Below are 144179 nucleotides of genomic sequence, written 5' to 3' on the forward strand. Positions count from 1 at the left end.
GATTTTCAAGAAAAGAGATGATGAGGATTATGCATTGGAAGAATTTTCAAGAGAAGAGCAACGACAAGAAACTCTAATGGAAGAGACAGATGATATGGCTGATAATCTTGTTGATCTACCGGAAATGCATAACGAAGAGATTGATTTGTTTGTGGATCTTGATGATAACGATCATGGGTAGTTGGCCCATCCGGAGGATGCGCAGGATTAGAGGGGGTGGATGTCGTATTGCTGCGCATTCGAGGTGTGAAAACCACCCGAAAGTTGTGTGTGCGATTTAATACTTTGTACATACTTAGTTGTTATGTTTGCTCTTTCATTCTATGCCGAAGACGGAGAAGAATAAGGAATTTTGGTAGACTGGTAACCCGAAATGCAATCTCATGGGCTACACTTATTTCAAGATATGTTGATTATGGGCTTTGTGAGGATGTTTCCAATAATTACAAATGGATGAGGCTTATCAAGTATTTGACAGACTTTCAGAACAAGGGAACGAAGTCAGTTTGGTTTTGAATGCCATACATGTAGGTAAACTTAATGAAGTTGGGACATCATCCCTGTATCTGTTCCTCCCTACTTGTCATGGTGCGCCCCTAATTGGATGAAGAGGGAACTATGCAAGCTTGTGCTGTTTGGTTGGACTGTATTTGAGCCAGACTCCACCATTTCCAATGGGTTAGCTGGTAGTCCAAGGAAGATATAGAAGAAAACCTCACTTGTGACCCAGTTGGTCATATCGTGGTTCTGCTGCTTCTTGTCAAAGTTCATTGGTATATGCTGTTGTGACTAAGAAATTGCTTTGATGCAAAGGATAATGATTTGATTAATGACTGGCACTTTGGTCACCATCTTGTGATGTAATGACAATCCAAAAAGATTGGTTTGGACCGTGCTCATATGACAGTGCTTGCTTTCTTTTATCCTTCAACCTATATTTCGGAGGAGGAACAGGGTCTAAAAAAGGAAGAAAAGCAAATGGCTATTTTTGAAAAGGGAGCTTTTTGAATCGAAAAGAAAGAGGGAAAAGCAAGGAGTCTAAAAAAAGGGAGAAAAAGAGGACAATACTCTGCGCAGAATTCTGGGGGAGGAAAGGAGTCGACATGCAGAGAAAAAGCAGAAGATCCGCCTATGGAAGAGGGATGCAATGTCAGCTTGGGAAAACCTTGGAGATTCAGATACGCAGTTTTTACTGGTTTATGAGCTTCATGAAGGAAATGCTAAATTGGGGAGTCGTGGTGAATAATTTTGAGAGGGCTCGAGCTTTGGTGAAGGAGGCACGTTGATCAGGACTGTCGGCTGATGTTTTTGAGGTGGCTGCAGCGTCAGTGAGCATACAATTACTAAGGATATTCAGAGACCGAGGTGGAGATCATGATCACCGAGGAGGCCGAGACGATATTGGATTCGTATGAGAACGATACTCTGCGCTGAATCAGAGAGGAGAACAGGGGAAAGTGCTCTGCAATCGGTGAATAAGGTGGAGTATGGTGGCAGAGAAGCAGGCGTTTGTGGACATTGTCATCCCAACAGTGCGCGAGCTTTGTCTCAAACCGGTCTGGAGGAGGAACCGAAACCACACGCACAAGGGAAAGCATCTTCGGCAGCAATCGCCAAGGCAAAGCAGGTTCAAAGCAAGATAAGAAAAATCTGCATCAACTAGAAGAGGAGGAATCAGAAGGCGAAGGAAGGAGGAATTAGAAGGCGATAGAGGGAGTGCTCGGCAATCTGGGAGAGAGGTGGGAAATGGTACTCGTGGCGTGCTGTCCGAGAGGAGGGGCTGGCGCGCGGGTTCACATGGCTGCCGTGGCCGTGCAGGTGCTATACGCAGGGTTTCAGGTCCTCATGAAGGCGTCCCTCTCGTCCAGCCTCAACAAGTACATCTTCCTCGTTTACCGAAACACTATCGCTGCCTTGCTTGTCTCCCCTTTCGCCTTCTTCGCAGAGAAATGTACGTGCCGTCTTCTTTAAAGCATTGCGACACTGATGCGTTTGAACCAGGAAATAGAATAAACGGTCACAGCTTACAGCCAGCAAGCTTTTGCAGTTCTTTGGTTGTGCATTGATCGGGGATTCGTCACATCTGGTGTAGCCTTGACACTACACAGTTGGGTAGCTCATAGAGGAGGCCCTGTGATGACAGCTGCTTATCAACCTTTGCAAACTGTCATGGTAGCTCTCTTAGCATGTATCTTTTTGGGAGAGATTCTCTATCTAGGAAGGTCTAATTATTGGAGGACTTTACTTAGTGATATGGGCCAAATCTCTGGAAAGGAATCTTGCTGATTATACGGACAACTGGAAAGAGGTTGCTTATAAATCTCCGAGCTCAAGTACAAACTCATTGCTCACAGATCCTTTGTTGGATGCAGTTGTTCTAGTCAATGTGCCATTCCATGTCGTACCTGAAAACTCAGAACTGGCCTGACTAATGTAAATGGTAGGGTCATTCACCAGCAAAGTAGAGGAACATTGGAGGCCTCTTGAAGACATGGTTGCTTTGGCATATTGTTTGCAGAACATGATTAATCTTGTAGCAGCTCAGGAGATGAGAGATAAGGATTTCCCTATTGCCGGAGAATTCTATCCTTCATTGATGATATGTTTCTGAATTACTGTGGCTGTCATTTGAAGATGATTCCAGCATTCATTTCAGTTCAGAGAACCTCAATATTACTCATTTGAAGATGATTCCAGCATTCATTTCAGTTCAGAGAACCTCAATATTACTAGAAATCCACTTTGACAAGATGTGTATGCAGTCACAAAGCTAGAAGAAACATGCTATTTTGTCCTTTTAGAATCATAAACTGATTTCTATTGTTCGTCTGACAAAAATCTGTGATACTTCTTCAACCAGTTTAAAAGCAAACACTGCTCCTGAAAAATTTATTCTTGTCTGAATGAAAAAGAAGAGCCAACCTTCTATACTATTTATTTTTACAAGGATGTCATCAGCTCTATATGACATAATCAACCTTGATTCCATTGATCTTTTTCTGAGCTGCAATGTGGACATTTACAACAGTAGTCAGCAGTAAATAAGAATAATTCAGCTTGATTGATCTTCTATCCTAAAATTTAACAAGGACTTCTGAAGTTGCGACATTGCTTTCGAAACCCTTCGACATCTTTGGTGAACCCGATGTGAAAGCGTCGCAGAAATTTCAGGATGGGAGATACTTCAGCCTCTATTTCAGCTTCCTCTACAACTCCAGCTGCCTCTACTTCAGCTCCATCAATGACTGCTGCGTCAAGTACTTCAACGGAGGATCTAAAACAGATTTTGCAGAATATGTCCATGTATATGCAGCTCCAAAATCAGCAAACACAAATGTATATGCAGCAGCAACAACAATTGCATCAACAACAGTTGTCTCAGCAAAGGCAACTCTATTCGGAGCAGGAAAATGCAAACAATGCATGAATCAAAGCAAGAAGTGATGAAAATGTAAAGCTTACAACTGAGTGTCGAAAACAAGAAGCAAGGAATTAAGATGGAGATAAAGCTAAATCATTTAGGGGGGTTCTAAGATCTTCTTGCTTTGAATGTGTGCAAGAGGAAAGTTCTTCTTCATCAAGTGAGGTAATTGGATATTTTGTAAAAATTGTGGATCAAAACAACTCAACATTTGAGGGTGGTAGCATTCAATGGAGAGGGAGATGGAAATTTGAAGATGTGGATATTCTTGGAGTGTTTGGAAGCATTGTTCTAAAAACATTTTGATCTTTCTTTTTGTGAGAAGGAGATGTGTTGACAAGGAAAGAAAAAGGATGGATTGAAACACAATTATTTCATTATCCATACTATCTTCCTGTTGCTAGTTAGCAAAATATAATGTTGAGATGTAGAGAGAGAAGATATGTAGAGACACGATAGGGAGAGAAGAGACACACCATATACACTCCCAAAGACTAAATCATATTGATTACAATCTACATATATATAGATGAGACCTAGTCTAGATATGGTGAGCTATATATAACTCCAACACCGCCACTCAAATAAAGGTCTCTAGCTGCGGATGAAAATACCTTGGGGGAGCACAAGGGAAAAACCCGAGCTCCTATATACAAATGTACAAACATGATCATGAAGTATTATTGTGCACATGTAAAGTGAAACTAAATATTTATGTACAAAGATGACCTGTATGTGCATATGTGAAGTGTACGGTACCTACAAAGAGTATGGACAATGGCACTACAATGTCATAGTAGATTAATTCCCAAAGATTGAAGTTGAGACAACTCCAAGTTCCAAGCGTAGCAAAGTGAAGTGTGCTTCCTTGAGTCCTTTGGTGAATATATCTACAGTCATCTGATCACTTGGACAATGTTCAATCATGATCCTACTTTTCTTTACTTTATATCGAACATAATGATAATGCAATGCAATATGTTTAGACTTGTTATGTTGAACATAGTATTCAGCAAGACTAAAAGCAATTTGGTTATCACATCGAAGTGGTGCGCTGGAGAGGGGAGGATGGCTAAAGATGTAGCTACATATTCAGCCTCTATAGTAAAAATAGCAACACAACATTGTAGAAGACAACCATTGATAAAGAAACAAGACTTATATAGAGTTATATATAGCAACACAACACTTGTTTCTGCAAGTAGAGTTATATATAGCTCACCCTATCTAGACTAGGTCTCATCTATATATATGTAGATTGTAATCAATATGATTTAGTCTTTGGGAGTGTATATGGTGTGTCTCTTCTCTCCCTATCGTGTCTCTACATATCTTCTCTCTCTACATCTCAACATTATATTTAGCTAACTAGCAACAGGAAGATAGTATGGATAATGAAATAATTGTGTTTCAATCCATCCTTTTTCTTTCCTTGTCAACACATCTCCTTCTCACAAAAAGAAAGATCAAAATGTTTTTAGAACAATGCTTCCAAACACTCCAAGAATATCCACATCTTCAAATTTCCATCTCCCTCTCCATTGAATGCTACCACCCTCAAATGTTGAGTTGTTTTGATCCACAATTTTTACAAAATATCCAATTACCTCACTTGATGAAGAAGAACTTTCCTCTTGCACACATTCAAAGCAAGAAGATCTTCGAACCCCCCTAAATGATTTAGCTTTATCTCCATCTTAATTCCTTGCTTCTTGTTTTCGACACTCAGTTGTAAGCTTTACATTTTCATCACTTCTTGCTTTGATTCATGCATTGTTTCGTAGTAGAAATATGTTTTGAAATAGAACATCGTGCCCAAACATCCATGATTCAAGAAAATATTTAATGTTAGATTTATTCTACGCAACCAACCAATCGATGCTTCACACAAAAATATGGATGCATTGAAGAACTGTGCCTAGCCTATCTACATGTGCTCGTGCATCATGCATAATGCAAACATAGTTCCTTGATTATTTAAGATCCTTTGAAGAGCACCCTGCCACGGCACAAATAGAACAACGAACCGGCTAGGTAGAGGCTGCAAATACATTGCTGGCCATGAAACCTGCAAGAAAACTCTCCTTCTTCTCACCAAGAACCATGCTCTCCAAACACACAAGAGAGAGACACACAAGAAATTTGACAATTCTTCCATCCTCACCCTCTTCCTCTTCCTCACTCTCCATTAGAAATGAGCATGAAGCACAAGAGAGGAAAGCAAGAACAAGAAAGATGAGAGTTGTGCCAAAATGAGAGAGGGAGAAATGAACCGTGAGAGAAGAAGATAAAGGAAGAGAGAGGGTGTAACCACCTCAACCTCCCATCTCCCCAAATCCCACGACTGCAACCACCTCCTTTTCCTTTCTTGAATTATAAAAATTCAAATTTTCATACATGGACTAAGGTCTAAGGACCTTTCAATTTTTGGAATGAGACAAAAGGGTTTGACCTTTCCTTTTCCTAGCAATATTTTATAGTGTGTCTCTTTTGGACTACACATTTTACATTGCTTCATATTTGAAATTTTGACAAAGGGGTACATTTGCAAAGTTTCTTTTTACAAAAAGTTGTTTCCATGTGAGCACATTTTTGTGCCTTTATTTGCACTGATTTGCCGGTTATCATTTCCTCCCACGCTTAAGTGTGAAGCGTCCCCGCGAACAAACTTGAAGAAGAACCACAATCAGCTCCTTGGAAAACTTCATCTTCTATCTTCGGTCTTCATTTTTTTCTCTTCATCATCTTTGAATTGTCATTGGATAGGGAGGGAAATAACACACAAAATAGAATCACAACTAGGACGTTGAAGCCTAGGTCACAAACACATGCCAAATAAAACTACGAGAAAATACCCGAAAGATAGGGCTCTTCAACAATTTGAGCACAAGAACAAGGTCACACTCAACATGGATTGAAATAATAACCACATCATAAAGAACATAAGAAAACCCGAAAATATAAAACTAAAGCACACCCTAGCGAAGGATTTTGCATTGGAGTTCTCCCACCCAATTTATGTTTTTTTTTTAGAAAATTCAAGAAGGAAGGTTTTATTAAGAATAAAACTCGGAAACTGAAAAGAAAATGAAACATAGATATACGTGTGTGGTTTGAGGGGCATGGGGATTCTTGGTAACGAAAGGCATACAAGGAGGGTTAAAGTCAAGCATATGAACTAGATTTTAAAGGGATGGATGATAATTAAATTGTTTTTTTTTCTAAATTGATCGTTCTGTTATAGCCTGAGGATAAGGATGAGATATGAAATGCCATCAGCCTTGAAAACTGGTTCACTAATTCTGCCATGTCATGAAGGATTGGAGGACGTGCTGGACTCGTGTGGTGGATGCGTGGCACTGCGATGAGGAGGATGGAGGAAGTATGAACGTGGATGCGATGAAGCCAGGCGACGCTGGTCCTGCCCTCCATTGAGCCAAGCAGTTGAGAGTGCTGGGTGTACTGGTTTCTTCTGCGCCGAAAGGAATGGGCAGAGTATGGATCCAAACCAATCTCCTCTTGAGCTTCTCGTAGAGCAATGGCTGTGTTATTTGCATCATCCTTGTCCCTCTTCCCGCCAGGAAGCGTAGGCCTTCCACCAATCGTGGAGGAGAATGAGCAGTACGGGGAGCCGTGAGGTGATGAGGGACATCGTGGAGGACATAAAGGGAAGGGATGGGCAGAGTGTGCGGAAGTTGAAGCAGAAAAGGAATAGGCAGCGGGGGACCTGAAACACGGAGAGGAAGTGGAAGTTGTTGGGGGGGTTGTGTTGGGCAGAATTCGAGGAGGGTGGAAATTGCAATGGGTAGGGAGACTGGATGGATGGGGCTTCAGCATGCCGTCATGGAAGAAGGAAATGATGCTTGATGAACTGGATGGGGGACTCAGTCCTCAACACTGCTCCATTTTTCTTTTCTTCAACTTATCCTTCATCGATTTCTGCAACCACATCTTCCCTTTAAGAATCCAACCTTTCTCATTCAAGCTCTTCATATTTTAGAGTATGTCTCCTTGCGGGCTTCATAACCACCTCTTTCCCGGCCAATGCACCAAATGAAGAGCACCCTGCCACGGCACAAATAGAACAACGAACCGGCTAGGTAGAGGCTGCAAATACATTGCTGGCCATGAAACCTGCAAGAAAACTCTCCTTCTTCTCACCAAGAACCATGCTCTCCAAACACACAAGAGAGAGACACACAAGAAATTTGACAATTCTTCCATCCTCACCCTCTTCCTCTTCCTCACTCTCCATTAGAAATGAGCATGAAGCACAAGAGAGGAAAGCAAGAACAAGAAAGATGAGAGTTGTGCCAAAATGAGAGAGGGAGAAATGAACCGTGAGAGAAGAAGATAAAGGAAGAGAGAGGGTGTAACCACCTCAACCTCCCATCTCCCCAAATCCCACGACTGCAACCACCTCCTTTTCCTTTCTTGAATTATAAAAATTCAAATTTGCATACATGGACTAAGGTCTAAGGACCTTTCAATTTTTGGAATGAGACAAAAGGGTTTGACCTTTCCTTTTCCTAGCAATATTTTATAGTGTGTCTCTTTTGGACTACACATTTTACATTGCTTCATATTTGAAATTTTGACAAAGGGGTACATTTGCAAAGTGTCTTTTTACAAAAAGTTGTTTCCATGTGAGCACATTTTTGTGCCTTTATTTGCACTGATTTGCCGGTTATCATCCTTATCCTCACTTCTCAATGCTCAACAAGAAGATATGATGTTGTACTCCTCTCCAGCCACCCAAATTCTCACTATCGCTCAAGAAAAATGATGGTCCTAGGATGGTCCTCAAGATGTTGACCAGAGAAACAACCCACCTCACAATTGGCAGCATCCTTCACGACCCTCAAACTCATCCAACCACCTTACCCACTCAACCAAAGCTTTCTAACTTGGTGATGAATTTTCCAAATCTCATGCATGCAATAAACACTGTGTCCTCATTGAAAGGTGCTCTCTCAAGTGCATGTGCAACTAGGATTTAGTGCATATAGCTGCAGCAGGCCTCATGCCATGCCAATGCTCAATGATGGTGCAAGATGTGAATAAGCCCAACTCATGGCATGGAATTATTTTATAAGAATAGGAGATAACCTCTGAGGTAGTGTATCAAACAACTACAACATGAAGTGCTCGTGAACCCATAATCCCCATTATGTGCAAGAGTCTCAAGAAGAAAACAAACCTATTTCACAATGTTTGGCAACTACTGGCAATCTTTAGCTCCAAATTATCCAAAAAATTACCAAATTTGACCAAGGCCATCAAGTTTCTATACTCAAAAACCAAAGAAAATGATTTTAAAAATCCTAAGCTATATAGACACTAAAAATCCAACTACAAGACGACGAAACAAGCAGTCATGCAAACAACTAAACTAACAAAAATGAAACCTAACTATAGTTTCACTAGGGGTTTTCCGTTTTCAAAAAAACGTTTTACAATGACTAAGTTTTTATTGAGTAGACATGTAGTGCCATGACATTGACCCCCTCTAGACCTTCACATCCTTTGATATGTACTTGAATTTTATTATTTTGCGTGTTCACAATCCTCATCCTCATCCTCCTCTTCATCATTGGCATGAAGTACCTGTCTCGAGCTCTTGTACCTCATATCTATCAACCTTACATCTTTTGAAGAACTTGACTTGCTTTCATACAATAGGGATTCTCAAATATGTATCATCTCACTTATATGTGGTATTATCATCCAAATGTTGATGACAATACTTTGCACCCATCAAGGTTAATAACTTCTTGCTTTGAAAACTACCAATTAGGACCACCTTACGTAAACTTGTTCACAACTTCTCATCCATGACTCGGATCACCAAAATTCCTCATGAAAAATTGTACATTTGATTTTGATATTCAACTTTTGTGAAGAAATAAAGACCAAAATTTAAAATATTTTTGCCCAAAAGAAATTTGTGCAGCTTGCAACTCTCTTTTCTTGCATGCAGTCCTAGTCAAACATTAACATTCCAAAGCCTATAAATCTTTCTTCAGATGGCCACCAACCCTAGTAGGCTTGTGCTTAAGGTCAAAAAGCTTAGTTAGATTGTGTCATTAATCATTAAAATATCTTGAATTAATACTAGATTGTAGAATACCAAATCTACCCTGAATAGTCAATTGCATCAACATGCTTCCATAACCTCCTTTAGGTCAAAAGACCACATCATAATCACCCAATAAGTCACACATAGAAACTACACACTTTCTTCTTGTCTATATGGACTATATATCATGCATGACAACACATGAAGGCCACTAAGAGCATAAGTTGACCTCATGAGAGCATTCACATGGATCATAAACTTGAGTATTTATATCTTCCATAATCATACTCATACACATCAATCTAGGGTTTTTTGCTTTTTATCATCCTACTATGTTTACATTGCATAGAAGTAAATACTAGTGAAAGGTATTTTCCCAAACCTTCTTTTCCATATGCATCCCCAACCTCTCTAGATATTATGTATCTTGCATAATTCATATATTCAACATCTTGCAAGTATTTTGACTCATTCCTTATCAGAATTCATCAAATCATCCATCTCATTTATATCTTGAGTCACTCTATCCTTTTTTTGTATTGGTAAAGTATCAACAAAGGTATAAGTATCATATATACCCTCTCTCAATACATTACTTGCATATACGAGCACCATGTAATCGATATCTATGAGCTCTATAGTATTTCTAGTTTTAGTTACAACATCTTTACTTTGCATATTCTCATCAAGTAAAGCATGTATATCTTGTACTGCATTAGTATTTGCAATATTGAATCAAAGCATTCTCTCTTATTCCCATGTATATACTATTGCAAATAATTGAATTCTCAACCAATACAATGAATTTTTGACCCTCGGGCAACACATTTTCAACTTTAGCTTGCTTTAAAATAGCAATGAATTTATCGGTAGTCTCTAATTCAATCCCTTGAAAACCCATATTCTCATCAACTTATATTAGTGCCGGAGTGATATCTCCCACAAACTACCTTTTTATTTTAATAACATCCTTAATTTCATCATAAAATTCATATTTGGAAATTCCCAACATCTCACCAAGTGTAAAATCAACCTTGCTATTAAGGATCTACTCCTCAAGTACTTTGTTAATGTTAGTGGCAATATCTATATTAGAGTGCTATTTATACCCATGTTCCTTACCTTTCTTCCTTTCCTCTTGCTTCCTTTCTTGCACTACATTTTATGTTATGTCTTTGGAAGTGGCTTTTTCAATAGCCTTCTACTGCTCTCCTTTACTCCATGCTGTCCTCTTTGGGGTACCTACAACAATATTGTCTCTTGTCCTCTTTCTCTCCACAACCATATTGATATTTTGTACTTTTTGCCAAGTATGCATAAACTCTAAAGGAGTCAATTGGAGGATGTCAACCTATCATACTCCATATATACTAATCACCACATGAAAATTCAATTTTTAAAGTCTTTTCCTTTTCCACACAATCTAAAGTCACGGCATCATGTTGCTTTGCAGACACAATGTGAAAACCCCTTGAGTGTAGCATCATTTGGCTTTCTTACTAATCTAGATATTCAATGTCATTTTAGCCATTAGTGTTAGTGTCCATAGCATGGAGGGTTCAAAATTAATAGATTTTTGGACAATTTTAACATATTTTTGATATTTTGGATATTATCCTAAAAAAGTATAGAAAACTTTTAGAACATAAATAAATTTTCTTTTCAATCACTTTTAAAGATCTCATTAAAAATAAGGGCTGCCAAATTTGCAGCATGCACGATTGCAATTTTCATGTAGCAAATAACACTCTCGATAGGAGGGGAGAATGAGCAATTTGAGAGAGATTTGACCAGGAGTCTTGGAGGTTTATTCCCCTTTCAAACCTAGTGGAACCATTAGATTTATTGTTTGAGCACTAGAGTGGAAGCTAGTGTTTAGTGCAACTTTTTTAATATATAAGGGTGAGACATGACAGGGTGAAGGGGAGACTCATTGTAAATAGGTTCTCTTAATCAAGGATTGGTTTTGAGATACTTTGAGCCTCTGATCTCTTGTATGTATGTTGTTTCATCTCTCATTGGTCTCTACTCTATGTAATCTCTATCATCATCTATGCTCTCATAGAAAAATCTACCTAATCTCTTACTATCATTAATCCTCACTTAAGAATATCTCTAACATCATATACATATATCTATCTATTACTACTCTTATTTGTTCCCCCAGCCATATACCTAGTGTCTTCCCAGTATATGTGTAGATTATCTTGACATCCTTTTTGGTGAACCCAACGTTAAATAGCCAGGGTGGGAGCTCAAAGCTATGACAAGTCTAGCTACTAGTGAAGGTGTTGTGTGGCAAGAAGACATGTTGCATATGTTTAGGGAGTTGTCAATGTCTATGTAGCAACAACAAATCATAGAGAGGATGGAAGAATCCATAATAAAGGCACTTCAATCATTGGTAAACAAGGCATGTCTATTGGAAGGTCGAGAAGTGTCTAAGTATCTCAATACATATGCAAAGCAGATGGAGTTTAACAAGATCTCAGTGCAACAAATGATAGAAAATTTTGAGTTAGTTTTTGTTATGGAGATTAAAAAAAGGATCAAAGAGATATAACAGGTGCATGATGACAATTGGAACGATTTCAAGGAGGCACTCAAGAAGAAATACTTTATGGAAGATCTAGAGCAAGTAACCAAGAGTACTTTCTTTGAGAAGGTTGCTAAACTCGATAAGGGGCTATCACCTATAGAATTATATGAGAGTTTGAGCATAAATACTCTCAATTATCAAACAAGAAACAACAATCTCTTAAGGTTGAAAAGACTGAACTTTTCTTGTAGACTATTGACCCTACACTTCAAACGATTTTTTGAAGTAATTTTTGAAGATAAGGATGCTAAAGAGGGACTGAAATCTGATTGGAAAGAGGTAGAAGATGCTGGGGATTTTATTTTTGTGAGCTTTGATTTTTGTTCTTTTGGAATCAATCCTTTTTTTTTGGAGTTTTTTTGTTATTGTAATGTGTGACTATCATGTTTACCTATGGAGGGAAAATGTATCAATTTGAGTCGCATCCACTAGTAGAGCATCAATACATATTTGACACTCGAACCTTGCAACAGTTATTTCAAGAAATATATTTTTAATAATCATACATGACTACCTTCATGGGAAATCAACCAACAAAGCACATGAATTTCAAGTTGATATAAGACTACTCACCTAAACGAGTCATAAGTCACCTCTCCCAACTCTCTCCGCCAAGATATGATTCTGCAACACAAAGGAGGTGGTGGGTGCTATAGAGGGAATTGAATTTTTTTTCTCTATGGATCTATGGAGGTGCTTGGTTGTAGCCATGAGCCCTTTACCTCTCATATCAACAATGTTAGGAGAGAGGAGTAGTAGTGGCTTTGATGGTAGCTTGAGTAGCTTGCACACTACCTTGAGTACCTTGGGTGGCTTTGTGTAGTGCCCTTGCTAGCTTTAGTGTCATGAGGACTTCCTTATGAACCTTTAGTATCCTTAGTTTCTTACTCTTCTACAGTAGTGGATGTGGTAAGTGAATCATGCACAACTACTTTCTCTATGAACCGTATATGCATTATTCAACCCTTAGAATCCCATGCATGAGTACAAAAACTATTTCTACATAAGTGATAGGATGCTTTCTATGGGTAAAAGTGCTTACTCTCATGTAGATCTTTCTCTTGATTTGGGAAAACTCCTAGGGGTAATTGAGCCACCAAGGACAAACATTTAGCTCCCATGCCATCAATCTCCTCTCATGTAACAACGGAGAATACATAGTAGTCTCATCATGGATATCAATCCACTCTGTTATGAATACCGAAGCTGCATCTAACCTTTTCTCTTCCACACATTGTAGTATCCACCTACAACATTCTCAACACAAATCATGCAAGTAAATGCACATTGCAATATCCTATAAAGAATTAGGCAAAGTCTACTTAGTACAAGGGACAAATTTTCAAATAATAAAACCAACCACCCAACCTTTGGCTTCCACATCAAGTTAAAGATAGAGAAATCAACAACATAAATAGACTTCCATGTGCCATTCCATCCACTTCATAAATGACCAAAGCAATTACCATAAGAGGGGAAATGAGTCCATAAATTTAAGTTGAAGAGTTTAGAACTAATGCTCCTTTAATCAAAACTATTATTTAAAGTTCAAAATAGAGAAAAAGTTTAGATAAAACCTTGTAAATCAAACGTTTGACTAAAAAAAAAAGCTCTGGCATATTCTTTGCAACATCCAAAAACTTCACCCCATCCAAGAGATGTATGAAAGTCTACACACATTTTATGAACACTTAACATTGGCACAAACACATTTTAAGAAAACACTTAAGAAAGCAATGTGAATGTATTTCATTGAGCAAACTTGCACAACATGATGCTTCAAGTTAAGCTTGAAGAACTCCTCAAACGAATCCAACAACTGTGGATCTTCTAGTTGTATGCTTTGGATATCAGGCAATGCCTCTGAGTGTAAAATGAGTCCAATATGTCTCTTCCTTCATGTAAATTTGAAACAACTTTTAATCACCCAATTAGGGGTTTTTGGACTTGTAAGACTCAAAAGATGCAACAAATTTTTTCTTGCATTTTTTTTCCACCATGGTTTTACCCTATGGTTTCCATCCCAAACCAATGACTTCTTGTTGTCAAGGTCATGCCACTCTCTCCCAAGTGCCCTCTCAAACTCTTCGTGTTTCTGACGCCAAATCAAACCTCCACTCATCTAGATTCCTGGCTATCACAATTATGGTGTCCTTTGTAGGACCTACAACTGAAACAAGGAAGTGTCCCATAGTCTCAAGATAACCAGTCAAATCAAAGGAAGGGATCAACCACTAGGTATTACCCATGGCAAATCTGACTGTCCCAAGAGCCACCAATCTATAATGTAATAATTCCGATTCCTAAAAATCACATTCTTCATATGAACTTCCTCTTAGGAGGCCAAAAGGATAAATTTTAGGAATAATGGCAATTTTTCTAATTATTCCCCTTTTCCCCCATCCGACTGTCATGTTGGAGGAGAGGGGAATAGCAAGGGTGACTGAGCACTGTGCTGGAGCTCATGGTGGGGGTAAAGGCCATGCAGGAGGCCACGTGGGGGAGGGGGGGATCCCCTTCCTTCTCCCTATAAAAACCACGCCCAACGGAGCTGGAGGGGGTAGCAAAAATGCTATCAAAGAAGGAGAGAGGAGGAGAAACAGGCCGTGATAATTAGCCGGTTGCTGCAGTGGAGGAGAGGAGCTCGCGAAGCTGCCGCAAGTCACCGCCATCTGCCGCCAACATGCCACCATTTTGCCCTGGTTCGCCAACAAGCAGCCTTAAGCAAATCGTTCTTCTTTTCTTTTTCCCCCCCCATGTGGTTCTGTGACCACAGAAGCTTCCAAGAAGCTTCTTGAAAGCTTCTAAGGGGAGGGATCTAAGCCCCCTTTCATATTGCAAGTCCCACAAGGGTTCATTTTAACCCCGGGGTCCCTTAGAACCCCCTTTCTATTGGCCTTCACAAGCACCCTTTTCACCCCCTTTCTCATTTCACCCAAGGCCCTTTAAAAGGGTCATTTACCCCGAGAGCTAAGCCCTTCTTCCCCCCTTGGGTTCCCCACAAGGAATCTCTCCTTAAAGTCATTTAATCCCTTCACAAGCTATTTTTTTTACATGTCCTTTCCCCCCCCTTGCGTTGTTACACAAAGGGAGTCTCATCCCTGGATTTTTACATCCATTCCCTTGCAAATTTCCACCTAACCCCCTTTCTGTGAAATTTCCATCCAAGTCCCCTTAAAGTTGGACTTACCTCGGGAATTAAACCTTTTTCCCCCTTTTAGCATTTCACAAAGCCCATTTAAAACTACCTCCCTTGGACTTCCATGAGCCTTCCCAAATTGGTCCTTATAACCTCGGTCTCCTTTTAAAATCCTTCCCTCTCAAATCCATTCCCTACTTCGTGGAGGAAGCCTTTAAAAGCTAGTTCCAAAAAGATGGAGAAATTATTCAAGGAAGCCGAATCACAAAGGAAGTTTTGTGTGCGAAGGAGACAGCCAAGATCCTAAATTAACCTTCAAGTCAAAAAGGCCGAATTCACAATGGCTCCTAAGAAGGCACAAGGTGCAAACACAAGAGGATCATCTCCTAACATCCATGTGGACATTTCACCACAAGTCCAGGTTTTCTTCCTAATTTTTTTTTATGTCGTAATATTTCAATTGTGCATGATTCATTTACGAAAATTAGGATGCATTTTTTTCGATTGAAATACCTTGGCTAAATTAAAGGAAATAACTTCGATCAAGGAATTGGTCATTTGTATTAAACGAATGAAATAGAAAAGCATAAGATCTCTATGTATTCCTAGCAAGTGGTTTTTAAGCATTGCAAAATAACGAACTTAGATTAACTAAATGCCCATCTTTGCAAGTCAAAATAATGTTAGTACACTTTGATTATGCACGGAAGGAATAAATCGCATGTCGCATTATTGAACATCTTTTCTTCGAAATGATTCTTTAAAGAAGGTTGCTAGCAACCATAGGAAATTGCTAGGCATGGAAGTGGTTCTTAAATCTGCGTAAAGTAGATTATAATCTAGTCAATTGGCTTAAATCTCAATCAACTCATTCAGTGTACGAATATCTCAGTTAGAAAAGAAGTAGGAAAAATGTTGCATGGTTCACATAAAATCCTAACGCTTAGTAGCATAAATCTTGAATTCATGTTATAGAAGGATCACTAGGAATTATGCCATAACTTAACTTACGCTTTGATCTTAGTCAGAAAAGTTAGGGATTGTAAAACTAATCATACGTAGACAATACATCATGTGGTTACAAAAATAGTATCATAAATATCTTCATGAACAGACAAGTAAATTGGTTTAAACCTAAACACCTAAAAACCGCGAGGGACTCGTTTAGGAAGGGTTAATTCAATGCAGCATATCCGAAAGAGCTAACTAGGTTTTAGCACGTTGAGGACATGACCTAATCGCTCTTATTGCCAAAGCTGATACTCTTAAACCTAAAGACTTGCCCACATTCATGGAATATAGGGACAATAGGATGTACTTGCGAGTGACGATCTAGGGTTTCTACCCTAAGGATCGCTTGCTAAAAAGATAAAACTCGGTTTGAATTTGGAACCTTAGGATCGACAATATCGGCCTAGTGCAATCATGAACGGATTGTTATAAAGACACCCTAACCCTGTTTCCTATCTAATCATGATTTTGTGATTAGAAGACGCCCTTCGATGGGTAAAATAGTCCCATGGATTAGATGCGACACTCGTGCAACAAGTTGCAGAGTCGCATGACCTTGTGATTTGATCACAAGGGAATGGGCAATTCCTCGAAATGAGATTGGCAGATTCTTATGCAAGTTTATCTTGCAAGAGGATGAATAATTGTCCTGATATAGTACCTTTCTTGGGTAAAGTAACCAAGGTACGAGGATTAGATATTTGCTTGGAAACAAAGGACCAATCAGTAAATTGGAATAACATATATACTGCTAATTGAACTTAAGGTATTGATTAAGTCGGGTTAATAGGGTACAGCCCTAACCTAAGGATATAAGGATAACAAACAAACTCTTGGGAATCTTGCCAAGTTGCAATTGATCCCAGATCGAGTGCTGGATGCATTCGGAAAGAAGGATTCACTCCTTAGCAGTTGGCCAAAAATAACGACCACTGGAAATGATTGTGCTTATAACAGTTTAGAGAGCACTGTTTTGCTTTGTTTGCCCAAGAAATTAAAGGATGAAAAGATATCTAATGCTTCAGGTTGAAGGCTTGAAGGGAGAGGCAGCTTCAGTTACCCCCGACTGCCTCCCCGACCCTAACCAAGGGGGTTGTTAACCATGCCAGGAAGATGGACTGAACCCGCTGCGAGAGGTCTCTCCGTTGAGCTCTACTTGGAGCACGAGGATGCTTGGGTGCTAGAGGGGGCTCTGGCCGTAAATCCCTCACCCTCCGGGCCTTGCACAAGAGGCCAACGTGACTCGGGATTGGATCTCGAGGCCCGCATACTAGTCTACGGGGGGAATCTTGGATTAGTAATCCCTGTGGATTGCTAGATAGCCTTTAGACCGATTATGGATAAGCCTACGGACTGGATGTTATAAATGTATTCCAAAGATAAATATGATAAGCTATTGAAAAGAAACTTGTTTGACATTGTTTTTCTATGTCAAGTGCTATGATTACGTGAAGGAACCAGTGCGCCTAATGGACTAATTAAGGAAGCTGTTTGATGCATGTCCAACTAAATGTGGTTGGTAATTAGATAACTTAAACAACCTAAGGAAAGTGCAGTGGATGTGACCATGGGTCCGTCCTACAGATGGGTCTCGGGAACTTCTCTCAATCATGATGGACAGCAAGAAGATCGTTCAAAGGACACAAGCAACAAGGGCGCTGACCTAGAATCTAAGTTATAATAATCTCGATTTACGTTGTTTTAGGGGAAGAAATGGGACTATGTCTTATAGCAGAGACGTGGAGCCTTGCATCCCTCTCGTTTCCCATTCTCGTTGAACCAAGTGCAGCGTGAATCCGCTTCGGACCTGGCGGTTCTGTGTAAAGTAGTTTGACACTAGTTGCCATTTAGGAAATGACCATTAGGAAAAAACCCTGATTCAGGTAAGTCCTAAGTGGGAATGGCTAGAATACTTCCGCTACATGGCAGACACGGAATGTCCTCAGTTGCAAACCCCGTGACATTCCATGGGAGTGCCAGGCGGAGCTTTCTAGACATCCTTTTCGATGGACTGCTAAGACGTGTCCTGAAGATTACAGGCGGAGACGTTACATATAAAGAGACATAAGGGGAGGAAAAGTTCTCTTTTTAACATAAAATTGGCTTAGCACATCCTTTATCAAGCCTAGAGAAACTTCCTTGCCTAGGTGCCTTGGATGCTTCTTTTCTTTTCCATCCTCAGTTTCCCCTTGACCACTATCATCACTCACCTCTTCATTATCAACTAGACCCTTACATTGCATATTAGTCTTTGTAAATGCAAATGTTAATAAAAAACAATATCATTAAAGAAATCATATATACATGGATAAACAACACAAAATAATAATAAACAACAATTAAAAACAATCATGTATAAATGAAATATGTATATAAGTGACTACCTGTGTGCTCTAGCAACCCCATCAATGGTATTGGAGTCTCCATCTACCTATGATTTGTTGTCACTGAAGACACATATTTTTGGACCACATTCTTTATTTTTTGGAGGATTGTCCACAAGTCTCACACATGATTATGCTTCTTGGTCTATAAGCTACCCAAGAATGCATCCTGAACATAGCTTCATGCTAACTTGATGGCTATTGTGAGGTGACACATTTATTTCTCTTGGCAAGCACTCTTTTAGGTGCCATAATTTTCTCTAACAAGGATTTCAAATGACAATATACATTTAGAAGATGTTTTTTTGTTTAAAAATTTATTAGCTTTGCCAATGCCAACATGTTTGATGTTGCTACAAATTTATGACACTGTAGCCATATGGACAACTTTACGAATGCCAACATGTTTGATGTTGCTACAAATTTATGACACTGTAGCCATATGGACAACTTGCATCAACTTGCACTAATTTTTGCAAACTAGATCATATTTACCACATGAAATTACAATCATGAAAGACAACAACATGGTTACTTAGGCTCCCAAGAAAGTGACTATTGCTTTCAAGTACTTCATGCAACCTATGTATTACCATTGACTCATATAAGAACATTTAGAACTTGTTTACGATATTTGATGGTCTCGACTTGAGACATCCATGCTTTCTAATTTCTTGTACGCTTTATTATTGGTTTTGGAACACAAAACATGAAAGAGATTTCTTATTTTAGTATGTAAATATTTGCAACCCTCTTGTAGATGTTAGATCATACCAGTCGCCTTTTGAAAATAGTTATTTCTCTCTCCTCTCTTTGTTGCCATTTAAGAATGGCAAAGTATCTGTATATCTCAGTTGTGTTGACTTTAATAAAGCATTTGAGGTAGTATGTGTCTAGACTATGCATTCATATAACCTAGTCTTACATGGCCTAAGCCTAAGCATGTGAAGGCTGGTATTCATTAAGGTGCCTTTGCAAAATTTTTTATTATCTTTTGCAAAATATCCTTAAGAGGCAAATATAAGGAGAAATAAGTAGCATAGGTCCTAACCTACCCAAGCCTAGCATATATATGCCTAACTAAGTATCTATATGCTTAGGCTAAGAGTAAACTTATGTTAGGTTAGACAAAGCATACTGTAGGCATATGCTATATCAAAATTAGGATTAGGCAAGTGCTAGGGATAGGGTAGGCTAGGGTAGGTTTACAAAAAGAGTTTAAGATTAGATCAAGCTAGGTTATATTAAAGATCTAGACATTGATTGAAGTCTAGTGCAAAAGCCAAAGCCTAGGCTCAAGCTAGGCTCAAGGTTTATACCAACTATGCATTAATCCATGGTGACTTTCAAGCCTATGCACAAAAGCAAAGAATTGAAACAGATTTCCTTTAGCCCCTTAGAGCACCAAACAAAAATGTATATGTAGTCCATTGCTTGATACATTTCAATACACTCGATCATGATGACTATATTTGTTATGCATCAGCATTTGTCTTTATACACGAGACATTGACATTGCAAGGAAATATATCTATTAATGAGCCAATAAACATGTTTTTGGAAGTTGGAAAAAATATATGTGTGTCTATTTGGGCATCTAAATGCATATGCACCAACAATGCCTATGCTTAGCCAATGCCTATGCATACCTAGACTAGCCTGTGTATTATTACTTTATGTTAATGAAAAATATGAATATAAATTGGAAATGAAAGATAAATTAGAAAAAAAATGTATGAATAACATATAATGCACATTCAAATGTGTTTTCTTTCCCTGCACATGTGTGCATGCATCCAATCAAAGCACATAGGCATAATACATACCCAAACAATGTCAGAATGACTATGCTTGGTATCTTCTATTTGCTTATTTTTACTTAGATGTTTGTGCAGGTTGATACAACACAAAAAAGGAAACAACGGGCAGTCAAAATACTTCGCATGCAATGTATCAAACAATAGAAATAACAATGGCACACCTCTTCAAAGGGCGTGCTACTTGGCATATTGTAGATCAACATTAAGAACAACCATGCCAAGGCCTAAAGAAATAGCAGAATCCCCACCCGAACTAGAGATGCCACAGCAAGAGCTCCTACAACACATTACTAATCAACTTGACAGTATTTTGTTGAATTTAGTGCAAGGAGTACGGCCCCTTACCCTCACAAATGAAGGCAACCGAGGCCCAAGGAGACACAAGAAAGAGAGTATGTTTGCTATAATTATGGGGAGACTGAAGGAGGGGAAAACAAGTGACACCACCTAGGGAGAGTCTTGTTCCACTGAATCCAGGGCCTCCACTGTCTATTCAAGTACTCTAGCATCCTCTACCACTTGTAGAGGTGCCACCCTTACATGTCCAACCGCCAGAGAATCGCGATATCAGGATAATCAGTTTGGATGACAGTGATGTCAAAGGGAAGGCCAAAGTAGCAGAGGTTGAAGCAACGTCGATGAAGAAAACCCGTAGAATTGAGAGGATGGAGCCTACACCACCAGAGGAGGTTGAAAATATGGAAGAAGAGGTAGAGTCTTCTAAGGCTTCAAAGACACGCGGCAGTAAAAAGAGGAGGGCTCGCTCATACGGATGCATTGAGCTAGATGATTTTTCCCTGGGTAAAGGTAGTAGAGCTTATGATTTGCTTACTCAAGTGAGGGATCAAGGGCCAAAAATTTCATGGCCACAATTATTGCATCTATCTCCAATAGTGCGATGACAATGATCAAAGATGGTTAGCATTAGACCATGAAAAATAGACACATGAATGCAATCAAGGCTAGAAAGACGAAAGATATTGTACCTCTAGTGGAAGTCCAAATCAATGGATAGAGAGTATGAAAGACATACGTGGATGGAGGTGTAGAAATTTGTGTCATGACAGAAAAGTTGATGCCTCGTTTGGGATTAGAGGTAAGGGAAACTATTGAATTTGGGGCCAAAATGGCTAACAATGTAGTAGTAAATCGTTTGGGAGTTATAAAGAAAGTCAAGGTAAAGGTGTGTGAAGTGCATTGGAGCTTGACGTGTATGTGATGCCAATGAAGGGGGATGACTATCCACTCATTCTTAGGCGACCATGGCTAATGGAAATGAAAGAAAAACAAGATTGGGAGACAGGGGATTTAGAGCGAAGGCCACAAAAAGGGGCTGTACAAAAAATGGAAGAGTACTATCTATAACATGAAGGAGGGTTGGCATGAGGATCTTGTGTTAGAGACCACCGCTGATGAATGGAGTTCCAATGAGGATTGGTCATCTACAACAGAGGGTGAGTCTTCTAATGAGGAGGAAGAAAGCTCTGTAGAAGTCATGGGGATTACATTGAAAGGGCCTTCTACTATTGAAATTCTGCAGCAGCTTCCAAAGGTCGAGAAGGAGGGGTTGAAAAAAATGTTGGCTAAGGATCTATCAGCTAAGGAGACTCTTTCATTCAGAAGGTGAGATATATGGGGCGGTTCATTCATCTCCTCTCCCAATTAGTATTTCCACTGCAATAGTTGAGCCACTCTAGGGAGCGCCTGTGGAGTGATGAAAGTGAAAGGTACTTTCATGAGGTGAAGAAGGCTCTCAGCACCCTTCCCATAATTTTACAACCTTGCTGGGATCAAGAGTTTTTTGTCAACTCGAGTTTTGGGGAAGATGCTCTAGGGGCAGCACTAATACAAAAGGATGCTAAAATTGGCCTGATGAGGCCGATTTACTTTTCTAGCAGAGTAACGACAACATCAGAATGAGTGTACAAGATGGTGGAGGTGATGGTTTTGTCTCTAATGTTTGCTGTAACAAAGTTTCATCCTTATATTCTCCCTAGGCCATTCATAGTGATCATGACAAAAGAGCATTTTCCCTATGCCTTACGACACATGGATGTTTCCAGCCAGAATTGATAAGTGGGTGATACAACTCTAAGAGTTTGACTACACCTTTAAGGTGGAGGACTCTATTCGAGCCTACCTAGTTGATTTGTTAACCCATAGGTGCCATCAAAAGAAGGAAAAAGAGAAGGGAAAGGTAAAAGATCAGACACCTCCTTTTGAGGACCTGCCACGGGTGGAGAATGCCCATGCACTCTACTTTGATGGGGCCTACAAGCGTATCAAAGATAGAGCGGTAATAGAAATAGTGATGTTTAGTCCCAAAGGTGACAAAAATTATGGAAAAGGTATCAACTTGGAGGATGTCCATCCTAAAAATGAGGCAGAATATCAATCCTTGCTTTTAGGTTTGAGGTGGTGTCTCTCACATGGTGTCACTTGACTTGATATTTTTAGAGATTCTATGCTAATTGTTAAGCAAATGAAAGGAATCTAGGCTTGTAAAAATGTCAACTTAGCCGTGAAAATGATAGAAGCTAAAGCTCTCATGAGGAAGCTACAGAAATCCCAGATCTATTTTGTGCCAAGGTGTACAAATGGGGATGCAGATGCTCTAGCAGTTAAAGAATTCAAAGAAGTAATGGTAGGCATCATTGGAGTAGAGCTCCCCGTGTTTTAGGGTAAGTTTCAACTACAAGATATGCTTTTTTTTATTGAGCATGGTGAGGCACCTTCACATATGAATAAGAGTGAGAAAAGGTGGTTGGCTACTAAGGCCACTAAATACTGCTTGATAAATGATGTGTTGTATTGCATGTTGAGATATCGAGCTCCACTCGTGATACGCCAGGGTGACCGTTGTGTATTTATGTCACCGACTTATCAGTTGCAGACGCGGTTGGTACACCGCCCATGAATAATAGCTACATGATAGCTATCCTTATCTACTCTAGTTCATGGCTCAGTTAGTATGCCACCTTAGTTAGTTGAGTTTGGTTTGAGACCCATATATAGGGTTCTCCTATTTTCTTTGTAAGTGAGTTCTTTTGGCTTACACAACTAAGAAGAGGAAAACTGTTTTGAGCCTCCACCCTTGTGTGTATTCCCCCATTGTGCAAGCAAGAAAGCTACAAGTGAGACTCCTTCCTTCTCTCCCACAATCTTGACATGGTATCAGAGCCTTGTTCGTGGTAAGGAGTTCAAGAAAGCAAGCCAAGCTCGCGGTGTTCTGGTAAGAGGAGCAGTGTTGCTTTCATTTTCTGTTTTGGGAGCAGATCTCTGCAGGTAGCACAGCCGGAAAGTGCAGGAGTGCATTGTCTCAGGTTGAGACGCCCTTTGCGGTGAAGCAAGAGGGCAGTATATGCTGCGGGCAAGGGCTTTAGCCCTTGGTGACCTTGTTTTTTTTATTTGAGGCCATTTCGGGGCCTGTTTTGGAGGCGAAAGTTTTCTGCACGCACTCAGGAAAAGGCCCAGTTTTATGCTGTGCGACCACTGTTCTGTAGGTCGGTAAAAAGTTATTGTAGAAATTGCATTGTATGCCTGTGCGCAGAGACATTGGGAGTTACAGAATCATCCCTGTTGCCTGTTGATGCAAAATCGTCACTAGGAAGTGACTGTGTGGTCAAATACCACTTTCGTCAGTTTTGCAGATTTGCCCTTGTGAGGCTGAAGCTGTGTTCTTTGCAGTGACAGAATTTTTTGCAGTGTTCTGTAATGGCGTCTGATTCTCTTTCACAGATTGTCACTGAAAAGCTTGACAAGAACAACTTCCAAGCATGGAAGTTTAGAATGACAAATTTTCTTATGGGAAAAGGATATTGGAAATTTGTTGCAGGAAATGAAGAAGAACCAGTTCTTCCTGATGTTCCCAATCAACAGCAAATGCAGGCATTCAAAACATGGCATGAGAGAGCTAGGAAAGTTATGTATTGGTTGTCTATCAGTATTTCAGACTCTATGATTGTGCATATTCAGGATGCAAGTACGCCAAAGGAGGCATGGGATACTTTGTCAAAAATGTATAGCACAAATACGCAAGCCAGGAAAATGTAGCTCAAGCAAGAGTTGCATAATGTGCAAAGAGAAAGTATGAGCATCAACGACTACCACATGAAGGTGAAGAAGATTGCAGATGCACTTGCTTCCATTGGGTCGCCAGTGGAAGATGATGATTTAGTTTCCGTGACCTTGAATGGTCTAGGAAAGGATTATGCACAGTTCCGAACATCCATTTCCGTCCGTGAAAGATTTCCTGATTTTGAGGAGTTGATTGCTCTTCTAATTTCTGAGGAGCAGAGAAATGGTGGTGCATCTTCTTCAGGAGGAACTTCAAAAGAAGCTGTCTTCTACTCAAATGCTGGAAGAGGTAGAGGCAGAGGTAGAGGAGGCCGATTTGCAGGCCGTGGCAGAAATCAGAATATGCAGCAAACTCAAGAAAACCAGTCCTATGGAGGAGGACGTGGTAACTCTAGAGGCAGGGGGAGCCAAAGAGGTCGTGGTGGATGGCAAAGAGGCCAAAATGCAAACAATAATGTTGAATGCTACTATTGTGGTAAAATGGGTCATATGGCTAAAGACTGCTATAAAAAGCAGAATGACATCATGAATGGAAAACTGCAACAAGGAAATTATGCATCATCTAGTAGACAGGGTGATGACAGAAATGAGCATTTGTTCATGGTGCAGCACATGAACAATTCTGTGACAGGTGCAGAAGAAAGCAATGATGTATGGTATGTTGACTCAGGTGCATCAAACCACATGACAGGTCATGCAGAATGGATGGAGGATGCAAGGAAAATGGAAAAACCAGGATTTGTGGAGACTGGTGATGATACTACACATCCTATTGTGCAGATTGGAAAAATTCATTTGTCTATGCAGGATGGGAAAAAGAAATACCTGTCCGATGTATTTCATGTCCCGAATATCACCAAGAATCTGGTTTCTGTTGGTCAAATGGTTGAACAGGGCTTGCAGGTCAGATTTAATCCTCATGGATGCTTTGTTGAGGATATGAAAAATAAAGGTCGCTTGATAGCAAAAGGAAAGAAGAAGGGCAGAATGTTTACGTTGGATACAGACATGTCTAAATTGAGTGCAGCAATGTTTGCACATGGGACCGGTGTAGTTGTAGATATTGATATCTGGCATAAACGCATTGGTCATGTTAATGTACAGCGACTTAAATCAATGCAGGCCCAAAATATTGTTGCAGGTTTGCCAAAATTCAAGGTTGCAGAAATGCATAAGGTATGTGAAGCCTGTCAGTTTGGAAAACAAGCAAGGAAACCATTTCCTAGACATGTTCAAGAGAGTAAGAAGCCATTGGAATTAATCCACTCTGATGTGTGGACAACTAAAGCTGCATCTCTTGGAGGCTGTCATTATTTTGTCAGTTTTATTGATGACTATAGCAGAAAAGTTTGGGTGTATTTTATGAAAAAGAAAAGTGAAGTTTTTGGGCATTTCAAAACTCTTAAAGCGATGGTTGAAAAAGAAACAGGCCTGCAGATAAAATGCCTAAGGTCAGATGGAGGGGGAGAGTACCTCTCAAATGAGTTTGCAAGGTTTCTACAGGAGCATGGCATAAAGCAGCAATATTCATGCAGTCATACCCCACAACAAAATGGAATTGCAGAAAGGAAAAACAGGAATATTGGAGAGGTATCTCGTGCCATGCTCAATGAAAAAGAATTGCCAGATTTTTATTGGACTGAAGTAGTTGCTACAGCAGTCTACATAATGAACAGGACTCCCACTGCAGCAATACATGGAATGACTCCAGAGGAGAGGTATACTGGTAGGAAACCAGATATTTCTCATTTGAAAATTTTTGGTTGCATTGCCTATGTACATGTGCCAGATGAGTTGAGATCCAAGTTGGATCCAAAAGCTGAGAAGTGCATCTTTATTGGTTACTCTCTGCAGCAAAAATGGTATAGATGCTATAACCCTTCTACTCGTAAGTTTACAGTGAGCAGAGATGTTGTTTTTGATGAGATGAGTAGCTGGTATAAACCAGTAAATGTGATTGATGATGTAGATGCACAAAATGGTAATGCTGCACAGAATTCACAGCAACAGTCACAAAATATTAGTGGACCTGGAGCGTCCTCTAGCAGTGGTTCACATTCTTTGCCATGGACAGGAAGATTGAGATCAGGAGAATCTTCTCAAAGTAATGCAGATAGTGGTATGCAGGTATCACGAAAAGGAAAAGAGAAGGTTGATCAGCCCATGTTTGATGTGAATGCAGGTCACTCTTATGTGGATGGTGAATCCAGTGGCTCAGAACAGAGCATTGATGATGAGTTGGGTATTCCTTCTATTGTTACACCTGGAGTAAGGAAGACCAGGGATGTTTTGAGAGCACCTGGGAGTGAACCCACTTTGTGCAGGTCTACCAGAGTTAGGTATCCTGTGGATAGGCTGAAATATGATGGATTTACAGCCATTCACTATGCATATATGGTCAAGGTGATACAGGAACCAGAACCCACTTCTTTTGAGCAAGCCATGGGAAAAGAAAAATGGGAGAAAGCCATGGATGAAGAAATGGATGCCTTGGAAGCAAATGCTACATGGGAATTGGTACCTTTGCCTAAAGGTAAGAATGCAATTGGCTGTAAGTGGGTTTATAAGGTGAAGCACAATGCAGATGGTTCTGTGAACAGATACAAGGCAAGATTAGTAGTCAAGGGGTATGCACAAACATATGGCATTGACTATGAAGAAACATTCAGTCCGGTTGCAAGGATGGCAACCGTAAGAGCAGTCATTGCTATGGCTGCATCAAAGGGATGGTCTTTACATCAGATGGATGTAAAGAATTCCTTCTTGCATGGTGATTTGCAAGAAGAGGTCTATATGGAGCAGCCACCAGGTTATGTGCATGATGTTCATCCTGAGTTTGTTTGCAGGTTGAAGAAAGCCTTGTATGGCTTGAAGCAAGCACCTAGAGCATGGTCTGACAAGATAGGACAGTATCTTGTCACTATTGGCTTTCAGATTTCCAAGGCAGATTTCTCACTTTATGTGAGAAAAACAGAGAAAGGTATTATGCTACTTGTCATTTATGTTGATGATTTGATTATGACAGGTGACAGTGATGAAGATATCCTTCATGTGAAAATGCTATTGAAGCAGAAGTTTGAGATGAAGGATTTGGGAGAGCTGCGTTATTTCTTGGGCATTGAGGTGATTAGATCACCAAGTGGGATACAGCTCTTGCAGAGGCAGTATGGATTGGACATGCTGTCCAAATATGGGATGACAGGCTATAAGCCTATTTCAGTTCCTTTGGAGCAGAATGTGAAGCTGAGCGCAGATGCATGTGAGCTTTTGGAAGACCCTACTATGTACAGACGCATAGTAGGAAGCTTGATTTATATGACTATTACCAGGCCAGATTTGAGCTATGCTGTTGGATTGGTAAGTCAGTTTATGCAGGCTCCAAGGAAACCGCATTTGGATGCGGCTAGACGCATACTCAGGTATGTGAAGTCCACATTGCAGTATGGACTATTTTATGAGACTGGGGTTCAGATACAGCTGCATGGATACACTGATGCTGATTGGGCTGGTAGTATTTCTGATAGACGATCTACCAATGGATATGTGTTCTCTTTTGGGAGTGCTGCAGTCACTTGGAGCAGCAAGAAACAGCCTACAGTTGCCTTGTCGAGCACAGAGGCTGAGTACAGGGGTGCAGCAATGGCTGCATGTGAGGTAGCTTGGTTGCATAAGCTACTTTATGATATGCATCAGTCTACAGATGGACCAGTTGTCATTTATTGTGACAACATGAGCAGTATACACTTGGCAAATAACCCAGTCTATCATGCTAGAACAAAGCACATTGAGGTGCATTATCACTATGTGCGGGAGAGGGTTTTACTAGGTCTTATTGATCTAGTTTATGTCAGCACAGAGGATCAGGTAGCTGACATATTCACGAAGGCATTGGGCGCAGAGAAGCTGCGCAAGTTCAGAGACCTGCTTGGTGTGCAGGAATTGGGATTGAGCTCGAGGGGGAGTGTTGAGATATCGAGCTCCACTCGTGATACGCCAGGGTGACCGTTGTGTATTTATGTCACCGACTTGTCAGTTGCAGACGCGGTTGGTACACCGCCCATGAATAATAGCTACATGATAGCTATCCTTATCTACTCTAGTTCGTGGCTCAGTTAGTATGCCACCTTAGTTAGTTGAGTTTGGTTTGAGACCCATATATAGGGTTCTCCTATTTTCTTTGTAAGTGAGTTCTTTTGGCTTACACAACTAAGAAGAGGAAAACTGTTTTCAGCCTCCACCCTTGTGTGTATTCCCCCATTGTGCAAGCAAGAAAGCTACAAGTGAGACTCCTTCCTTCTCTCCCACAATCTTGACATTGCAAAGGAAAGGATGTAGTGCTTAGAAGGGTGCCAAAAACAAAGGATATTATGGATATGATTAAGAGCTGCCATGAGGGGGTTTGTGGCAAACATTTTGCTCAAGAAATAACTAGTAGAAAGATTCTCCAAGTCGATTTTGTGTGGCCTAGTCTGCATCGAGATGTGCAACATTGATGCCGCACTTATGATGCTTGCCAAAATGCCGGACCAAGGAAGCTAATTCATAAGGAACAAAATCCCATAACTACATATGTCCCATTTGATAAATGGGAGAAAGATGCAATAGGGCCACTCCCACGAACTCAATCTAGCAAGGAATGCATCATAATGGGTGTGGACTACATGATGAGGTGGGTTGGGGCTTCAGCAATCAACTAGTAGGATCATAGCCCAAGAAGTGGCAAAATTTGTGTTTGAAAACATTTGTTGCAGGTTTGGCACACATTTGGAAATTATCTCTGACCGGGGTCCTAGTTTTAGGGGTAACCTAATGGGGGAGCTAATGGAAAAGCTAAAAATCAAGCGTAGGCATTCTACTCCCTACTACCCATAGTATAATGGTTTGGTCGAAAAAGTGAATGGGCTAATTTGTAAGATAATTACCAAGCAAGTACACATGTACGCCAAGAACTAGGATAAAAAATTGAGTGTAGCTCTTTGGGCCTATAGAAATTCATTCAGAACCTCACTTGGCTATACTTCATTTCACCTCGTTTATGGCCAAGAGACTTTGCTTCGTATAGAAGTAGAAATGGCCACTTTAAGTATTTTAGTGGCCAGTCAAGAGAAGAATCAAGATAATAAGTTAGAGGAAAGGTTCTTGGATCTAGAGAGGCTGGAGTTAGAGAAGGAAGCAGTAGTGCAACACTATTCCATGCAGGCTGAAGAGAGGAGGAAGACATTTAATAAAAAGTTGGCTAGCAAGCACATAAGGGAAGGATCACTTGTGCTGTGCTATAATAACCACTTTGATAACAGAAAGGATGCTAAACTTGTGTTCAAGTGGGAAGGGCCATTCATGGTCATAAGGAGATATCCAAATGGCAGCTATAAGCTAGGTGACATGGATGGGAGGGTTCACAAGACAATGGCAAATGGATGGCAACTCAAGCCTTATTTTCAAAGAATTAGGGACACTTTAGAGCAGTCATTCGACAAAGAGCCATGAATGAAGGGGTGTAGTCCTCCCTGAGATTGTTAGGTCTTCAAACACTCCTAGGATCTAAAAGGTGGTGTTAGCCTACCTTTGTTATCTATGTTAGTCTGTGGTTGTGAGCTCCTATCAAAATTTGACAAAGACATAGGGGCTATTGTAGTATAGGTGCATTTTCTTTATTTGTCAGGCTCTTATGTGAATTCCTAGGCCACTTACTGCTTTCCACAGTTTGCATATATCCATTGGACATTGTCATTGTGAGCTAGGATTTTTTCTAGGGTCACCCCTATTTTGTTGGCTTTTTCTCTACATTGACAAGTATTAAATGCTAGCCGACTAGTATTTATGGTCCCTATAAGAGCAAGTCCACCATTTTCTTAGGATTTGGCTATTTATAGCTAGCCGCCCCACTCGGTAGAAACAGACACTCTTTAGCCTTTATTCTTCCCTTTGCAGGTGCACACTCCTACTCTTTATGCTTGGTACTACCATCGTCACCAACCAAATCTGGTGCCCTCACTAATGCCTTGGGCTATGTGTAGGAAGTGATAAATCCATCATTAGTATTATTTTTTAGTCAGTGCAATATTCTTCCTTTATCATATGCTTCCTCTCTCTCTATATCTGTGTGTGTGTGTGTGTGTGTGTGCTTCTCTATGTGTTTGTGCTTCTTTTGTTCCACACTCACAATTGCATCACACTGGTTTAGCTTGGATATGAGAAACGGATTGCGAATTGATCTCCAAGCAAAACTTGTTGCCAAATTTAGAAGAATCGATAAAATAATCATGAAGTGCAGTTCCTCCTTTCTATTATTTGCTTGCCTTGGTTGAGTCCTCTACTATCGTCTTGTTTTCTCTTGTGGGAGATGTTGATTGTAGCATCCTCCCTTGACGAAACAACCTAAGTAAAGCCCCTCAAAAGACCATAATGACGTGCCATCCACCTTATTCCCCTTGCCTTGCAAATGAGCTATCTTATTAGGTCTTAAGTCCCTTAACACTATAAGAGAAAGGCCCTATAGATGTGTACTGTACATGCGAAAAAGCGGGCGCGTTTATAAGTGTGTGTATCAAGGCGTCTATTTACAATAGTATACATAATGCATCTATGTATCCGTATTTATAAACACGCCTATAGATGCGAAAATAAAGACACATATTTTTCATTTCTCATAAAGTCCCTAAATATGACCAAACCTCTTAACAGCTAGTATTTGTTTGAATACATTACCAACTTTACTTCTTTCTGAGTATTACAAATATACATCCAATCATTCAAAGCTAATTATATATATGTGATTTCATGCCCTATATACATGCATTCATGCCCTATACAAATGTGATTGGATAGGGCATGGTTGGATGTATATACGACATAATTACACCTGGATCATAAGGACATGATATACATGTATAGGGTATACATGTATAGGACATGATATACATTACCAACTTTACTTCTTTGTGAGTATTAGAAATATACATCCAATCATTCAAAGCTAATTATATATATGTGATTTCATGCCCTATATACATCCAATCATGCCCTATACAAATGTGATTGGATAGGGTATGATTGGATGTGTATACGACATAATTATCAGAGAAGTGATTGATACATGCACATGTTGCATCTATTGTGCACTTAACCTAGCCATGCCTAACTTATAGATCAAAGGTTGACTTATGCATGTGCAATAGAGAGAGAGAGAGAGAGAGAGAGAGAGAGGGATGGAGGGAGGGAGGGAGAGAGAGAGAGAGAGAGAGAGAGAGAGATAGAGAGAGGGAAAGGGAGAGGGAGAGGAAGAGGGAGAGGGAGAGAGAAAGAAAGAAAGAAAGAAAGTTATATTAACGTCTTCTAAAGACCAAAACTGGCCTATGAGACAAACTGTGATACAACTGATGAGGTCCAGCTATCTAAAATAAAAGTGCTGAATGAAAAGCTAAAAACTGGAAACTGAAAATACGGTGCTGTGAGTGTGATAAGTGTCGTGTATGTGTATGTGCGTATGTAGCTCTGGTACTCCAGATAATGGCTACAAAAGGGGAACAAATGTCGGCTGTGATAGGGGAACAACTGTCGGCTGTGATAAAGTGGTGCGATGTGTATATGTAACAGATGCAGGGAGATATACTATCTTGGGATGTAGTAGCAGTCGTCGAAGTCGCTAATAGCAGGTGATCCCTCTTGAATGCAGGATGTGGTACATCGGCGGTGGAGAAAGAGCAAACTGGAGATCTGAGATCCAATGTGTCGAGTGTCGTCGGATCTCAGTCTATTGTCAATGTAGATCAAGAATCCTCCGGATCTCCTGTCGGTGTGGTTGTGGGGTCCGAAACCCACGGATCCTCGTGCGGCGTCGGGTACGCTGGTCCTCAGCCTGCTGTAGTGTGAGCCCGGAGGTCTGGCTGGAGGCTGGTACAGTAGCTCTCACTCTGTCTGTCTGAAAGAACTGTGTAATAGTCATCTGGGTGGGCCCCTCTCTGACTGGGACCCGCTGTGTGCTCTGCTCTCTGATGTGCCATGCCTCTCCCAGAAAACGGCCAAATGATCTCTGATCCATATCAGTCATACATCCCTGAAGGGAGCTGCTCAATGTGTATCTAGATCTCAACTCTGAGTATGCCGGGCATCTGAGAACAAAATGCTCCTCACTCTCCACCTCTGATCTGCAAAGGGGGCATATCCTCTCCTCCCGTGGGATGCCACTGGCTCTGCCACTCTCAATCATAAGCTGATGTGATGATACCCTGAGCTGTCCAATAAGAACTCTCAATCGATGTGGCATATAGATCTGCATATATCTCGGAATCTCTATGAATCCCTGCTCTGATATGCTCAAGAACTGTGTATAATAATGTGCCATCTTCGATGGTAGTGGCTGTGCAGGGCTGACCCATGTCCTCTGTATATAAATATGCCATATCTCCTGTCTGATGACTCTGTTCCTCTCAGAGAGAGAGAGGGTGTAAGTGGGAGCCTGAGTATCATATAGAAGATGTGGGAGTCTATCAATGTCCAGCCCATGTCTATCAAACCAAGCTCTAGTCTGTCCATACCATGATGTGGTATCCTCCGCTCGAGCCATCTCTTGAGATGCCATATATGCTTTGTATGCAATGTGATCTCTGTCCATATCCTGAAACCTGTGTAGGAAGCAGACTGTTTGAAATAATGCCTTGACTAGCATGGGTGGTGTGGCAAGCTCTGCTCGCATAATGTCATGTGGGACTGAGGCCTTGCTGCGAATCAATCTAGATATCATGATCATCTGAGGTCTCTCCATCAATGTCCATACATAATCGGCAAGGCCTGGCCCTCATATAGCTGCTCCATACATCAGTGCTAGAGTGACTAGAGTATCAAAGAGCCACCCCTTGGTGCGGGGCTCCTGGAAATGTGCCTGATGACACTGTCGCTCCATAAGAGCCAATGTTGAGTATCCTCTAGTGAGGCGGTCACGAGCTGCCTGTGTCATCGAGAAAATCCCTGAAGCTGCTGTAAAGGTGACTCCCAAATATACATATGATCCAGTGACCTCAATACTCCCTCCTGCTGCCATGAAAATACTCTGTCTGCGTATCTGAGCTGATGTATGGAATATAAGAACCTTGGTTTTACCAAGGTTCACTGTCATGCCTCTCTGTATGCAAAAATCATCCAATGCTAATAAATGCTGCTGTAATCCCTGAGCTGAATCTGAGACCAACACAATGTCATCTGCATATAGTAAGATATGAACTGTGGCTCCACTGAGATCTATACCTCCACCGGCTCGCTGTTGAATAAACTCTGCTATCTCATCAATGTATAGCCCAAATAGAGTCGTTGAGAATGGGCATCCTTGTTTCACACCAATGGTGCTCACAAGGGGATCTGATATACCTCCTGGACATCTGACTCTGCCAGTAAACCGCTCATATAGTGCATAAATACCCCACATCATGTCATCATCCACCCCCAGATCAAGTAGGCGTCTGAAAAGCCTCTCTCTCGGAACCATGTCAAAGGCTTTGTGGAAATCCACAAAGCAACAATACAATCTCTGTTTCTTGAGAGAGAGAGAGAGAGAGAGAGAGACAGAGAAGTGATCGATACATGCACATGTCGCATGTGTTGTGCACTTAACCTAGCCATGCATAAACTTATAGATCAAAGGTTAGTTGGTGATTTAAGAGAGTATCCTAACTTTTTAGGGTAGTCCCTTGACTCTCATTAGTCTCAACAAATATGCAGCACAATCAATACAATCAAAGCAAAAGCAAGACACGCATGCCAATTCATAGGGTGAGTAGAATGACGCAAATAAATTGACTTGTGCATGTGCAATAGAAAGAGAGCGAGAGAAGTGATCGATACATGCACATGTCACATATGTTGTGCACTTAACCTAGCCATGGCTAAAACTTATAGATCAAAGGTTGACTTGTGCATGTGTAATGAATATCTACACTTGTCCAGATCCAAGTGAAGCAAATATAGCTGTAATCAAGACGTCTATCTCTAAGGTACATTATAATATGAGTGGCATGCAGGTTTTACAGCGATCAAGGCTCTATAAAGACCAGGGTAGGCACTCTACTACTGTCTAAGCACCTCTACTGCCCCGTGCGCTATGGAGAGAGAGAGAGAGAGAGAGAGAGAGAGAGAGAGATGGATCAGAAGAGAGTAACAATAGCTGCAGTGATGATGCTACTGAATATAGTAATTAGTGGAGTAACTATGTGTAAAATTTGGGGTATGATGACTTTTTCCTCAACTAATCATTTGATCTATGAATATTGTTTACATTCAATTCGTACTTTCTACTCACGTCATATTGATATAGATTGGTTACATGAGGAAATGGAGAGAATGGAAAAAGAGGACGAAATTAATATATCTCAAGAAGAGTGGGAATACGCACGAGGTTGCTTATCAAAGGTGAGACATACTATCAATTAATTTGTTTCTATAAGTTATATTTTATATAAATAATTGATATGTTTGATCTTAATCTTTTACTACTAGTGCACATTATTCAATGCTATTTGGTGTGAGGGTAAACATCTTCGAACTCAACGTATAGATGAAAAGAGAAATACCCAAGATTGTGGTGTCCTTGCTCACTTGCGGATGCCAATGGTACCATGGAAGATTATTGTGGCTTGATCCAAGATATTCTGAAGCTTGACTTCAGACTATTCTTTATATATGTACTGGATGTGAAGTGGTTTAAAGAAGTGGTAACAAATGGTGAGCATTGCACAATCAGACATCATCCAAGTGGTTTTGTAATCATTGACTCTACAAAATTTCACCAAAACAAGAATGACACATTAGTACTACCTCAACAATGCGAGCAGGTATATATGCAAATGCTAATTTTTTTATATGTATACATGTGATATATATACACAATATAATAATTATTTAAGTTTCTTGCTTTTGTTTTTCAAATACAGGTTGTGTATCATCCAATGGTAAACAATAACCGATGGTGGTATGCCATCCCTATATCTAATCGTTCAAAACCAATATATGGTAATATTACCGACATGGAGATAGCAGATGACAATCCAACAATTAATGATGATGTACATGATGACACCATAATGGATGATATGCGTGATATAGTACAAGATGAACCTCGCGAGGATGTTCAAGGAAACGCAGAAGAAGACAATAATGTGACTGTCCATGATATTGATGAAGTTATTGAGCAATATAGCAACACATCTGATATAGTGGGATAGACTTATTTGTTTCGTTACCTCTTGGTAACATAGACCTAGAAGTAGATAGTTTAGCAAGGGCTGATCTCATTGAAGATGAGATGGATCATTCACTGTAACATGCTTAATTTGCTTAATGATTCAATGTGTATTCTTAATTCTATGGTTTTTATCGTGCGCACACGTGCATACTCAAGAATCAATAGTCAAGCTTAAAGCTAAATTGAATTTTTCATAATAGAAATGAAGTATTTTTTATCATCTTCAAGCAGAGAAATTACGAGATACATATTGCAATGCTTGCTTCTAATTGTATAATAAGGTTTCTGTCGCTTACCGCTAATTACTTATATCAGGCTTCTCAACTGGAGGAACTGCCATTCATTAGAGAGCAATGCAAAAATAATTATTAACTCTGGTTTTTTTATTCAATGATTCAATGTGTATTCTTAATTCTATGGTTTTTATCATGCGCACACGTGCATACTCAAGAATTAATTTCAGGTGGTTAAATAATTATTAACTCTGGTTTTTTTATTATATTAAGTCCAATTTCAGGTGGTTAAATAATTGTGCATCTGAAGGCATGTCTATTTACGCGGATATATAGACGCAAAATTCGCGTCTATTTACACACTCTTTTACACGCACATATAGACGCAATGATAGATGCGCCTGACTTTGCGTGTCTAACATGTGAGTCTATGCCTCGTTTCTATTGTAGTGTGAAGCTCATGAGTTCTTTGCACGGTTGGGGATAAATCTTGCCTTAGCTTCAGCCTATAACCCTAAAGGAAATGGAAAAAGTGAAAGAGGTTATCCACCTATTGTGAAGGCATTGACCCAAAGAGACTCGCGAAAAACTTGATCCTCCTGGTTTGAAAGTTATTCTCATTAGATATTAAACTTTTTCTAAGGGATACAATTTTTATGATCCATCTTACAGGAAGGTAATCATACTTTGTGATGCTATTTTCAATGAGCAACTTATAGGCAGCACATGGCTTCAAGAGGATGCTAGGCGGAGGTGGTCATTCGAGAACATTGATGATACAAAGTCATTACTCACTTCTTTTCCTTTTTTATATGATGATGAACTTCCTTCATGGGATAATATTGACTCTTTAAATTAGGATTCACAACCTATACCTATTATTGTTGATAATGACCTTGGCATTGATCTTTATGGTAATCTTCCAATTGATAATGAGCATGGTACTTGTCATGTTTATGATGCTAATATTCTTGATAATGATCTCAATATTTGTGAGGACCATGTCTCTTATAGTGATGCCATGTCATCCCCACAAAAGGAACAATGGTAAGAGGCCATGGAAGCTGAGTATGAATCTCTTCTCTCTAAAGGTACATGGGTTCTAGCCGAGTTACCACCTAAACGTACTACTATTAAATGCAAGTGGGTTTATAAGACTAAAACAAAAGTAGATGGAATTTTTGACAAATTCAAAGCAAGTGTAGTTGCAAATTGTAGGAGTTTATTATCAATAAACTTTCTCACCTCTTGTTCGTATTACCAATATTTAGGTCGTTAGTTTTTATTGTTGAGTTTGATTTGGAGGTTCACCAGATGGATGTGGAAACTGCTTTTCTTAATGGTGATTTAAAGGAAGAGATATACATGGAGAAACCAGAGGGATTTGTAGTAAAACATAAGGAAAATCTTGCTTGCAAACTTCATTGGGCACTCTATGGTCTCAAACAATCCTCATGAGTTTGGTATCAAAAGATTGATCTCTTCCTTACAAAACAAGGTTTTATCTCTTGTTCTTCAGATCCTAACTTATATGTCAAGCGCTACAATGATAGTTCTATTATTCTTACTCTATATGTGGATGATACCATACTTGTTTCTAACAATCTCAACTTTCTTCAACAAGGAAAGAAGGTTTTATCTTTTGTGTTTGACATGATTGATCTTGGAGACATACACTCATGCCTTGGTATTCAAATTCAACGCTATCGAGAAAAGGGTGTTTTATTACTACATCAAACAAATTTCATCGAAGATATTATTCAAAATTTTGGTTTGGGTTCAACACATCTTGTTAGTACTTGTCTTGTGAGCTCTACCAAAAACTCTCACTTTCTGGCATGATGGACAATTCGCATTACATCAACCTTATGCTAATCTTGTTGGATGTCTTCAATTTGCTAGCTTAAATTCTTTCCCTGACATTCTTTTTTCTACAAATTTTCTTGGACAACATCTTATTTCTCCATGCCTTAAACATTGGACTGTAGCTAAATGAGTTTTGAAGTATTTGAAAGGCACTAAAGATCTTAGATTGGTTTATCGATGCCAACAAAACTCTGATTCTCTACATTCACTTCAACTTTTGGGTTATACAGATGCAAATTGGGCAAGCTCTCACTTATCTATGCGTTCTACAAGTAGAAATTGTTTCTTTATCAATGGTTTTCTTGTTTCTTGGACTAGCAAGAAACAATGTTGTGTTGCTATTTTTACTATAGAGGCTGAATATGTAGCTACATCTTTAGCCATCCTCCCCTCTCCAGCGTACCACTTCGATGTGATAACCAAATTGCTTTTAGTCTTGCGAAATACTATGTTCAACATAACTAGTCTAAACATATTGCATTGCATTATCATTATGTTCGATATAAAGTAAAGAAAAGTAGGATCATGATTGAACATTGTCCAAGTGATCAGATGACTGTAGATATATTCACCAAAGGACTCAAGAAAGCACACTTCACTTTGCTACGCTTGGAACTTGGAGTTGTCTCAACTTCAATCTTTGGGAATTAATCTATTATGACATTGTAGTGCCATTGTACATACTCTTTGTAGGTACCGTACACTTCACATATGCACATACAGGTCATCTTTGTACATAAATATTCAGTTTCACTTTACATGTGCACAATAATACTTCTTGATCATGTTTGTACATTTGTATATAGGATCTCGGATTTTTCCCTTGTGCTCCCCCAGGGTATTTTCATCCGCAGCTAGAGACCTTTATTTGAGTGGCGGTGTTGGAGTTATATATAGCTCACCCTATCTAGACTAGGTCTCATCTATATATATGTAGATTGTAATCAATATGATTTAGTCTTTGGGAGTGTATATGGTGTGTCTCTTCTCTCCCTATCGTGTCTCTACATATCTTCTCTCTCTACATCTCAACATTATATTTTGCTAACTAGCAACATGAAGATAGTATGGATAATGAAATAATTGTGTTTCAATCCATCCTTTTTCTTTCCTTGTCAACACATTTCCTTCTCACAAAAAGAAAGATCAAAATTTTTTTAGAACAATGCTTCCAAACACTCCAAGAATATCCACATCTTCAAATTTCCATCTCCCTCTCCATTGAATGCTACCACCCTCAAATGTTGAGTTGTTTTGATCCACAATTTTTACAAAATATCGAATTAGCTCACTTGATGAAGAAGAACCTTCCTCTCACACACATTCAAGGCAAGAAGATCTTAGAACCCCCCTAAATGATTTAGCTTTATCTCCATCTTAATTCCCTGATCAAGAAGAACCTTCCTCTTGCACACATTCAAAGCAAGAAGATCTTAGAACCCCCCTAAATAATTTAGCTTTATCTCCATCTTAATTCCTTGCTTCTTATTTTCAACACTCAGTTCTAAGCTTTACATTTTCATCACTTCTTGCTTTGATTCATGCATTGTTCCGTAGTAGAAATATGTTTTGAAATAGAACATCGTGCCCAAACATCCATGATTCAAGAAAATATGTAATGTTAGATTTATTCTACGCAACCAACCAATCGATGCTTCACACAAAAATATGGATGCATTGAAGAATTGTACCTAGCCTATCTACATGTGCTCGTGCATCATGCATAATGCAAACATAGTTCCTTGATTATTTAAGATCCTTATCCTCACTTCTCAATGCTCAACAAGAAGATATGATGTTGTACTCCTCTCCAGCCACCCAAATTCTCACTATCCCTCAAGAAAAATGATGGTCTTAGGATGGTCCTCACTATGTTGACCAGAGAAACAACCCACCTCACAATTGGCAGCATCCTTCACGACCCTCAAACTCATCCAACCACCTTACCCACTCAGCCAAAGCTTTCTAACTTGGTGATGAATTTTCCAACTCTCATGCATGCAATAAACACTATGTGCTCATTGAAAGGTGCTCTCTCAAGTGCATGTGCAACTAGGATTTACTGCATATAGCTGCAGCGGGCCTCATGCCATGCTAATGCTCAATGATGGTGCAAGATGTGAATAAGCCCAACTCATGGCATGGAATTATTTTATAAGAATAGGAGATAACCTCTGAGTGTAGTGTATCAAACAACTGCAACATGAAGTGCTCGTGAACCCATAATCCCCATGATGTGCAAGAGTCTCAACAAGAAAACAAACCTATTTCACAATGTTTGGCAACTACTGGAAATTCTTAGCTCCAAATTATCCAAAAAATTACCGAATTTGACCAAGGCCATCAAGTTTCTATACTCAAAAACCAAAGAAAATGATTTAAAAAATCCTAAGCTATACAAACACTAAAAATCCAACTACAAGACGACGAAACAAGCAGTCATGCAAACAACTAAACTAACAAAAATGAAACCTAACTATAGTTTCACTAGGGGTTTTCCGTTTTCAAAAAAATGATTTACAATGACTATGTTTTTATTGAGTAGACATGCAGTGCCATGACATCGACCCCCTCTAGACCTTCACATCCTCTGATATGTACTTGAATTTTATTATTTTGCGCGTTCACAATCCTCATCGTCATCCTCCTCTTCATCATTGGCATGAAGTACCTGTCTCGAGCTCTTGTACCTCATATCTATCAACCTTACATCTTTTGAAGAACTTGACTTGCTTTCATACAATAGGGATTCTCAAATATGTATCATCTCACTTATATGTGGTATTATCATCCAAATGTTGATGACAATACTTTGCACCCATCAAGGTTAATAACTTCTTGCTTTGAAAACTACCAATTAGGACCACCTTACATAAACTTGTTCACAACTTCTCATCCATAACTCGGATCGCCAAAATTCCTCATGATATTCAACTTTTGTGAAGAAATAAAGACCAAAATTTAAAATATTTTTGCCCAAAAGAAATTTGTGCAGCTTGCAACTCTCTTTTCTTGCATGCAGTCCCAGTCAAACATTAACATTCCAAAGCCTATAAATCTTTCTTCAGATGGCCACCAACCCTAGTAGGCCTGTTCTTAAGGTCAAAAAGCTTAGTTAGATTGTGTCATTAATCATTAAAATATCTTGAATTAATACTAGATTGTAGAATACCAAATCTACCCTGAATAGTCAATTGCATCAACATGCTTCCATAACCTCCTTTAGGTCAAAAGACCACATCATAATCACCCAATAAGTCACACATAGAAACTACACACTTTCTTCTTGTCCATATGGACTATATATCATGCATGACAACACATGAAGGTCACTAAGAGCATAAGTTGAGCTCATGAGAGCATTCACATGGATCATAAACTTGAGTATTTATATCTTCCATAATCATACTCATACACATAAATCTAGGGTTTTTTGCTTTTTATCATCCTACTATGTTTACATTGCATAGAAGTAAATACTAGTGAAAGGTATTTTCCCAGACCTTCTTTTCCATATGCATCCCCAACCTGTCTAGATACTATGTATCTTGCATAATTCATATCTTCAACATCTTGCAAGTATTTTGACTCATTCCTTATCAGAATTCATCAAATCATCCATCTCATTTATATCTTGAGTCACTCTATCCTTTTTTTGTATTGGTAAAGTATCAACAAAGGTATCACCTATAGAATTATATGAGATGCTTTCCCATTTCAGTTAGTGTCTTGGTCATTGTCAGTCTTATACAAAAAGATTGTGTTTATGAGTCCAAGCTTCCATCTTGGAACCTAATTAGCTTGTGTAACAAGTCAAGTCTTGTCTATGTCATCATGACCTTAATCTTCCTCTTTGATCCACCACAGCCACTGTCATGCTCTAGACCCCGCATCTTTTCACAGGCGTCATGGTTGAACCTACCACCGCAATTGGTGCAAGATTGGGACCTAGGGTCTTGACATTCTGCTGGAAGGTAATTTCCACCACAATGCACACACATTGGACATGTGGGCACGTAGGTCTCCTTGTTGAGACTTCAAGCTCGTATGGTGTGTGGCTGGCGACAGAGTCTTAGCCGTGTCTAGCTATATCAACAAGTGTGGGACATTAAATAAGTTGGTGGCTTTAGAATTATTTAGTACTTGGTGTGAATGGTCTTATAGACTTTTCTTGTAGACTATTGACCCTACACTTCAGATGATTTTTTGAAGTAATTTTGGAAGATAAGGATGCTAAAGAGGGACTGAAATCTGATTGGAAAGAGGTATAAGATGCTGGGGATTTTATTTCTGTGAGCTTTGATTTTTGTTCTTTTGCAATCAATCCTTTTTTTTTTTGGAGTTTTTTTGTTATTGTAATGTGTGACTATCACGTTTACTTATGGAGGGAAAATGTATCAATTTGAGTCGCATCCACTAGTAGAGCATCAATACATATTTGACACTCGAACCTTGCAACAGTTATTTCAAGCAATATATTTTTAATAATCATACATGACTACCTTCATGGGAAATCAACCAACAAAGCACATGAATTTCAAGTTGATATAAGACTACTCACCTACTAAACGAGTCATGAGTCACCTCTCCCAACTCTCTCCGCCAAGATATGATTCTGCAACACAAAGGAGGTGGTGGGTGCTATAGAGGGAATTGAATTTTTTTTTTCTCTATGGATCTATGGAGGTGCTTGGTTTTAGCCATGAGCCCTTTACCTCTCATATCAACAATGTTAGGAGAGAGGAGTAGTAGTGGCTTTGATGGTAGCTTGAGTAGCTTGCACACTACCTTGAGTACCTTGGGTGGCTTGTGTAGTGCCCTTGCTAGCTTTAGTGTCATGAGGACTTCCTTATGAACCTTTAGTATCCTTAGTTTCTTACTCTTCTACAGTAGTGGATGTGGTAAGTAAATCATGCACAACTACTTTCTCTATGAACCGTATAAGCATTATTCAACCCTTAGAATCCCATGCATGAGTACAAAAACTATTTCTACATAAGTGATAGGATGCTTTCTATGGGTAAAAGTGCTTACTCTCATGTAGATCTTTCTCTTGCTTTGGGAAAACTCCTAGGGGTAATTGAGCCACCAAGGACAAACATTTAGCTCCCATGCCATCAATCTCCTCTCATGTAACAACGGAGAATACATAGTAGTCTCATCATGGATATCAATCCACTCTCTTATGAATACCAAAGCTGCATCTAACCTTTTCTCTTCCACACATTGTAGTATCCACCTACAACATTCTCAACACAAATCATGCAAGTAAATGCACATTGCAATATCCTATAAAGAATTAGGCAAAGTCTACTTAGTACAAGGGACAAATTTTCAAATAATAAAACCCACCACCCAACCTTCGGCTTCCACATCAGGTTAAAGATAGAGAAATCAACAACATAAATAGACTTTCATGTGCCATTCCATCCACTTCATAAATGACCAAAGCAATTACCATAAGAGGGGAAATGAGTCCATAAATTTAAGTTGAAGAGTTTAGAACTAATTCTATGACCACAGAAGCTTCTAAGGGGAGGGATCTAAGCCCCCTTTCATATTGCAAGTCCCACAAGGGTTCAATTTAACCTCGAGGTCCCTTAGACCCCCTTTCTATTGGCCTTCACAAGCACCCTTTTCCCCCCCTTTTTCATTTCACCCAAGGCCCTTAAAACGGCTCATGTACCCTGGGAGCTAAGCCCTTATTCCCCCCTTGGGTTCCCCACAAGGAATCTCTCCTTAAAGTCATTTAACCCCTTCACAAGCTGTTTTTTTTACACGTCCTTTCCCCCCCCTTGCGTTCTTACACAAAGGGAGTCTCACCCCAGGATTTTTACATCCATTCCCTTGCAAATTTCCACCTAACCCCCTTTCTGTGAAATTTCCATCCAAGTCCCCTTACCGGGAATTAAACCTTTTTCCCCCTTTTAGCATTTCACAAAGCCCATTTAAAACTACCTCCCTTGGACTTCCATGAGCCTTCCCAAATTGGTCCTTATAACCCTGGTCTCCTTTTAAAAGCCTTCCCTCTCAAATCCATTCCCTACTTCGTGGAGGCAGCCTTTAAAAGCCGGTTCCAAAAAGATGGAGAAATTATTGAAGGAAGTTGAATCACAAAGGAAGTTTCGCGTGCGAAGGAGATGGCCAAGATCCTAACTAAATCTGCATCCAAGTCAAAAAGGCCGAATTCACGATGGCTCCTAAGAAGGCACAAGCCGCAAACGCAAGAGGATCATCTCCTAACATCCATGTGGACATTTCAACACTAGTCCAATTTTTCTTCCTAATTTTGTTTTACGTCGTAATATTTCAATTGTGCATGATTCATTTAAGAAAATTAGGATGTATTTTTGTTCAATTGAAATACCTTGGCTAAATTAAAGGAAATAACTTCGATCAAGGAATCGGTCATTTGTATTAAACGAATGAAATAGAAAAGCATAAGATCTCTATGTATTCCTAGCAAGTGGTTTTTAAGCATTGCAAAATAACGAACTTAGATTAACTAAATGCCCATCTTTGCAAGTCAAAATAATGTTAGTACACTTCGATTATGCATGGAAGGAATAAATCGCATGTCGCATTATTGAACATCTTTTCTTCGAAATGATTCTTTAAAGAAGGTTGCTTGCAACCATAGGAAATTGCTAGGCATGGAAGTGGTTCTTAAATCTGCGTAAAGTAGATTATAATCTAGTCAATTGGCTTAAATCTCAATCAGCTCATTCTGCGTACGAATATCTCAGTTAGAAAAGAAGTAGGAAAAATGTTGCATGGTTCACATAAAACGCTAACTCTTAGTAGCATAAATCTTGGATGCATGTTATAGAAGGATCACTAGGAATTATGCCATAACTTAACTTACGCTTTGATCTTAGTCGGAAAAGTTAGGGATTGTAGAACTACTCATACATAGACAATACATCATGTGGTTACAAAAATGGTATCATAAATATCTTCATGAACAGACAAGTAAATTGGTTTAAACCTAAACACCTAAAAACCGCGAGGGACTCGTTTAGGAAGGGTTAATTCAATGCAGCATATCCCAAAGAGCTAACTAGGTTTTAGCACGTTGAGGACATGACCTAATCGCTCTTATTGCCAAAGCTAAAACTCTTAAACCTAAAGACTTGCCCACATTCATGGAATATAGGGACAATAGGACATACTTGCGAGTGACGATCTAGGGTTTCTACCCTAAGGATCACTTGCTAAAAAGATAAAACTCGGTTTGAATTTGGAACCTTAGGATCGACAATATCGGCCTAGTGCAATCAGGAACGGATTGTTATAAAGACACCCTAACCATGTTTCCTATCTAATCATGATTTTGTGATTAGAAGACGCCATTCGATGGGTAAAATAGTCCCATGGATTAGATGCGACACTCATGCAACAAGTTGCAGAGTCGCATGACCTTGTGATTTGATCACAAGGGAATGGCCAATTCCTCAAAATGAGATTGGCAGATTCTTATGCAAGTTTATCTTGCAAGAGGATGAATGATTGTCCTGATATAGTACCTTTCTTGGGTAAAGTGACCAAGGTACGGGGATTAGATATTTGCTTGGAAGCAAAGGACCAATCAATAAATTGGAATAACATATATACTGCTAATTGAACTTAAGGTATCAATTAAGTCGGGTTAATAGGGTACAGCCCTAACCCAAGGATATAAGGATAACAAAAAAACCCTTGGGAATCTTGCCAAGCCGCAATTGATCCCAGATTGAGTGCTGGATGCATTCGGAAAGAAGGATTCACTCCTTAGCACTTGGCCAAAAATAACGATCACTGGAAATGATTGTGCTTGTAACAATTTAGAGAGCACTGTTTTGCTTTGTTTGCCCAAGGAATTAAAGGATGAAAAGATATCTAATGCTTCAATTTGAAGGCCTGAAGGGAGAGGCAGCTTCAGTTACCCCCGACTGCCTGCCTGACCCTAACCAAGGGGGTTGTTAACTGTGCCGGGAAGGTGGACTGAACCCGCTGCGAGAGGTCTCTCCGTTGAGCACTACTTGGAGCAGGAGGATGCTTGGGTGCTAGAGGGTGCTCTGGCCGTAAATCCCTTGCCCTCCGGGCCCTACACAAGAGGCCAACGTGACTCGGGATTTGATCTCGAGGCCCGCATACTAGTCTACGGGTGGAATCTTGGATTAGTAATCCCTCTGGATTGGTAGATAGCCTTCGGGCGGATTATGGATAAGCCTACGGACTGGATGTTATAAATGTATTCCAAAGATAAATATGATAAGCTGTTGAAAAGGAACTTGTTTGACATTTTCTATGTCAAGTGCTATGATTACGTGAAGGAACCAGTGCCTAACGGACTAATTAAGGAAGCTATTTGATGCATGTCCAACTAAATGTGGTAGGTAGTTAGATAACTAAAACAACCTAAGGAAAGTGCGGTGGATGTGGCCATGGGTCCGTCCTACGGATGGATACCCGGAACTTTTCTCAATCATGATGGACAACAAGAAGATCGTTCAAAGGACACAAGCAAGAAGGGCGCTGACCTAGAATCTAAGTTATAATAATCTCGATGTAGGCTATTTTAGGGGAAGGAATGGGACTATGTCTTATGGTAGAGAGGTCGAGCCTTGCATCCCTTTCATTTCCCATTCTCGTTGAACCAAGTGCAGCGTGAATCCACTTCGGACCTGGCGGTTCTGCGTAAAGTAGTTCGGTTGGGGTTCGACGGTAGTTGTCATTTAGGAAATGACCATTAGGGAAAAACCTTGATTCAGGTCAGTCCTAAGTGGGAACGGCCAGAATACTTCCGCTACGTGGCAGACGCAGAAAGTCCTCGATCTCAAACCCTGTGACATTCCATGGGAGTGCCGGGCAGAGCTTTTTAGACATCCTTTCCGATGGACTGCTAAGACATGTCCTGAAGATTATAGGCGGACACGTTATATATAAAGAGACATAAGTGGAGGCAAAGTTCTCTTTTTAACATAAAATTGGCTTAGCACATCCTTTAACAAGCCTAGAGAAACTTCCTTGCCTAGGTGCCTTGAGTGCTTCTTTTCTTTTCCATCCTCGGTCTCCCCTTGACCACTATCATCACTCACCTCTTCATTATCAACTAGACCCTTACATTGCATATTAGTCTTTGTAAATGCAAATGTTAATAAAAAACAATATCATTAAAGAAATCATATATACATGGATAAACAACACAAAATAATAATAAACAACAATTAAAAACAATCATGTATAAATAAAATATGTATATAAGTGACTACTTGTGTGCTCTAGCAAACCCATGAATGGTATTGGAGTCTCCATCTACCTATGATTTGTTGTCACTAAAGACACATATTTTTGGACCACATTCTTTATTTTTTGGAGGATTGTCCACAAGTCTCACACATGATTATGCTTCTTGGTCTATAAGCTACCCAAGAATGCATCCTGAACATAGCTTCATGCTAACTTGATGGCTATTGTGAGGTGACACATTTATTTCTCTTGGCAAGCACTCTTTTAGGTGCCATAATTTTCTCTAACAAGGATTTCAAATGACAATATACATTTAGAAGTTGTTTTTTTGTAATAAAATTTATTAGCTCTATCAATGCCAACATGTTTAATGTTGCTACAAACACTACAAGATATATACCTTATACCGACGTTTAAAGCGACGAAAATACAAACAACAAAATTTGCCACCGTCGTCGCAAAAAGCGTCGTTATTGACGACGCCATAGAAACGTCGCTCGACGCAACCAGTAAATTTGCGACGCTCATAGCGAGGCTAATAGCGACGCGAGCAGTAAATTTGCGATGCAAATAGCGACGATAACAGGGAAAAAAAAATTTGTGGCAGGGTAGCTTGTGCTATATGAGAGCCATACAAAATAGTTTCTGCACTACTGCATACAAAGCGCTTGCAAACAAAAAGAATGTATACTGAAATCATAAAACTGATACATGAAATAAATACATGATTGTATAAAATGCGATTGGTACAATCATGAAAGGATATCACTAATACATAGAAAATGTCTACATAGATCAGGCGACTAAAAACTAAAGGTGTCTGAGCTCCAAGGAGCCAAGGGCGAGCTAGAAATCCTCGTTCCCCAAAAGCTCATCCCGCCGCAAAGGAGCATCGAACGAATTCTGCAGAAAAAGAAACAACATATCAATCCATCATACAATAATGCATTCAAATATCTCATGGTAACTACGGACAAGAAAGATGAGTGACTTACAGGGCCGCCGCGTCTATACAATCGGTCGATCAATGCATTGAGACTGTGCCTCTCTGCATATCGAGTCTCAAGGCCTTGCGGATCGCGATTTGTAATGGAGTGTTGCAAAGAAAACAAAATGCTAACTGTTAGAAACATGATTGTCAGTACAAAGAATATTTCAAAAAAATAAATAAGCAAAACAAAAGAGAAACTTACAAAGACCTCCAAATATGTCCTGTGGCCGCCACTCCCAAGATGATGCACCACTCCGACCTCAAGTCGTGCCCTCACCATCTCCCGCTCTGCTGACTCCAACGTCCTGGCGAATCTGTAGCCTCCTCCCTCAGTCGGGGCCAGTCGTCTACATCTAACCACTCGGGCTTTGCAGCCCTACTCTTGATTGCCTTGTGTGCGTCGGATCATCTATGTGACATGTATGCACGCATGCAATCCATCATCCAGCCCGTAGAGAATCTATCTACTGTGGCTGGCACCGGAAACTCCTTGTGCAATGATGCTACTATGTAGTCCTTGCTCCCCTCCGGTATGTTCTTCCAATGATCCAGGACGTTGTGCCGAAAAACTTGTTGGCACAACTCCCTCATGCGAGCCATCACCTCCTCCCCTCATCATTCATGATGATGGCTCCTGACCTACTATCAACTAGGTATCCATAACCCCTAGGAGTCTGCCTAAGATGGGTCCTCTCCCATCTCCGTCCACGCTCCTGGGCATATCCAGGAGACCCCTGTACATCTGGTGTACCGACGGGGGTACCCTCTCTCGGAGTGCCACTCAAAGGGGTGCCACCAAAGGGGGTGCCACCAAAAGGGGTGCCACCTGCTGACAGCTGCGCAAAAGCCGAAGTAACAGGAGAAGCCGTCCCCACAGGTGTGACAAATCTTGGAGGTGACGCAGCTCCAGCTGAACGACGAGACGGAGACACCACGTCCGTGTCTCCACAGCAGCACCCCCTGATCCCGATGCAGTCCCTCCCTCTAGCCCAAGTCGTGAGCGTCGAGATCGTCTGTTCGAAGCTGAAGCATCTGATCGCACTGAAGGAGATCTAGCAGAGCGCCCTGACGAAGAATGAGACAGCTCCTAGTCTGCAATCTCTCTGAATCTCCCGAGCTGATATGGAGACATGCGTGCCATCGTGTCCTGAAACTCCTCATCGCTCATCCCTCGACTCATCCTGAAAATGTCACCTGCACATATAAAAAATGGTGTTAGAATAATCAACTTGAACTATACAAAGCACAATAATATAAATCATTTTTGAAAAATCCCTCTTAAAATGCATATCTTATGTACCTTTATGGAAGATCTAAACAACGAATTGAGTAATACAATTCTCCAAGAATGAAGTATTCTACGGTCCCATGCTTCCTCTCTAAGCGGGTCAGATGTCTCAACATCCATGGGAATCAATGCATCAATCATTGCCTCCATCTCAAGCTCCAAGATTGTAGGTAGGTCGGGAAGGTTGTTTGTCTCCTCTAGCATTGACGGTATAGATGGGCCTTGCGAGTGGTGGATTGGCTCCTGCAATCCATCCATCGCACTTCCACGAACTCTTCTAATTGGCCGCAAAGGGTGCACTCCCCCTTGGGTCGAGACATCACCCCCCTGGATAGAAAATTTGCCAACAAGACCCAATCTTATTGTGTATGGTTTTCAATTAGCTTGCGAGTACAATGCATGATTAATATTAACTTCAAATTACTGTTTGCTGAAAATCTGCAATCACCTGATCAATGATCTCAGATTGAAACTCGCCAAATCGTCGTACGTATTCTATAGACAATCGGCGTTTTCGTCTAATTGCCAACTTGCATTGAGAGCAAGGACATGGGACACGCTGATTAAGATACGTCTCGCGGTCTTGAACAATAAGACCTTCTTCGTTTTCCATCTTATCTACATTACAGCAAACAAAGCTTAAATGGATAGCTTTATGGAGATGTACGTCAAGTTGCAAGTTGACCATAAATCTTGCATTGTACATAGTAGTTGAGAGATTTTCCGATGTTATATCTCGACCTTGTATCATGCTCAAGGATTTGTTTGTCTTGGTAGATAATTATTCGTTATTGTAAAAAACTGCACTAGAGGGCTTTGAGTATAAGTAATCCATTTTGAGCATCATTGAGAATCTCTTAGTCTAATAATAAATCAGTCTCAACAAAAAGCATCTTAGAAATGTGGTTTTTTTGTCCTAGGATCGCGTATTAAAATTAATGCCATCTATAAAATTTATCAACTATAGTAATAAAATTTATTTCAATCAATTCTACTCATAGTCATAAGACCTGAGAGAAAATATCCTATACTCAATTTAAGGGATTCTTCTTCTATAACAATACTTTTGGGTTCATTTTGATGAAGTACCGTAATGAACATTAGCTAGGGTATCATTTTCTTTTAGTCCTTCCGTTGACTAGTTGGCATGATTTCTAATTTGTTATGCCTATAAAGTTAATACAAAAACAATGAATTATGCATATCACAATTAGATCCCCTACTTGGACATTATGAAGGACATGACCAATTTTAAGCCATATTAAAGAGTCACCAATGTACGTGGCCCATGGCAAAGCACATTGCATACCATTATCGATAAGTCTATTATCTTAAATTTCCTTTCCCTCCCTCTCCCTCTCTTTCTCTCCCTCTCTCTCCCTCTCCCTCTCTTTCTCTCTTTCTCTCTCATTTCCTCTCCTAAACAAGCAAAAAAGAAAGTGATTCAAACATTAAACAAGCAAGAGGGAGAGTGAGAGAGAGAATGCACTCTCCCTCCCTCTCCCTCTCCCTCTCCCTCTCTTTCTCTTTCTCTCCCTCTCTCATTTCCTTCCCCTCCCTCTCCCTCTCCCTCTCTTTCTCTCCTTCTCTATCTCTCTTTCTCTCTCATTTCCTAAACAAGCAAAAAATAAAGTGATTTAAACATTAAACAAGCAAAAGGGAGAGAGAGAGAGACAATGCACTCTCCCTCTCTTTCTCTTTCTCTCCCTCTCTCATTTCCTTCCCCTCCCTCTCCCTCTCCCTCTCTTTCTCTCCCTCTCTTTCTCTCTCATTTCCTCTCCTAAACAAGCAAAAAATAAAGTGATTTAAACATTAAACAAGCAAAAGGGAGAGGGAGAGAGAGAATGCACTCTCCCTCCCTCTCCCTCTCTTTCTCTTTCTCTCCCTCTCTCATTTCCTCCCCCTCCCTCTCCCTCTCCCTCTATTTCTCTTTCTCTTTCTCTCTCTCCCTCTCCCTCTCCCTCTCCCTCTCCCTCTCCCTCTCCCTCTCTTTCTCTCTTACTCTCTCGTTTCCTCTCCTAAACAAGCAAAAAAGAAAGTGATTTAAACATTAAACAAGCAAAAGGGAGAGGGAGAGAGAGAATGCACTCTCCCTCTCCCTCCCTCTCCCTCTCTTTCTCTTTCTCTCCCTCTCCCTCTCTTTCTCTTTCTCTCCCTGTCTCTCCCTCTCCCTCTCTTTCTCTTTCATTTCCTCTCCTAAACAAGCAAAAGAGAGTGATTTAAACCTTAAACAAGCAAAAGAAAGAGACAGGGAGACTCACGATGAGATATGGCGAGCGTGGGGCGGCTCCTCTTTGCGATGAAGGCTCCTCCTCTCCTTCGCGAACAATGGCGGCGGTGACAAGTCTTCTTCCTCTCCTTCTCTCATGACGGTCGCTCTCTCCCTCGCTCTCGCTCTCAAAACTCACAATGGAGCAAATGCGAAATGAAAACCGCGCTCGGTTTCGGCCGCGTTTTTTCCCTGCGGCCCGTCGCTATTTGCGGACGCTAAATGCGACGCAAATAGCGACGCTATTAGCGACGCCAATAGCGACGCCGCTATCCGCCATCGCTAATCGCTCAAATCCTTGTAGTGAAATTTACGACACTGTAGCCATATGGACAACTTGCATCAACTTGCACTAATTTTCACAAACTAGATCATATTTACCACATGAAATTTCAATCATGAAAGACAACAACATGGTTACTTAGGCTCCCAAGAAAGTGACTATTGCTTTCAAGTACTTCATGCAACCTATGCATTACCATTGACTCATATAAGAACATTTAGAACTTGTTTATGATATTTGATGGTCTCGACTTGAGACATCCATGCTTTCTAATTTCTTGTACACTTTATTATTGGTTTTGGAACACAAAACATGAAAGAGATTTCTTATTTTAATATGTAAATATTTGCAACCCTCTTATAGATGTTAGATCATACCAGTCGCTTTTTGAAAATAGTTATTTCTCTCTCCTCTCTTTGTTGCCATTTATGAATGGAAAAGTATCTGTCTATCTCAGTTGTGTTGACTTAAATAAAGCATTTGAGGTAGTATGTGTCTAGCCTATGCTTTCATATAACCTAGTCTTACATGGCCTAAGCCTAAGCATGTAAAGGCTGGGACTAGTATATATAGACTATGATATGCTGGTCTAGGGCTTATGGTACGGTTGATTACTCCTTATATTTATTCATTAAGGTGCCTTTGCAAAAATTTTTATTATCTTTTGCAAAATATCCTTAAGAGGAAAGTATAAGGAGAAATAAGTAGCATAGGTCCTAACCTACCCAAGCCTAGCATATATATGCCTAACTAAGTATCTATATGCTTAGGCTAAGAGTAAACTTATGTTAGGTTAGACAAAGCATATTGTAGGCATATGCTATATCAAAATTAGGATTAGGCAAGTGCTAGGGCTAGGGTAGGCTACGATAGGTTTATAAATAGAGTTTAAGATTAGATCAAGCTAGGTTATATTAAAGATCTAGACATTGATTGAAGTCTAGTGCAAAAGCCAAAGCCTAGGCTCAAGGTAGGCTCAAGGTTTATACCAACTATGCATTAATCCATGGTGATTTTCAACCCTATGCACAAAAGCAAAGAATTCAAACAAATGTCCTTTAGCCACTTAGAGCACCAAACAAAAATGTATATGTAGTCCATTGCTTGATAAATTTCAATACACTCGATCATGATGACTATATTTGTTATGCATTAGCATTTGTCTTTATACACGAGACATTGACATTGCAAGGAAATATGTCTATTAATGAGCCAATAAACATGTTTTTGGAAGTTGGAAAAAATATATGTGTGTCTATTTGGGCATCTAAATGCATATGCACCGACAATGCCTATGCTTAGCCAATGCCTATGCATACCTAGACTAGCATGTGTATTATTACTTTATGTTAATGAAAACTATGAATATAAATTGGAAATGAAAGATAAATTAGAAAAAAAATGTATGAATAACATATAATGCACATTCAAATGTTTTTTCTTTCCCTGCACATATGTGCATGCATCCAATCAAAGCACATAGGCATAATACATACCCAAACAATGTCAGAATGACTATGGTTGGTATCTTCTATTTGCTTATTTTTACTTAGATGTTTGTGCAGGTTGATACAAAAAAAAAAAAGGAAACAATGGGCAGTAAAAATACTTCACATGCAATGTATCAAACAATAGAAATAACAATGGCACACCTCTTCAAAGGGCGTGCTACCTAGCATATTGTAGATCAACATTAAGAACAACCATGCCAAGGCCTAAAGAAATAGTAGAGGCCCCACCCGAACCAGAGATGCCACAGCAAGAGCTCCTACAACACATTACTAATCAACTTGACAACGTTTTGTTGAATTTAGTGCAAGGAGTACGGCCCCCTGCCCTCACAAATGAAGGCAATCGAGGCCCAAGGAGACACAAGAAGGAGAGTATGTTTGCTATAATTGTGGGAAGACCGAAGGAGGGGACAACAAGTGACACCACCTAGGGAGAGTCTTGTTCCACAGAATCCAGGGCCTCCACTGTCTATTCAATTTCTCTAGCATCCTCGACCACTTGTAGAGGTACCACCCTTACATGTCCAACCGCCAGAGAATCGCGACATCAGGATGATTAGTTTGGATGAGAGTGATGTCAAAGGGAAGGCCAAAGTAGCAAAGGTTGAAGCAACGTCGATGAAGAAAACCCGTAGAATTGAGAGGATGGAGCCTACACCACCAGAGGAGGTTGAAAATATGGAAGAAGAGGCAGAGTCTTCTAAGGCTTCAAAGACATGCGGCAGTAAAAAGAGGAGGGCTCGCTCATACGGATGCATTGAGCTAGATGATTTTTCACTAGGTAAAGGTAGTAGAGCTTATGATTTGCTTACTGAAGTGAGGGATCAAGGGCCAAAAATTTCATGGCCACAATTATTGCATCTATCTCCAATAGTGCGACGACAATGAACAAAGATGGTTAGCAATAGACCATGAAAAATAGACACGTGAATGCAATCAAGGCTAGAAAGATGAAAGATATTGTACCTCTAGTGGAAGTCAAAATCAATGGGTAGAGACTATCAAAGACATACGTGGATGGAGGTGTAGAAATTTGTGTCATGACAGAAAATTTGATGCATCGTTTGGGATTAGAGTAAGGGAAACTACTGAATTTGGGGCCAAAATGGCTAACAATGTAGTAGTAAATTGTTTGGGAGTTATTAAGAAAGTCAAGGTAAAGGTGTGTGAAGTGTATTGGAGCTTGACGTGTATGTGATGCCAGTGAAGAGGGATGACTATCCACTCATTCTTAGGCGACCATGGCTAATGGAAATGAAAGAAAAACAAGATTGGGAGATAGGGGATTTAGAGCTAAGGCCACAGAAGGGGCTGTACAAAAAATGGAAGAGTACTATCTATAACATGAAGGAGGGTTGGCATGAGGATCTTGTGTTAGAGACCAGTTCCAACGAGGATTGGCCATCTACAATAGAGGGTGAGTCTTCTAATGAGGAGGAAGAAAGCTCTGTAGAAGTGATAGGGATTACATTCAAAGGGCCTTCTAGTAGTGAAATTCCGCAGCAGCTTCCAAAGGTCGAGAAGGAGGGGTTAGAAAAAATGTTGGCTAAGGATCTATCAACTAAGGAGAAGGTAGCCTACATGGAAGTGGTGATAAAACACTTTGCAATTTTTATTTATGATTATGGACACATCACAGGTGTGGCGGCAGTACATCACATTAATCTAAAAGATGGAGCAAGGCTAGTGGTGTAACGACTACTATGGTTGGGAGTAGTTCAAGAAAATGCTCTACTCAGTGAGGTGAAAGGACTTTTGAAGGTAGGCTTCATCTATCCAATAGGGGACTGTGGGTTTCACCTGTAGTGGTGACATCCAAGAACGGAAAATGGCGGATTTGTGTAGACTATAAGCCGTTAAATGCTACAACAAAGAGAGATCACTTCCCTCTTCCCTTTCAAGATGAAATACTCAACGAGGTGGCCAAGCATGTGGGATACACTGCTTGTGATGGGTACTTCGGTTATTTCTAGATCCGATTAGCTGAGGAGGATCAACAGAAGACCACCTTCATCATGCATTAGGGGTGTTTTTCTTACAAAGTAATGCCATCTGGATTAACAAATACCCTAACTACCTTCTAGTGATTCATGAATTACGTCTTCCAGGCATATTTTGGTAAGTCCATCAGAGTCTTTATTGATGAGTTTTGTATTTATAGTTCTAAGGCTCTACATCTAGGAAAGGTGGATAAAGGTTTCAATCGCCTTGCACAAATGGGGGGGTAGCTAAACCATGAGAAGTGCCGTATTGGCAAAAGTAGTGTAACTTTGTTAGGGCATGTTGTAAGTGAGAGGGGCATTGAAGTGGATCCAAACAAAGTTAAGGCCCTATTGGCGATGCCATCACCATCTTTTGTGAAGCAACTAACCTCTTTCGTTCAGAAGGTGAGATATATGGGGCGGTTCATTCAACTCCTCTCCCAATTAGTGTTTCCACTGCAACAGTTGACCCACTCTGAGGAGCTCCTGTGGAGTGATGAAAGTGAAAGGTACTTTCATGAGGTGAAGAAGGCTCTCAGCACCCTTCCCATAATTTTATAACCTTGCTAGGATCAAGAGTTTTTTGTCAACTCGAGTTTTGGGGAAGATTCTCTAGGGGCAGCACTAATTCAAAAGGATGCTAAAATTGGCCTGATGAGGCCGGTTTACTTTTCTAGCAGAGTAACGACAACATCAGAATGAGTGTACAAGATGGTGGAGGTGATGGTTTTGTCTCTAATGTTTGCTGTAACAAAGTTTCATCCTTATATTCTCCCTAGGCCATTCACAGTGATCATGAAAAAAGAGCATTTTCCCTATGCCTTACGACACATGGATGTTTCCAGCCAGAATCGATAAGTGGGTGATACAACTCCAAGAGTTTGACTACACCTTTAAGGTGGAGGACTCTATTCGAGCCTACCTAGTTGATTTGTTGACCCATAGATGCCATCAAAAGAAGGAAAAAGAGAAGGGCAAGGTAAAAGAGGAGACATCTCCTTTTGAGGACCCACCACGGGTGGAGAATGCCCATGCACTCTACTTTGATGGGGCCTACAAGCGTATCAAAGATAGAGCGGCAATAGGAATAGTGGTGTTTAGTCTCAAAGGTGACAAAATTTATGGAAAAGGTATCAGCTTGGAGGATGTCCATCCTAAAAATGAGGCAGAATATCAATCCTTGCTTTTAGGTTTGAGGTGGTGTCTCTCACATGGTGTCACTTGACTTGATGTTTTTAGAGATTCTATGCTAATTGTTAAGCAAATGAAAGGAATCTAGGCTTGTAAAAATGACAAATTAGCCGTAAAAATGAGAGAAGCTAAAGCTCTCATGAGGAAGCTACAGAAATCCCAGATCTATTTTGTGCCAAGGTGTACAAATGGGGATGCAAATGCCCTAACAGTTAAAGAATTCAAAGAAGTAATGGTAGGCATCATTGGAGTAAAGCTCCCCTTGTTTTAGGGTAAGTTTCAACTACAAGATGTGCTTTTTATTATTGAGCATGGTGAGGCACCTTCACATATGAATAAGAGTGAGAAAAGGTGGTTGGCTACTAAGGCCACTAAATATCGCTTGATAAATGATGTGTTGTATTGCAAAGGAAAGGATGTAGTGCTTAGAACGGTGCCAACAACAAAGGATATTATGGATATGATTAAGAGCTGCCATGAGGGGGTTTGTGGCAAACATTTTGCTCAAGAAATAACTAGTAGAAAGATTCTCCAAGTCCGTTTTGTGTGGCCTAGTCTGCATCGAGATGTGCAACATTGATGCCGCACTTATGATGCTTGCCAAAATGCCGGACCAAGGAAGCTAATGCATGAGGAACAAAATCCCATAACTACATATGGCCCATTTGAGAAATGGGGGATTGATGCATTAGGGCCACTCCCACGAACTCAATCTGGCAAGGAATACATCATAATGGGTGTGGACTACATGATGAGGTGGGTTGGGGCTTCAGCAATCAACTAGTAGGATCATAGCCCAAGAAGTGGGAAAATTTGTGTTTGAAAATATTTGTTGCAGGTTTGGCACACATTTGGAAATTATCTCTGACCGGGGTCCTGGTTTTAGGGCTAATCTAATGGGGGAGCTAATGGAAAAGCTAAAAATCAAGCGTAGGCATTCTACTCCCTACTACCCATAGTGTAATGGTTTGGTCGAAAAAGTGAATGGGCTAATTTGTACGATAATTACCAAGCAAGTACACATGCACCCCAAGAACTAGGATAAAAAATTGAGTGTAGCTCTTTGGGCCTATAGAACTTCATTCAGAACCTCACTTGGCTATACTCCATTTCACCTCGTTTATGGCCAAGAGGCTTTGCTTCGTATAGAAGTAGAAATGGCCACTTTAAGTATTTTAGTGGCCAGTCGAGAGAAGAATCAAGATAATATGTTAGAGGAAAGGATCTTGGATCTAGAGAGGCTGGAGTTAGAGAGAGAAGCAGTAGTCCAACACTATTCCATGCAGGCTGAAGAGAGGAGGAAGACATTTAATAAAAAGTTGGCTAGCAAGCATATAAGGGAAGGATCACTTGTGTTGTGCTATAATAACCACTTTGATAATAGAAAGGATGCTAAACTTGTGTTCAAGTGGGAAGGGCCATTCATTGTCATAAGGAGATATCCAAATGGCAGCTATAAGCTAGGTGACATGGATGGGAGGGTTCACAAGACAAGGGCAAATGGATGGCAACTCAAGCCTTATTTTCAAAGAATTAGGGACACTTTAGAGCAGTCATTCGACAAAGAGCCACCAATGAAGGGGTGTAGTCCTCCCTAATCTATTGGACAATCATTAGTAAGCTAGAGGCACGAATGCCTCTAGCCTAAGGGAAGGGCTAAGGATTCAGGTTTTATACAAATCAGATTTCTATCACAAAATTTGGCCAAAACCCCTTTCAAGAGCCTTACCCATAGCTTAAACCCTACATCTTATCACTTTGGGTTTACTCTTCAAGCACTTGGTATGCTACATTTCTTCTCAGTTATGATAACTCTAGCAAGTGGGGAAACAAGTTCTTGGGAGGGATGTCAATGTAGAGGGTAAAAGGGATGGATTATCTTAGTGAAGGTGGAAATGGATTACACCTAGTGGTTGAGTGAGAACATAGATTTTTTCAAAGGACTAGCCTCCAACTACACTTGGGTTCAACCTACATCACCAAGATTTGGGATCTATCACCATCATTAGAGGACACCTCACCCTTGTACACAAGTCAATGTCCACATCATGGTGTCATTTGGATCTTACTCAAAAGATTACAAGCATGGATCCCCTCTGTCGCATGCTTATATGTATTAAAGTCAAATTAGGTTTTGGAAGTATTTTTTAATAATTTCAATAAATCCCAAGGAAAATAAAATTTCAGGAAAATTCTCGCGCTACCCAATCGGTTTTGACAGTCTACAAACTTGCAGAAGAATTTTTTTTCAGATTATTCATCGATTTGAAGTTACGAAGGTGCAAACTGCTGGCTGTAGGCAATTTTCTTCTCTCTTTCACCCTTATCACATCAACTTTCCATTTTATCCTTCTTGTAAATATATTATATTAATGTGGTTTGGGCACCCATCTCTTGTAATCTAGCTCTCTTTCTCTAGCTTGTCTACCACCAGCCTTGGCTTCTTGCATGATGACCAAGGTGGGGACTTGTCCCATCCACCATTCTCCATATTATAAAAGATGCCATACATCATCTAGGATTATGTTAATCAAGAATATTAACTTAATCTAATCCCTCATAGAGGCTATATAAGGTGCCCATGGAGATGTAAAGAAGGATACAATCACAAGCACATGAGAGTTCTTTAGATCACCAAGCCCAAAACACCCTCATGCTAGTCCATGTCTTTGAGGTAAGCTATGAGTGAGTCTTTTTTTTTATATATAGCATTCCATGAATACATAACGGAAAGCTTCCTCTACGTCTTCTCCTCTTATCTCCATGTCTTCTCATATTCTCCCAATTTTTTTCAATTACTTTGGGATTATCTCCTATTTTTTTCAATTACTTCCATGCGATGGGTTGGGTTGAGCACTCATTGCAACATCATTGAGCATTAGCACAACATGATATCCGTGACAGCTATATACACTAAACCTTAGTCTATGCACATGCACTGGAGAGCACATTTCATTGTGCATGCATGGTTCTTTGCATGCACAAGATTTGGGGTATTCATCACCAAAATAGGTACCGTTGGATGAGTGGGAAGGTGATGGGTGAGTTTTGGGGGTCTTTAAGGATGCCTACAATTGTGAGATGGGTTGTTTATTTGGTCAAATATCATGAGGACCATATTTTTGTTACGTGATTGTGATATTTTAGTGGATGGAGAGGAGTGAAATATTTCTTCCTTTTGCACTACTCCCTACAAGGCTTTCTTTGGTTGAAAGTCTTTTGTGTCTTGCTTCGACATCTTTGGATGTGATGCCTTTATCCATGTGGACAAGAAGAAGAGAAAGACGAAGCTTAACTCAAAGTTGAGGAAGCTCATCTTTGTGTGATGTGGCAGTACCACAAAGAGTAATTGACTCTATGAACTAATGAGACAAGGAGGTTTTAGATGAGCAGGGATGTGATCTTCAATGAGGCTTCCGCCTCCAAGGATCCTATTAATAGTTCCATTATAGGTGATTCTTTCTCATTGAATGACCCTACCCCACAACCCTCCGTTCCTCTCCTCTTCAAGTTGCCTCTCAGCACCCCTTCTTTGTCTATGGTGGCCCCTTCCTCTCCTCCTTCTCCACCATCTACTCCAACTTCCCTACTACCTTTAACAAATGTGACTACTACTTGTTTGTTGCATACTTTCCATTTATTACATACAAAAGGATACCATATAAAGGGATTACTTACAAATTTAATAGAAAAACGTTATGTTTTACTAATAAAAAAATCACAAATAAGGATATTTATAAATAGGCATTGAATGCAAGTGATATAGCAGGTATGCATGTAGTGAATCCCCCTTGCTTATAGCATGCATGTCTATTATTTAGCTATTTTGACTCATGTAGCCCACCACTACTAGCATGTTTATCAAATGGATTTCAAGTCCACCCTCTAGAATGATGTCCTTGAGGAGGAGATTTATGTCTCACAACCTCATCTTATTATTATAGGGAGGTCTCCTCCTGAGGTTTTTCTTTGCCTTGAATTACAGAGCTAGGTGTGGACAATCAAAGTCATGAAGCACATTGAGGTTCAGTACGATTATGTTTTGAGAATGGATCCTAGATTCTAAGTTAGTGGTGGCCTATTGTCCCATGGAGGACAATGTAGTGGATCTCTTCATGAAGCCTTTTCCCAAGGCTTCTATGCTTCATCGCATGAGATTGTTAGGTCTTCAAACACTCCTAGGATCTAAAAGGTGGTGTTAGCCTACCTTTGTTATCTATGTTAGTCTGTGGTTGTGAGCTCCTATCAAAATTTGACACAGACATAGCGGCTATTGTAGTGTAGGTGCATTTTCTTTATTTGTCAGGCTCTTATGTGAATTCCTAGGCCACTTACTGCTTTCCACAGTTTGCATATATCCATTGGACATTGTCATTGTGAGCTAGGATTTTTTCTAGGGTCACCCCTATTTTTTTGGCTTTTTCTCTTCATTGGCAAGTATTAAATGCTAGCCGACTAGTATTTATGGTCCCTATAAGAGCAAGTCCGCCATTTTCTTAGGATTTGGCTATTTATAGCTAGCCGCCCCACTCGGTAGATACAAACACTCTTTATTCTTTATTCTTCCCTTTGTAGGTGCACACTCCTACTCTTTATGCTTGGTACTACCATCGTCACCAACCAAATCTGGTGCCCCCACTAATGCCCTGGGCTATGTGTAGGAAGTGATCAATCCATCATTAGTATTCTTTTTTAGTCAGTGCAATATTCTTCCTTTATCATCTGCTTCCTCTCTCTCTATATCTGTGTGTGTGTGTGTGTGTGTGCTTCTCTATATGTTTGTGCTTCTTTTGTTGCACACTCTCACAATTGCATCACACTGGTTTAGCTTGGATATGAGAAACGGATTGCGAATTGATATCCAAGCAAAACTTGTTGCCAAGTTTAGAAGAATCGATAAAATGATCATGAAGTGCAGTTCCTCCTTTCTATTATTTTCTTGCCGTGGTTGAGTCCTCTACTATCGTCTTGTTTTCTCTTGTGGGAGATGTTGATTGTAGCATCCTCCCTTGATGAAACAACCTAAGTAAAGCCCCTCAAAAGACCATAATGATGTGCCATCCACCTTACTCCCCTTGCCTTGCAAATGAGCTATTTTACTAGATCTTAAGTCCCTTAACACTACAAGAGAAAGGCCCTATAGATGTGCACTGTACATGCGAAAAAGCGGGTGCATTTATAAGCATGTGTATCAAGGCGTCTATTTACGATAGTATACAGAACGTGTCTATATATCCGCGTTTATAAACACGCCTATAGATGCAAAAATAAAGGCACATATTTTTCATTTCTCATAAAGTCCCTAAATATGACCAAACCTCTTAACAGCTAGTATTTGTTTGAATACATTACCAACTTTACTTCTTTCTGATTATTACAAATATACATCCAATCATTCAAAGCTAATTATATATATGTGATTTCATGGCCTATATACATCCATTCATGCCCTATACAAATGTGATTGGATAGGGCATGGTTGGATGTATATACGGCATAAGTACACCTGGATCATAAGGACATGATATACATGTATAGGATCATAAGGACATGATATACATGTATAGGACATGATATACATTACCAACTTTACTTCTTTCTGAGTATTACAAATATACATCCAATCATTCAAAGCTAATTATATATATGTGATTTCATGCCCTATATACATCCAATCATGCCCTATACAAATGTGATTGGATAGGGTATGATTGGATGTATATACGACATAATTATCAGAGAAGTGATTGATACATGCACATGTTGCATCTATTGTGCACTTAACCTACCCATGCCTAACTTATAGATCAAAGGTTGAATTATGCATGTGCAATAGAGAGAGAGAGAGAGAGAGAGAGAGAGAGAGAGGGAGGGAGGGAGGGAGGGAGGGAGGGAGGGAGGGAGAGAGGGAGAGGGAGAGGGAGAGGGAGAGGGAGAGGGAGAGAGAGAGAGAGAGAGAGAGAGAGAGAGAGAGAGAGAGAGAGAGAGAGAGAGAGAGAGAGAGAGAGAAGTGATCGATACATGCACATGTCGCATCTGTTGTGCACTTAACCTAGCCATGCATAAACTTATAGATCAAAGGTTAGTTGGTGATTTAAGAGAGTATCCTAACTTTTTAGGGTAGTCCCTTGAATCTCATTAGTCTCAACAAATATGCAGCACAATCAATACAATGAAAGCAAAAGCAAGACATGCATGACAATTAATAGCATGAGTAGAATGATGCAAATAAATTGACTTGTGCATGTGCAATAGAGAGAGAGAGAGAAGTGATCGATACATGCACATGTCACATATGTTGTGCACTTAACCTAGCCATGGCTAAAACTTATAGATCAAAGGTTGACTTGTGCGTGTGTAACGAATATCTACACTTGTCCAGATCCAAGTGAAGCAAATATAGCTGAAGTCAAGATGTCTATCTCTAAGGTACATTATAATATGGGTGGCGTGCAAGTTCTGCAACGATCGAGGCTCTATATAGACCAGGGTAGGCACTCTACTATTGTCTAAGCACCTCTACTGCCCCGTGTGCTGTGGAGAGAGAGAGAGAGAGAGAGAGAGAGAGAGATGGATCAGAAGAGAGTAACAGTAGCTGCAGTGATGATGCTACTGAATATAGTAATTAGTGGAGTAACTTTGGGGTATGATGACTTTTTCCTCAACTAATCATTTGATCTATGAATATCATTTACATTCAGTTCGTACTTTCTACTCATCTAAATGTGCTCCCACGTCATATTGATATAGATTGGTTACATGAGGAAATGGAGAGAATTGAAAAAGAGGACGAAATTAATATATCTCAAGAAGAGTGGGAATACGCACGAGGTTGCTTATCAGAGGTGAGACATACTATCAATTAATTTGTTTCTATAAGTTATATTTTATATAAATAATTGACATGTTTGATCTTAATCTTTTACTACTAGTGCACATTATTCAATGCTATTTGGTGTGAGGGTAAACATCTTCGAACTCAACGTATAGATAAAAAGAGAAATACCCAAGATTGTGGTGTCCTTGCTCACTTCGAGGATGCCAATGGTACCATGGAAGGTTATTGTGGCTTGATCCAAGATATTCTGAAGCTTGACTTCAGACGATTCTTTATATATGTACTGGATGTGAAGTGGTTTAAAGAAGTGATAACAAATCGTGAGCATTGCACAATCAGATATCATCCAAGTGGTTTTCTAATCATTGACTCTACAAAATTTCACCAAAACAAGAATGACACATTAGTACTACCTCAACAATGCCAGCAGGTATATATGCAAACGCTAATTTTTTTATATGTATACATGTGATACATATACACAATATAATAATTATTTAAGTTTCTTGCTTTTGTTTTTCAAATACAGGTTGTGTATCATCCAATGGTAAACAATAACCGATGGTGGTATGCCATCCCTATATCTAATCGTTCAAAACCAATATATGGTAATATTACCGACATGGAGATAGCAGATGACAATCCAACAATTAATGATGATGTACATGATGACACCATAATGGATTATATACGTGATATAGTACAAGATGAACCTCGCGAGGATGTTTAAGGAAACGCAAAAGAAAACAATAATGTGATTGTCCATGATATTGATGAAGTTATTGAGCAATATAGCAACACATCTGATATAGTGGGATAGACTTATTTGTTTCGTTACCTCTTGGTAGCATAGACCTAGAAGTACATAGTTTAGCAAGGGCTGATCTCATTGAAGATGAGATGGATCATTGATTGTAACATACTTAATTTGCTTAATGATTCAATGTGTATTCTTAATTCTATGGTTTTTATCATGCGCACACGGGCATATTCAAGAATCAATAGTCAAGTTTAAAGCTAAATTGAATTTTTCATAATAAAGAGGAAGTATTTTTTATCATCTTCAAGCAGAGAAATTATGAGATACATATTGCAATGCTTGTGGAGCCCCGAGAGGAACACCAAGGAAAAGGGAATTCTCTTGCAAGAAAATCTATCTTGTAACATCAACAAGCTTGTTTATCATGTTTCATATGATCACAATGAAGAAAAGAACACCAGGCACAACAAATCTTCATGCAGCATCATGTAGACCTCCCACGGTTTTTAATAGAATCAACCATATTCTTCAACATCTTCACAAAATCCATCAATAGACCAAAGAAAGCAAAGAAGTACACCATCTTTGAATGGAAATACATCACATAATATTCATCTTCAATATCTTCATAGTCTTCTCTCTCAATCTCTCATATAGAATCACTCTGTTTGAATAGAATTGGCTATCTCTGACTCTCTCTCACACACTCCATCAATAATACATCATATCCTCACTACAATCTCTCAAAAATTACTCTCAATAATCACTCTTAGGTCGTGGATACCCCTCCCAAGAGGTATGTCTGATATGAAAGGTCACCAGAGCCACTACAGTGTCTCTTCACAGCTTACTACTGTCACTTCACTCTAGTCTTCTCTTGAGTCTTCAACAGCTACTTCTTCCACTTCTTTCAGCTCTTTTGCACTTGTATTCACCTCTTTCCAAGGCTAGAAAACTTTCCCCAAAATCACACATACATTCCACAGAACACTTACAGAACAGTCTACAGAACAGTACCAGAACAGCTACAGTACAGAACAGAACAGAAACAGAACAGAAACAGAAGCTCTACAGAAGACCTACAGAAGGTTACAGAAGGTCATCAAAACTACATAACTCATTCTCAAATCATTCCAAACTCTCACAAACCATTCAATAAACTTTTACAATATCTCATTCTTCATCAATCAATACTCCATCCCTCCTTACAGAAGACAATCAGATCAAAACAGACCAAAACAGAACAAAACAGAAGGTATACAGAACCATTCAGAACCTATCAGAACATCACAGAATCATCAACAAACATCATGATCTTCCAAAATACAATCAATATCATCCAAAACACTCTCAATCCTCTTCCAAATCAATCAATCATCCCATAAAATCAACCATTCAGCTCTCAAAAACAACAAAAATCAGCCAAAAAACAAGTCATTTCAACACTCAACAGCTTGCTACTAACTGTATAATAAGGTTTCTGTCGCTTGCCGCTAATTACTTATATCAGGCTTGTCAACTAGAGGAACTGGCATTCATTAGAGAGCAATGCAAAAATAATTATTAACTTTGGTTTTTTTATTCAATGATTCAATGTGTATTCTTAATTCTATGGTTTTTATCATGCGCACACGTGCATACTCAAGAATCAATTTTAGGTGGTTAAATAATTATTGACTCTGGTTTTTTTATTATATTAAGTCCAATTTGAGGTGGTTAAATAATTGCGCGTCTGAAGGCGCGTCTATTTACGCGGATATATAGACGCAAAATTCGCGTCTATTTACAAACTCTTTTACACGCACATATAGACGCAATGATAGATGCGCCTGACTTTACGTGTCTAACATATGCGTCTATGCCTCGTTTCTATTGTAGTGTGAAGCTCATGATTTCTTTGCACGATTGGGGATAAATCTTCACTACAAGGAATTGGGCAATTAGCGACGCCGATTAGCGACGACGGATATCGGCGTCGCTATTGGCGTCGCTATTGGCATCGCAAATGCGACGCAAATAGCGACGCCAATAGCGATCCCGCAGGGAAAAAAACGCGGCCGAAACCTGAGCGCGGTTTTCATTTCTTTTGCTTCGACTTTTGAGAGCGAGAGCGAGGGAGACAGCGAAGGCTTTGTGAGAGAAGAAGAGGAAGAAGACTTGCTGCCGCCGCCGTCGCGGCCGCCACCACCGCCGTTGTTCGCGAAGGAGAGGAGGAGCCCTCATTGCAAAGAGAAGCCGCCCCACGCTCGCCATATCTCATTGGTGAGTCTCCCTCTCTCTTTCTTTTGCTTGTTCAAGGTTTAAATCGTTCTTTTTTGCTTGTTTAGGAGAGGAAATGAAAGAGAAGGAGAGGGAGAGGGAGAGAGAGGGAGAGAAAGAGAGGGAGAGGGAGAGGGAGAGGGAGAGGGAGAGAAAGAGAAAGAGAGGGAGAGTGCATTCTCTCTCTCTCTCTCCCTTTTGCTTGTTTAATGTTTAAATCACTTTCTTTTTTGCTTGTTTAGGAGAGGAAACGAGAGAGTAAGAGATAAAGAGAGGGAGAGGGAGAGGGAGAGGGAGAGGGAGAGGGAGAGAAAGAGAAAGAGAAAGAGAAAGAGAAAGAGAAAGAGAGGGAGAGGGAGAGGGAGGGGGAGGAAATGAGAGAGGGAGAGAAAGAGAAAGAGAGGGAGAAGGAGGGAGAGTGCATTCTCTCTCTCCCTCTCCCTTTTGCTTGTTTAATGTTTAAATCACTTTATTTTTTGCTTGTTTAGGAGAGGAAATGAGAGAGAAAGAGAGCGAGAGGGAGAGGGAGGGGAAGGAAATGAGAGAGGGATAGAAAGAGAAAGAGAGGGAGAGTGCATTGTCTCTCTCCCTCTCCCTTTTGCTTGGAGGATGTTTAAATCACTTTATTTTTTGCTTGTTTAGGAAATGAGAGAGAAAGAGAGATAGAGAGGGAGAGGGAGAAAAAGAGAAAGAGAGGGAGAGGGAGAGGGAGGGGAAGGAAATGAGAGAGGAAGAGAAAGAGAACGAGAGGGAGAGGGTGAGAGAGAGAGAGAGTGCATTCTCTCTCTCACGACGGGTTTGGTTGTTTGTTGTTTGAATCGCTTTCTTTTTTGCTTGTTTAGGAGAGGAAATGAGAGAGAAAGAGAGAAAGAGAGGGAGAGGGAGAGAGAGAGAGAGAGAGGGAGAGAAAGAGAGGGAGAGGGAGGGGAAGGAAATTTAAGATAATAGACTTATTGATAATAGTATGCAATGTGCTTTGCCATGGGCCACGTACATTGATGGCTTAAAAATGGTCAATTCCTTCATAATGTCCAAGTAGGGGATCTAATTGTGATATGCATAATTCATTGTTTTTGTATTAACTTCATAGGCATGCCAAATTAGAAATCATGCCAACTAGTCAATGGAAGGACTAAAAGAAAATGATACCCTAGCTAATGGTCATTACGGTACTTCATCAAAATGAACCCAAAAGTATTGTTATAGAAGAAGAAACCCTTAAATTGAGTATAGGATAATTTCTCTCAGGTCTTATGACTATGAGTAGAATTGATTGAAATAAATTTTATAGGCTTCTGCATGAAGGCATGCGACTCACCTCTAACAAGGAAGCCAATGAACTATGCTTAACGGTAACATTCAATGATGTGCTCTGCCAACCAAATCTCTTAGAGATAGAGCAACTAAGGCGACAATCAGAGGGTCAAATTCAATTTGAAAAACGTTGGTTTGAAAACTGCGTTGCAATGGCAGAACTAGGAGCCCAGATTATGACAGTCTCAGAGGAGCGATTGGCCAAATGGCGATCTCAAAGAGACCCAACCTATGTGGCACCAACTTCCTTTCGAGTCTGACTGCCATTCGGGGTACAGAATTAGCTAAAACTAGCCAAGAGAACTCTGTCTGATAATGTTCTGATTGAGGAGGAGTTACATGTTGCTAGTAGACTCGGACAAGGTCCCATGCTACTCGATGTTGCAAAATATCTATCGTTATTGAGTAAGCTGCCAACGAGTACTAGATGCATGTGCCACACTGCAGTATAATCCGGAGTTCTACAATTGGCTTTTATCCTCGTGAAGTGACATGGATTCGTAAATATGTATATAAATAAAGGCCATATTAACTATGTGAGCAGAAGCCCTCCTTTGCTCCTCTATTCTCCGAGACCACCTTGGTCTGTCTACCTTCTCTCAATAGATGTAGGCATAGGATTATTGTGGTCATAGAGCTGCTTCACCCAACACAGCAATGTCTTTTCTAGTGGGGTGATGTCAGGTTGGTGAACTTTTTCCTCATCATTTAAAGATGATGCTTCCTCCTTTCTTAAGGATAGGGACAGCTCTCGGGATATGTTCATATTGGACTACTTCTTTGCTTGATGATAAAGTAGAAGAACTTGCCTTCTCCTCCTCCATTGTATGCGGCTACTCCTTGAACACCACATCATGGCTCGCGATGATCTTCTTTGCCTCTTGGTCATATAGTTTGTAAGCCTTTTGCTTATCACTATAACCCAAGAAGATACATTTTTTGCTTTTTGGTTTTAACTTTTTTCTCTTCTCATATGGAACACGTGTATAACATTCACATCCAAAATTTTTGAAATGTGAGACAGATGGTTTCTTACTAGTGTAAGCCTCATGAGGTGTTTTTCCCTCGAGAGCCTTTGTGTATCTTTGATTTAAAATGTAGAGTGAAATATTAATAACTTTAGTCCCAAAAATGGTTAGGCAATCCCTTTCCCTTTCGCATGCATCTTGCCATGTCCACAATGGTGGGATTTCTGTGTTCCACAATACTATTCTACTGAGGTGTGTGAGGCATTGTCAATTGATGCTTGATCCCTTTGCTCTTGCAAAAGTCTTCAAACTCCTTTGAGTTGAACTCACTACCACCATATTTTCTAAATTTCTTCACAATTTTCGTTGTTTCATTCTCAACAAGTTTTATAAACTTACCAAAATCTTGAGCCTTATCATGAAGGAAGTACACCCACATCTTCCTACTGTAGTCATCGACAATCAATATAAATAAGAAGATCCCTCCAAGGCCTGTGTAGGAATCTTACCGTACAAGTCAGCATGCAACAACTCTAGAGGAGCATGTGCTCTATTCTTACTTTCCTGTGGAAATGCATTTCTCTGTTGCTTGCCCATCATACAAGCTTCACATGGTTCCTTCAATTTAGTCACACTGTAGGTAGGTGAGTAACCATACCTTGCTTGTGCATCCCCTTCAACACTACAAATTCAATGTGTCCAAACCTTTCATGCCAAAGCTTACTTTTGCCCATTACAACCACCCTATGGTCACTACATAGTCATGCATTGACCTTGTCATACTGGAGCAAATGTATGATTTGGATTGAAGACACTTTGAAGTGGTTTGGAGCTTGTTATGATGAATTCTGGTTGACTGCAACCTGCAACTGAATTTGTTGACACTTGTATGTGCTGGTTATGCACTGTTCTGTGCCTTTATGCTCATGTCTTGATTGCCAAATGTACTAGCAGCTACCTGGGAGATTTTGGAACATGTATGACATGATTACTACTCAGTTTTGGACTTGAAATTTTTGCTGGTTACTCACAGTTTACAATTTTCAAACTGCATGTATGTACCCTGGCAGTGAAGTTACAGAAGCTTAAGCTGAAGCAAACACATAGCTTATGTATTGACAGTTATATCTACAATTGAGATCACTTGTTTGTGGGTTGTTTTGGGGTGTCAGTGGGCTGAAATACCTTGGTTTTTTTTCTGCAATTTAGTGCAGAAACCCGTCATAAAATGTTATGGACTGAACTTAGTCAGTCATACTTATTGGTCTGCAAGGAGTCATGCACTTGATAGACAGTCTATTGCATCATGGCTAGTGCACATGGGACTGACAATATTACTCAGATAGTTGGAGAGAAGTTGGATAATAAGAACTTTGCATTATGGAAATTCAGAATGAAAAACTTTCTGGTTGGCAGGGGCTATTGGGATTTATGTACAGGAGATGAAGTTGCTCCTAAGTTGCCTGCACACAATCCAACAAATGAACAGAAAAGAACCTACAGGCTATGGAATGAAAGAGCATGCAAGGTGCTGCATTGGTTTTCCTTATGTATATCTGATGCTATGGTAATTCAAATCACTGGATGTGAGACTCCGAAGGATGCTTGGGACATACTGATGAAAAATTATGGAACCATGACACATGCAAGGAAGATCCAGTTGAAACAGCAGTTCAACAACATGTCTAGGAATGGCAAGAGCATCCGGACGTATACCACGGAGATTAAGACCATATCTGATCAACTTGCTACTATTGGCTCAAGTGTATCAGAAGATGATATGATTGTTGTTTCCTTGAATGGCTTAGGCAAAGAGTACAAAGCTTTTGATACTTCCATTTCTGTCAGAGAAGAGCCCCCTAGGTGCGAAGAGCTAGTTGCTTTGTTGTTGCATGAGGAAGTCAAACTTGGTTTGAATACACGTTCTAGTGTATCTCAGAGTAGAGACACTATGTTATACTCTAGCTAGCGTGGCAGAGGATCTAGAGGTCGTGGTTCATTTCGAGGTCGTGGTGACACTCGTAATACTTATGGACAGTAGCAGCAGCAGCAGAGTAATTGGCATGGTGCAAATACACAAGGCCAGCGTGCATCTGGTGGGTTTAGAGGCAGGGGGAGATCACCCTGAGGTAGAGGTGGTGGATCTGGTTCATGGCAATCGTCTGATTAGCCCAACAGGGACAAGGACTGCCATTATTGTGGCTGATATTGGCATATTGCAAAGGATTGCTACAAGAAGTAGAAAGATATGAAGGCAAAGGGCAGACAGCATGGGCACTATGCATCTTCCAGTGATGCTCATGATGAGCTAGTTGTTGATAGACTCTTTGCCATGCAGCATGTATCTAAAAATGCATTGAGACATGATAGAGATGACAGACGGTACATTGACTCTGGAGCGTCAAACCACATGACCCCGCATGGAGAGTGGTTTGATGAGATGGTTGTAGGTACACATGGTCATGTATGTACTGGAGATGACACCCAACATGACATAAAGCATAAAGGGATTGTTCCTCTTATGATGCCTGATGGCAAGAAGAAGGCATGCATGATGTATTACATGTACCAACCATAACAAAGAATCTGTTGTCTGTGGGTCAAATGGCAGAACAGAATTTGCAAGTGAGGTTCAACAAAGATGGGTGTTTCATTGAGGAGTATGGAAATGGCTGCAAGTTAATTGCCAAGGGCAGACGGGATAGCAGGATGTTTACATTGGATGCGACCATTCTGGGACTCAAGGCATCCATGTTTACACATGATGAGAGTGACATTCGGGAGACAGAGATTTGGCACAAGCATATTGGTCATGTCAATGTACAAAAGCTGAAATCCATGCAGCAGAAAGAAGTAGTACTTGGATTACCTAAATTCAAGTATAATGATTTTGGTCATGTATGCCCTGCATGTCAGTTTGGGAAGCAAACACGGTTTCCTTTCATGAGACATGTAAAAAAACAGCACTAGGCCTTTACAGTTGGTACACTCTGATGTCTGGGGTCCTTCACATAATGCTTCTTTTGGCGGTGCATGGTATTATGTCTCATTTATTGATGATTTCAGCGGGTACACTTGGCTTTATATCTTGAAGCATAAGGATGATGTGTTTGATGCATTCAAAGACTTCAAGAAACATGCTGAAAATGAATTGGGCTGTTACATATCATGCTTGAGATCAGATGGAGGAGGTGAATATGTCTCAAACTACTTTGACAGGTATCTTGCTAAACATCGGATCAAAAGACAGCTCACATGCAGTTATACACCGCAGCAAAACGGTGTTGCAGAGAGGAAAAATAGGGTTTTGATGGAGTCAACTAGAGCTATGCTGAAAGAAAAATGTCTGCCAAATGGTTATTGGGCTGAAGCAGTGGTGACTACTGTCTATGTGCTGAATCGAACCCCTACAACAGGGATTCATGATGTCACTCCGTATGAACGGTTGTATGGTCATAAACTTGACATTTCACACTTGAAGGTGTTTGGCAGCATTGCATATGTGCATATACCAAATGAGAAAAGGAAGAAATTGGATCCTAAGACAGTGAAAAGTGTGTTTATTGGATATGCACAAGAACGGAAAGCTTATAAGTGTTATGTACCTTCTACGCATGAGACACTCATAAGCAGAGATGTGGTATTTTATGAATTAGCATCTTGGTATGGGAATCCTATTGCAGTGCCTACTAATGGCTCACCCAGTATGAGTCATGCTGAAAATACTCCTGCAGAGAGTACTTCCATGAGTGGTCAGACAGGTGATGTATTATCTACAGTGAGTCCTTGGACAGGACGATTACGGAGTCGCACTACTGCATCCACTGACACGGATATGTCAGCGAGAGGGGGAGAACAGATAAGGGAAAAGAAAAGGTTTTTGAAGATGTTACAGGTCCACTCACTGCAGGTTATGATTCATCTAGCAGTGACAGCTTAGACAGTGAATTGGGGATTCCATCTGTTATGACGCTAGGTGCTAGGTAGAGCCGTTATGTGCCGCCTCATGAGAGGCAAGCTCACAGTGAGCCATAGCTCAGGAGATCAGAGAGGGTCAGATGACCTATTGACATGTATACTTACACTAGATATTCAGCACGTCATTATGCTTATATGACGAAAGTAACAGGTTTTAGATAACCAAGTAAGTTTGATGAGGCAGTTGCAGATGAGAATTAGCGTGATGCTATGGATGAGGAATATTCAGCTTTGGCTGAAAATGGTACATGGGATTTGGTACAGCTGCCTGAGGGCAAAACACCTATTGGATGCAAGTGGGTCTATAAAGTAAAATGTAAATCAGATGGATCATTGGAAAGATATAAGGCCAGGCTGGTTGCAAGAGGGTATGCGTACAGTATGGTCTTGACTATGAGGAGACTTTCAGCCCTGTAGCAAAGATGACTACAGTTAGAACTGTGATTGCTCTGGTAGCAGCTAGAGGCTGGAAGCTATGGCAAATGGATGTAAAGAATGCATTTCTCAATGGAGAATTACAGGAAGAGGTTTATATGGAACAACCTGAAGGCTGTGTACATCCAGAATTTCCAGCACATGTATGTCGGCTGAAAAAGGCATTATATGGGCTGAAACAGGCACCCAGAGCATGGAATGCTCGCATCAGCAGTTATTTATAGCAACATGGTTTCCGATTGGGAGATGCTGATCATAGTCTGTTTGTGAAGAGGACAGATAGTGGCTATGTTTTCCTAGTTGTCTATGTTGATGACTTAATCATTACAGGAGATGATGAAAATGGGATTGCAGAAATAAAGACATGTTTACAGGCTGAGTTTAAGGTCAAGGATCTTGGAGAGCTCAAATATTTTTTGGGGATTGAGGTTGTCTCTACACCTCAAGGCATATGGCTGCTACAGAAGCAGTATGCTCATGACATGTTACAGAAATATGGTATGGCTGATTGCAAGCCTATGGATACGCCTTTGGAGCAGAATGTCAAGCTGCAGATTGATGTTGGGACAGAGATTGAGAATGTTACTATGTACAGACAGATGGTAGGCATCTTGATCTATCTCACGATCACTAGACCTGACTTGACTTATGCTATGGGGCTGATCAGTCAATTCATGCAGAAGCCTCGCAAAAAACACTTGGATGTAGTCACAAGAATTCTGAGATATGTAAAGAGTACCACAGATCATGGACTGTTTTATACATATGGGAAATCCCTTGACTTGATGGGGTACACTGATGCTGACTGGGCTGGTTGCACGTATGACAGGAGGTCAACTAGTGGCTATGCATTTGGATTGGGAAGTAGCATGATCAGTTGTTGGCAGAGTAAGAAACAGCCTACAGTTGCATTGTCTAGTACGGAAGCAGAGTATCGTGGTGCGGCCTTAGCGGTTTGTGAAGCTAAGTGGTTACAGAAGTTGCTAAATGACTTGGGAGTACACCTGGACAGCAAAGTCAAGCTATACTGTGACAATTTGAGCAGTGTTATGTTAGGAAGCAACCCTGTTTATCGTGCAAGATCAAAACACATTGAGGTTCACTACCATTTCATCAGGGAAATGGTTTTAGCAGATCAGATTGACTTGGAGCATGTGAAGACTGAAGACCAAGTAGTAGATATCTTTACCAAATCACTTGGTAAAGATAAGTTCATTCACTTTAGACAGCTACTTGGAGTGATGCAGATGATTTGAGTTTTGTTTTTGAGCTTGAGGGGGAGTGTTAGAAATCAAGCTCACCATCAGTGTGTCTTCATCTATGACCGAAATCTATGACAGCTAGTGTGTACAGCTGTCTACATGTGACTACATTAAATAAGTCGGGTTAGTAGTCAGTCAATGACCTGACTAGAGTTAGTCTATCTAGTCTACATTTACACTAGGTCACTTTATCTAGTTGTGTGTGTGTGCTTTTTAGTTTAGAGAGTGGAACATGAAGAAATGAGCTTGAGAGCCTGAAGGCTCATGGATATGGTGTTTTTCCCTGTCTCTCTCTCCTCTTTGAACAAGATAGCCTTGCCTCTAGTAGTGAATTATGTTGTTCTTCCAGGCTTGGGATGGCTCTTGTCATTCAAGCCAGCAGCTGTAGTCCTGCGTTTAGTGCTTTGCGTGCCATGCTTAGTTTCTTGCAGGCTGTTTCCACGATCTCGTTGTCTTCTGGCACTGTTACGTCTAGCAGGGTGGTCATGAAAGCACGTTGTTAGGCATTGAAGCCCATGGAGATGGCACCTGCCCTAGTTTCCGCCATCAGTTTATCTTTCTCCGGCTATCCTAGGCATTGGGCGAGACTCTTCACCCGCCTTTCATTGTGAGAGGCCCACTCCTCGGCCCTCTTTCTCATATTCTCCAGACTCTCGTCTTGCCTTTGAGCCAGTACTGTCAATCGCTGCTCTTGGTCTTGCATGTCCTTTTTCAGCTATACCTATTTCTCTTGCTCCGCACTTAGCTCGTGTTTTAACTTTTCTATCTCTTGCTCATACCTACGAGCTCTCTTTTCTCGTACCACTTCTAGGTCATTCGCAGCCTTTTGGATCTTCTCCCCCTAGGCCTACATATCCTCGCAAAATCCTATAAGTTCATCATTTTGCTGTCTTAAAGATGCCATGACCTCGGTGTCTTCACTGGCCTTGGTCTCATACTCGGCTTCCGCATCCTCCTTTTCCTGGAGCTGCCCTTTCAGCTCATGTAGTTCTCTCTAAGCTGCGGCTAGCTGCCTCGTTGTTTCCAGCTGGAAGACAACTCTAGCCTCTTTCTCAGCTTCCAGCTTAGCAGCCGCGCTGCTTTATTCTCTTCCTTCACCTTTTCCAGCTGAGCTAGCAGCTGCTTCACATATTCATCATATTCTTGTGCTGGCATGCCTGTTGTGGGGACGGAGGTGGTGGAAGTTTATGTTTTTTGACTCTTTGGGTCCCTTTGCGACTCTGCATCAACAGCTATAGGTCTCTTAGTTCTGGGTGCAGAGGGCATGACCTCTCCTCCTCCTTGGCCCATCTACTTGTCAACCAAAACTGCACCCACTCCAAGTCATTGATGGGATCGACCTGGGGAGTGGAGCCTTGGGTGGCGGTGGTAGTGGGCATTGTCGTGATGAGAGTGAATGGTGTGGTAGGCACAAAGAGAGGGGGAATTGGCACCATTGGTTCTTTGCCTTTTCCTTCTGCTGGGGGCGGGGGTGTGATTTCCGGCACACCAGTACTCGAACCAGGTGCTTCTGTTCTGCGTGGGCTCTTTGCGCCCTCCTCATCTCTTTTGTGCTGCTCCTCAAGGGAGCAACGGGTGGCCAACGCTATTTCTTCCTCTTCCTTTCTTCTCAACTCCTCTTGAGTCTTCTTCCTCTACTCCTCTGCCTTCTTTGATTCCATCTCAGCTAATCTTGCCTCCTCTTGCTTCTTTTTTCTCTCCTCCTCATCCCTGTGCGACTCCCTCCGAGCCCTCTCCAAATCTTCTTTTTCTTTTTTCTTGCCCTCTTCTTCCCTCTTTCCATGTAGGGCTTTCGTTCTTTGTTCTGTGTGCCTCTGTGGGCTGCCCTAGGACTCTCCCTCTTCATCTTTGTCAGTCTCTGTTTCATCTGAAGACTTGTGCTGCTCTTTTATGTGAGGTGGGGATTGTGACGGTGACTCTTCACTTCCTTCTTCGTCTCCCTTCTTATATTCTTCTTCCCGTCCTTGCCCTAGTGCTTCTCGGATTATGGTAGTAAGGATGCCTCCAAACCCTATGGTTGAGGCCTTGGAGGACAATGCCTTGCCTTTTGATCTGGACGATCGGGATTCTCCTCCAGTGGCTCTTCCTCCCGTTGCTAGAGCCTTAGGTGAAGCCTCTACGGTTCTCCTCACAAACCCATTCAGGTTTACCTCGTCTAGTGATTGTGCCGCAATGCTTTCGAGCAGAGGCACGTTGATCTAGCTCATTATGGAGTTGTACCTCTGGCTCGAGAACAAAGTATGCACCATTTTTGCTTGCAGCTGGATATCCAAGTTTGGGATGTTTGCCAAGCTAATCCCATCCTTGGTATGGACCTTCACCTTGTCCATTCCCAACATGGCATAGACGTCCCTCTTCGGCTTTCTTTCCACTTTATTTGGCAGCCCCAGTGCCCTCTCCACCAATTTCGGGGTCAGCTCAATCTGTACTTGCCGGGTGGCTTCATTCTCGCGCACCGTGATGGTGCCTCTATTTCTATTAAAGGTGCGCAAAAAGTCGGCGCACTAGGTGTCAACCCTCTGGCCCACTGCTTCTAGGTATTTCTGCAGATGGCACTGGTCTATCATCTAGCGCACTACCAGCTCTTCGATGGCCACATCTTCAAGGTTGAAGATGTGATGGAACTTCAACTGGCTAAAGGCTCTAGTCTCCATCGTGAGCCTGTACTTTGCTTGCTCCTCCTCTGAGAAGGGGAGCTTACCAGCCTTGTCCTGGCTTGCCATGATAGATGCCTGCAAGTTCAACCATTTCCACTATTAGTGCTTTTTGACAAGTAACTTGCTGAAAGAAGAAAAGCGTAGCAGATTTTATTGATCTGAAATATTTTGAGTATAGCCTTAACTTTTCTTTTCCGACTTTTACCATTATATTTTACCATTGCATTTCAACTTTTATTGACATTTCATACTTGGTTCACTTTTTAAATTTCACCTTACCCCCTCCTCCTTTGGAACGAGAAGAATCCGTCCCAGGATTGGAGGTTGAAAGGACAAGGGCATTTAGCATACAAAGCGTCAGTCTATTTGCGCAGGAGCCAAGCATAGAAGTTGGGGTTATACTCTAGCTGAGCTTCACGGTCTAAATCGAATGGACGAATACCCACGTGCATGATGTATGTTAGAACATCGGTTAGGAGATCGCTAGAATCAACGCGACTAGCAATGTGGAGTTCTTCCTCTGTTAAGAGGGGGTCAAGGTAGGGATGCCCCTTGATGTGCTCTTCCATGGGTCGGCCACGAAGAGTGGTTAATACTCGATACAAGGTTGGCGCGACGTAAGTGGGATCGTACTCTATTGTTTTGATTGCGTAGCACTGCTCAGCGTTGGTCATGATGCAGCACCCCTCAACTTCCCATTGCAACCTAAGAGTGTACCAATGCTTCAAAAACATGGAGTCAGTATCAGCGAGCTTGGATAACTCTGTGATTTCCTGATCAGTGATACCAGAAGTGGTTCGCTGATCGTAGGATATGATGAGACGTTGTTTAATAGCTTGCTCTTTGGAGATCTCGCTGTTGAGCAACTCAGCAACAGCAGAGCAAGAAGCTTTTGCAAATGTGAATTCAAAGGTCTCCCAAGAGCAAGGCATATTGCACACTTCCATTGCAAAGGGTTCTTCTAATAGACCTAAGTCCAAGCGATCGTAGCTGAGGGCTAGCGACACGAAGGTGGCATCGAATTGTTTAATACAATCCACCACGTCATCCCCGGTGTCCTCAACGAGGTCAACGCTAGATCTAGAAAGGATTTTCGTTCATAGGAGGGCGTAAGGCCGATAGGTAGTCGAGGTTCGACAGAACAAAAGCTTTTGACAACGAAGATGGGCGGTTGGGAGTTTCCTTGAGCCTACAGTTGCGCTGTTTGGAATATGGGTGGATTAGGGTCAGCCACAACAGATGGACTGCTGCGTTCAGGTTTGCTTTGGGGAGTCGGATTGACTTGGTCGGATGATGCCTCCTATGACAGTGGTTGGCTGTTGCTTGGGCCGATAGGCCTGTGCGACTCTCTTGGGCCAAAGCGTAGATGAGTCGGATGGCTAGGGCTCTGGAGAGCACTGCGGCTTATGGTTTTGAGGTGTTATGGGACGTGGACTGATCAAGCTTGAGGATGGGTATGAATAGTGCCTCTGGCCGTGGGAGCCTTAGGGATCCACAACCAAGTATTTCCTCGTAGTAGCCTTGCACATGCAAGAGGGCTTTAGGAACCCATCTTTGCTTGATTATGCGACGCTTCCTGTGATTGCGTCTTGGTCTCCTAGGTTTAGAGTTCAGGGTATTATGAGGATAGGAGCGTCGACTCCTAGGCAGTTGTTGTGGCTATTTAGGCACCCATTGATGGCGAGGCTGTAGGGCCTTAGCTTTGGCTGTTGTGGGTTGCGGTTTATGGAAGTTGGGGAGTGGCGGCCGCGTACTACCCCCCTCCTTAGTCTTGCCTACGGATGTTTCTACCGGTGGCTTTGCGGACGGTGACGGTGTTGCGCAGCCCTTGTTGCTGAAAGCTATGACAATGCACATGTTGCCTATTGCTAGGTGGATGCGCTGCGACTCATAATCAACATTATAGTGAGTCTACTTTTTGAAGGTTTGCCTCAGCAGTGACTCTGTGCCTACATCTGTAACACTTGGCAATACGTAAAAAAGAATTGGAACAGTCTCAGACTCGATAGAAACAATGATTCTACACTTGTCGAGAAGTGCAGATGAGTGGGCCCCATATGGGTTTAATTTGGCAGTTGTGGGTTGAAGTAGTGGTTTGCCAAGTTTGATCCAATGACTGTGGGTTAAGACATTGAAGTCTGCTCCCTCATCGATCAAGGTGTTGAAAGCGCATGTTTGCTTGGCACTGACCATGATACGGAGGTAAGCAGGTTCTACGGCTTCCTCATCCTCTTTGTTGATTTCAGTGATTGTAGCTACTCGTACTTTGACTAGCAGTTCTAACAATGGTGGCTCATGCAAAGGATGCGTGGGAGGGTAGTACTTCTTGACACGACTGCCATTGAAGAAGCCTATTCCCTCACCATCTAGTGTTTAAAGCTTGATCTTTCCGATTCGACTGATTGCACGAACCTTGAAGGGTCCGAGACCTCTGAATTTCATTTTTTTATTATGCCCCTGAACTAAGTAAAGGAGCACTAAGTCACCCTGTTCGAACTCGCACTGCTTGGCATGCTTGTCAAACCAACTCTTGCGTCGGGCTTTCTCACAAATAAGCACGTGGGTGGCTAGAAGACGAGTCTCTAATAGGCGTTCAAGCTCGACCAGGCATTGCATCCATGCCTCCTTCCCTTCCCATCGTTCTTGAAGTGCTATTCTCAGGTTAGGAACGAAGAATTCTAATGGTAGAATTGCCTCAGTTCCATAGGTCAGCGTAAAGGGGGTTTGGTCGCCGATAGTTGTTTTATAAGCTATGCGGTAGGCCTACAAAGCTGCCATTAGCTTGTTATCCCAGTCGTTGTGTGAGGCTGAGACTACTTTAGTCAGGACATTGACAAGAATCTTATTAGTTGATTTTTCCTGGCCATTCGCCTGAGGGTAGTATTCTGAGGATTTGCGATGGATAATGAGAAAGATGGATAGGAGGTGCGCTATCGCTTCATTGATGAAGTGCGTGCCTTGGTCATCACTGACCAGTTCTATGGGGCAGCCGAATTGCAAGATTACTTACTCCCATCAAAACTTGGCAGTCGTCCTACCTTCGTTTTTACGCGTGGCTCTTGCCTTTGCCCATTTCGTGAGGTAATCCGTGGTCACAACAATGTACTTGGCTTATGAGTACTATGCCGCAAAACTGATGGGTCCTATGAAGTCAATTCTTCATTTTTCGAAGGATTGTCGAGCAATAATTGGGGTCAACTCCATCTGATCCTTGCGAATCGGGACGTTTGTCCGTTGGCACTCGTCACAATGCTTGACGAATTGTGCTGCGTCGCAGAAAAGCGTGGGCCACCACAGTTGAGACTGTAGCACTTTTCATACTGTTGTGTCCTTGCTAAAGTGTCATCCCGCAATGCCGTTGTATGCCTCTAAGAGCACATCGTGCATCTCGTGCTCGCATACGCATCTACGCAACAATCCATCTTTCCCCAGCCTATAGAGTTGTCCTACAATCAACCGATAGGGCTGGATCTTAAGGATTAATCGCCTAAGTTAGGCTTTTTCTATTGGTCGCTCAGGCATTCCGTGCTCAAGCACTTGGAGTATGTCATCCACCCAATATGGCATTAGATCAGCCTTGAATAACTCTCTCTCGCTAGACAGGTTAAATAGATGGGCATTGGGTAATTCATCAACAATACCTTGTCCAGTTATGATGTTTTTCCTTTCGTACTACCATAGAGAAATCAAACTCTAGAAGCAGAAGGAGCCATTGAGCTATGCGTCCTGTAGCACAAGGTTTGTTTATGAGATAGAGCAAGGCTTGATGGTCCACGAAGAAGGTAAAGGGTGTGGCCAAAAGATAATGCCGGAATTTCTTCACAGCGAACACCATGGCTAATCCCTCTCTTTCTATTGTCGAGTAGTTCATTTCCGTCTTAGTGAGTTGTCTGTTGGAAAAGCTCACTCGATAATCTAAGTTGTGCTCGCTAGGTTGGCACAACACTGTCCCCACGGCAAACTTAGAAGCGTCGATGTGCACGTGAAAGGTAATGGTCCAATCTAGGGCTCGTAGAATTGGTGTTGTTGTTAGAGCCTTTTTCAATTCTTCGTATGCTTGTTGGCATGCCTTGTTCCATTCAAAGACGATCAGCAGCTTGTATAATGGTCTGGCGATCAATGCATAGTTTAGTATAAACCGTCGATAGTACCCCGTATGGCCTAAGAAGCATTGAACTCCCTTGTAGTTAATTGGGGGTGGAAGGTCAATAATAACCTTGACCTTCGAGAAGTCAGTGGCAATGCCATTATTCAACACCACGTGCCCTAAGATGCATCCGTGCTTAACCCAAAACTGGCACTTTAAGGGGTTCAAGGAGAGACGATACAAGCGACACCGCTCAAAGACTGCGCGGAGTTTGTCTAAGTGTTCTATCCAGGTCGAGTGGACACAGAGATCGTCAACAAAGACTTCTACTCCTTGCGAAGCATGTCCTTAAAGATGGTGCACATGAGACGTTGGAAAGTGGCAAGGGCATTGGTCAACCCGAAGGGCATGATTATGTATGCAAAGACGCCCCATTCAGTGGCATAGGCGGTCTTATGCCTGTCCGCAGGATGCACTTGCACGTGGTTGTACCCTGAGAAGCCGTCCAAAAAACTGTAGGCTTCCTTGCCTGCCACCCTCTCAAGCATGTGCTCAGTGTACGAAAATGGATAGTTGTCCCTCTTCATAGCAGCATTCACCTTCTTGTAATTGACGCACACTCGGATTTTTCCATTCTTCTTCATCACAATGACTATGGGCGATACCCAGTCTATGTGCTCAATTTCGTAAATGAATCCAGCTCTCATCAGCTTGTCAATTTCCTCTTTGACAGTATGAGCGTGTTTTGGGCTCATAGGGTACGATCGCTGCTTGACCAGCGTTGCGTCTGGCATCATGGGTATGTTGAGTCACGACACTCGGATCTACCCCCTTAAGCTCCTCTAAGGACCAGGAAAACACGTCTATATACTCTCGCAAGAGAGCGACAAGACTTGTTTCTTCTTCATCAGTTAAGTCATCGGCAATGAATACTGGTCGGGGTGTTTCCCCTTCCTGGGCTAAGTCTACCTCCTTGACTTTGGCTGGTGGTCCCTCAATTGGTTTGCTCCTCTGCCCTTGACGTTTGGCACCTAACAGAATTACTACCCTATCCCCTTTTTTTAATTTTGTGAAGCGTTTAGGGAGGTTGTGCGGCTTTCGTTGTTCTTTTGTTCGTGTATCCCTGGGTTTCTTTGCCTTTTCCTGCCTTAACCGTCTATGCCTCAGGTGGACGGGTAGGTCCCCCTTAGTACGTCTAGTCGTGGGCGGCCTAGGGATCTCTAGATCACTATCCAAACTAACTTCTGATTCAAAGTCAAACCCTCCGTCTTCGCTAGAAGAGGTGGTCTCCCCTGGTGGCCGTAGTTCAGATGGTGATTTAGTCCTAAGTACTGATATTGTTCCTGGCTGAGCCAGGTCTACTTGCTCAAGGTCTATGGCTCCTACGTGTTCCAACCAAGCGCGATCACATTCCATGCGCATGACTCCTCGCTCTACCCTAAAGGTCTACCTTTTCTGCGACTTGGAGTCTGCTCGTATCTTCTCAATTTCTTGTCCTTCAGTGTTGTATTCTACAGTATCTACTTCACCCTCGCTCTCATCACACTGAAGGATTGACAGTCTTCGTATTCGTTGCTAGAATCTTTGTCATCTGACTACTCGTTGTCTCCTAGGGTTTGGTATGTCTCGTGTCGTTGGTCAGGAACTAGGGCCCAGTTATACATGAGGTTTAAATCATGCACCCTGGTCCATTGCCACTTGGATTCCTCTAAGAGATCCTGGAGTAGTTTGAAGTTTGCAACTGGATTGCCAGCTAGCTTGTCCGTTAGGTATTTCAGTATCCCCTGGAGTTCCCTTTTGTTGGATGGTACTAGGAAGGTGACAGGCTTAGGCTTTCCACGGAGGCTTCCTGTCATTATGCAGACTAGTATAGAGAGTGCTTCGTTAGACTTGCTGATCATTTTGATGGCTTGCTCATATGCCTCATGATTTGAGAATGGCATGTCAATTGTAGCGAGAACATGTATCCAATCCCGCTCATCCTCTGGGCATGGGATATACTTGGTCAAGGGCCCATAAGACTTCTTGACATGACTGCTACCCTTGAGCATATCAGAGATGGCATCTAGGTGAACTGGTGAGGTCTTCCAAGTGTCCATCTCTATCCTTACGGCATCCGTTCTATTGCCAAGGAAGATTAAGCCGTTATCCCAATCTTCGATGACTCTAGCATTGCGCATCCAGGGTCGGCCTAATAGGATATCGTAGTCCACTCCCTTCATGACTATAAAGTCAACAGAGAACTGGACACCTGCGATCTTCACTAGCCAATTATTAAGTACCCCAAATGGCTTCACTCTCATACCATTTGCTAATGTGACATTAAACCTAGCAGTTTCGACAGGCGGGTTTTCCCAAGTCTGAAGCACTGCGTGGCTAAGCACACTAACCCCAGCTCTCATGTCTACGATTCCCTTTCTTGTTTTGTTGCCTAGGGCTAGGACTGGCAAGACTGCATGCATCTTGGAACCTTCCCAGAAGGCATTGATGTGCAAGGATTCAGGCATAGAGTGCAGCGTCAAGCTCGGTATTTGCATTTCTGCATCATTGTCTTGAGGGTCTACCATGACGTGCTCTCGTGACCCTTCAACCCACTGCTTAAGATCTTGACATAGGATAGGATGCTGCCTAAGCAGATCTCCTAGGCTAAGTGTTACAGGGGTAGTCACTAGCATGGTCAGGAGATCGTTGGATACTCATCTTTCCCCTATAACCTAGATTGTCTTGGCTAATGGTTGTGACCGATCTACGGCTCTATAGCATTAAGGCTTGGTCTTAGTGGCACTGCTTGTGGCACGGTTGCTTCTGCTGACTTAGGTTGGGGCAGTGCTATTGGCGTGCTTACACTCGAGAGATCATTGATCTCATCCTCTATGATGGGCTCCGCCTCCTTGAGATGCTCTTGAGCTTCCTTCACCCATTCCTTCACCTTTTCTATGGCCTCTAACTGTCGCTTCGGATGCGGGTATTCCCCTACCTTAGCGCTTCCCTTTTCGGCCGTCTTAGGGACTGAAGTCTCTGCCTCTGCGTCTGAAACCTTCTTTCCAGCAGGCAGAGTCATAGCACTCTCGGTTTTTAGTGCAACTTTAGCTTTTGATCTTTTCTTTTTCCGCCTGCGGCTTTTCTTCCCTATCGAGGCTGCATCAAGGTTACTAGGTCCTAGCAGAGAGATGCCGACCTGCTTTGTTTGGGCTCGGGTCATGACCCGCAATGGGATAGGTGTGGCCTCCCCATCGAGGTTTTTAACACCAAACAGCCCCAATGGGATAGCTAGTACGTTGGCTGAGCTAGAAGATGGCTTTCGCTTTGGGCAATCTACGAAGAGATGGGTGATTCTGCACTCTGCGCAGCTTTGGTCAGCCTTGTCTCTATGTTACTGCTCTCTTTCAGGGCAGTGTGATGAGACATGAATGAGGTGACCACAAGTCCAACAAGTGACTAGATTCTGCGTCTACCATCCTAGGTCTCTACCTCGTCCTCTTCCTAACACCATCATCGACATGGGTCGATAGTCCATGAGGACATTGTTGCCCTCGTCGTCATGCGAGACGTAAGGGTATATATAGGTTTCTTCCTCACTTGGCTCTTCCACGTAGTGGACTGGAGCATCACTCGGTGGATGGGTCACGTAAGGACCAGGCAGTCTGAGAATGCTTGTAGAGTTTATGTCCATTCTAGGGACGACTGGTTTCATATCGTTAGGCGCGGGACGAGCCAATGGGGCTCCCCTTCCGAAGAATGGCTGTGGTCTATTCGCTAGATAAGGATGGTTGTAGGGTTGTGAGTACGGAAGTCTTCTTGGTAGCCTACAATGTGCGACATCATGGCCAAACCGACCGCAGTTAGCACAAGGTCTTGACCTAGGGTCTTGACACTCGACCGGCAAGTGGTTTCCGCCACAGTACATGCATTGGACGTGAGGGCGCATTGGTCATCTCAACATGTCCTCTAGTGCTCTCTCATGGTCCGTTCGGTTTCGGCCAGCTAAGTTTAGCACTCGCTACACCTCATGTAGCTCCATGCTTTGCCTTTAACTCCTAGCTTGCTGATCCCTGTTGTACTGGGCTATGCTTTGCAATGCTTTGCGGGCTAGCCTTCTCTACTCTTCTAGATCTGCGATGATTGCGCCTACTGTCCTGCCACGGTGCTCGTACTGGGCGTGCGCGTCGTAACTGCTCACCAGCTGTCTGCTGAATAGCATCTGGAAATACATTCAAATTGAGCTCCTCATTAGATCGATGGTCTGAGCTCTCTTCCGCCATGGTCGAGTTCTCTTGCTCCACTAAGCTATTGATCAGGTTGAATAGACTTGACAGATCCACATCGTTGGTGCTCCTTGCTTGGTCTTACTCTGCACTTTGATGGTTTGTCTATGTCTTGGTTCTCTCTTGCCAGTGGATTCCTTGAGTGGTTTTATCTAAGTGAGTTCCTTGATTTATTGAATACAATCCTCAATTTATGATCACTCAGTGTGTGTCGTTTCTCATGCACTTATGGTCAATTAGGCTTTCAGCTTTCTTATGTGTACTTCAAGTGCGGAATTCAATGTGAGTGCGGCAAACAATCTCTATATGCCTTACGCCCTCTTGTCTCGTCTCGGGCCTGATAACCTTTGTCGCTCAAGTCCTGGCCGTTCTAGTGGATTCTAGGGTCTGCGTTGCTTCTTGCTATTTGCTCGAGGGTCGATCACAGGTCCTACGATTGGATTTCCATTCTCAACGTGTTAGGTCACTGGGGAGTGCTCTAGAACTGTCCCCCTGTTCCTTGGTCATGACTCCTACGTCAGGAATTTCCTACAAGGTGTTCGTTATGTTGTCCTGGAGTGGGTTGCACTTCCAGTCTCGCGGGGGTTAATTTTTTATGTTTTTTTTTCTGTGTAAGGGTATATCCGATTTTGAGAATCGGGCGTCTGATTTACCAGTGGTCCGATTCTCAGAATCGGACCAGGTGGGTCTGATTTTGAGCTGTCCGATTCTTAGAATCGGACACGGGTCAAGTGTCTGATTTTCAAAAATCGAACAAGTGGTCCGATTGGACCAGGTGGGTGGTCCGATTACTGACGTGTCCTAATCCCTGGGTCTGATTCTACGAATCGGACAGGTACAGATGGTCCGATTTCCGAAATCGGACGGGTTGGTCCGAGTGGTCCGAGTCCGAGTGTCCCAGTGGTCGGATCGGGTAGGATGGTCCGATCGGACGGTTGTCCGAGCGTCCGATTCTCAAAATCGGACACTGGATCGGATGTCTCATTCTCAGAATCGGACGTCGAATTTTGAGAATCGGACACTAGATCCGATGTCTGATCTCGCCAACCGGAACGCACTTTCAAGCATAAAATTGTCAAAATCTTAAGGTATTGATTATTACAAGCTACAAGATTCAACGGGAATGATGCTGGAGTGATGGGAAAGAGATCTATATACTTGGGGATCGCGGATAGCAACGTAACTCCTCGCACTGATCGATCGAAATGGGTCACCCAAGCTCTCTCTCTCTCTCTCTCTCTCTCTCTCTCCCCCCTCTCTCTCTCTCTCTCTCTCTCTCTCAACTAGTTGCAAATGATGATTTCCTTGCCCTCCAAGAACTTATACCCCTACTAGGCATTACCCGGATGTTACCGATCACTCTCCTTACAATTCCTACACATTCAAATGATCATTTTCTCCATTTTCCACTTGATTTTCTCCCTATTTTACAGCAGCAAACCCTATGCCTCTCGGGTACGATTTCCTAATGTTAGCCTACTCTAAACGCAATAATAATCGAAAGCAAAACACTGAAATAATTTTTCCATGTTTTCCAATCATCAAACAACCAAAACATCCCAAAATACTTACTTGTTTTGAAGATCAAAAACACCCAAACTTCCTATCTATCTCTAGCTCCGTTTCGAGGATGAATCCCCTACTTCAATGCTCAATATGAGGCACGCAAGTGCTCAAGCTTGAATCGGTTGGTCCCGGCAATGGAACCAAAATGTAGAGGGAGCTCATGCTCAACCGCCAAGACCCACACACAGCTTATTGCTTCAAGCATTTCAAGTGAGCTCTAATGGCTATCTCTCTCCTAGCCAACTCGCAGTCGATACTACGAGTGTAGTGAGCTTACCTTGATGTCGATGTGAGTAGCCTCCTCCCTCACACACCTCGGTAGCTCCACAATTCTTGATGCAAACGCAAGCATCCTTAAGCCTCCTCCATCGCCAAGCTCCATCCTCCATAGCCGCGTGCGCGAGAAAAGAGAAGAGAAGAGAAGAGAAGAAGAGATGGTGAAGAGCTTCACCCTCTTGATCCCTCACTCCCACACATTCACTCCCTCACACTCTCACACTCCCTCTCTCAAGAACACAAGCAAGAAGGAAGAGAAGAAGAGAAGAAGATAAGAGCTCTTGTTAGCCACACACCAAAGAATGAGCTTTCATTCATTTTTTTGAACTTTATATACAAGCTCTAAAATCCCATGGGCACCCATCCCCTTTTTTACATGACCGGCCATTGTGGCAAGGTCCTTTTTCCCTTTTACTCTTCTAGCATTATGCCTTTAGCCTACACCCGTCTAGTATTTTACAATTGGCACAGGAGGGAGCCTGGCGCTCTTTTACAAGAGTTTTCCAAGTTTTTGAGGCGCCTTTCATTTAAAATTGCGCTTTTTGTCCCGGCTTAGCTTTAGCGGTCGCCTGCATGTCTTTGCTCTTTTTCCGTGCTTTTTTTGCTTTTTTCTTCATTTTCCACTATCTTGACTCGCGGGGTTAACACCTTTTTGTGTGTAAAGAATCCATTTCAAAATTTTGATGACTTGGTCTCTCTCATGATCACAAAAGAGATCAACATGCATAGTGAATCGTTTGAAAGAAGTGGTGAGCACATCCAAGATTTTCACTCAAGTTTAGGAAGGGAACGTTGCATATCCTCTTCAAGAGGCTAAGATGTAGGCTATGCTAATGAAAACTAACAAAATAGGTTAAATCAACAATTTGGTAAAATCTAGATTTGAAGGCCATAGTAATTCTAGAGACAAGGGGAGCTCTAGAGAAAGAGGTGAATAGCAAAATAGGGATTCTAGAAATTCTAGTAGTATTTGCCTTAACTATGAAAGAACGGGTCATATTATAGTCCATTTTTATGATAAAAAGAATGGCATTCACAATATCAAGGTAACAAGGACATGTGTTGATGTTTAGTATATTGATTTTGATACATCTAATCCTATGACCAACCATGATCAATGGATTAGAGAGATGCAAGATCTGGCTATGTAGAGATGGGTGATGATTTGAATCATCCAATTCATACATTGAAAAAGTTCATTTGTCCTTCCATGATGATTAGACAAAGTGTTGTGAAATATTTGATATATGCCATCTCACTACAAGGAATTGGGCAAAATTAGCGACGCCGATTAGCGACGGCGGATATTTGCATCGCTATTGGCGTCGCTATTTGCGTCGCTATTGGCGTCGCATTTGCGATGCAAATAGCAACGCCAATAGCAACGCCGCAGGGGAAAAAACGCGGTCGAAACCCGAGCGCGGTTTTCATTTCTTTTGCTTCGACTTTTGAGAGTGAGAGTGAGGGAGAGAGCGAAGGCTTTGTGAGAGAAGAAGAGGAAGAAGACTTGCTGCCGCCGTCGCTGCCGCCGCCGCCGCCACCGCTGTTGTTCGCGAAGAAGAGGAGGAGCTCTCATTGCAAAGAGAAGCCGCCCCACGCTCGCCATATCTCATTGGTGAGTCTCCCTCTCTCTTTCTTTTGCTTGTTCAAGGTTTAAATCATTCTCTTTTGCTTTTTTAGGAGAGAAAATGAAAGAGAAGGAGAGGGAGAGGGAGAGGGAGAGGGAGAGAAAGAGAGGGAGAGGGAGAGGGAGAGAAAGAGAAAGAGAAAGAGAGGGAGAGTGCATTCTCTCTCTCTCTCTCTCCCTTTTGCTTGTTTAATGTTTAAATCACTTTCTTTTTTGCTTGTTTAGGAGAGGAAACGAGAGAGTAAGAGAGAAAGAGAGGGAGAGGGAGAGGGAGAGAAAGAGAAAGAGAAAGAGAAAGAGAAAGAGAAAGAGAAAGAGAGGGAGAGGGAGAGGGAGGGGGAGGAAATGAGAGAGGGAGAGAAAGAGAAAGAGAGGGAGAAGGAGGGAGAGTGCATTCTCTCTCTCCCTCTTCCTTTTGCTTGTTTAATGTTTAAATCACTTTATTTTTTGCTTGTTTAGGAGAGGAAATGAGAGAGAAAGAGAGCGAGAGGGAGAGGGAGGAGAAGGAAATGAGAGAGGGATAGAAAGAGAAAGAGAGGGAGAGTGCATTGTCTCTCTCCCTCTCCCTTTTGCTTGGAGGATGTTTAAATCACTTTATTTTTTGCTTGTTTAGGAAATGAGAGAGAAAGAGAGATAGAGAGGGAGAGGGAGAAGAAGAGAAAGAGAGGGAGAGGGAGAGGGAGGGGAAGGAAATGAGAGAGGGAGAGAAAGAGAATGAGAGGGAGAGGGAGAGGGTGAGAGAGAGAGTGCATTCTCTCTCTCACGACGGGTTTGGTTGTTTGTTGTTTGAATCAGTTTCTTTTTTGCTTGTTTAGGAGAGGAAATGAGAGAGAAAGAGAGAAAGAGAGAAAGAGAGGGAGAGGGAGAGAGAGGGAGAGAGAGGGAGAGAAAGAGAGGGAGAGGGAGGGGAAGGAAATTTAAGATAATAGACTTATTGATAATGGTATGCAATGTGCTTTGCCATGGGCCACATACATTGATGGCTTAAAAATGGTCAATTCCTTCATAATGTCCAAGTAGGGGATCTAATTGTGATATGCATAATTCATTGTTTTTGTATTAACTTTATAGGCATGCCAAATTAGAAATCATGCCAACTAGTCAACGGAAGGACTAAAAGAAAATGATACCCTAGCTAATGGTCATTACGGTACTTCATCAAAATGAACCCAAAATTATTGTTATAGAAAAAGAAACCCTTAAATTGAGTATAGGATAATTTCTCTCAGGTCTTATGACTATGAGTAGAATTGATTGAAATAAATTTTATTACTATAGTTATTAAATTTCATAGATGGCGCGCATTAATTTTAAAATGGATTACTTGTACTCAAAGCCAAGATATAACAAATAATTATCTACCGGGACAAACAAATCCTTGAGCATGATACAAGGCCGAGATATAATATCGGAAAATCTCTCAACTACTATATACAATGCAAGATTTATGGTCAACTTGCAATTTGACGTACATCTCCATAAAGCTATCCATTTAAGCCTCGTTTGCTGTAATGTAGATAAGATGGAAAACGAAGAAGGTCTTATTGTTCAAGACCGCGAGACGATCTTAATCAGCGTGTCCCATGTCCTTGCTCTCAATGCAAGTTGGCAATTAGATGAAAACGCCGATTGTCTATAGAACACGTACGACGATTTGGCGAGTTTCAATCTAAGATCATTGATCAGGCGATTGCGGATTTTCAGCAAACAGTAATTTGAAGTTAATATTAATCATGCATTGTACTCTCAAGCTAATTGAAAACCATACACAATAAGATTGGGTCTTGTTGGCAAATTTTCTATCCAAGGGGGTGATGTCTCGACCGAAGGAGGAGTGCACCCTTTGCGGCCAATTAGAAGAGTTCGTGGACATGCGATGGATGGATTGCAGGAGCCAATCGACCACTCGCAAGGCCCATCTATACCGTCAATGCCAGAGGAGACAAACAACCTTCCCGACCTGCCTACAATCTTGGAGCCTGAGATGGAGGCAATGATCGATGCATTGATTCCCATGGATGTTGAGATATCTGACCCGCTTAGAGAGGAAGCATCCATACCATTATATGATGGGTGCCGAGTATCTCGGTTGAAGACATTGCTTGCACTCTTAAGTGTGCAAGCAAAATACGGTTGGAGCAATACGAGTGTGACTGAGTTATTCAGGTACCTTGCACACAGGCTTCATTGAATTTTTTTTAAACAGTATTATTACAAACATTTGTGTTTTTTCAAGGTGTTTTATGATTTTTTTCAGGTTATTGAAATATCATATATTGCCACCTGCAAATACCATGCCTGAGTCTCGTGATGATACACGACATGTTTTACGGAAGCTTGGCATGGACTACAATAACATCCATGCATGTATCAACGACTGCATATTGTTTCGAGATGAATACGAGACTATGGAGACATGTCCAAAGTGTGGTGCTCACAGGTATCAACAAGACTTGCAAGGGCAAACCATCCCTCAAAAAGTTCTCAGACACTTTCCGCTCATCCCCTGCATAAACCACATGTTTCGCACGTCTGCCATGGCAAGCTTGACAACGTGGCATGTGCAAAATAGGTCCACGGATGGAGTTCAACGAATATCAGCAGATTCGCGCGCATGGAGCCACATTGACTCTACCTTCCCAGGCTTTGCGCGAGAGCCAAGGAATCTTCGGCTCGGTCTCGCCATGGATGGTGTGAACCCATTCGGTCTGCGCTCGACTTCTTACAGTGTGGGGCCTATAGTGCTTGTCAACTACAACATCCCTCCATGGCTTTCTACGAAGAAAGGACATCTCATCCTTAGCTTGCTCGTCCCGGGCCGCTACAAAGTAAAAAATATGGACGTGTATCTTCATCCATTAGTCGATGAGCTTAAGATTTTGTGGGAGGAGGGGGTCACGGTGCAAGATATGAGCAGGCGCGATGGTCGGCGGTCAGCCAACATTCGAGCCATTCTCATGTGGACGATGCATGACTTTCCGGGATTGGGAGAGTGCTCAAGTGAGCAGACCTTTGTTCTCGCTGGTAATATCTATATTTTATTTCATTCAATCAAGTATTCACTAGGTCGTGGCTCACCTTACAGGTTTGGTTACCTCAGGTTATCATGCATGTCCATTGTGTGGGCCACAGTTAAACTCCCGAAGGTCACGAACCATGAAGAAGATGGTATATCAAGGACACGCCGCTTTCTTGCTGGAGGATCGTGAACTCAGGGAAGGTTTTCTTGGACGACCTCCAGCACGTATGAACGCTGCAAGCTGGTATGAGCTGAAAATGGTAAACCCGGAATCACATCCAAATGGAATGCGACGGTTCTCAGTTTTCTACGAGTTGCCATATTGGACCCACTTACAGGTCAACCACTTGTTGGATCCCATGCATATTTTCAAGAATGTGGGCAGCTTGCTATGGGACCACATCACAGGAAAGAGAGACACTATAGGGTCACGAATGGATTTAAAGGAGGTAGGTAAGATGGAGGCGCTTTGGCTGTAGTCGAGTGCTGAAGGGGGAGTGCAGCTTCCTCGCGCTCCCTGGGTTTTGTCTACCAAAGAAGAGCGCATTGTGAAGCAAGTAATCAAGTCTATCCGCACTCCGACAGGTATGGTGCGTTCTCTCAGGTCCGCATTTTCTAAAGATGACCAAATGTCTGGGCTAAAATCCCATGATTGGCATAAGGTATGTCAGGTTTATGAACAGAATGGATTTTAATTAGCGTGGACATTTTGAAATTTGAAAAGTGACCATTATTCATAATGCTTTCTCATTTTTGGCAGTTTGTCCTGCCGATCGCGATCGCGGGATGTCTTACTCCAGAAATTCGCAGGGCCATTTACAAGTTGTCGACTTTGGTGCAATGGATCTCACAGAAAGAGATTAAGACGTCCTCTATTGAATCCGCAAGGCGGGGAGCAGTTGAGACGGTCTGTCTCTTTGAGAAATACCTGCCTACTAGCATGCTCACGATACAAGTTCACCTTCTTGCCGACAACCTCAATGGTGGTATGTTATACCTTCAACTCCTCGAGGTGCGAGAGTATATGATCAAAGCGATGTTCCAGGCATAGATGAAGAAAATATGCAAATAGAGGGGTCGATATTACAAGGGGTGGAGGCCACCGCAAGCTTGGAGCCCGCATCGGCTAACAATGATGGAAATACAGAAGTCGTAGAATTTTTTGAGAATGAGGCATACTCGTTCTTTTGTGGTGACATGTCTATCGACCTTCCAGTGTATGCAGAGTTGTGTCAGGAGATTAACATGGGACCATAGAATACTTCATTCTTGGAGAATTGTATTACTCAATTCGTTGTTTAGATCTTCCATAAAGGTAGATAAGATATGCATTTTAAGAGGGATTTTTCAAAAATGATTTATATTAATGTGCTTTGTATAGTTTAAATTGATTATTCTAATATCATTTTTTATCTATGTAGGTATCGACATTTTCAGGATGAGTCGAGGGATGAGCGATGAGGAGTTTCAGGACATGATGGCACGTATGTCTCCAAATCAGCTCGCGAGATTCAGAGAGATGGCAGACCAGGAGCTGTCTCGTTCTTCGTCAGGGCGCTCTGCTAGATCTGCTTCAGCGCGATCAGATGCTTCAGCTTCGAGCAGACGATCTCGCCGCAGTAGATAGATTCTCTACGGGCTGGATGATGGATTGCATGCATGCATACATGTCACATAGACGATCCGACGCACGCAAGGCAATCAAGAGTGGGGCTCCAAAGCCTGAGTGGTTAGATGCAGACGACTGGCACCGCGACTGAGGGAGGAGACTACAGATTCGCCAGGACGTTGGAGTCAGCAGCGGGAGGCGGCGAGGGCATGAATCGAGGCCGGATCGGTGCATCATCTTGGGAGTGGCGGCCACACGACATATTTGGAGGACTTTGTAAGTTTCTCTTTTGTTTTGCTTATTTGTTTTTTGAGATATTCTTTGTACTAACAATCATGTTTCTAACAGTTAGCATTTTGTTTTCTTTGCAGCACTCCATTACAAATCGCGATCCGCAAGGCCTTGAGACTCGATATGTAGAGAGGCACGGTCTCAGGGCATTGATCGACCGATTGTATAGACGCGGCGGCCCTGTAAGTCACTCATCTTTCTTGTCCGTAGTTACCATGAGATATTTGAATACATTATTGTATGGTGGATTGATATGTTGTTTCTTTTTATGCAAAATCCATTTGATGCTCCTTTGCGGCGAGACGAGCTTTCGGGGGACGAGGATTTGTAGCTCGCCCTTGGATCCTTAGAGCTCACATACCTTTAGTTTTAAGTCGCCTGATCTATGTAGACATTTTCTATGTATTAGTGATATCGTTTCATGATTGTACCAATCGCATTTTATGCGATCATGTATTTATTTCATGTATCAGTTTTATGATTTCAGTATACATTCTTTTTGTTTGCAAGCGCTTTGTATGCAGCATTGCAGAAACTATTTTGTATGGCTCTCATACAGCACACTGTGCTATATGTGGCAGGGCAGCTTGCTGCCCTGCCACAAATTTATTTTTACTATGTTACCGTCGCTATTTGCGTCACAAATTTACTGTTCGCGTCGCTATTGGCGTCGCTATGAGCGTCGCAAATTCTTTGCAACCGTTGCTATATGCGTCGCAGATAGCGACGCATATAGTGACGATTCTATGGCATCGTCAATAACGACGCTTTTTGCGACGACGGGGGTAAATTTTGTTGTTTGTATTTTATTCGCTTTAAACGTCGCTATAAGGTCTATATCTTGTAGTGTCTATCACAAATAATTTTATATTTGTTGGTCATATTGATTAGACAAATGTCAAATATTTGACATGTGATATCTATCACAAAGACATTGGTATCTATTGGTCAAACGGTAGAGCAAGGGCTCTAGGCTAGATTTAATAGGAAGGGCTATTTTATTGAATACTTCAATAATAATTGAAAGTTGGTTGTGCAAAAGGAAGTAGAGTTGGTTGCATATTTACATTGGATGCTAAAATTTCTACTCCAAATACTACTATGTATGCTAAAGGAAAAGGTGTGGTTAGTAACATTGAAATATAGCAAAAATCAATTGGACATGCAAATTTACAAAGGCTAAAATTAATATAGTTCAAAAGGTTGGTTACAATTTTTTCTACATTCAAAGTTGTAGAATTACATAAAGTCTGTGAAGCATGTTAGTTTTGGAAGCAAGCAAGGCAAACATTTTTGCATGACAAAAGTGTAAGAAATAATATGTTAGATATGCTCAATGCCCCATCCTCATATGGTGCCACCAATGATCCATGGTGCTCTAAGTTGTAAGGCCCCCATTATGAGGAGAAGCCATGAGTGAGCATGCACATTGGGTGGGTCCTAATTTGTATGTTAGATGAGGTGTATGTGACCAAATGGAAAAAAAAGGTGATCTTTGTGGATATAGCCTTTGGGTTAGATAGAGTAGTTATGCTGGTAGCAACTCGATGCACATTATGCATATTCGCTCTAAGTTACTCCTCTTATTGTCATAAAAGAAGTATATTTCACAAAGTACTTGAGTAGTTCCATACATAGGATGATAAGTTGATTGGCCCCCTTTAACCTTCTCACATGAAGGTGAGCCAAGTAGATTGTATCTAGTCTAATAATAAGAGGACTAAGATTGCTAAGATCTTTTATGCATCTATATTAGGCAGATTGATGTAGACCATGATAGCCACTAGATCTCATATAGCATTTTTAGTTGGAATTGTGGCTCATTATATCGTGACACCTAGCAAGAGGCATTGCAACATTGTAAAGGATATCATGAGATACCTTATATGCATTGCAGATATGTACCTTTGCTATAGTAGCCAAGACAATAGAGTCATGGGTTATACGAACTTGAATTATGCAAGACATGTATTTAGTAGGAAGTCCACCTTTGTCCATGTAAGACCTTTACTAGAGGTGTTATTTCATGGATGTCTAGGGTGCAAAAATACACTACCTTGTCTGCTATCAAGGCTAAGTACATTATGTTAAGAACTATAATATAGGCTATGCCTATATCTTATGTATGTAGTAAATAAAAGAGAGGCTATGTGTAAAAGGAATTAAAAGTCAAAAGATATCGATCACTTGGAAATATACTTGGGTGTATGCTATTAAAAAATGAAAGAAAGAGAAGAACAAATATGAGGATAAAGAAGATGGATTAAGCATCCATATCTTGCGCCATCTCCCTTTCATTGCATATCTAAATTGAATCCTTTCAATTAGTATCAGAGCAAGAGTGGGGGAATCAAGAATTAGATTGAGGAGCACCACAAATCAAGCTCTATATCAAATTGAAAGGTTAATATTAGCCATTAAATTAAGTACAAGTCCTCATCTAATCAACGCAAATTAGGTACAGGAATTCGAAGTGTCATTGGAGCTCATGTTTTGGGATATTATTGCTAGATTGAATGAAATTTCAAAGCCTTGGAAGGCTACAAAACGATATATGACAGTAGTAGTTGAAAAGTATGTTCATGGTTAGGTACACATTTGAGCCTCATTTTCAGTTATTCTTGCTACACATTTGATGTGTGACATATGGATGCATTTGATAGTAGTTAAACACATGTTACATGAGAGCCACATCATTGGAGCTTAGTTTATATGTATTTGATTGGGTACTTTTAATTTTTTTTGGTCTCTCATGTAAGCAATTGATGCTCAAGACTTATTCATATAGTTGAATAGTGGTTTAGCACATTAAACATTGCTAGTTTTTTTGAAATTACACTTGTCATAATGTTAGAAATGACACAAATTACTCAAATTTTTTGTGACAAGTTGACTAAGGATAACTATAATGTATATAGCCTTGAATTTTGTGAAGATCCCACTAAGGAACAAAAGAAGCCCTATAAAGATTGGATAGGTACAAAGAATAACGTTTTACATTGGATATCTATATGCATTTATGAGACATTAATCATGCACATCAGTTGTAAATTGTGATATCATAGATATGACTCCTACATTGTATTAAAACTCTATTAGTGCCATCCAATTGTTAGAAATAAGCTTCTCAGCTAGGCCCATAGGAATGCTCCTTTAGTTTGTGGAAAAAGGGGGAGATGTATTTAGACTCTTTTGAGAGATCAAGTAGTTGGACCCATGTGATCCTGACATCATTTATAATGCCCGTGAAGCAACTTGCCTCAACCTATATAAGATTCTTATTCTCATTGTAAAACAACTTATGAATCTATCAATATAGCTATATTTCTACTTTGCATTTAGTGTGCATCTTGCTCTCTTTTCTCTCCACACATACATTCTCACACACACAACCATAAGCACTCTACAGTACCACCTTCCATAGCCATGTCTTTGATCTCGTGATCGTGTGGAAGCACCAAAATTCTAACCCCAATTGGCATGTAATCTGGTCTTTCATGTAAAGACCAAGCATATTGAGGTCAATTACAACTTCATTAGATAGGGTTGAGGTCAATTACAACTTCATTATATTTACTACTTACACACTTGTACACTACAAATGGTGGTTATCCATCATTGGAACTTTATTTTTTATTCTTTACTCTGACAATAGAATAAGGGAAGGCAGGTCGCACATTGTGATTGTTGGAGTTCCCACATATAGTCTTGCTCCAATCTCCATAGATCTTGCCTTTTTCTTCCACTTGTGCAATAGTGAGATCTAAGCTTACTTTTAGGCCTTGTAAGAACTACAATATCATCATCCTACTAAAAAAGGGGTCCCATGGATAACTATTTCTATTTTATCTTAAAACTATATTGTCTAACACATCCTTGAAAAGATCTTGATGAGAGGATTCTAATGCACCGACCTCTGATAATTTTGGAGTTTATATGCTCAAGTTTGGCCTCCCAACTAAAATGTAACCTCAAAAGTCCCATAATGGTAGCCTCACCTTCATTTGTCTTTATGGAATATTTTCTAGAGTTCCAAAGAGCTTAAGAGGCCCAAAATTGATTCCAAATCTTTCATATTGCTCTCATTCTTGCTCAACCTCTCCATCTTTTATTCTTAGATCATTTCTATGTACTTATTTTGTTGGAGATGCAAATTTTTTTGTATATTATCATATGTTTCTTATTATGATGTAGATCTTGGAGCATCATTGACATAGTTCTTGATCAATGTGGCTACTTTTGATCATTTAAGTGGTGATTTACTTATTCAATCATGGTTCTATGTCTTTATTCTCTATGATGTATTGTAGATCTTATTCTACATGATGGGTTCCTAGCCCTAGTATGTTGTCTTAAAATGTTCGCACTATATATCACATTAGATCAATCGATAAGTGGATCCTTAGCCATCGCTACCAATTAGCCTCCCATCAAGTAGTGCCAAGTGTATAACAAAAAGGCACATCTAATGAATCCATTAAGGGACTGGAAAAGGTTAAAGAAGTGAACATTGTAGCACCATGGGAATACCCTTAGTGTTTGTACATTGTTGAGGATCTCACTGCTTGCAGAGGGGATGATGAACAATTGATTAACTTGCTAAAATAATATTATGATATTTTTACCCGGAACCACTCTAACCTAAAGGGTACATCACTACAAGCTCTCACATAGAGAAAAATTTAATAAGTTACAAAAAGCAAGATGCATCTATGAAATAGAGCATGCCAATTTGATACCACTAATCATTGGGTACTCAAAAATAACACAAAATATGTGTATACATCAATTATAAGAAATTGAATTCCACAACTAATAAAGATCACTCTTTGTTAACGTACACTAATCATACGATCGAATGAGTAGCAAGGAAGAAAGCTTATAACTTCTTAGATAGATTTTCAAGATACAATGAGGTACAAATCCACAAGGACGATGGATCAAAAATAGCCTTTACAAATTGAATGGGGTATTTACTTATATTGTCAAGCCATTTGGATTGACTAATTCGTTACTAACTTCTCAAATGCTCATGTGTACCATATTTAAGGATATACTATAGAAGTGGCTCAAGGTGCTTTCTAATGATATGTATGCCCACTCTAACTAGGAAGAATATCTTAACAAACTCTACCTAGTCATTTAGAGATATAAGCAGTATAACCTCTCCTTGAATCCTCTCAAATATAATTATGGATCAAGCATGGTATATCCTTAGACCATGTCATATCGAAAAATGGGATTGCATTTAACACTATGAAAATTAAAGTTATTATGGATCTCTCTCTACCCATCGACCCAAAAGGGATGCAATGCTACCTCATCCATATTAAATATTACTGAAGCTTTGTGTAAATTACGTGGCTATTACACGACCACGCTATACAAGATACTTATTATCTAAGCCTAGATGGAGGAATGGCGAGCTTCCTACAAAGCATTGAAAAGTGCTCTCATGACTACTCCTATCTTAAGAGCCTTGGATTGAATGATAGCATTCCATGTACATATAGATACCTCCAAAATTACAATTGGAGTAGTGTTGTGCCAATGTGGTGAGCATAATATGGATTTTCCAGTGACCTTTACTAGTTGATATCATAGTATGGATTTTTCACTAAACTATATTAAGAGCTCTAGATTGGATAATAACTTTCCATGTACATATTGACACCTCCAAAATTATTATTAGAGTAGTATTGTGCAAATGTGGTGAGCATAATCTGGATTTTCCAATGACCTTCACCAGTCGATATTTCAATGATACTGAGACAAATATTCTACCACTGAGAGGGAGGGCTTAGCGATGTCTTACATTATAAAGATGTTTTGATTATATCTCCTTGCTATTCCTTTCACATTCTTTAATGACTATCAAGTATTATTTTGCCTTGCAAATGAGCCTTATGCCATTAGACACATTCAATAGATGGCTCTTGTTTTATTGACTATCAAGTATTATTTGGCCTTGCAAATGAGCCTTATGCCATTAGACACATTCAATAGATGGCTCTTGTTTTTTATCGAATTCGACTTTTTTATTGTTTTGTGCAAAGGAAAATAGTATTTCATTGCCAATCACTTGTCATGAGTGACTAGTAGTAAAAAGACTACAGGAGTTGATGATCAACTTCTTGATGCTCATCTATTTCACATAAACAGAGAACACTTGTTAGTCCATACTATCCTCAACCGAATGGCTAGACAAAAGCCATGAACAAAGTTCTTATTAGTGTTTTGATCAAGTTGTATTCAAACAAGGATCATAAGCTCATGGCAACATTGTGGGCCTATCGAGCCACTTATAAGTCTATCATAAGGTAAATCACTTCTTGACTTACCTATGGCATAGATGCCATTATGCCCATTGAGTTCCTAGGCCCTAGTATATGCATTGCTTACCAAGAATGGTAGAAAGGCACTAAAGCATGCAAAAATGTGTAGAAAAGCTCAAGTGCTTGACTGAAACACAACTCCTAGCCACTCATGTCTTGCTACTAAAAAGTCCTAATGAAAGGCCTAGGTTGACAAGCATGTTAAGCAAAGATCATTTGATAAGGGGATCTTCTGTTGCTCTCCTTGATTAAAGACTATAAGAAAAAGTTGAAATTATAAGGTATCGGACCTTTTAACTTGTCACTTAATTATGGAAGGTAACACTTCGTAGTCATCTAGGTTCTATCTTAGCTACCACCATTCACACTCCATAGGAATAGTTAGAGACTTTGGGGACTGGGAATCCTTGGGTCTACCTTAGAGGGAAGTGCTTGGGTTTGACCTACGAGGATTGATTTAAAGATATCTAAAGATCTAGCTATCTTTAACATTATTCTAGCACTCGATCAAGATGATCATATTGTATCCATCAAGACCAAGAGCACCTCAATCCCTATACTTGGTTCATAATGAGTGAGAGACAACGGGAAGCTCAATTCTACCCATTTTCTTATAAGGAAAAATCTCACCTTTTTTCCTCTAAAATGGTGTGTGATCAAGATCTAAGATGATCGAAACCTAAGAAATTTCAATATCTAGCTCTTATCCTAAAATTTTAATATTAATAAAACACCCCGCTTATTAGGTACACCCAACTATCAATCATTTTTATTCAAGGAAAGACGACCACCCACTTCTCATTTTTTGTGATGTTCTTTATTTTTCTAAACCTAACATGCTAACATGTTGTTTGACATTTAAAAGAAGAGTTATTTCAATGACTCCTTATCATTGGATTCATTTCAAGTCTTCTTTAAGGACAATAGGAAAGCAACAAAGATAGACCTATCAAATCTTTTATAATATTATTTAACAATGTTTACATTAGCAAAGACAAACCTTTCAAAATATTTATATCATTATTTAATCATGGTTACATTGGATTCCTACTCATAGAGCCATGTACAAAACTCTTCTCTCTTCTTCAAAGAGCAAGAACTAGTCCACAATTCCTAGACTCCTAATGCTCATGGCATTGTACTTGTCTGAATTTTTCTCCATTGCAATTACAATTTTTTTGTCAAAGCCCCCTTAGCATTTTGACATAGGAGGGAACCTTCTTTCCTAGACCCTGGTTAGGTGTTCATGGGCATAACAAAAGCTAGCTCGAATTAAGCCCTAGCAGTTGCCCGAGTGCAAACTGCTCAAACTTGCTCATCATCTAGGTATAAATAAAAGTTTTTATAAATTCCAAGATGTATTGTAAAAACAAATTTTCTAATCTCAATTAGTCCTTCTAAAAAAATATTCTCCTTATCTACTGCTAGAAGAATATTTATCTTATTTTTTGTAAGCCTCTACTTTTCTACTTTAGTAGTCACAATCAGCCAATAGAACTTCTGATACTCAGTTTCTTGGATAAAATCATTGTATCTAATTGGCTTGTAAGGCGTTGATATTAACTATAAGTTTTTAGGCCTCATTTTATTTTACCAACGGCGGATAATCGAAACCATTCATTCACTTTGTCTTGCATGATTCTAATTACAAAATTTAGGTGGATTTCTATCTATACTTTCGAGTTTCATATAACATGGTCTTTTAGCTATTGTAATTCAAAGTTACACCATCCACAAAGTTGTGATTATCACCATAAATCTATTGTATAGTCTTATGTCTATACAAGCCTTGGAAAATAAGTATGGCAAATATTGCATGTAATAGCTATTTGATAAAATAAATTTAATTATGCAGTGTGTATGGGTGACCCACAAGTAAACTAATTATGAATTCACAAAACAAGAGTTTACACATGTCCTAGTCATCGTTCATTGAGACTCATGGTGTAAGATTTTATTGAGGAATCCAACAAGTATGTTAAGCATGTGGAGATCCCATAGCTTTTTAAAATTTGAAAAGAAAACATAGAACTTATTTTAAGAGATGTGGCTAATATTTGCTTGCTTATCCCATGACTTTTGCCTAATGATCACTATACTTTTATAATATTTTCATGAGATGTAGATAATCTTTGCATGCTTATCCATGGCTTTTGTCTAATGATCACTATATTTTTATAATATCTTTGTGAAAGATATATTTTTGAAGAGAGAATGCAACTAGCCTTTTCATGCATTATTTAAAAGACTTTTATGTATATTTGACGTTTCTCTATCCTAATCAAGAATATGTCAAATAATGATGGAAAATACTTGGTTACAAGCGTTGGATGTATTGGTATCATTGGCCTTATTTGTCTCCACATTAAGGGTTGCTGAAGATGGTCAACTTTCACAAGAAGGGATAGATTACTAAAAATTCGAGAGTGAAAAAAGATACGCAAACATTTAACCTATATATTTCATAAAAGATCTCTATCTAGTGTCTTTTATTTTTAGTATTTTCACCTTATTGTAAGATATTAATTGCATTGGTTATTGTAAGGTAATAATTGTATTAGTTATTCACATTATTATTCCTTTAAGTAAAATCTAGGTCTAACTATGAGAACTTTGTGTAGATATAATCCTATCAATAAGTGTGGAGTGGCAAACATTGAAATCATTGTCAGGTATATTAAGCATCATGCATATAGAATTTTACTATCTTATTTACCTTGGGTATATTCATCCTTCTTTTATAAAAAAAATTTGAAATACAAATTCAAACATGTCTGATAAGCAAGCCTTCAATCATGAAGATTGAATCAAAGATACTTTGCCAATGCCATAAGATTCACAAAGGATACCATGGATGATAAAAATAATGAAAATAAAATTCCAACAACTTTGCCTCTTCTTTAGTGGTAGTATAATATGGCGAAAACACATACAAGATCTAAGGAAATAATTCAAGATCGTGAAGCTCGAAGATGTTTATATTTGAGCTGTAGAGAACGTTTTCCATTACCCTCATTTCGTGGCAATTTTGGGATCTGTGGGTAGTATCGTGGCAATTTTGGGATCGGTGGGTAATTTTAGGGTGCTGGTTTTAGGACTCATAGGAGCAGCTCCTTAAGCTCATTTCACTAATCCCAATAAATTAGCGGAATGATTCACTAATCTCAATAAACAATGCGACCGCTGCTTTTTCTTTTTCTCCTGCTTTTGAAGGATTGCTCTTCCTACATATGATATGTCTCTAACCTTAATTACGGTTGAGAAACCATCTCTCCTCTCTCTCTCTCGCGTGCGCGCGCGCATAGTCGCATCAATCCATGCTCGCCATTAATTCGCTGTCGTCTTTTGCTTTGTAGATCTTCTGTTGACGACCCTCGATGGCTGGCAATCTTCTGTCTCCCTTGACCTGACTGACAAACGACAGGGCATCTGTCTTGATGATCTTCAGGGCGGGCTCATCATCATCAACCACATCAGATCCATGATCTCAGAGGAATCAGCGCCAGGACGCAAGGTAAGATTAGTTTCTGTTTGGTGTTTTCCCTCATCGGCACATGCCGATGTGCTCCAAATTCCATGCGCCTTCTCTTGTACAATAGTTTCTCCTCTCCCGCTCTCTCTCCGCCGCGCCCCCGCCCCCCCCAATCATGATCATGTCCTGAGGATCCTTCCCCTATGGGTGCGCTTACGGGGTGGATTCACGTGCAGTTGAGACAAAGGTCCATGTTTTAATTCGTCCGAGGGGGTTTTATCCCCTCATGATGCATGAATCTCTCTCTCTCTCTCTCTCTCACTCTCTCTCTCTCTCTCGCGCGCGCGCGCGCAAACAAGAGACAATTACTAATGCGTATTTGTATTCCACGGTGATAGAGAGAGAGACACACACACACATACACTCACTCACACACACACACACACACACACACACACACTCTCTGTGTCTGTCAATCTGTCAGGATTTTAGGCTTCTCTTTGCGTCCATCTAATCGCCATCTAACAATAAACTTCAAACGCGAATATTTTCGCCTGTTACTGTGTAAATTGTATCCTTCACTTGTCGATACTTGATTCGTCTATACATCAAGTATGGAGTGACTACAGCATTCTAACAAGACTTGGAGTGACGGTATGGATTCCTCATTCATGGAATGTTGTTCCTTACATACATGTATATTGGGCACCAGTCTGATATGGACTTGTGGTGCTGTGGTTCTATAAATAGAGGTGGCTCTATAGATAGAGGTCGAGCGCATATGGCAAAGAGGCTTCAGGTCATTAGGGCTGCTAATGACCTGTTAACTCTATAACCATGGCTTGGTGATATAGCCTTCAAAGCATACAATTATGTAAGAAGGTCCTTCCCCCCATAGTTGCGCGTTCATGGGGTGGACCCCCAACCGAGCCCCTCCCTATCTAGCTTCTCACTCGGTTCTAGCCCATGATTCATGCTCTATGTCTTAGATCTAATTATTCGGACCACAATTGTACATAGCAAAAAACATCTCATGCAACATTGCAAAAATGAGAGAACCAAACTCTAGCTATGTCTATGGAAGGTTAATTTTCGTATGGAAGGTTAATTTGCGAAAATTGAGGCACTCCTAAAGTTCTCAAAAAGCCAGCCTTTACATCCTATTCTTTCCAAGCTAGGTTTCTTAAAAAATTGGTTCTAATTGTAGAATACTTTCCAAGCCAGGTTTCCAAAAAAAAAAAGAGATTATAATTCTAAAGTTTCTCATCTCGGAGAAAACTCACTAATTTTTTTTACACTTAGTTACAAAATTTGCTTTTTTTTTTTCAAAAATCGCTCATATTTTGATATTTTTCTATAATTTCATTGGATGGGAAAAATGTTATTTGTGGAAGTGTAAGAGCTCAAAATGTCCCCATGTGACTCTCGCAAGTAGGAGATGAGCAATGTTTTGACATTCTAGTTATAAAATTTGTTAACATATACTTTCAATTTCAATTAAAGAGTCAAGTGTATATTAACCTATTCTTTTATTTGATTGGATGGAAAAAATGGTTTTTATAAACATTGGTGTGCACAAATCAAGATAGTGTCGAGTTTAAATTGAGGCTCACAAGTAGGAGATGAATATGAACAAAACATTAAAAATACACATTTGCTAACATTCTCTTTTAGATTATGGGTTCCGTTAAAAGCCATTCTCTTTCAGACTATGGGTTCGGTTAAAAGCCAAAGTAGTGTAATAAAGTAAAATTTTTATGGATTTGGTTGAAAGCCAAAGTAGTGTAATAAATTCAATTTTCCCTAGCCTTTGTATAAGATTGGTTGAAAGCTAAAGTAGTGTAATAAAGTCATTTTTCCCTAGTCTTTGTATAAGATTAGGTGCAAGACAAGAATGCACCATTGTATATATCGTTTGTCAATCATATAACTCTTCTTGTTTGTTGAGAAATGTGCAATCACACTCACTCTATAGCCTCTTTGTAATGAACAACAAGGAAAATGATCGCTTTTTTAAAAAAAATCACTTGCAATACCATCTACTATAAGCCTGTAAAAGGTACTTATCTCCACACATTCGATCAATCATTCTCATTTAATTGTACTTACATTATGCTTGAGTTATAGCAATTGCTCTCTTTTATCATTTCTTATGGTCCATTATGATTGTCTACTTACTCATTAGTGATGCATCCTAGTATGTATCTTGAATATTTTTACATGCTATCAGAGTGGGTCTTGGGTCTTGGTGCTAATCAGTAACTAGGATCACTAGTCAAGTCAAACATGTCATCATAGGTTTATTTTTGGTTTTCTTCTTTCCATGGTTTCCTCACCTACCTCCATAACTACCTACTTGGCTTGAAGAACCTAGATCTCTATAACCAAGCCATTTAAGCTCATGCTTTCTTTTGAGAGTATCATCCTTTGCTCCAAGTTGTCATGGATATGCCATGATCAAGTGTAAAAATTATTTTTTTCTCATGCCATATGAATTCACAACCTATGTGAATGCACCCTTAACAGGATATCTTTGAGTCAAGCATGTGAATCCATCATTGCAATGCCATCATAGACTCTTATAGAAAATATGCAATGTCATATCTTGCATCATTGATAATGTCATCATGGAATATTCTAGAAGATTTTTAGTCACTCTCCAATATCTATGAAATGAGGCGCTTTTACTATAGAGGGGTGAGTGATTTCACACTCTACACATTTAAGGTCAGCCTTATCTCAGTTGGCTTGCTCCCTTTTAGGCAGGTAGTGTGCAAAAGAGATGTATCTTGGGCCTACCCTCCTAAGCCTCTTTCTCTTTCTCTTCCTAATGCCATCATTGACACTGGTTGATAGTCCATGAGAATTGGATTGCCCTCTTTGGTGTACGAGACGTAAGGGTTCACATAAGGCTCCTCATCATTTGGCTTCTCTACATAGTGGAATAGAGCATCACTCGATGGATGGGTCACAAAAGTTCCAAGGGGCCTAGATATGCCTATGGGATTGAACTCTATCCTAGGAATGGTTTGTTTCATGTCTTTTAGTGCTAAAAGAGCCAATGGGACTCCTCCCCCCAAGGAATTGGGAGGCCAATTTCCTAATTATGGCTGGTTATATAAGGCTACGAGTATAGAAGTCTCGTTAATAGCCTGCAATGCATGGCATCATGATCAAACCCACTGTAACTGGTGCAAGGTTAAGACCTAGGGTCCTAATACTTAGTCAGAATGTGGTTTTTACCACAATATATGCATTGGACATGTGGGCATATAGGTCTTCTCATCATCTCTTATAGTTTGCCTAGCTCCATTTTCATCTCTGTTAGCTCCTCTTGACTTTAGTCAATACTTTTTCCCTTGTCTTGAGTGTTTGGAACTGATCATTCACTAGATGCAATCACCCATTCTAAGATTCTAGAGTTGGTCTCGTCTCAATTTAAGCTCTTAGAGATCCTCTCCTTGGGTTGGTTGTCCACTCATATGGCCTCTTCAAGGACCCTAGTTAGTGCATCTCTCTGCAAGCTAGAGTTGCATATCAAGGCCTTGTAGTGTTTCTCGCTATGAATTCTATTGGTGAAGATTGTGGACACCGCTCTCTCAGTGAGTTGTTCATTGTCAAGATTCTCTTAAAGTAACGTGGCATGTAGGTAACGTAGTCTTTGATGTCTTATTTATCCTTTTTCTTAATGTTCATTAGCTGCACTATGAGATTATCAGAGTACCCAACCTCAGAGAATCCCTTAATGAAGAGACTCTTGAGGTTGTTGAAGTTGTTGCAATCAGCAATGTCTAGGCTTGTGTATTGCGTCCTACCCTTATTGCTTAGGCATAGACCGCAAGCTTGCAAGTGATGTGCAACATTGATGAGGCCATTAGCCTCACAGACCTGCTCCAATTACTCCATGAAGCTATAAGGGGCGTTGTCCAGTTGGTATTTATCTAACTATTTCACAACTACACGGATTTTTTATTAGCTCTTGGATCCCTGGGTAACTCCTAATCCTACAAGCAATGAAGTTGCTAGTGTTGCCACCCTTTGTTCTATTTACATATTGTCTATGAGCTACTTTTAATTGTAAGAAGCTCGCTCAATGTTAATTCTACCTCTTGTACACACACACACACACTCTCTCTCTCTCTGTGCATTTGGTCATATTCGGTTCTATTCGCTAGGGCTAATACTTTCTGCATCTCTATGTCCTGGTACAATTTCCTAGCTTCTTACTTCTAGTTGTACATTGTTATGCTTTGCAAGGCTTTCCATGCTAGTCTCGTCTCTCTTCAAGGTTTGCTATGATTTCCTTTGATGGCCTACTGTGGTGATCCATCTTGGTGGTGTGCACATCGTATTCATTTACCATGTGCTAGATTTTGACTGGAAAATCTCCCAAGTCAAGCTCTTCATTTCTAAGGTTTGTACTATTTTCTACTATGTTTTTTATCTCCTGTCCCACCAAGTAGTCAATGAAATTTATTGAGTCAAAAAGTGTTGCGCTTCCAATGGTGTCGATCCTTCTATGCATTAGGATCTCCTTAATCAGTCTCTCTCCTGGTCCTACAGATTGCAATTCTTGATCACCCGTCCAGGTCTAAGAGTCATCTTGTATCGGTGTGTTTATTCTACTTGTTAAGTTTGAATGGGTTTTTTCTTATTTAAAGATAGCCCTCAATTGACGTTGACTCAGTGTATGCGTGGTACTCTTTCCGTGCACGGTGCAAAATCAGGCTTTCAATTTTTTAAGTGTACTTCAAGTGTTAAACAATGTAGGGTGCAATGTAGAATAGTAAATGCATATTTTGCATTCTCCTCTATGTTCTTGACCAATGAATATAGCTTTAACCTCAGTTGCTATTTCTCTCACTAGTCTCTAGCATCTATACTGTATCTTTCAGCTCAGTCAAGGTCTAATTGGGGTTTGCCGGTCAATTTATGGCTCTAAGAGGGACTAAAAGCTAATGTGATTGTCAATAGTCGTTTCTAGCCGCCTACTTGTGATTTCTAAGGTCCAAATGGGCCTCTAGTTCTTGTGGAGGATTCCCTTGTTGTGGGAGCTATTCTCCTTTTCTCGGGATGCGTTAGGATTTTCAATCATTTACCGTTAGATTTTTGGTTTGATTCTGTAGTGTCCGATTCTCAGAATTGGGCGTTTAAGTGTGGATGGTCCGATTTTGGGGTATCTGATTTGCGTGACTCCGATGGTCGGATTTTCAAATCGGAAAAGACACATGTTTGATTGGATGGGTGGTTGAGTAGTTCAATTTTTAAAATCAGACAGTCCGATAATCCAAAATTTGATGGTCCGAGTCCGATGATGGAAATTGGACTCTGTCGGAGTCGCGTTCGATTTTGATGGCCATGGTTCCAGTCGAGGCAAAAATCAAATCTATGGCAACGATTTATGACATGACATGTAAGCCCACAAGAATCTCCAGAATGCAAGTATGGATCAAGAGCAAGGTTTGTATATACATGGTATGTGCAAAAAATACACGTGGACGATGTTCGATCCACCCGGGCTCTAGGTCTTTCTCTCTCTCAAGCTCTCTCTCTCTCTCTCTCTCGTTGCTATAGATGAAAATGAGCTTCACTCTCTCTCTCTCTCTCGTCTTAAACCCTTGCCTCACTCAACTTTGACCTCTCTAATCTCTCCCCTTGTGATATCAATACATTTAAGCACTCTTTTTTTCCTTTTTTCCCCTAGTTGTGTCATGTTTGGGCTTGTTTTACTGCAGCAATCCTAAAGTGATTCGCTTCAATTTCTTGATCCTATCCTACTCTAAATACAACAAAAACCAAAACCCAAGTATTGAAATGATTTATCCTACTTGTCTACTCATCAAGAACCGAAAATACTTAATTTTTTCAAAGATTAAAACCCCAAATGTCCTATCTATATCAAGTACCAATTCGGGCATGAAACTCTACTTTGACGCTCGATTTGAACCACGCAAGTGCTCAAGCTTAAATATGTGGTCCCAGCACAATGGAACCAAAATGAAGTGGGAGCTCACATTTGACCGCCAACACCCTCAGGCCACTTATTGCTTCAAGCGTTTTAAGTGAGTACAAATGACTATTTCTAACCTAGCCAATGCGCCTTTGATCCCTCGGGGTTGTAATGAGCTTATCTTGATGCCCGAATGAGTAACCTCCTTCCTCAAGCAAGTCGGTAGCTCCACAATTTGAGATGCAAGATCAAGAAACCTCAAGCTTCCTCCTTCAAGCTCCATCCTTCAGGGCGGCGCACAAGCAAAGACAAGAGAAGAGGAAGAGAGCAGAAGATAGAGAGCTTCTCCATCACAGCCCTTATCCTCACACACTCACTCTCTCACACTCACACTTCCTCTCTCAAGCACACAAGCAAATCAGTATTTTGTGATGTGAAAAAAACATCCATTTCATGATTTTCACTAAACGTATGCTTCAATGTATGGAGACTAGCACCGATTCCTCGTGTTAGTATTTTGTGATGTGAAAAAAACATCCATTTCATGATTTTCACTAAACGTATGCTTCAATGTATGGAGACTAGCACCGATTCCTCGTGTTACTAGCCTCATAACTTGAAATATCACAATTCTAAATGCAATGCACAACAAAAATTTCAAAGATTGAAAACGCTCTTAGCCCTCTTAATCTCTTAACCTCACCTTTCTCTCTAACGTTTAGGTTACGCTACATTGCATAGGTGTATGGTATTATGTTGTATGTATTTTTCGCATAAAAAGGAAAAAAACATGAACTACAACACATAAACAAAGCCGCAATGAAGCCAAAATTCATGCCTAAGCTTTGTTATGCAGTCACAATTCATATCATAATTTTGTAAAATTTTAAAATGTAATTTTTTTTTTCATTTTTAGTTATTTTTTCTATTTATTTGTACATAAAATAGATTTTTTTAAATTTATGATTAGTGACTGATTATGAGAGTTGAAAGATATTTTATCTTATAATTTTATCCCATGCACATCTATTTTTTTCACCCGAAATCAATAAAGCTTTTATTTTTACATTAAAAATATACTTTTCGAGCTATAATTTAATTATTACGACTATTTATTATTATAGGTCTATATTTTTTCAATGCACAACCCTGAATCATAATGTAAACAAGTTTCAAACAAATTTTTATTCCATATGAATTCCATTTCAACCATCAAACATAAAAAAGAAGCAATTTTTTTTTTGTAAAAATGACACATACCGCTTACTTGCGTGTTGCGGGTTTTTTGATTATTTTATCTAGTTACCAACGGATTGACCAGTAGAAAATCTTCAATGCCGAACATCTCCCCTCAACCTCCTCTTGATCTTGGAGTAATTCAGTTCATGCCAGGCAAGCATCCTTCAACCGGTCTTAATTGTTCTTCATATGCATGAATTGCCCCTTAAAGGGAGAGAGAGGGAGGAGAGAGAAAGAAGGAATTCTGATCTTCATATCTAGGCAACCATTGGAGAAATGGAGAGTGACGATGGAAGGCGTAGAGAAAATGTAGATTACGGATGTGCTCATTTCCATAGCCCCCCCTCAAAAATCTCGTCATGTACAAGAGAGTGCCGTTTTTTTTCTTCACATGGCTACAAAACGGGTCTTCCCTCCTACGAAATCAAAATTTTAAGGGGCCCTCAAAGCGAGCCCCCAAGGGTCACACCCTTTGACCCCTAAAACCCATTTCTACTTGGCCTTCTTTGGTCCTTGGACCCCGGGCACTACCATTCGACTGTCTGGCATCCAAAACGACTTCTGAAAATTCCTGGCCGTCTGTCTTGAAGTCCCCCACTATTAGGCATCTCCCAGATTCTCATACAACAATCAAAAAATTTATGAAAATTTCCTAACTGTTGCATGGTGGGTCTTTAAATCACTTTTGGGACTTGCAGCTTAAAATCGTACTGATTGCAGCTGCCGCCTTTGAGAAAGTCTATTTTTCCCTTGAAATTCAATTTTTTTGGCTATTTTTAAGCACTTCTCGACGTCATAAATCAGCTGTCATTGGCGACCATAGGATAGGGCGACTCAGCGCATCGAAACCCAAGAATAGATCATCACATAAACACAATCCCAAAGAGCATCAAGCTGATACAAAAAATACTTAACAAAACACATCACAGCTCTCACCCTATCCCCTAACAAAACTAAGGCATGAAATCCACAAGGAGTAGGCCTAGTACAATCTAACAGAAAGCCCAAAACTATTCACTAACCAATTGCTCTAACACGGCCAAGCTAAAAAGAAATATCAAAGAGGTCATCCTAAGTGGTGGTCTGAACTACCTACCTAATGAAGGACAACTCAACTAGGAGCTCCTACTAAGCGAGGACTCCTATAGCCTGATAGAAAAGTATTATTATTTTTTGGTACATTTTCCTTGTAGCCCTGGATTTTCCATACTCAGACATGTAAAAAGGAGGGATCTGAGCGTAGTGACGCAAGGAGAACAATGCATCGATCTTAGGTCTTGTCTCGGTACCGAAGAACCTAAAAGGCCCTCATAAGGCGATACTTAATCATTTTCTAACGCTCACTTTTACTTTTGCTCCAACCTTCCTTTATTTACTTTGCTTTTCAACTAGTTGCCACCATTAGGAAAACAAGGGATTAGTCTTGTCTCGTCCCTCGGAACCTACCATGCCTTCGCAAGGCGATAAACAATTGCTCAAATATTTTTCTTTCTTCTCTATTTTTATGGGGGTTAGAACCCCTTCTTACACACCTTTATATATTCATAGATTTTCTTTCAGATAGTTAGGGTTTTTCCTTTTGGTTTTTTTTAGTAGGCTTCTCTAACTGTCCCATACTAACAGGACCTTCTAGAATAGCCACCTAGCAAGTCAACAAAATAGGGTCACTAGAACTCCCATCTAAAATAGGTCTTTTAGTGCTTGATAATGTTGATACATGAGGCAATAACTACTTAGACCTCCCCCAAACATAGCGAACCTAAACTTGGGACTTCATGCCTTGATTATTGGTCGCCAACAAATAAGAAGTACCCTTATATATACATGTATCATTATTTTTTAAAGAAAAAAAGACTCGAAAAGGGGACGAAACCACCTGGAATGGCCACAAGAAGCTCCTCCATAGCAAAGGCTCCCTCCAGCGACCTCGTCAACCTGTATGATGCAATCACTACAATAGCAATCTATTAAGCACATGCACCAAATAGACATAGGGTCTTCTTGGCCTAAAGAAATCAAACATGACACTACAACACTGACTAGCTCTCTTGGCCTAATGAAATTAGACATTAAATCCTTAAAGCAACTGGTCCGCTTGGCCCAAAGAAATCAAGCAAACCAGCTCATATAGATCCCTCCTTGGAAGAAGGCAGATATAAGAAAATACGCTCTATTCCAAGGGAAAAAATAGGGCTTTTTGCCCCAGACTAAATGCATCAAGTTGTAACCTATCCCTCCTCCATATATAGTAAGAGGCGTACGCATAACATGTCATCTGACCAACCTATGGGTCCAAGATAGTAGTGGTCGATGGGTCTCGGCTACTCTTCACATTATCCATATCAACCATCCCTTGCCATATAATGTGTGGTCTGATAAAACTCCTCACAAGTGACCAAGTCTTGTCTCATTATCAATAACAACATCCGGACTAGGACCACAGTTGAAGAAGAGGTCCGTCTCATAAGCAAAATTGGCTAATGAATCCGCAAACTGATTACAAGAACGTGGAATGAGCTGAAGAGATACGCTCTCAAAGTCATCAAGTACGGTTATAGTAGTTCGATGATACATGCGAAGGATGGGATTTAGAATTGTGTATGTCTCATTTAATTGATTTAGAATCAATTGGGAATCCCCTTTTACTAACAATTTCCGAATACCACCTTTCTTGTCAATATTTAGTCCCATAATCAAGGCTTTATACTTTGTCGTATTGTTAGTGAATCCTACCCCAAGATAAGCAGCAAATTTCATCGTAACTCTGCGTCGGGAATCTCGGATAACTACTCAAACACTCTCTTTTTTATTAGGGCCCTGGGATGCTCCATCAAAGTATATCATGTACGTCCACAATGGGATTACACATCCAACCATCAAGAACTCCCGTATTCGTAATTATGATAGTCAAAATTCAATATATTTAGAGGATGGACTGACGGCTCTCTCTCCCCTTCTTCATTAAACTCAACAGGGATGCTTGTCAAAAGTTGTAAACAGTGATGGCAGAAAGCTTTGATCTCCCACACAAAGGTACCATCTTCTTGCTCAATCACTTTGTACCCTTTGCTCCACCAGATAAGCTTCCCCTGATGATATCTTTGCTTTAGATATGGGTGCTCCAAATAAGGGATTAATCGTCCCATCAATCAGTTTAAGCTCTCATGCAGGTCTGAAATCAAACCTACCATGGACCTGCAATGATTTAGCGAGTTAGTATACTAAAAAATAATAATGTTCAATATTATTAAGATTAATCTTATTTTTAAAATCCACTCCATGTAGATCAGCTAGTAAAGCCGTGGACTTATTTTTACCTATCCTAACTATCTTGTAAGGGCCATCCCATTTAGGTTTCAACTTTCCTGGAAATAGCTTCCTACACGCATCATAGTACAAATCTAACTGTCATTTCTTAAAGGTATATTTTTTCACTTTTAGATCATGCAATCGCTTCATTCGATGCTTAGCCACTTCTTGGTGCAACAGACTCTGCAATTTAAGCTCATCCAAGTGGGCTATAGTCATAAATTGCTCGAATAGAGCATATTCATCACCCAAAAAATGCTTGATTGCGAATCTTATGGTTGGCAACTCAATTTCCAAGGGCAAGACACACTTCTCATCATAAACTAATTTGAATGGGGTGTGGCCAGTGGCTCGTTTAAACGTTGTATTATACGCTCAAACCGCCACATATAATTTTGTATCCCAATCCCGTTTCTTTTTGGAGACTATCTTGGACAGGATACCCACAAGCTGCTTATTGGTACTTTCAACTTGTCCGTTGGCTTGCGGATTATAGGTGGTCGTCTTGTTATGCTTGATTTTTCAAGTTTCAGTCAGACTCTAATTACTTATTCAAAAAGTGAGTTCCACAGTCCGATACTATTTCCTTTGGTGGACCAAAATGACAGATGATCTGCTCAAGTAGGAAACTAGCACTCTCTTTTGCATTGTCCTGCCTCGTTGCCCGTGCTTCTGACCACTTTGTAAAGTAATCAATGGCTACTATAATGTATCTCTTCTAAGTGGTAGACGACGAGATAATGGGACCCGTGACAAAGTTGATGCCCCATTTCTCAAATGGAAGAATAGCGTAAGTGGATGCTTCCTATTCTCTCGATTGTTATGTCTTTGATATGTATCGTATCTCTTAACATGCTCAATTGAATCTTGGAATATGGATGTCCACCAATAACTAGCTCTTAAATCCTTTTGCGCCGTCAACTGCCTAGCAAAGTGCCCTCCATAAGTGGAGTCATGGCACTCCTCCAAGATAATTGAAACCTCGTAAGGCATCACACATTGGCGATAGATATCATCAACACCCTATCGATATAGTGTTCATGTGATCAAGGAAAATTTCAATGCCTGCTATTTAATTTTCCTCTTCTCGAATTTAGATAGAGTAGCTCTAGTTTCTTCCATAGATAAATATTGTGTTATAACAGCATACAAGGAGGGGATAGACACTGTATCAATCTTGAACAAAGTTTCTATGCCACTTCCTTCAGCCAAGACCTCTTTTGGCTCTCCAAAATCAACAAGACACTCTACAATACCCCGTAGCTTTGGTGGCTTGCTCTTGATCTCGTAATCAAACTCCTGCAAAGCGATTAACCACTTTGCTAAATGATTAGGCGGCTCTAACTTGTTTAGCAACAATCAAAGCCCTTCCGCCTTTGTATAAAAAACCACCTTCTCATAAAGAATGTACTACCTGAACTTTTTGGTTGTAAATACCATCTCAAAGCACAACTTCTCCATATAGGTATACTTAATTTTCGATATGCCCAACTTTTGACTAGCAAAAGCTATCGGATGGTACCACTTTTTCTCCCAAATTTGGGATAAGAAGAAGTTGATGCTATAAATGATGGGTGCTAAAAATATATAGAACATTTCACCTCTTTTAGGTGCTTTGGCAAGCTCCTGCTTTACATCGTCAAAAGAACACTTTGCAAGCATCACTCCATGCAAAATGACAGTTAAGGGATAATAGGTTTGTTAGTGGCAATGCTCCTTATGCCAGGGCATTTATAAACCTTCGATAATACCCTATTGATGACAAAAAGCTATGCACTTCCTTTGGAGTGCGTGGTGGACTCATGGCGACTATGACCTTGAGCTTTTCAGAGTCAATCGCAATCCCCACTAAAATAACCACATGGCCTACCAATAACTCACAAGGCACTCCAAAGACACACTTTTTGGGTTAAGAGCTATGCAAATTTGTCTACTGTTGGGGGTAAAGGCGCCTCCGCCTAGTCGCCTGTGTATTACTACACTGACAGTCACCGCCACTGCACACTGCAAGTGGTGGGCACCCGTCACCATCACTTTATTCTTTATTCTTTTAGTGACAGTTTGAATAAAGAAAGGCCCGGTCACACATTGTGACTGTTGGAGTTCCCATTTCTTGTCTCTCTCTTTCTTGCTCTTGCTCTTCTGCCTTAGCTCTCGAGTCCAAGCTTCAATCCATCTCTCCCTTTCAACTGGTATCAAAGCTCCGTTTTCCGACTCTTGAGCTTGGTTTGTGGCATTCTTAGCTTCCCATCGACTCCCTATTTGCATTGGGTCTCCTTCCCGGCAGCCATATTCAACTCCTTCGAGCTCCCATCACTCCCCCGCTTCCCAGCACCTTTCTGGCATTGTTGGGCACCTTCAGAGCATTACATTAGAGGTATTTGATTATTTTCTTTAGGGTTTAGTTCAGTTCTCTGGTCACACAGGCTGTGAATAGTTTGGGGTAGCCACCATTGAAGCTCCATTGCTTCATATCTTCATTGCTTCTACTCAAGAACCCTTGAGGCTTGGTGTGTGCCCCCTTGGGCACCTACTTGAGCCCCTACTCCACCCTAGCAGTGCCACGTGCGCTGCAGGGCCTCCAAGACAGCATCACGCTATTTGCGCATGCTTCCAGGCTGATCTACATCTGCTTCACACCGGTCCTCCTCAAGCTCTAGGCCATTAGGCACTTCCACAAGCTTCATTTGAGGCATTTGCATATGCTTTGATGCTTGGTATTGAAGGCTGAGCATTGACATTGCTTTTCAACTGATTTACCACTATTTTGGAACTATCATAATAGTTCAAAGACAGTTTATAATAGTGCTACAGTAACATTTGATACTTATGCTTGCCCGGCATTGTCATTTGATGCTCGGTTGGTCCCATATGATGCCTACATGTTAAGAGAATGTATGCTTATTGTTTGGCAACCATTTGGCACTAATTTGGGACTGAAATTTCTTAGTTTTTGACAGTCATTTCATGCTGTAATAAAAGCGGGCTGAAGCTATTCTACATGCTTTGGGTTAGGCCTATTGGTTCCGGCCTATGTCTTGGATATATGCCATGAAGTATTGATCTTTGAAGTACGACTTCGATCTTGGATTTCATTCTGGATACTTTTGGAAGAGCTTTGAAATTACGCAGCCATTGACATAGTTTGTGGTTGACAGTGGTATATGCTTTGACGGTGATGCTCCTTGGGTTTATGCATACCCGTTGCCTGCGGCTTGAGACTCATGTCACGGTTGATTACCCTATGCATACGCTGAGCTTGAGTACTCATTGAAGCTTTATCTTGGATGCATTTTGGATTATCTGGAGTAGTCTTGGATGTTACTTGGCTTGTGAGAGTTTGGATTGGGATGTATTTGATGTCTCATATGCTTATGGATGCTACATACGGATGCTCTACCGCCTACCTGTTCGGCACTGTGTCTTGCATTGGCTTGAGCTCTTGAGCTCGTACATACAGCTTTTGTACCAGTGGGAGCATTCTTGAATGCTTATCAAACATTGAGTAGGCAGTACTTTTATGCATTGAGCCGTTACATGCTATTGAGCAGTTACAGACACTTGAGACTTTGGGATTCCTTACCCTTTGGGATGATACATTATATGTCTTGGTTCCCTGTATGCTTATGAGCTGAGTCTCAGTTTTGGATCCGTATCTTTGTGAACTGACACCTACTTGTGTCAAGTTTTGGCAGTGGCAGGAACACTTTGTCCCATTGACTAGGGGGTGTGCCTACTCACTGGCAGATGTTTGTATGACATACTTGGGTGTTGGATTCGCTTATGCTATGCCCGCATGATGCCGGCTTTGGTCTTGGCAGTATCTGATTGCCTTGGGATCCGATTTTGGGACTGTTAGCTCTCTTTTACTGAAATCTGAAAATTACAGCAAGTATATATGTATGGACTGACATGGATTTTTCATGCTGAAACATTTTGAAAAGATGTACTTTCATTAGTACTTGGTAGGCAGCAGCTTTGGTTCCACTTTTCTTGCCATCTTCCCTCGATTTTGGTGATTTTTTGGTCATTTTCTATAGTAAACAGCAAGTAGTTTTGAACTGTCTACAGTTTTCCAGCCCTGCATTATGGCAAGTTCGTCCACTGATCATGCTATTTTCAACATCACTAAGCTTGATTGTACGAATTACTCTTATTAGAAGAGCCAGATTTGGCAGGTGTTGGTGCAGAAATCGTAGATTAAACCTTTGAGGTTGAGCGGGCATCCACCTGCAACTATGCCAGATGAGGAATGGCTTGAGCTTGATAAGCTATGCAAGTCCACTATTGTATTATCTCTCACAAAACAGGTACATTACAATGTCTTTGAGGAAGAACAGAGTGCATGGCAGTTGTGGGATAAGATCAAGAATCTCTATGACAAGAAAAGTCCAGCGAGTCAGATGTATTACCTTCTAGTGGTTTGGATTTTCAAGTTGCAGAGGAGGTATGGACTGGAAAACCTCCCTCTTATGCGTATCTCCGTGTCTTTGGATGTGAGGCATTTTGCCATGTGCCCAGGGACAAGAGAAGTAAGCTGGATCCTAAGAGTATCAAATTCATTTTCCTTGGTTATGGGGATGTAGACGAGATGGGTTACCGTCTCTGGGATCCGCAGGCGCGGAAAGTCATCCGCAGTCATGATGTAGTCTTCCATGAAGACAGAATGCATAGGCAGCCTGAGAGAGTTGTTAAGATCCGCATGGTCATATTTCAGGAGAAGCTGAGAGCTCTCGCACAGCCAGCTGGACAGCCTACAGCCGCAGCAGATGCTCATGGTCAGGGCGTTGGACAGATAGCTGGGTAGGCAGTAGAGCCTGCCATGAGACGGTCTACTAAAGACAGACGTCCACCAGATAGATTTCAGCCCTCGATGCATTATGTCTTGGTTACAGATGCAGGAAAGCCTTTCACTTATGATGAGGCTATGCGCAAGGGTGACAGTCACTCCTGGGAGAGGGCTATGCAGTCTGAGATAGACTCCATGCATAAGAATGACACTTGGGATTTAGTTTCCTTGCCTACGGGCAAGAAGGCTTTGCCATACAAGTGGGTTTACAAGTTGAAAATTATCCCTGGATAACCCAAGCTGGCATACAAGGCTAGATTGGTAGCATAGGGTTTTAAGCAGGAGCATGGTGTGGACTTTGATGAGGTCTTTTCTCTTGTAGTTAAGATGACCACCCTACGCTTAGTCTTGGCTTTGGTTACTCAGCTTGACTTGTATTTATACCAAATGGATATCAAGACGGCTTTCTTACATGGGGACTTGCATGATAAGATTTATATGGAGCAGCCTAAGGGCTTTGCAGAACTTGGCAGGGAAGTCTTTATGGCTTGAAACAGGCACCTAGGGAGTGCTATGGATCCGTGTCTTTACACGAAGAAAGCCCGTGATGGTTATTTATTGATTTTGGTACTCTATGTGGATGATATGCCGATAGCAGGGAAAGCTCATGATGAGCTAGATGCTCTTAAGGCTCATCTCAAGAAGAGCTTTGAGATGAAATATCTGGGACATACCGCTCACATACTTGGTATGCGCATTAGACGCAACAAGCATCAGGGACGACTCTACTTGTCACAGAGGGAGTACATTCATAAAGTCCTTGAGTGCTTTTACATGCAGGACGTAAAGCCTATTGGCTGTCCATTGCCTTCTTATGTGAAGGTATCACAGGTTGATTGTCCGCAGACAGATGAGCAGAGGGCCGAGATGACCAAGATTCCTTATGCATCCGCAATGGGCAGTCTTATGTATGCCATGATAGCCACTCGTCCAGATATTTTCTTTGCAGTTGGTATTGTGGCACGCTATATGGCTACACCTGGCAAGAAGCATTGGGATGCCGTGAAGGGTATCATGAGATACCTGAAGGGCACTACAGATATGCGCATATGCTACAGCAGCCAGGATACAGGAGTCATGGGATACATTGACTGTGATTATGCAAGACATACAGATAGTAGGAAGTCCACTTTCGGCTATGTATTCACATATGCTGGAGGTGCTGTTTCTTGGATGTCTAGGGTGCAGAATTGCACAGCCCTTTCTACTACAGAGACCGAGTATGTTGCACCCACTGAGGCTTTCAAGGAGTCCATTTGGTTGGGTCGTTTGGCTGCTGACCTTGGTATTGATGCCATCCCTACACTACATTCGGATTCTATGAGTGCTATTCAGTTAGCCAAGAATCCAGTCTTCCATGCGGAGACGAAACACATTGAGGTGAGGTATCACTTCATATGTGGGGTCGTTGAGGACAAGTCTGCTGATCTTGTCAAAATCTCGACTGACCAGAATCTTGTAGATCTGCTCACGAAAAGCCTTTCTACAGAGCGCTTTGCCTTTCTCAGGAGGTTGATGGGCGTGGGATGAGATGACGTCTTACCTCATCCTGTTGTACATATGTACATGTTGTACTGTATTTTTTCTTTTTCTTTTCACTCCTCACTAGGGCATATTCATCTTTAAGTGGGAGGTTGTTGGGGGTAAAGGCGCCTCCGCCTAGCCGCCCGTGTATTACTACACTGACAGTCACTGCCATGCACACTGGAGGTGGCGGGCGCCCGTCACCATCACTTTATTCTTTATTCTTTTAGTGACAGTTTGAATAAAGGAAGGCCCGGTCACACATTGTGACTGTTGGAGTTCCCATTTCTTGTCTCTCTCTTTCTTGCTCTTGCTCTCTCGCCATAGCTCTCGAGTCCAAGCTTCGATCCGTCTCTCCCTTTCATCTGCAATGCTCAAAATACTTCCACAAAATAATCAACTGCCTTTCTCTTGTGGTGGCTACCCCCAGCTCATCAATGAATGCTTTCAACTCCTCTAGGGAGATGTCACCAAAGGTCTTGTCGGTTGTTCTTTGCCACGAACCATGTGCATTACATAAACCAAGTGCCATCACATGGTATGCAAAGGTACCGAAGACAGTAATAAATTTCGTTTTAAGCTTGTCTTGCTCAGCAATTGCCATTTGGTTATACCCTGCAAAGCAATCCATGAACGAATATACTTTTCTACTCGCTAATTAATGCAAAATTTGGTCAATAAAGGGCAATGGGTAGTAGTCTTTAACAGTCTTCTTATTCAACTCTCTAAAGTCTACACAAAGACATATTTGATTGTTCCCCTTATTTCTAATCACAAGTGGTGAATACCATTCAATATGCTGAACACGGAATATCAAACCCACTTTTTGCAACTTCTCTAGCTCCTCAAACAACCCATCCCTTAGTTCAAAAGGCATGTGCCTTACTTTTTGATGTTTAGGACGGGTAGCTTCCTTTACAAGAATAGTATGCACATCTAGAATGGGGGGAATGCCCCTAAGTTCTCCAAGCAAAGATGTCATGGAACTCCTGAATCAATGACACATAGTCCTCTCTCTCTTCCAAACTGAGCATGGAACTTAATTTAATTTTCCACGAATCATTAGGCGTACCAAGGTCCAACTCAATAACGTCTGCATCTCTTATTCGATCTTGAGGCTTATCGGCTCATTCAATGTTATCTGAAAATGTCCTCCATAGTGGACCCTTATTTAGATCCATCACTTGACATCTCACTACCAGATGGATCATCTATTGTTTCTAGTTCAGTAGAGGATAAATGAGCTCTCTCACTTTGAGGAGACTGAGGGTAAGCATCCACTATTACACGATTAGCATATCTCCCTAGAATCACTCGACCAGCAGGTAAATCGACTTGGCAGTCTATTCGTAAGATCCATGGCCTACCTAGCAAAACTCATTAGCTAGGACATCCTGCAAACCTTATCACCATAAAGTCTAGATAGTATTCCATGCTCGCAACTGTAACGTGGATTGTAGTGATGCAACCTTTTGGTTGTCTTAGACTGTCATCCACCATCCTAAGAAGTATCGAGTTGTATTTTTGAATTTCAAGACCTAGCCGCTCCATCAAGTCTAAACTCATGATATTGATGGAGGATCCAGTGTCCATGATAGCGTGCTCTACTAATATTCTATCCACGTATGGTAGAACCCTAGGGCAATGCTTTTCAGCATGATGGCACCAATCTTCTCCCACTCGTGCTATGCTCAAAGGTTCTACCATATACCCAATACACAAGATTTTCTTGAATTCCTTGCGTACTCTTGGAGAACGTTTAATCAATTGCAAGAGATTCACGTCTGGTTTAACTTCGCAAAGAGAACTTGCTAGATCAAAGTCGTGGTAGTTAGCCAAAGTTCTCTTCTTGCGCCAAACCATTGTCTCCTTTGGTCTTTGGACCAGCTTTGGTGCCTCTTTTTTAACTTTTGCCTTCTTTCTTAGCAATCCTTTATCCTTCTTAGGATTAACTTTACTATCAACAAGCCTTACAGGTCCACCTTCGATATTAGGATTCATAACTTTATTTTCCCTAGCCTCTTGCTTAGGGTTTCGCTCAACAGGTTTTATAGTTCCTTTATCAACCTCTTTAATCTTTTGACCTCTTATTACGGTTGGTAGATTAGAATTTTTAATGTCATTGAGGCAACTCCTCTCTACAATAGCCTTTCCTCATTGCAATATTTGTCTTGGACCCTCATCTTGCTGGAGATTATTCCCTTGTATGTGATGGTTAACTGGACATGGTAGTTTACTCCCTTGTCGGAGAGAACTGATATTACTTCAACAAGTAGCAGCTAAATGGCCAGACTTTCCGCCAATGTCGCATTTGACATTCGGACTATTCCTAGGGAAATGTTGACCACCACACTACTTACAACTGAATCTTGAGGGGGCACCCTCTTTAGGGCATTGACTCCCTATCAAATTCTGCTGCTTCTTAAGAAAATTGATATCCACAACTATTTATCTATATTATTTAGAAATCATATCGGTGTAGTGCTTCATTATGTCCTTAACTTCGCCAAGGACATTAGAGGCACGTGACTCATAGCCGCGATCGTCTGTCTATCATCCCATTGGACTAACCACTTGATTAAGAATTGGCCGCTGACCTATTGGGACAACATTAAGGTTCATTTTTTGGCCCCTACTATTTAGTGAGGCCGCCTGACTAGCCATTGGCATAGTCATAATATTTCGAGGAGCTGGTAACATAGGCAGATTCAACATGATATTCCCTCTTCCATTCACATTTGACATGGGGTCCCTTTGATTCCCGTTGGTCAATGCCAAATTATTACCATTCCAATTTGTCCTTGCTATGTAAGCCGCTTGCAAGAACGACTCTACTCCTTCTGCTTGGGAGATAGTAGCGTCAATGTTGGCCAAAGCAACACTACTCAGCTGCATGTAGATATTGAAATCTAATCCATGTAGAAAATATTGCAATTGTGTAGCCAATGGAATGTGGATATAAGTATTAAGTTTATGAAGAACTTGCTTGAGCTTTTTTGGCATAGGTCTGGACATTCTCATTTGGCTCTTGGTGTGTTACATTCAAAATATGCAACCAATATTGTCCTCCCCTCTCAAGATAAAACTCTCTATAGAAGGCCGTGAAGAATTGGTTAATGCTAGTTATGGTTCCAGCCTTTAGACTGTGATACCATACTGTTGTCCTTCCTTTTAACTTTATATTGAAGAACATCATTAAGTGTCCTTCATCTTGGATTCGATAGTTGAACATGAGCATTTGAAACTCCTTAATATGGAGTTCTCCATCTTCTTCTGGTAACCCATGAAAGATGGGAAAAGGTGCTCCTAATGTTGATAAATCCGATGTCCTTGGCTAGAATTGCGATGGGTTGTGCCATGACTACAACCGGATCGACAATAGGAGTTGGTGTATGTAAAACTACACCCCCACTTGAAGTGGGTTGATTGAGTGGAAGTGGGGAAGTACTAAGACTTTTTCTTACGCTCAAAGGGCTACTTATGACACATCTTATTAGAACCACTGCCACTTATGCATAGTGGGCTGCTTCTTTGAGAAGAATAGCGCCTTACAATCTCCAACGCCGTTTAGCCCTCTCAGCACGTTCTGCTTTTTGTATTTCGGCTTGATGGTTCTTGTTAGAGGACATAAGTCAACTATTTGGTCCCTAGAAACCCTAGATTCGAACCACATTTTGTTGGTGGCTGGGACCTAAAATGGGCCCGCACTCGCTATGGCACTAGCTAGATCTCATGCACACAATAGACCATCCCACTACATGGCCTCGCGGGCTAGGAGCATCTATAATACACCGATGTACACTAGATAGACTTAATTATGCATTTGTAGCACTGATATGTAGTCCAGCGTTTACCTTTCCTTCTCCTTAGAGGGAGATCCCATAACATATAGGCATAGTGTCTCATAATACAAACATCAGGAAGCTCCCCCTTGGCTAATTGCCTCGGCTCCACTGCGACTCTCCTACACCTCGAGGATTGGCCCCAAGATGCGTCGCTTCAACATATAAAACATAAGGCAAAAACTCCACTCTTTTCTTGTTTTGTACGATCCAAGAATATATAGATCCTCACCAAACAGTCCCAAGGAAAGCGTACAACTGACCTACAGCAAAGGCTCCTTTCCACTCCACGTATAAGTCATGTCCTAAGAAGACAATTGCTCTGTAATCCAGGATTGATACCATATCATGCGTCATGCATAGTGCATATGATCCTAGTGCACAAAAAATATTTAACAAATCAGCATTTTGTGATGTGAAAAAAACAAACCTTTCATGATTTTCACTAAATGTATGCTTCGATGTATGGAGACTAGCACTGATTCCTCATGCTACTAGTCTCTTAACCTAAAATATCGCAATTCTAAATGCAATGCACAATCAAAAATTTCAAAGATTGAAAACCCTCTCAGCCCTCTTAATCTCTTAACCTCACCCTTTCCCCTCTAACGTTTAGGTTATGTTGCATCACATAGGTGTAGGGTATTATTTTGTCTGTATTTTTTGCATTAAATGAAAAAAACATGAACTATAATACATAAACAAAGCAAAACTGAAGCCAAAATTCATGTCTCAACTTTATTATACAGCCACAATCACAAATCATAATTTTTTAGATTTTTTAAACGTGAAAATCTTTTTTTTTAATTTTAGTTATTTTTTAAATTTATTTGTGCATAAAAATATATTATTTTCTAATTTATGATTAGTGACTAATTATGACAGCTGAAATATGTTTTGTCTCAAAATTTTACCTCATGTACATCTATTTTCTCCACCCGAAACCAATAAAATCTTCATGTTTACACTAAAAATGCGCTTTTCGGGCTATAATTTAATTATTTTGACTATTTATTATAATAGATCTACATTTTTTTAATGCACATCTCTCAATCATAATGTAAATAAGCTCCAAGAAAATTTTTGCTCCATATGAATTCCATTTCAATCATTAAATATAAAAAAGATGCAAATTTCTTTTGTAAAAATGGCACATACCGCTTACTTGCGTGTTGCGGGTTTTTTTATTATTTTCTCGGGTTGCCAACGGACAAACTAGTAGAAAATCTTCAATGCTGAACATCTCCCCTGAGGCTCCTCTTGATCTTGGAGCAATCTGATTCTTCAACTGGTCTTCATTCTTCTTCTTCTGCATGAACTGCCCCTTAAGAGGAGAGAGAGGGAGGAGAGAGAAAGACTGAATTATAATCTCCATGTCTAGGCAACCATTGGAGAAACGAAGAGTGGCGATGAAAGGCATAGAGAAGATGTAAATCACGGATGTGCCCAGTTGGGGGGGGTTTCTTTGAAGCTCCATAGCCCCCCCTCAAAAATCTCATCGTGTACAAGAGGGTGTCATTTTTTTTTCTTCACACAGCTGCAAAATGCCCCCCCCACCACGAAATCAAAAATTTAAGGGGTCCCCCAAGGGTCACACCCTTTGGCTCCTAAAACCCATTTACACTTGGCCTTCTTTGGTCTTTGGACCCCGGGCACTACCATTCGACTGTCCGGTGTTCAAATAGACTTCTGAAAATTTTTGGCCGTCTGTCTCAAAGTCCCCCATTGCTGGGCATCTTTGAGAGTCTCATACAATAGTCAGAAAAATTATGAAAATTCCCCAACCGTCGCTCGGTTGGTCTTTAAAGCACTTTTGGGGCTTGCTCCTTAAAATCATACTGATTGCAGCTATCGCCTTCAACGAAGTCTATTTTTCCCTTGAAATTCAGATTTTTGGGCTATTTTTAAGCACTTCTCAACATCAAAAATCAACTCTCAGCAATACACCCAAGAATGAGCTTCTCATTCACTTTTTGAATTTATATACAAGCCCTAAATCCCATGGACACCCATCCCCTTTTTTACGTCACCGGGCATCTTTCCAAGGTCCTCTTTCCCTATTTCCTTCTAGTTGCCTTATCCCTTCACCTATGCCTATCCAGACTTCACAATTTGCACGAGAGGGAGCCTAGCGCTCTTTTACAAAATTTTGGTGATTCCTTTGCATTTTAAAATGTACATTTGTCTTCGACTTTGCCTTTTGCGCTTTTGGCCCTTCTTCTCTTATTCATTTTTCAGGATAATTTTTTGCACTATTTTATTTTTTAAAATTTTCTTTTCCTTGTTTCGTATCGGGGTTAACACAAAAATACTCAATGATTATGTCATGCAAGCCATCTATTGTGATAAGAGATCATTCGATAAGAAGCAAGAAAAGCGAGAGGAATACAACCCCATTCATATGTGTGGTTGTTAATGAGAGCATACAACTAGATCTTGATATAAAAAGGGTCTTAATCCTAGCCATACCCATGGAAACCTTCCATGTCATAGTCTAGATGATACTACCAAGAAAGACCATTTCACTTAAAGTGTTGGTCAACTTCGGGGCATCCGCATGTTTCATTAATGATGGCTTTGTGAATAGATACTAAATTTGAGTACTCCAAAAGACCAATCTTGCAACGGCCCAAGTCGTGGATGGAAGACCTCTAGAATCTAGAGATATTACCAAGGAAACCCTATCACTCATGGTAACTCTTAGCGACCACAAATCTCGTGTATGTTTTAATGTCATATCCAATCATCCTTGGGATGCCTTGGCTAAAGAAACACAACCTAGAAATTGATTGGGTTAACTAAAAGATTACACATCATGAAAATCAAGGAAAGTCAGTATATGTAGAAGCCAAAGCCTTTATGCACACAACAATGCCAAAATTGACCTTCATGATATATCATATACGAGCTTAAGAATCTAGTAAGGATTAGTCAGCTAAGCTACCAAGCCACTACCAAGAATTTCAAGATGTCTTTGAAAAAAAGAATATAGATCTCTTGCTTGAACACATACCATATGACTGTGCTATAGAACTTCATGAGGGGGCTCAACCATCTTTTGGATCCATCTACAAGCTATTCCCTAATGAACTAGCTGAACTACGCAAGAACATCAATGAGAACTTAGCTAAGGGGTTCCTTAGGCACTCAAAGTATTTTGCTAGAGCCCCAATTCTATTCGTGAAGAAGAAAGACAGGTCACTTTGAATGTGTGTGAATTATCGAGGATTCAACAAGATAATAGTCAAGAATTGATACCCTTTGCCATTGATACGAGAGCTCTTGGAACGCATTGGAAAATCCAAGATCGTCACAAAGATTGATCTACGAGGGGCTTACAATCTTGTATGGGTCAGAGAAGGATACGAATGGAAGGCAGCCTTTCATACAAGGTATGGTCACTTCGAGTATGCTCTTATGTCATTTGGTCTCACCAATGCCCCTACAGTGTTTCAACATATGATGAATGATACCTTTTGAGAGCATCTAGATGATTTTGTAGTTATATACTTAGATGATATCTTGATATTCTCAAAAGATCCAAAGGAGCAATGAGCAAGGATGCAAGTATTGGTTGTTGGGCACATGTGTGGACCATATGGAAGAAATCCCTCACCAGTAAAGATTGATGCCATAAGCAAGATGTGGGAGACATGTTCAAATGTATCCGAGGTAAGAAGATTTTTGGGTGCATGTTTCTTTTACTTGATCTGGATTCCACATTTTGCTCATGTGGTTGAAAGTTTATATCAGCTCTTGAGAAAAGGGAAAAAGTTTTGGTAGGGAAAACAACATACAAAGGTAGTTCAGAAGTTCAAGAGCTTATTGATTTCAGCCCCAACACTACTAAAGAGAGCAAATTATGAGAATGGGTAGCCTATTATTCTCATTGTGGATACAAGCCCAATTGGCATTGGTTGGGCAGTGGGTCAGGATGATATTGATGGGAATAGGTATGCCATTTGGTTTGGAGAAAAGGTCCTCAATGAATGGCAACGGCAGTATTCTCAAGTCAAAAGAGAGCTTTGGGGTGTAGTGACAACCATTAAGTGTGATAGGGAGTATTTTATGGGAGCTCATGTAGTGGTAGAGACTAATTGTCTACCTCTATTGGGCATGATAGCAAATTTCTCAACTCCTGATATTGCCATGTTATGGTGGGTTGCATATATAAAGTCACTTAACCCTGATTTTCAGCATATTGCAAGTAAAGAAAACCCCGTGGCTGACATGCTTTTACGAGCAAGGTTTGAAAATGAAGAGGAGCTGATGGAAGATGAAGAGGATGATATAATAGGTGCTGAAAATGACTTTGTAATAGTAGGGAATGAGTATGTTGTTATTGCATGTACAACTATTGTAACAGGAATTTCAGTAGTAAGAAAAGAGCTTACAACCATGGAGAAGAGATGGGCAGTAGAGAGAAAGCATCATCAGTGTTATGCTTCAGTGAGAACATGATTCTTGGAAGAATTGTATGAGGATGATTGGCTGAAAATAGGCCAATATCTCAGCCTCACGACAAAGAAGGCTGAATGGTCTAAAGCTAAACTCAAAAGGATTAAAAGAAAAGCTTATGGGTTTTTCTTAAAAGATGGATGTTTATGGAAGCATGTAAAGAAAAAGAGAGGAGATCCAGTTCATGTATTGGGAGTTAGAGCTTCCCAACAACAAGTGATGCAGGAGTTTCATGAAAGATTATGGGCTGGACATAGAGGAGTTTGGGGCACATTTACCAAGATCAAGGAGAAGTATTGGTGGCAAAACATGTATAAAGATGTGGAGCATTATGTGGAATCATGTAGTGTCTATCAGATGTATTCCATGGTAAATCATAGAGATGAGTTGCAACCGACCTATCCATCGTCTCTGCATTACAAATGGGTAGTTGATTTGGTTACCATGCCTACAGGTTTATGGAATATGAGATATCTTGTGCTTGCAGGAGAATAATTAACAAATCAAGTGGAAGGTCGAGCTCTTAGTACAAAGACTACTCAAGCAGTTTGCAGGTTCTTATTGGAGGAAGTCTTTTGTAGGTATGGTTGTGTTGGTAAAATGGTTGCTGATAGAAGAGAATTGGATGTGGATGAGGCTCATGACTTCCTTTCACGATTGGGTATCAAGATGGCTTTAACTTCAGCCTACAATCCTGAAGCAAATGGAAAAAGTAAAAGAGGTCATCAGCCTATCATTAAGGCATTAGCAAAGTCATGCAAGGGTAGGATGAAAGAATGGCCAAGAATGTTACCCTTTGCCTTGTGGTCTGATAGGACCACTCATAGTGCAGTTACAGGGTATATGCCTGCTGAATTAATGTATGGACAACAACCAATCATGCCTATTGAGGAGACTATTGCTACTTGGAGTGTTCTACCATGGAAAGAGGGTTTGAATAGAGAAGAGTTGCCGGTCCTATGCATTAGACAGCTAGAAAGAAGACTTGAAGACATTGAGACCTCCATGAAAAATTTGAAGACTGCAAGGATCAAGAGCAAGAAGAGGTTTGACAAACGACATAGACTTCGACCATGAGCTATACAAGAAGGATACTGGGTGTTGGTTTATGACAGTAGCTTAGAAAATTAGCGTAGTGCCAGTCGGAAGATGACAAAGTGATGGTTTGGTCCATATGTGGTAAGGTTTATTTTTGACAATGCTACCTATGAATTAAATGAGATGGATGGGACAACTCTAACAATTCCAATGGGTGGAAAACGTATCAAGCTCTTTAAACGAAGGGACTCTTCAACATATGAGTTGAAGGAGCTGGATACTCAACATGAATATGAGAATATGAAAGAAGAAGAGGTAGAAGATGAAGACATTGACATGGCAGAAGATATTTCTTCTGACACTGCAAATCCATAAGACTTTGGCACATGCTAGAGGATGTGCATGTTAGGAGGGGGTGGATGTCATGTCGCTATGCACACACTATGTAAAAAAATCTAGAGTGTGACTTTCTTATTGATTTAGAGAGCCAATGCCATTTTAGACATTAGTGTTAGTGTCCATGGTTTAAAAATATTAGATTTTTGGACAAGTTTAGCCAATTTATGATATTTTAGATATTATCTCTTGTAAAAATCTAAGAACTATAGATAACTTGTAGATTAGGATAATATGTAAAAGAAAGCATGTAGCTTTCAACCATTTGTGAGGATTTTATGTAAAAAGAGAGATTGGTGAAATCGCGCGACATACGATCATTGTCTTCAAGCAGTGAATAGCACTCTGAAGTGGAAGATGGAGTGACCTAGCAAAATTTTGGCTAGGTGTCCTAGTATTTTACCCCCCTTTTGGAGCCAATGGAAGCATCAGATTGGCGATCTGAGCAGCATAGAGGAAGATATTATCTTGTCTACAAGAGTTTTATCTCCCCATAATGCGGAAATAAACTGACATGCTTCATCTTTGTGAGTATTCTTCTACATCTTCTATTTCTTTCTGTGAATATTCTTCTACGTCTTATATTTCTTTGAACCCCTTCTCTTGCGTCTACTCCTCTCCTTGAATCTCCCTTCACCCTGCTGTCTCTTACCCCTGTGGTAGACTTTCGACCCCAAACACTCCGCAATGTCTCTGTTGCTTCAATAGCAAGGAGAAAACATAGTCTACCACATAGAGCTTGCATCAAGATATTAATATGTGTCTGCCATTGTGGGATAAATTTCTTATAGAAAGTGGATTTGGCAATGACAATCTGCAATTCTTCAGTGATATATAATACTTATAGAGGCATACAAAATAAAACATAACAAAAACATAGGCTCTACAGAGATGGTCAATAGAGGGTCTACAGAACCATACAAAAGGTCATCAGAAAGCCTTTATCTCAACTAAAACCATTCAAAACCATCAAGAATCATTTAATAAGCTTCCAAGCCATTCAATGCTCTCATATAGAAGAAAATAGAACAAAACAAAACCAATCAGGCACTAATAGAATATCAACAGAACATCATATCTTCATTGAAAACTAACATGAGCTTCTCAAACTTATTCAACCTGATCCAAAACACTCTTAAATACTTCCAAACCAATTAATCATCATATAAAATCAATAAAAAATCTACCATTCAATCCTAAAGAACAACAAAAAGCAGTCAAAAATTCAAGTCATTTAAAGGATATAAGAGGTTCTGCATCTTGAACTATTCATCCATGAGATAGAATCATGACCCACCATCAATCAACTTCTCAATCATCTTCACGCAAGAAGGATAAAGTACCCACATATACACCATAGAACATATAACTCACTTAGACACAAGACAAGGTAGTCTAAATGGCTCATGCTCCCAAAAAATGAAGAGCAAAGAGAAAGATTTTCATTAAAAGGATCCGTACATCCAAGAGAGTGTCCACATGCTATGTAGGATGAATATATTTTTTCTTAAACTTCATACTTAGCTTGAGACATTCTAGACTATTTTTTGTATCCACAAAATTTATAGGCACATTTTTGAGAGATCGTAAACAACACATCCTTTCCAACGAGATAATAAACATAGTCGAAAAAGCTCGTGCAAAATAATATAGGACATCCATATGGGAAAAAGTCACATCCTCATTAGGATTAATCATTAAGTTCGGAATACAATTTCTAGTATTTAGGTGAGATTTCTAATGGATAAAAGCAAGATACTAACCAAAATGGGACGCCAAGCATACCAAAGTATCCTTGGAGCGAGCATGTGCTTTGGCAAAATTGCAGATACGAAGTAGAACATTGCATAGAAGTATCCCAAGAACTAGGAATGATAGGAAAATTACACATTGTTGTTGTCAAATAATCATTCAATGTCCACTTTCATCGACAAAGGATATCACAATTATATCTAGGAGTATCCATCACTAATAATGGAGGAAGACTAATATATTCAGATGGAGATAGTAAAGGGATAATAGGAGAACAATGAAGAGGTGGGTAAGATAAATCATAACATGAGGATATTTGAAGAGATAATAATGATGGAAAAGAAGGAAAAGAAAGTAAAATTTTTTGAATGGATTTTGCTAGAAAAATAGAAGGAATAGGTGAAAAATTTGTCAAGAATCACGTGGTGGGGGACTTTGCTTGAGCTGCTGCGCCAAACACACACTGTATATACAAGAGAAAGCTCACTCAAGAACACAATAAGAGAGATGGAGGCCAAAACGTTTTCTTGCTGATTTTTTCTTCTTCTTCCACACACTATACAATGTATACAATGTATAGATAAGATACAACATAAAGGAAAGTGGCCTTCTAAGTCAAACAGTGCACAACCCACTATACTAATCGACTAGCGTTATATCTTTGCCAGCTATAGGTAGATGTAACAAACTAAATATAATAAGTGATAAGTGAGTGGCCATGTGAGTATCATAATGACCACCAACGTGCTACGTGTAGACGTGCGAACTCATCTAGCCAGGTGGTCCATCATCAATGTCTGCACGTGTTGAGCTTGCCATCTCAACAACAATAGGAGTAGGTTCAATAGGAGTAGGCAAGAATATAGGATCAACAATAAATGGGCATGTAGTGAAAATTGGAATTTGAGGGAAAACTGTAGGGGTAAAAGATAAGAGAAGGATAGTATCTGGATTAGATTAGAGGATGGAAATATACAAAGATAATCGATAAGAAATTAGAGAATAAGATAGGATATCATGAGGATCAAATGGATAGATGGAACATAAAAAATCAAAAGCTGAAAAGAAATCCTCAGTGAATAAGGAATTGTTAGCTACTTGGTTCAACATTTGGGATCTCAATGGCTAAATATCTAATGGCGAGGATTCAAAGCATCATCCTCCAAAGAAGGATGCCAAGAATAGCCTTTACACCACAACGTTTGCTTATGATAATTCTTTAGGCCATCAACCAAAGTCATTTTAGTAGAATGTACATACATGACTGCTTGCAAAATCACATCTCCTACATAAAGATTCATGTCCTCCTCATCAAGGATGCGCAAATCTCCTCCAAGATACATAAAAGATAATAATTGAGATTGATGAGAGATTAACTCATCAATGAACCTCTCAAACACTACTTTTTGTAGATCTGCAGACCTACCACCCATCCTCTGGAGGTTCTAAGTCCACATTACTCACGTAAATATACAATGCAAAATGCTATTGTTGATACTAAATCCAAAATGATAATGGAGGTGAAACCAATTCAGCCTAGTGGACAAAATCCTCCTAAACACAATTTATACATTATTGAAGGTGCTTTACCTTGGCAGAAAATCCATCACACAGTTTAGCCTTCTGTTGCAAATTATCCAGCCCTTCATTAGAAGACAACAAAGAAGACATCATTGGGGCTAAGGAGGAACAACAAGAGTAGTAAATTTCTGGTTAAGTTCTTTAATAAAATTCTTTTGCAACTCTATAGTTTCTTGGGAATGCTACAATTGGCCCTTATATATACCAAGCTTACAAGTTGATTCTATCATTTCCTCGAGAGCGGCATTTTTCTCCTTTGTTAAGGATACATTTTCTTCCTCTTAAGTGGCAACCTTAGCTTTTAACTCCTTAATCATAGCCTTTTGTGAATCCATGAAAGCTATAGTTGTAGTGATTTGTGTATGGATATCACTCAAAGTAGTCTTTTTAGAAAGCTAAAAGATGACTAGTCAAAGAATCCACCTTGTCTTGTAGTGAGGTATACACTACTGTATAGATTGGTTGAAGACACGAAGTCATGGAAGTATCCAAAGTAGATTGAACACCATATAATAGCTTTGACAACATAGATCCAGAAATTACTGTTTGCAAGGAAGAAGGAATCTCCAGATCCAATTGTCCTTCCCATTGCGCTACAAAGAGGTTGATACAAGACAAGAACAAGGGAAGGGAGCTACCAGAGACACCTTAGGTATTAGAATCAGTATCGTAGGGGTTGAAGCAAGAAGATGATCAGAAGTACCCTATGTGTGGTGCTTCTTTTGAATGATTCTAGCACAGGTTACATATGATAGATCTGAACTAACTTCCATAGGAGGATAAGGAATAGGAGACTATTGCGGAAGTGGAATAAGATCAGGCACAGGAATGCCACCTGGGGAAGGTGCTAACTAACTGATTTTCTATAGAAAAACCCCATAGGAAACAATACTAAGTTGACATTTTGTGACATGTTGAAAATGTTGATCCATTGTAGCAATAGAAAGGTTGTCCAATTAAGCTTAACCCCTTCTAGAATCTTGATGGAGGCCATTAAGAGTTCTCGAGACAAACTCTTTGATGCAAGCTTGCTTGACATAAAAAGACCCTGGAGGAATTGGCATAATTACTTCCATAAGGGGGAGGAAATATGTGCCACTGATACTCCTAAACTAGTGATAACCTTATTTTTGCTACAAAATAAGGAGACGTCTCCTTTTGTAACAAGGCAAGGATCTTTATAGTGGATAATAAATGATTACCACTAGGCACATGGGAAGTTGCAAAATGTAGAAACAAGGTCTCATTCACAATAGCAAAGGGATAAATAAAACCGATAGCCATAAACCAAGCCCGAAAGCTTCTTATAAGTCTCCAAAAAAGAGTAACAAAGCTTTCCATCCGTTGGAGGGAGCTTCAAGGCCACAAAGAGATGAAGGCTAGCCTTTCAAATACAACCAACATCCAAAAGAAGGGAATAATCATGGACTGGTAACAGTACACGTTGAATCACAAGCATGGGTGTGGAAGAAGATGCCATTTAGACCACACTAGATTACCCACACACACACAAAACCAGAAAAAGGAGGAAGTAATCTTGCAAAACCCACACATACCACCATTGAGATAGATAACAAGGAAACAAAAATAACAACAAAAAACTAACTAGAATAGACCAAACCTCCCCAAGCATTTCACATCCTACGAAAAATTTGACATGGCCTATGCACATATGGCATTGAATCCTTCATGTTATGCATACATACATGAACCCAAAAACCCCGTAATCAAACACTCAAAAGAAAATAAAATGCCACACATATGGTATCCGAGACACAATACAGAAATCATGACTAAACCATAGACTCAAACCATCACAATAAATATTGATAGACAAGATCTTTGTCTCTGACCAAGAAACCCCAATTCTCATAAGTGTAAGGTATATATCTATGGTGAGGAGAAGTGGTGGGTGAAAACTACATGACTCGTTTTTATTAGATGACCAATTAATCACAATTCATGATTAAACTTTTTATTAATGCATGGTGAGTCGTATTCGTATCCCTAACCCTACTTAGACTGACTTGACTAGACTGGACTAGGGGTTGTTCAAAAAATGAGACATAGATAGAGGAGAGAAAGTGAGACCTAAGTCATGCTCTCATTCATGTTCCATCATTCCATTTTATTCTACACTTACTCAAGAGTAAGTCATATACTAGGTTTCACTAACCATGAGTAACTCTGGCTAGGTCACACTTACTAACCTGCCTTATTAAATGTCCCACACATGTACAAATGGACACAACTAAGATATTGTTGGTGGTCACACACAAGATAATGAGCTTGAAGTCTCAACACTCCCCGTTAAGCTCAATATAAAACCAATACATCAAGTAGCTATTGGAATTTACTGAACTTATCTTTACTTAAAGATTTGGATAAGATATCTTCTATCTTCTCATCTGTCTTCACATGCATAAGATCCACTATGCCTGCAATAACCATCTTACGAATGAAATGGTAGCGTATCTCAATATGCTTTGTTCTGGCATGGTAAATTGGGTTTGTTACTAGAAGTACACTAGTAAGGTTGTCACATAATAAAGTCACTAGGGCATCTACGTGCATATCTAGATTAGCCATCAGCTTAAGCAACCATGCAATTTCACGTGTTGCAAAAAGCAGCACCCCTGTACTCTATCCTCGGGGGGTCACTCATGAATATTTTTATATATAACATGAGTTCAAAAAAGGGTTTTTTAAAACACTATTTTTATACATTTTTTACATATAGAAGGGGTTACTTATAGATTGAATAGAAAAGGGTTGTGTTTTATTCAAGAAAAATTCACAGATTAGGATATTTATAAATAGGTCATGAACGCACGTTATATAGAGAATATATATATATAGTGAACCCCCCAAGACTCTATCTACGTACTAGACAACTCAATAGTTGATTGCTTCTTGCTACTCCAACTGATCATCCCACTTCCAAAGCTGAAGGCATAACCACTCATAGACCTATGATCATACAAGCATCCTGCCCAATCTGCATTTGTGTAACCAATGAGTTTTAGGGCCTTATCATTCTTGTAGAACAACCCATGATCTACAGTGGACTTTACATACCACATAATCCATCTAATAGCATCCAAGTGTACCTTTTTGGGCTTCTACATGAACTAAATTATGAGCCCAATATCATAACTCAAATCAAGGTCTTATGATGGTCAAGTAGATCAATCTTTCAACCATATGCATGTACATAGTGACATCATCAATTTTAGCTCTAGTGTTTATATCTGACTTAACATTCTAATCCAGAGGTGTATCAACACGTTTACATTCAGCCATGCCATATTTTTTCAGCATTTCCATGGCATAATTTTTTGCATCAGCCATAAACCATTATTTGCCTTTATCACCTCAATACCCAAGAAGAATTTCAGCTCACCTAAATCCTTCATATCAAATTCTGATTTCAGCATACTCGTGATGTTTTGTATTCCAAAGGCATCATCACCTGTGATTATCAGATCATCCACATAAATAACTAGTACTACCAATGTTGGTATTCTTTGTGAACGGATTATGATCAGCCCTGCCAACCATAAAACACAAACTCTACAAGTAATTGTTGATCCTTGCATGCCATGCTCTAGGAGCCTGTTTCATCCCATACAAAGCTTTCTTCAGCTTATAGACATAGTGGGGAAACTCAAGGTATGCATATCCTTCAGGCTGATCCATGTAAACATCCTCTTCCAAGTCACCATTAAGGAAAACATTCTTAATATCCATCTGCTGCAATTTCTAACTTTTTGCAATAGCCAATGCAATCAATGTTTGTATGGTTGCCATCTTAGCAACATGGCTCAAAGTTTGTTTGTAGTCTAGAGCATACTGTTGAGCATATGCTTTGGCGACCACCTTAGCTTTGTACCTCTCTACACAACCATGCGACTTGCATTTAATCTTATAAACCCATTTTCAGCTAATGGTTTTTTTCCCATCTGGAAGTGGAAGAAGATCCCAAGTAGTATTTTTAGCCAAGGCATCCATTTTTGCATCCCTAGTTGTGCACCAATTCTTATCTATCACTGCTTCAGCATAAGTGGCAGGTTCCTTAACTTCCGTAACCTTCGTCATATAAGCATAATGCTTCGTAGAGTAACCACTGTAAGTCAGTCTATCCACTGAATACCTAACCGTATGTGAGCGTCTAAGCTGTGGTGCACTACTACATTTCCCTCTCATGAGGCAGGATGTACTTGTTGTGTAGAGTACTAGGGTATACACAGTGGGAATACCAAACTCACTGTTAAGACTATCAGTTGAGTCATTGCTTGAAGTCATCATGCTAGGTGTATCATCAAAAATGTTTTCTTTCCCTTTGTTGTCCATCATGTCATATCTCCCCCTCACTGACATAGTGGTGTTAGTGGATGGTGAGCCAGAGCTCTGCAACCTCCCTATCGATGGAGATATAGGGGATGAGATAGTCATTGTACTAGGACCTGACAATGCAGTACTTTGCTGTGAGCTACTCGTAGTAGAGACATGTGCATAAGGCATGTCAAATGGTACTATTGTAGGTGATGCATACCAAGTAGCCATCTCATCAAATATAACATCCCCTCTCACAAGTTTCTCTTGAGTAGAGGAATCAAAACATTTATATTCCTTCTTTTCCTGTGCATAATCAATAAATACACACTTATGTGCTTTCGGATCTTGCATCTTCCTCTTTTCATCAGGAATATGCACATAAGCAAGACAACCAAATACTTATGTGACTGGCATCAGGCTTAGACACATGCAACTTCTAAAAGGGTATTATATCATGAATTCCTATAATGGGAGTTGTGTTTAAAATGTCTGTGCCTATCATAATAGCCTCAACCCAATAGTAAAGTAGTAGATTCTTCTCATTCATCATAGTACGTGCAACTTCCATCAATACCCTATTTTTTCGTTCAACTACTCCATTCTGCTGTGGAGTGTAGCTACATATAAGCTACCTACGAATACAATTTTGAGCCAAAAACCTGTCAGACTCATTTGATACATACTCCCCACCATTGTTAGTTCTCAGATGAGAGATGTAGCAATCAAATTCTTTTTCAACCTGCTTCTTAAACTACTAAAAAACAACAAACACCTCATTCTTTGCTTTTAGTATATAAACCCAAGTATAGCAGTGAAAGTCATCTATGAAGGTCACATAGTATTTAGAGCCTCCCATAGATGCATTATGGGCTGGTCCCCCACACATCAAAATGAACCAACTACAAGGGTCTCGTGTTGCATACATGCATGACAAAAGGCAATCGTGATTGTTTACCAAATTGACAGGCATCACATACATGACCAATATTAGTGTAGGTAAACTTTGATAAGCCAGTAGCAAGCTATCTCTTCTGCATCAATTGCAGCCGTTGAATATTTACATGCCCAACTCTCTTATGCCATATTTCTAGGTCCTTGACTATGCTTGAACTATACACAAACATTGTTGATTTCACTTGTAGTAAAGTGGCGTCTAATGTAAACATCCTGCCATGTCTGCAGCCATTATCGAACTCTTCAATGAAGCAACCATGCTTGTAAAAACAGATCTGCAAATTCTGCTCAGTCATCTAACCCCCACAAACAACAAATTCCGCTCAGTCATCTAACCCCCACAGACAACAAATTCCTTGTAATAGATGGGACATGCAACACATCATGTACGTTTTTCTTCTTGCCATCATGAATCACTAGTGGTATGCCTTTATTCTCAATACTATGTTGCGTATTGTCGCATGTGCATACATAGCCATTCTTGTTAGACACCATATCTGTGAACCAAGCACCATGAGGTGTCATATGACATCATCTGTGTTCGTATTCTTAGCAGCCTTGTTATGCATGTAAGACATGGCAAACAACCTATTTGCGGAATCATCCTCTATATGGCTGGAAGATGCATAATGTCCAGTTGCTTGCCCTTTTGATTGCATTGCTTCTTCTAGTAGTCCTTGGCATTCTGTCCATACTTGCCATGATAATGACAATCCTTATCCTTGTTAGGATTGACAAAGACACATTGTGGCTACCAGGAGCCTCTGCCCCTAGAGCTAGATCTCCCCTTGGCTCTAAACTTGCTACCTCCTCATGCATTTGCACCCTGCTGGGCACATTACTGCCATAAGACACATTCTATGGTGCTCCTCCACCATGAGAAGATCCCCTACCATGGCTACCATGGTCACATTGATTCGAGTAAAAAATAACATCCTTACTCTTAGAGCTACTAGAACTAGTATCCAATCCTACTATGACTTTCTCATGAATGATCAATGCCAAAAGCTCATTAAAATTGGGCATTTCACCCCACACATATATGGAAGTATCAAAGGATTTATATTCAGGCCCCAAGCCATTTAATGCAACTACAACCATATCTTCATCCTCCACCTATGTGCCAATGGATGCTATCTGGTCCACAATGGACTTGATTTCAGTGACATAGTCCTAAATAGACCTACCCTTTCTGCCCGTATTATTGAATTTTTGCTTTAGCTGTATCTTACGAGCATTAGTCGTCATACCATAATAGTGCACCAAAATGTTCCAAGCGTCTGTTGGTGACTTGAGGTTCATTATTTGCATCACCATTACATATGAGATATAAAAAGATAGCCATTGTAACACCCTTTCAGCTCTTTCCATCCAAGCTCATTGTGCACGCCTATTATGAGCTCTAGGGTTCCTCTCTGGGAGCTCCGGTTCAGCTTCAACACCCGTTACCAAATCCCAATCCTTTTCCTATGAGGAAGTTCTCCATACGGAACTTCCCTATGGCATAGTTGTTGTTGTCAAGTTTCTCACCCACTATCTGGGTTATGTTATCTATTATGTCTACATTTGCCATGTTGCAAACATTGCCTGTGACTTCATACAAACCAAGGTCTCTTAACTAATCAGTTTCAGTCTTCCAATTCAATGACAATTTTCAACAGTAACCATTTGTTTAAATCAATGTATTTTAGTCCATAAACATGTCAAATATATCCACAAACAAGTGACATAGGATGTACATACATCAGCCAATACATAGATCATGTAGCTGCTGATGTAAACTCTATGGCATTCAACCACACTACCAATAGATATACATGCAGCCTGAAATCTGCAAGTTGTAAATGACCAACAGTTCTTTCACATCGAAAATAGAAATGTATACATGTCATACATGCTCCAAAACATCCAAGACATTAACTATTACATGCAGGAGTCCATACATAATCATACAAGCACATTTCAGTTCATGTACAACAAGTACAAGTGTAAAATGCCCTGGTTCCAGGTTGCAATCAGTCAATGCACAGCTAAACCAAGGTTTATTCTAGCTCAAAAGATCCTCAAACCACTTCATACATATACTACTATGTGTAGAGGTCAATACATGACCATGCCGACATTCATATATACTTTGTCCTCAAGAGCCAATACCATAGAGTACATTTACTGTTTGTAGCCAACATATTAAGAACTTCCAAATCTAAGTATTTGGATTACAAAATCTTAGCTCAAAGGCATGAAAAGTTAATGCATATGTGTTCCAGGATTTATATATGGTTCAATGAAGCCAAGAATGCATGTCATATACCTTCAATGCTTTGACAAGCATGTCCAAATACATGCTGCCTTGTTAGTATTAACAATAGATTTGACCTTATTTCAGTTCTGTTCAACTGTTCCACAGTTCATGACTGAGCTCCCAGGAAAGCATTGGATCTCCAGGTTTGATGGTCCAATGCTCATAACATGTTACTTAACATCCACAGTTCATGTGGCAAGAGTATCTCTAGATATTAGCAAGCTTCCATGAGTTGCACAGTTTCAAATATGAGCTATCATTATTTTCAAGACAACAGTGATTGATAGAAATTCATTCTGATTTGGACTCCATTGCATCATTGTCATGCCCAGATGTATGACTTAGAAGCTCAAGTAAGCATCCATGGCATTAAGCATGACCTTTGTGAAGCATACTATGCTAAAAGAACATGTGTAGAATTGGAGGAAAAAACAAGTACGAAATTTTTGCCATCCACAAATTTCTTTTTTTTAACTACATCACAATGATTTTATTAATCTTTTCAATTGGCCACACTTGATATAACACACATAAATTGTATATAATCAACATCAAAGCTATCCATTCTTGCCTATTGAGTGCATGCACAACCTCTTACCAGTTCATGCTAAACTCCACGAGATAAAAGTAACTCCTTCCTACTATCTTATTTTTGTCAATGCTTATCCAAATTGAGCTCTTCCATGTGGCATTTCACCCAAGTAAGTAGCCTCAATAAGCACCACCAAGCATAGAATGCAACATTCTCAGATGCCCATTTTTTCTTAAGCTGTGGTTGCTATTCTTCTTCCTTTGCAGTTCATAATAGCCAAGCTCACAGGAATTCCATGGTTCATGGCTTTGATACCATGTTCAAAAAATGAGACACGGATAGAGGAGAGCAACTGGGAGCTAAGTCATGCTCTCATTCTTCTTCCATCATTCCATTTTATTTTACACTTACTTTTGAAGAGTGAGTCATATACTAGGTTTCACTAACCATGACTAACTCCGGTTAGGTCACACGGACTAACCCGACTTATTAAATGTTCCACACATGTACAACTCGACACATCTAAGATATTATTGGTCACACACAAGATAATGAACTTGAAGTCTCAATAGGGATCTCTATAAATGAAATTCATTTGTTAAAAAATAAATTATCTATGGTGCAAAGCACATGCATGCACTACAAGAATTGAAACGTATAGTGACGGCGGGTAGCGGCGCAGGTAGCGGCGTTGCTATTTGCGTTGCTATTTGTGTCGCATTTGCGACGTAAATAGTGACGCCCCACAGGGAAAAAAAACAGGCCGAAACCCGGGCGCGGGTTCATTTCGCGCATTTTCGTTGAACGTTTCGAGAGGGAGAGCGAGAGAGAGAGAGAGAGAGCGACCGTCTTGCATAGGGTGAGAGAGGGAGAGGAAGAAGGCTTGCCGCTGCCGCCGCCGCCGCCGCCGCCGCCGTTCGGAAGGAGAGGAGGAGCCTTCATCGTGAAGAGGAGCGGCCAAACCCTTGCCATATCTCATCGGTGAGTCCATTATCTCCTTCTTTTGCTTGTTTAGGGTTGAATTCTCTCCTTCTTTTGCTTGTTTAGGAGAGGAAATAAGAGATAAAGAGACGGAGAGGGAGAGGGAGGGAGAGAAAGAGAAAGAGAGAGGGAGAGGGAGAGAAAGAGAAAGAGAAAGAGAGAGAAAGAGAGGGAGAGGGAGAGGGAGGGGGGAGGAAATGAGAGAGGGAGAGAAAGAGAAAGAGAGGGAGAGGGAGAGGGATGGGGAGGAAATGAGAGAGGGAGAGGGAGGAAGAGTGTATTCTCTCTCTCCTCTCCCTTTTGCTTTTATAATTTATGTATATATATTGAGAGAGGGAGAGGAAATGAGAGAGAAAGAGAGGGAGAGGGAGAGGGAGAGGGAGGGAGGGAGAGGGAGAGGGAGAAAATGGAAGAGGGAGGGGGATGAAATGAGAGAACAAGAGGGAGGAAGAGTGTATTCTCTCTCTTTTTTATTTATTTTTTGTATAATTTGTATGTAATGAGAGAGGAAGAAGAAATGAGAGAGAGGGAAAGAGAGAAAGAGAGGGAAATTAAAGAGAGGGAGAGGGAGGAAATGGGAGAGGGAGGGGGAGGAAATGAGAGAGGGAGAGGGAGGAAGAGAGAGAGGAAGAGAAAGAGAAAGAGAAAGAGAGGGAGAGGGAGAGGGAGGGGGGAGGAAATGAGAGAGGGAGAGAAAGAGAAAGAGAGGGAGAGGGAGAGGGATGGGGAGGAAATGAGAGAGGGAGAGGGAGGGAGAGTGCATTCTCTCTCTCTTTTACTTTTGCTTATATGATTTGTGTATATATATTGAGAGAGGGAGAGGAAATGAGAGAGAAAGAGAGGGAGAGGGAGAGGGAGGCAATGGGAGAGGGAGGGGGAGGGGGGGAGAGAGAGAGAAAGAGGGAGAGGGAAAGAGAGCGAGAGTGAGAGGGAGAGGGAGGAAATGGAAGAGGGAGGGGGATGAAATGAGACAATGAGAGGAAGGGAGAGTGTATTCTCTCTCTTTTTTATTTATTTTTTGTATAATTTGTATGTAATAAGAGAGGAGAAGAAATAACGGAGAGGGAGAGGGAGAAAGAGAGGAAAATTAAAGAGAAGGAGAGGGAGGGGGAGAGGAAATGAGAGAGGGAGGGGGAGGAAGAGAGAGAAAATGAGAGAGGGAGGGGGAGGAAGAGAGAGAAAATGGGAGGAAGAGAGAGGGAATGAGAGAGGGAGAGGGAGAGGGGGAGAGACAAAAACATAATAGGGAAATGAGAGAGGGAGAGGGAGGGAAAAGAAATGAGAGATGGAGAGGAAGAGAGCAAAAGGAACTGAGAGAGGGAGAGGAGAGAGAAAAAAAAGAGAGAATAAGAGGAGATTGAAAAAGAGATAAGATGTTAAACATAATAGGCAAATAGAGAAAGAGAGGGTGTGGGTGAGGGTGAGGGCGAGGGAGGGAGAGGAAATGAGAGAGGGAGAGGAAGAGAGAAAAGGAAATGAGAGAGGGAGAGGAGAGAGAAAAAGAAATG

The sequence above is a fragment of the Lygodium microphyllum genome, chromosome 19 (assembly GCF_053477565.2).
Source record: "Lygodium microphyllum isolate KBCC chromosome 19, Lygodium_microphyllum_v1.1.10, whole genome shotgun sequence".
NCBI lineage: Eukaryota > Viridiplantae > Streptophyta > Polypodiopsida > Schizaeales > Lygodiaceae > Lygodium > Lygodium microphyllum.